Source organism: Coregonus clupeaformis, chromosome 28 (assembly GCF_020615455.1).
Source record: "Coregonus clupeaformis isolate EN_2021a chromosome 28, ASM2061545v1, whole genome shotgun sequence".
Lineage (NCBI taxonomy): Eukaryota > Metazoa > Chordata > Actinopteri > Salmoniformes > Salmonidae > Coregonus > Coregonus clupeaformis.
Window position 1 is genome coordinate 270,890 of NC_059219.1, and position 144,179 is coordinate 415,068.

A 144,179-nucleotide genomic window follows, 5' to 3' on the forward strand; every position below is an offset into this window, starting at 1 on the left:
TAGCTATAATATAATCTTGCCTGCCCGAATTTACAGCTTTGGCGTAAATGCAATATTCAGAGACATAATTGTCTGGCTGTACAAGGTTAGCTAATGCATTGTTCCATGTGCATTCACTTAACTGTATTGAAATATGCCTAACGCCATGATTTTAGATGTCCAGATCTGTATGAAGTGCTTATGTTCCCAGTGTTTCCAACACCATGATTTTAGATGTCCAGATCTGTATGAAGTGCTTATGTTCCCAGTGTTTCCAACACCATGATTTTAGATGTCCAGATCCGTATGAAGTGCTTATGTTCCCAGTGTTTCCAACACCATGATTTTAGATGTCCGGATCCATATTAAGTGGTTACGTTCCCAATGTTTCCAACACCATGATTTTAGATGTTCGGATCCGTATATAGTGCTTAGACGCTAAACTCTGATGTTCGTCACTCTCTTTCTCTACAGGGTGACCATGGTCCTACTGGTGACAGAGTAAGCTCTCATCGATCTTGTGGAGAGTAATAATGATTATAATAGTGGTTATAAACCATGTACACTACCGGTCAAAGTTTTAGAACGCCTACTCATTCAAGGGGTTTTCTTTATTTTTACTATTTTCTACATGGTAGAATAATAGTGAAGACATCAAAACTATGAAATAACACATATGGAATCATGTAGTAACTAAAAAAGTATTAAGCAAATCAAAATATATTTTATATTTGAGATTCTTCAAATAGCCACCCTTTGCCTTGATGACAGCTTTGCACACTCTTGGCACACTATAGTCACCTGGAATGCATTTCAATTAACAGGTGTGCCTTCTTCAAAGTTAATTTGTAAATGTCTTTCCTTCTTAATGCGTTTGAGCCAATCAGTTGTGTTGTGACAAGGTGTTCTTGAAGTTTCTTCAAGTGCAGTCGCAAAAACCATCAAGCGCTATGATGAAACTGGCTCTCATGAGGACCGCCACAGGAAAGGAAGACCCAGAGTTACCGCTGCTGCAGAGGATAAGTTCATTAGAGTTACCAGCCTCAGAAATTGCAGCCCAAATAAATGCTTCACAGAGTTCAAGTAACAGACACATCTCAACATCAACTGTTCAGAAGAGACTGTGTGAATCAGGCCTTCATGGTCGAATTGCTGCAAAGAAACCACTACTAAAGGACACAAATAAGAAGAAGAGACCTGCTTGGGCCAAGAAACACGAGCAATGGACATCAGACCGGTGGAAATGTGTCCTTTGGTCTGGTGTCCAAATTTGATATTTTTGGTTCCAACCGCCGTGTCTTTGTGAAACGCGGTGTGGGTGAACGGATGATCTCTGCATGTGTATTTCCCACCATAAATCATGGAGGAGGAGGTGTGGAGGTGTGGAGGTGCTTTGCTGGTGACACTGTGATTTATTCAAGGCACACTTAACCAGCATGGCTACCACAACATTCTGCAGCGATACACCATCCCATCTGGTTTGGGCTTAGTGGGACTATCATTTATTTTTCAACAGGACAATGACACAAAACACCTCCAGGCTGTGTAAGGGCTATTTTACCAAGAAGGAGAGTGATGGAGTGCTGCATTAGATGACCTGGCCTCCACAATCCCCCGACCTCAACCAAATTGAGATGGTTTGGGATGAGTCGGACCGCAGAGTGAAGGAAAAGCAGCCAACAAGTGATCAGCATATGTGGGAACTCCTTCAAGACTGTTGGAAAAGCATTCCAGGTGAAGCTGGTTGAGATAATGCCAAGGGTGTGCAAAGCTGTCATCAAGGCAAAGGGTGGCTATTTGAATAATCTCAAATATAAAATATATTTTGATTTGTTTAACACTTTTTTGGTTGCTACATGATTCCATATGTGTTATTTCATAGTTTTGATGTCTTCACTATTATTCTACAATGTAGAAAATAGTAAAAATAAAGAAAACCCCTTGAATGAGTAGGTGTTCTAAACCTTTTGACCGGTAGTGTAGTACGTGAGTATATATTGTAAACAAAGAATATATCACATCAAATCATCCAACAGCCATAGGTTCAGCTGTCAAACTTTATTTTGCTCACCCTACAGGGTCCAAGAGGACCATCTGGACAAAAGGTATGTTTTTTTATTTGATGCATCATTAATTTATTTATTTATTCATTCATGTATCCATCCATCCATTCAGTCATGCACATGGTCACATACTCACCAATTTAACCAATTGCAGTGGTGGGAATTAAAGTAATGTGACCAATGTGTTTCTGTGTCCTAGGGAGAGAAAGGAGCGGATGGAGTGGGCGGGAAAGACGGCTTTGTGGTTTGTTTGTCTTCTAGCTCTTCTTTAACACACGGCCCCCGCATTATTAAACATTTAACAAGGGTTTCACTCTGTAAACTTACAAACAGCAGCAAAACACGGCAATCAAGGCCTCATAAAGTGTGTGACCAATTAAAAAGGGATTCAGGCTTCGCCCTCACGGGTCTCCTTTTATATACACTCATTTTCCAGAATTATTAGAGGGGTTGAGACGAAAACAAGATGAGAATGAAATACAGGTGAATGATGGCTCAGCCCATGCTGAAGGCTGTTAGTGTTATGTAACACCTGTATCTTCTTCCATAGGTTCTGGACCTATTACAGTTGAAGTCGGAAGTTTACGTACATGTTTGCCAAATACATTTAAACTCAGTTTTTCACAATTCCTGACATTTAATCCTAGTAAACATTCCCTGTCTTAGGTCAGTTAGGATCACCACTTTATTTTAAGAATGTGAAATGTCAGAATAATAGTAGAGAGAATGATTTATGTCACAGACGTTGAAGGACGGGTCAGACCAAGGCGCAGCGTGAAATGCATACATGTTTATTATAAAAATAAACACACGAACAAAAACAACAAAACAACGTAACGTGAAGTCCTCAGGCTAAACACAATACAAGCCTATACACGGAACAAGATCCCACAACTAATGAGTGCCATCAGGCTACTTAAGTATGATCCCCAATCAGAGACGACGCGCGACAGCTGCCTCTGATTGGGAATCACACATAGAAACACACAACCTAGACTGAGAACATAGAAAATACAACATAGAACTCCACACCCTGACTCAACATACTAGAGTCCCATAGGTCAGGGCGTGACATTACCCCCCCACCCCCCCAAAGGTGCGGACTCCGACCGCACCAACCTACAGTGGGGAGAACAAGTATTTGATACACTGCCGATTTTGCAGGTTTTCCTACTTACAAAGCATGTAGAGGTCTGTAATTTTTATCATAGGTACACTTCAACTGTGAGATACTTTTTGCATGACATAAGTATTTGATCACCTACCAACCAGTAAGAATTCTGGCTCTCACAGACTGTCAAGGGGTGCTGAAGGTGGGTGTGGTGCATGAATCAAGCGCAGGACGCAGAAGCTCAGTCCAAAAGACTTTAGTGCAATATTCACGTAGAAAATAAGCACAATAAGCCCGAAGGCGAAATAACGGCGCACACAGGCGTCAAACAAACGGCGCACTAACATGTGCGAAAAACCTCTCCAAAACACTGGAGGGAAGTACGTAGCTCCAACACGAAACAGAAGAGCAATCACACACAAAGACAAACACACACAACGAGAACTAAATAGGACACTAACGAGGACTAACAAGACACAGGTGTACAACATCAAGACAAAACCAAACGAACATGAAACATAGATCGGTGGCAGCTAGTACTCCGGGGACGACGACCGCCGAAGCCTGCCCGAACCAGGAGGAGGAGCAGCCTCGGCCGAAACCGTGACAGTGCCCCCCCCTTGACGCGCGGCTCCAGCCGTGCGCCGACCCCGGCCTCGGGGACGACCAGGAGGACGCGGAGCAGGGCGCGCGGGATGGTCCCGGTGGAACTCCGACAGGAGAGATGGGTCTAAGATGTCCCTCCGCGGCACCCAGCACCGCTCCTCCGGGCCGTACCCCTCCCACTCCACGAGATACTGGAGACCCCCCATCCGGCGTCTTGAGTCCAGAGATGGACCGAACGGTGTACGCCGGAGCCCCTCGATGTCCAGTGGGGGGCGGAGGAGTCTCCCTATCTCATTGTCCTGGAGTGGACCAGCTACCACCAGCCTGAGAAGAGACACATGGAACGAGGGGTTAATATTCTTATACTCAACAGGTAGATGTAACCTATAACACACCTCGTTCAATCTTCTCAGGACTTTAAAGGGCCCCACAAACCGCCGATCCAGCTTCCGGCAGGGCAGGCGGAGGGGTAGGTTTCTGGTAGAGAGCCAGACTCGATCTCCGGGTGCGTACACTGGCCCCTCACTGCGGTGGAGATCGGCACTCGCCTTGTGACGAAGGACGGCCCGCTGCAGGTGGACGTGGGCAGCGTTCCACGTCTCTTCCGAGCGCCTCATCCAATCATCCACCACAGGGGCCTCGATCTGGCTCTGCTGCCAAGGTGCCAGAACCGGCTGGTAACCTAACACACATTGGAAGGGGGTTAGGTTGGTAGAGGAGTGGCGGAGAGAGTTCTGGGCCATCTCGGCCCAGGGAATGTACCGTGCCCACTCCTCCGGCCGGCCCTGGCAATACGACCTCAGAAACCTACCCACATCCTGGTTGACACGTTCTACCTGCCCGTTACTCTCCGGGTGGTACCCTGAGGTAAGGCTAACCGAGACCCCCAAACGCTCCATGAACGCTCTCCAAACACGGGAGGTAAACTGGGGGCCTCGATCAGACACTATATCCTCGGGTACCCCGTAATGCCGGAAGACGTGGGTAAATAGGGCCTCAGCGGTCTGTAGGGCAGTAGGAAGACCCAACATAGGGAGAAGACGACAGGCCTTAGAGAACCGGTCCACAACGACCAGGATGGTGGTATTCCCCTGAGAGAGGGGAAGGTCTGTCACAAAATCCACCGAGAGGTGGGACCATGGTCGTTGTGGAACGGGCAGGGGTTGTAACTTACCCCTGGGCAGATGTCGGGGCGCCTTACACTGGGCGCACACCGAGTAGGAGGAGACATAAACCCTCACATCCCTAGCCAAAGTGGGTCACCAGTATTTAGTGCTAAGGCAATGCACTGTCCGGCCAATACCCGGATGTCCAGAGGAGGGTGACGTGTGAGCCCAGTAAATGAGTCGATCCCGAATCTCGAGCGGAACGTACTTCGACCCTCAGGACACTGTGGAGGGCTGGGGTCGTGCACGCAACGCCGCTCGATTTCGGCATCGACCTCCCACACCACCGGTGCCACAAGGCAAGACTCCGGTAGTATGGGAGTGGGCTCAACGGACCTCTCCTCCGTGTCATACCGCCGGGACAGCGCATCTGCCTTATCATTCTGGGACCCAGGGATGTACGTGATTTTAAATACGAACCTGGTGAGAAACATACTCCATCGAGCCTGGCGAGGGTTCAGTCTCCTAGCTGCCCGGATGTACTCCAGGTTCCGATGGTCAGTCAAAATGAGGAAAGGGTGTTGAGCCCCCTCAAGCCAATGCCTCCACACCTTAAGGGCTTGAACTACAGCTAACAGCTCCCTGTCCCCAACGTCATAGTTACGCTCCGCCGGGCTGAGCTTTTTTGAGTAAAAAGCACAGGGGCGGAGTTTAGGTGGCGTGCCGGACCGTTGAGAGAGAACGGCCCCTATACCAGCCTCAAACGCGTCTACCTCAACCTGAAAGGGTAATGCGGGATCCGGATGCGCCAGCACCGGAGCCGACGTAAACAGGTCCTTCAGTCTCCTAAAGGCCCTGTCCGCATCAGCTGACCACTGCAGGCGCACCGGACCCCCTTTCAGAAGGGACGTGATGGGAGCTGCCACCTGTCCAAAACCCCGGATAAACCTCCGGTAGTAATTCGCAAAGCCCAAGAACTGCTGCACCTCCTTTACAGTGGTTGGAGTTTGCCAATTACGCACAGCGGACACACGATCCACCTCCATTCTCACCCCTGACGCGGACAACCGATAACCCAAAAAGGAGACTGACTCCTGGAAAAACAGACATTTCTCTGCCTTGACATATAGGTTGTGCTCCAACAGCCTCCTCAATACACGACGCACCAGGGTTATATGCTCGGCTCGGGTAGACGAGTACACCAGAATGTCATCAATGTACACGACCACCCCTTGTCCCTGCATATCCCGGAAAATGTCATCTACGAAGGATTGGAAGACTGAGGGAGCATTCATCAACCCATATGGCATGACGAGATATTCGAAATGACCTGACGTGGTACTAAACGCTGTCTTCCATTCGTCGCCCTCCCTAATGCGCACCAAGTTATACGCGCTCCTGAGATCCAATTTTGTGAAAAACCGCGCTCCATGCAATGACTCTGTCATGGTCGCAATCAGAGGGAGTGGATAACTGTATTTCACAGTAATCTGATTGAGACCACGGTAATCAATGCACGGGCGCAACCCTCCATCTTTCTTCTTCACAAAAAGAAACTCGAGGAGGCGGGAGAAGTGGAGGGCCGAATGTATCCCTGTCTCAAAGATTCGGCTATGTAAGTCTCCATAGCTTTTCTCTCCTCTTGAGACAAAGGATACACGTGGCTCCGTGGGAGCGCTGCTCCTGCCTGGAGATCAATCGCACAATCCCCCTGTCTATGAGGAGGCAACTGCGTCGCCCTAGTTTTACTAAACACGAGAGCTAAATCCCCATATTCAGGCGGAACGTGCAGTGCGGGCACTTGGTTTGGACTTTCCACCGAAGTCGCCCCCACGGAAACACCCAGACATCGCCCCTCGCACTGAGCAGACCACCCATCGAGAGCCCTCTGTTGCCACGAAATAGCAGGGTTATGGGTGCTTAACCAGGGAATTCCCAGCACCACTGGGTACGCAGGAGAGTCGATCAGATACAGCTGTATAGTCTCTTCATGACCCCCCTGCGCACACATCCTAAGTGGTGCTGTGATCTCCCTAATCAACCCCGACCCCAACGGGCGGCTATCTAAGGCATGAACGGGAAAAGGTTTGTCAACAGGTAGGAGAGGGATCCCTAAATCTAAACAAAACTTCCGATCAACAAAATTCCCAGCTGCGCCTGAATCTACTAGCGCCTTATGCTGGGAATGAGGTGCAACCTGTGGAAAACACACAGGTATACAAAAGTTCGCAACAGAAAGCTCTGGGTAAGTGGGACGTCTACTCACCTGGGAGGCCCCCCAGTGCGTGGCCTGTTGTCTTCTCCCCGGAGAACCCTCCCCAGCACCTGGCCGCAGTGTGCCCTCCACGACCGCACTTGGTGCAGGAGACAGGCCCCCTCGGGCTCCTCCTCCTCCTTTCTCTAGCGCCGCACCCCGAGCTCCATGGGCTCGGCTCGGAGGTGCCGGAGGGCGGAATGGACGGACCCCCTCGGGACGTCCCACGGGTGGCCAGCAGGGTGTCCAGACGGATGGACATATCGACCAACTGGTCGAAGGTGAGATGGGTATCCCTGCAGGCCAACTCACGTTGAACGTCCTCCCGTAGGCTACATCGAAAATGGTCGATGAGGGCCCGTTTATTCCACCCTGCGTCCGCCGCTAGAGTCCGGAACTCTAGAGCAAACGCCTGTGCGCTCCTCCTCCCCTGTCTCAGGTGGACTAGACGCTCCCCCGCCGCTTTGCCCTCAGGTGGATGGTCGAACACGGCCTTGAAGCGGCGGGAGAACTCGGCGTAGGAGATGGTGTTGGCGTCCATCTTCCTCCACTCGGCGTTAGCCCACTCCAACGCCTTGCCCGTGAGACAGGAGATGAGGGCGGAAACGCTCTCGTGTCCCGAGGGCACCGGGTGTACAGTGGCCAGGTAGAGCTCCACCTGCAGGAGGAACCCCTGACACCCGGCAGGGTAATGTAGCGTCTGTTGGTCCCTACTAGGTAATGTAGCATCTGTTGGTCCCTACTAGATAATGTAGCATCTGTTGGTCCCTACTAGGTAATGTAGCGTGTGTTGGTCCCTACTAGGTAATGTAGCGTCTGTTGGTCCCTACTAGGTAATGTAGCGTCTGTTGGTCCCTACTAGGTAATGTAGCGTCTGTTTGTCCCTACTAGGTAATGTAGTGTGTTGGTCCCTACTTGGTAATGTAGCGTCTGTTGGTCCCTACTAGGTAATGTAGCGTCTGTTGGTCCCTACTAGGTAATGCAGTGTCTGTTGGTCCCTGTTAGATAATGTAGTGTGTTGGTCCCTACTAGGTAATGTAGTGTGCCTTAGACCACTGCGCCATTCGGGAGAGTTGGTCCCTACATTACCTAGTAGGGACCAACTCTCCCGAATGGCGCAGTGGTCTAAGGCACTGCATCGCAGTGCTAGCTGTGCCACTAGAGATCCTGGTTCAAATCCAGGCTCTGTCGTAGCCGGCCGTGACCGGGAGACCCATGGGGCGGCGCACAATTGGCCCAACGTCGTCCAGGTAGGGGAGGGAATGGCCGGCAGGGATGTAGCTCAGTTGGTAGAGCATGGCGTTTTCAACGCCAGGGTTGTGGGTTCGATTCCCACGGGGTGCTAGTATGAAAAAATTAATAAAATAATGTATGCACTCACTAACTGTAAGTCGCTCTGGATAAGAGCGTCTGCTAAATGACTAAAATGTAAATGTAAATGTAATGTAGTGTCTGTTGGTCCCTATTAGGTAATGTAGTGTGTTGGTCCCTACTAGGTAATGTAGTTTGTTGGTCCCTACTAGGCACTGCAGCCATGAGGAACACCAAGAGAGGATCCTGGTTCATCCAAGAGCTCAACTCAGCACTCCGCTTCAGAGCCAGAGACACACACCTATCAGACATACTGGTGCAGGTAAACACAAACAAACACACACCACATATCACTGTCATAGTAAGTGCATTTTCCCTCAATAAAGTAGTTATCAGCAAATTCAGTGCTAGTAACCTTTTGTAACCTCTGTCCCCAGGTGAATGGTCGTATTAAAGAAAGAGAAGGCTATGCTCATGGCACCCCCCACCATCGCTGTAAGGAGATGTCTGAATTCACCAGCTCCCTCTGCAAAGACCTCTACCTGTTCCCCAAGTACCACCCTCAGTACTGACACACACACATTCCGGCGCACCTACATCGTCACACACACACCGCACCCACTACTGACACACACACACACTGTTATACACACTCATAGAGGATTCATTCATTTACATTTGCTGTGCAAATTCCCTTTCACAGACAAACTCTTGGAAAGGAAAATGGAACAAGTTTATGTAAATATATGTACTTGGTAATGGGCATGAAGTATACGTTACTGGTATGCAGCTTATGTGTGTACCTACCTATCAGCTAAGCTTCCTGTATGTGTATCTGTGCCAGTTATGAATGGGATTGAAATGTTCTATGAAATAATTTTAGCTAGCTAACACACCAGAGTATATTTAAATCTTTCGCTTTTAATTTCGTACTAAACAGTATCTTTTGGGTTTCAAGATGATTCTTTTTTTAAACATGTATTTTGTATGCAGATATATTTTTATCCAGTTATTTTGTATCAAATCCTTTTGAAGCTCTTTTTTGTAAGAATTTTAAAGCCCTTGTCCCCTTTTTGTATGAAAAAATGTTTATTATAACATGCATAATGTTATATGCATTAGAATACGAAATCCCCCTGACCAAATGAAGGTATGTATCCGTGTCCACCTGATGGGCAGACAGATGGCAGTGTAGAGTTGTTGGCTGATGATGCAGCATAGAGGGAGCTGCATTTCAATACCTTACCGTTTTTACCCCCTCATCCTAGTAATCTTGAGTCTTCCACTGAAGGATATTGGAACAAGTAGATATGATATTGGGAGATTCCAGTTTGTTAGCAATGATTTGATGTGTTATTGATCCAACGAGTGTAATGGAGTCATGACCATTTCTCTCACAAACAATCATCCTCCTCCCCCCTCCAATCTCTGTACCTCCATGAGGGGCTTACTATGTAAACAAGTTAGGGCACGTCTTTACATCAAGTTGCCTTATGGCATGTAGAATAATTTTTGTAACCAGACTGTTATTACTTAGATGTGATGAAAGAAATGTGTCACATTTTGGGGGGGATTAGTTACATTTATATGTAGTCACACCAATGAATTATATTAGAATTCTATGTAACTGCTTGTGATCTCTGGTCAACTTGAGATCTAAGTTATCCACTGTCAATGTTTCTTTGACCATTAAGATTTCAGTTCACAAAATGGATGTACATGGATGTTTAAAGATATATGGATTGATTTTAAAGCAGCTACTGTATTTTCCTTAGAAATTTGATATGCAATATTCCATAGCAATGTGTGCCATGTGAAAGATGTATTAAGTATTGTCTTTAAAATACTTGGTTGATCATTTATATAAGACAATGCATCACATTCAAGTGTATGAGCAGCAATATTGATGTTTCTCAGAATGAGCAGTGTATGAATTGTATGAATTAAGCTGTTGACCAACCAATCACAGAGACAGCGCGGTGTGCCCATCTTTAAAAGGGACAGTTCCATAGAGATCCTATTAAATTAGTATTCTAATTCTATGGACAGTTCACCCCAAAATCAAAGTTTGCCAGTTTGTTAGAAGTTTTCCATTTGGTTTGAAGCCTCTAGTTCAGTTAGTTCAAACTTAATGTGTACAATATGGCAGTATCTACACAACAGGTATGGGGGGGAAAGTCATATTTGTTGTTATTGTAAATGTTCAGAAAGTGGATTTTGTGGTGAAGGTGGCTATCCCTTGAAAGTGAAGTACTGATGGCTGGGGTTCACTGCCATAAGATAAGGATCTGCTGGGGATGGGGGAGAAGATGACTGTATTTAAGTGGAAAACAAAGACTGCCAAATGTTCAAGAAAATAAACAACCCTCTGTTTTTTCTATGAATTGACTTTCTATGAGTTGTGTTGACATGCACTGTGTGCTGTGTGTGTGAAACTGTGTACGAGAGAGCGCTGTACATATGTACACTGCATGATATTATATTTTGATCTCTCGTTGTTGTTTGTTTATATCTGTGTACATCCTTTCCCCCTCTCAGTATACTGGTATAGTATAACTCATAACTCTGTAGTAAGGAGTATTTCATGACTATGATATGCATCATGAGTCACACACTGACCACCACCACCACTGTGATAATGTTCTCTGTGTATCAGGTAGTGCCTCAGCCAGCTGTCCATAGCCATTCTGCCTGACACACATCACACACATCTCACACTCGCCCTCGGTCAGAGTGACATATTTTTCTCTGGCCACCACCGTGCAGTGAGATTAGGTTGTTATGCGGTGGCGTGTGGTCTCCAAAGCAGAGAAGGATTTAAGGGATTGGTGGGGCCTCTCTCTCTCTCTCTCTCTCTCTCTCTCTCTCTCTCTCTCTCTCTAGGAGGGCCATGTGCCATGCTGTCTCATCAGGCTGAAATGAAAACAGGTGATTTCAGATCAGTAAACACAATAGAGAGAGAACTACTTTAGACTATTGTGATGCACCCCTACAACCCAGACTGAAAACCATTATATCAGAAGGGATGGGATAGATGGCCATGTGCATTATGGTGACGGCTACATCTGGCCTAGGGAAGTCCATTACAGATTGCTGACGGGGAAAAGGTACAGTGGGGAGAACAAGTATTTGATACACTGCCGATTTTGCAGGTTTTCCTACTTACAAAGCATGTAGAGGTCTGTAATTTTTATCATAGGTACACTTCAACTGTGAGAGACGGAATCTAAAACAAAAATCCAGAAAATCACATTGTATGACTTTTAAGTAATTAATTTGCATTTTATTGCATGACATAAGTATTTGATCACCTACCAACCAGTAAGAAATCCGGCTCTCACAGACCTATTCGTTTTTCTTTAACAAGCCCTCCTGTTCTCCACTCATTGCCTGTATTAACTGCACCTGTTTGAACTCGTTACCTGTATAAAAGACACCTGTTCACACACTCAATTAAACAGACTCCAACTCTCCACAATGGCCAAGACCAGAGAGCTGTGTAAGGACATCAGTGATAAAATTGTAGACCTGCACAAGGCTGAGATGGGCTACAGGACAATAGGCAAGCAGCTTGGTGAGAAGGCAACAACTGTTGGCGCAATTATTAGAAAATTGAAGAAGTTCAAGATGACGGTCAATCACCCTCAGTCTGGGGCTCCATGCAAGATCTCACCTCGTGGGGCATCAATGATCATGAGGAAGGTGAGGGATCAGCCCAGAACTACACGGCAGGACCTGGTCAATGACCTGAAGAGAGCTGGGACCACAGTCTCAAAGAAAACCATTAGTAATACACTACGCCGTCATGGATTAAAATCCTGCAGCGCACGCAAGGTCCCCCTGCTCAAGCCAACGCATGTCCAGGCCCGTCTGAAGTTTGCCAATGACCATCTGGATGATCCGGAGGAGGAATGGGAGAAGGTCATGTAGTCTGATGAGACAAAAATAGAGCTTTTTGGTCTAAACTCCACTCGCCATGTTTGGAGGAAGAAAAAGGATGAGTACAACCCCAAGAACACCATCCCAACCGAGAAGCATTGAGGTGGAAACATCATTATTTGGGGATGCTTTTCTGCAAAGGGGACAGGACGACTGCACCGTATTGAGGGGAGGAAGGATGGGGCCATGTATCGCGAGATCTTGGCCAACAACCTCCTTCCCTCAGTAAGAGCATTGAAGATGGGTCGTGGCTGGGTCTTCCAGCATGACAACGACCCGAAACACACAGCCAGGGCAACTAAGGAGTGGCTCCGTAAGAAGCATCTCAAGGTCCTGGAGTGGCCTAGCCAGTCTCCAGACCTGAACCCAATAGAAAATCTTTGGAGGGAGCTGAAAGTCCGTATTTCCCAGCGACAGCCCCGAAACCTGAAGGATCTGGAGAAGGTCTGTATGGAGGAGTGGGCCAAAATCCCTGCTGCAGTGTGTGCAAACCTGGTCAAGACCTACAGGAAACTTATGATCTCTGTAATTGCAAACAAAGGTTTCTGTACCAAATATTAAGTTCTGCTTTTCTGATGTATCAAATACTTATGTCATGCAATAAAATGCAAATTAATTACTTAAAAATCATACAATGTAATTTTCTGGGTTTTTATTTTAGATTCCGTCTCTCACAGTTGAAGTGTACCTATGATAAAAATTACAGACCTCTACATGCTTTGTAAGTAGGAAAACCTGCAAAGTCGGCAGTGTATCAAATACTTGTTCTCCCCACTGTAACAGGGAAGGCTTCCTGGTAACACCACTGGCTTCCTGGCTTGGTGCGAGGAACAGGAATGGGCCGGGCCGGACTGGGAACACGCACCACTAGTCTGGTGCGAGGAGCAGGAACGGGCCGGGCCGGACTGGGGACACACACCACTGGCCTGGTGTGGGGAGAAGGTACGGGGCGTACCGGGCTGGTGACACGCACCACTGGCTTGGTGCGGGGAGCAGGCACGGGCTGTACCGGACTGGGAACACGCACCACTGGCTTGGTGCGAGGAACAGGAACGGGCCGGACTGGGAACACGCACCACTGGTCTGGTGCGAGGAGCAGGAACGGGCCGGGCCGGACTGGGAACAGGCACCACTGGCTTGGTGCGGGGAGCAAGCACGGGCCGGGCCGGACTGGGAACACACACCACTGGCTTGGTGCAAGGAGCAGGTACGGGCCGTACAGGACTGGTGAGGTGCACTGGTGACACAGTGCGTAGAACCGGAGCAGGATATACTGGACCTTGGAGGCGCACTGGATACCAGGAGCGTTGAGCCGGCACAACCCGTCCTGGCTGGCTGCCCACTTTCGCACGACACGTACGGGGCGCTGGCACAGAACGCACTGGGCTGTGCATGCGCACTGGCGATACAGTGCGTATCTCTGCATACATGGGTTCCTCTATTAACCCACGCTCCTTATGTTGCCTAACCAGCTCCTCTCTCCATGCATCTACTTCCTCCTTCTCCCTACGAGCCTCCTGCAGTGCCTCCTCTTGAATGGAGCTCTCCCGCTCTATTCTTGCTATCAGCCCCCGTAATGTGGTGGCCTCCTCTCTTACCCTGCAGATCCGATCCTTCTCTTTCTCTCGGCACTCCTCCTCCAGTGAGGACTCCTCCGGGAGCCCCCACGAGTTAGGGAACAGAAACTCATCGTCGTCGTCATCCTCCGACTCCTCAGTGTGAAACTGTTCCCACTCTTCTTCCCATGGTCGTAGGGACTCAACCTGGAAACCCACCGGGTGCAGTGGTCGGGGCTCTTCTCTCTCGCTCCCCGACCACTCCTTTAGCCCCCCCAAACAGACCACTCCTTTAGCCCCCCAAACAGAGGTTTGGAACTTGGGGCTGCCTCTCGGGCTTCCTCCTCGGCCGGCTTCTGTGTTGCCGTTGCTCCTCTCCTGCCTGGGCTTCCACCTTCGCCCAGGGTCCTTTCCCCGCAAATATCTCCTCCCAAGACCAAATCTTCCCCACCTGTGTCCGGGGTGTTTGCTCCTGGGCACGCTGCTTGGTCCGTGTTTGGTGGGATCTTCTGTCACGTTCGTTTAAGGACGGGTCAGACCAAGGCGCAGCGTGAAATGCATACATGTTTATTATAAAAATAAACACACGAACAAAAACAACAAAACAACGTAACGTGAAGTCCTCAGGCTAAACACAATACAAGCCTATACACGGAACAAGATACCACAACTAATGAGTGCCAACAGGCTACTTAAGTATGATCCCCAATCAGAGACGACGCGCGACAGCTGCCTCTGATTGGGAATCACACCCGGCCAAACATAGAAACACACAACCTAGACTGAGAACATAGAAAATACAACATAGAACTCCACACCCTGACTCAACATACTAGAGTCCCATAGGTCAGGGCGTGACAATTTATTTCAGCTTTTATTTATTTCATTACATTCCCAGTGGGTCAGAAGTTTACATACACTCAATTAGTATTTGGTAGCATTGCCTTTAAATTGTTTAACTTGGATCAAACATTTCGGGTAGCCTTCGACAAGCTTCCCACAATAAGTTGGGTGAATTTTGGCCCATTCCTCCTGACAGAGCTGGTGTAACTGAATCAGGTTTGTAGGCCTCCTTGCTCGCACACGCTTTTTCTGTTCTGCCCACACATTTCTATAGGATTGAGGTCAGGGCTTTGTGATGATTTTTCCACAACTTTGGAAGTATTCTTGGGGTCATTGTCCATTTGGAAGACCCATTTGTGACCAAGCTTTAACTTCCTGACTGATGTCTTGAGATGTTGCTTCAATATATCCACATAATTTTCCTCCAAAGGTCCTTTGCTGTTGTTCTGGGATTGATTTGCACTTTTCGCATCAAAGTACATTCATCTCTAGGAGACAGAACGCGTCTCCTATGACATCTGAGTGGTCCCATGGTGTTTATACTTGCGTACTATTGTTTGTACAGATGAACGTGGTACATTCACGCATTTGGAAATTGCTCCCAAGGATGAACCAGACTTGTGGAGGTCTACAATTATTTTTCTGAGGTCTTGGCTGATTTCTTTTGCTTTTCACATTATGTCAAGCAAAGAGGCACTGAGTTTGAAGGTAGGCCTTGAAATACATCCACAGGTACACCTCCAATTGACTCAAATGATGTCAATTAGCCTATCAGAAGCTTCTAAAGCCATGCCATCCTTTTCTGGAATTTTCCAAGCTGTTTAAAGGCACAGTCAACTTAGTGTATGTAAACTTCTGAACCACTGGAATTGTGATACAGTCAATTATACGTGAAATAATCTGTCTGTAAACAATTGTTGGAAAATTACTTGTGTCATCCTAACCGACTTGCCAAAACTATAGTTTGTTAACAAGAAATTGGTGGAGTGGTTGAAAAACAAGTTTTAATGACTCCAACCTAAGTGTATGTAAACTTCCGACTTCAGCTGTATATAGTATAGCGCAATACTTTTGTCCAGCTCCGTGAGGCACTATGTGGAGCATAACAAGGTGCCAAATAAAAATGATCACATGACCGATCCAGGTGTATGGTGGATATGAGCCAGATTGATCATATAGGTGTTTTATAGGCTAAGTGTACTCTCTTGTTTAGCACTAAAGCCTCATTGTCACATCCCTTTAGAATCACCCTGGGAGATTTGCCGTAAAGAATGTCCCCACCCCCTCCTCCACAACCACAGCGGGTCCTGCATCACTTGGCATGTTTTTCAGAGCAGATCTACAGATGCAGATAACTGTGCAGTAGGCCCAGATTACGAAGTACATTAGAGAGTACTTTTTCTCTGGAAACCTTCAGTTAGGTCACTCATGTTACTGTTATTCCTTGAAATGTGCAGTAACTCCCCCCCCACCCCACCCCGCGCTCTCTCTTTCTCTCTTCCTCTCTCTGTAGGGGGACCCTGGGGTTATGGGCCTGCCTGGTTGTAAAGGAGACGAGGGAGCAGAGGTAAGTCTATAGGAGGTGATGTAAGGTCACATAACCAAAGTCAAAGTCATCACACTGCTTGTCTCGTTTCCTACCGTTTGTCCTTTTCTTCACAGTCTTTCCAGACTGATCACCACCGGCCCTTACTTAGTCCCATTTCCACACTCCCCCTTTAAAAAATAAATCTACTCCATCCCATGTGCACGCACCCACACACACACACATACACCACGGCTTACTGTATTTGTCACGAATTCCGCCGAGACTGCTCCTCCTCCTTGTACATACCTCAATTAGTATTTGGTAGTATTGCCTTTAAATTGTTTAACTTGGGTCAAACGTTTCGGGTAGCCTTCCACAAGCTTCCCACAATAAGTTGGGTGAATTTTGGCCCATTCCTCCTGACAAAGCTGGTGTAACTGAGTCAGGTTTGTAGGCCTCCTTGCTCGCACACACTTTTCAGTTCTGCCCACAAATGTTCTATAGGATTGAGGTCAGGGCTTTGTGTTGGCCACTCCAATACCTTGACTTTGTTGTCCTTAAGCCATTTTGCCACAACTTTGGAAGTATGCTTGGGGTCTTTGTCCATATGGAAGACCCATTTGCGACCAAGCTTCCTGACTGATGTCTTGAGATGTTGCTTCAATATATCCACATAATTTTCCTTCCTCATGATGCCGTCTATTTTGTGAAGTGCACCAGTCCCTCCTGCAGCAAAGCACCCCCACAGCATGATGCTGCCACCCCCGTGCTTCACGGTTGGGATGGTGTTCTTCGGCTTGCAAGCATACCCCCTTTTTCCTCCAAACATAACGATGGTAATTATGGCCAAACAGTTCTATTTTTGTTTCATCAGACCAGAGGACATTTCTCCAAAAAGTACGATCTTTGTCCCCATGTGCAGTTGCAAACCGTAGTCTGGCTTTTTTTATGGCGGTTTTGGAGCAGTGGCTTCTTCCTTGCTGAGCGGCCTTTCAGGTTATGTCGATATAGGACTTGTTTTACTGTGGATATAGATACTTTTGTACCTGTTTCCTCCAGCATCTTCACAAGGTCCTTTGCTGTTGTTCTGGGATTGATTTGCACTTTTCGCACCAAAGTACATTCATCTCTAGGAGACAGAAAGCGTCTCCTTCCTGAGCGGTATGACGGCTGCATGGTCCCATGGTGTTTATACTTGCGTACTATTGTTTGTACAGATGAACGTGGTACCTTCAGGCGTTTGGAAATTGCTTTTTGATTGGACCCCAGGTCTAATACACAGGGAAACATTGCCTTTGGCATTGGGGCGGTCAATGCATAACAATTAGTCTCCCCCAAGGCCCTAGCGGTGTATTTTATCCACTTTAACCAGAGATTCTCATCAGGGACCCCCTCCACTTCCCCATTGTTCCATTCTTGGAGGAGAAAATCTTTCATAGTGGACGGGTTAGTCGAATTGACTCCGTCATCCCTTGACTGATTTACTCGGTCTATTGCTGTTAGTGGATTAATGACAACACCTGTGCTTTCCATATCTTTTGACTCCATCAAATGTAATCTTAGACAAGTATCCCATCCGTATTTGTCCGCGCAAGCCCAGTAAGTTCTTTTCATGTCCTCTTTAGTGACTTTTACTATCGTTACTACCATCTCCTTGGGGATGTCGTTATACCTTCTTATCCTCCATCTGGACGTCCAGCCCCCCCCCGTCTCATATCTCCGTCCCCCAGTATGTCTAAATACCTGAGCCCAGGAACAATCCGCCGAGGGAGCTGAACATAAATACAATGGGATTTTATAATCCCACGTTGCTTGCTTATCTGCCCTGATAAGATCCCTGATCCTAATTTTGAATCTTACTCCCCACCCTTCTCTGACTCCTATTTTGTAGATCACTCGCCCTTGACGGTCAGTATGTCGGGTCGCTTCCCTTTTATTTCTTAATAATGGTAAGGCCATAGCGTAATTGGTGCGAGGTGGTGGTGGATCTTGACCTACCACGACTATTGCCGAGACTATGATGCAGCTCAGGGTCACCCATATTCCCAAAAACCGCCAACCCTCTCCTGTCTTGAGTCCTTCTGCTCGGTACCACCCCATACTCACACCCTAGGAACACACTACAGTGATGATAGGTCTGGGTAGGAGATCTTCGTTGACAGAAGTGACCCCCGGACCCTGTGGCCCAGTTCTGCTCGCCAACTCTGCGTGTGCTAAGTGGTGCTTGTATGTGGTCTTACCTTCTTGCAGTGGGTAACATGGACCCAGGTTGCTCTTTCTGCTATTCTAATGGCAAAGGCGGTGACCAACAAAACCTGATAGGGCCCTTCCCAACAGGCCTGCTTCCAGTTTTCCTTCTAGTGACTGGATGCTCACCAGTCACCTGGTTAGATAGTGGGTCACCTTCTCCTTTAGTTCACCTGTGGGGCACAAAACCTCTGACATACGGGTGTGGTTAATAAACTATCTTCACACATGTTCAGATTAATGTAACAATTTCTGACTTCATTCTCTTTTTAGACTGTATCTAAAAAAATGGTTTTTTTTTAAAAGTATTTTGTCCTCTCCTTCGTATATTATTTAATCCTACAATTAGCCTCTTCCCCCCTCTTGACACATAGTTCTGCTTATGTGTCAATTTTTTTACCACCTTCCTAAACATTCCCTTAGGTAATTTATCAACCAATTGCCATGCCTTTCATTTTTGAGATTGTCTTTTGCTTCTTTATTGCTCCTCCCACTTCCTTTGTCTTTATGGCGGCTAAATTCAACTTTCATTCAGTTCAGAATCAATTAGTAATCCAATCAAACAATCTCTTATCTTGTAAAAACACTTATGTTTAGTTCAACCTCTGTTCTACCCCGGCTCTCCCGGGCTTGACCTGAAGACTGATTGTTGGACATGACAAGTCCATATTTAGGTCACCTAAGTGTTCTGCCTAGCAACAAAGAATAAAAACCTCTATGTTCGTGATTAACCCAGTTATCTCTAATAGCCCACCAAAAAAAAAACTCATCTTTAAATCACGACCAATGTCATATCCCTCTTTACTCTCTACTATTTGGGTAACATCCCTGATATATGTATGAAAAGCTAAGACTGTTTGGGAAGAGAGCAACAACATAAACTGTTCTTCCTCCTCAGAGTTCCAAATGATTTTACCATGGGCTGCCATTGCCTTCCCATAGATAAGATCACTTAAGTTTACCCGTATGCAGTACATAATGGAGTACCCAAGCTTTACAGCAGTCTATCCTTACCAAAAAGCTCATCATTCTTCATCTAATTTTTTTTTCCTAGTCCTTATCTACCTGATCCTATTGCTAAATCAATGATCTAGGCAATAGTTGTCTCGCCTTAGATTGTACATTCCTCTGATTACTGCAGCTTATTCCATTAATTTAGTTTCAAATATCACCCAATAAACCGTTCCATCCCACAGCATAGTAAACACCACCTATGAACTGTTGAAAATCCCCTAAATTCAACAGTATCAATCTAATTCCTTACAACTAATCCATAAAATCCCTCAAAATTCCTCGAGTATACAATGATTATTTAATTGATTACTCTAAATCTGCTACATGTGATCTCATTTCAAATGATCCATTATCAATTATTTGATCCACCCCCTAAGAAAATCTCTCTCCCCTTCTATTCTGGAGTTCTACCTCTACCAGCTATTTCCCCTAGTGGCCATTAAATACTCAACTCCCGTATGTTATTTTTCTTACTCTATCCTGTCTACTATTCCGCTCATGATGGATTGCATATCTCTTGACCTCGGCTAACGAAGTAGTTCCCCATCCCACTAAAGTCCTCTTAATATTCCAGCTTATTTCTGGTCTCATTCCACTAAGGAATGCTATTTTTTAGCTGCTGATGGTACGGAGTATCATTTCCCTGTCCCTGGGGAGGCTCAGGTATTTCACTTGGCTGATGGTCTCACTGTTTTCCTGTTTACATTCATGTACTTTGGAGAAGTCAGCATGTCGATGGTAAGGTTCCCTTAAATTATTACACAACTCAGTTATTTTCCCAACATATTGCCCATCATTTGCCCATGGTAGGACTGCTCCATTGGCATCCCCTGAAACCCACTGCCCCCCAACAGCTGCCCAATCTTTCCCAACTAGGGTTCTGACTGCCCTCTCAATATCCCCTGTGTTTAGCTTAAAGCTTGCTGCTAGACTCTCCAAATCCCTCCTGAACCCCTCTATTGCTGTCTTAGGGTGCACTACACCCTCTATAGCTCTTACTACCTCTTTCTCTCTATCTAACTCTACCCTTAACCTGCCTATTTCCTCTCTACCCTTCTATCATTACTGAATCAATGATAATACATTTATATTCTAGTCACCCAGCAGACGCTCCTATCCAGAGCGACCTACAGTTAGTGAATACATTTTATTTTTTTTATTTTTTACTGCCCCCCGCGACTTATTTTTTAGCTCCTTCCTTTAAATAATTATCACGTATACTGATGGATTCAAGTCTCACACGTACACAACATTATACAATCATTTGCTAAACCTATTTGTAACCTAGAGGTCGTAACTGCTCTAGTTTCATGAAACACACAGAGTTCTAGCAAATCCCCAGTCGTATACGCGACTTTTGACCTGTTTTATGTATCCATAGCACACGACAAAAAATCATCCCTTTCCCTGTTTATTGTAGCACTGTACCCAGTACAGTCTCAATAAAAAACTAGTTTACATTGGTGATGGCCTTCACCCCTTGTTATTTCGGACTAGATTATTCTGGTAATAGCTATTTACCTAGGGTCAATTGCGGACCCTCCCTGTTTCGTAATAATTATTACTTCCTTTGAGACTTTGGTAACTATTCTCTGCCCTCTCACAAGAATCACTATTCTCATACAAGTTCAAATCATTTCACCAAAATCCATGAATAAAAATTACTGACCTTTTCCTTGCAGTTTGGATTTAAATGCTTTTTCAAACTTGTTAACGTCTTTATCGTTCATAAAGAGTAATCACCGGCCTGTTTATAACCTTAACATTGAAGGCCAGGACTCTTTCACGGATGCTATCACCCGCCCGTGCACGGGTTTCGGTGTTCTTAGAACGATAAAGATGTATTAAGATCCGGCTCGAAGGACCAATCTGTCATGTGAATTTCTATCTCTAATTCAACCTAAGCTTGAATCATTACCAGAGGTTGTAAGGCTCTGGTTTTAATCATCAATGATTCAAGGTCCACAACCCACAAGTATTTATCTGTATATTTATTCATGGAGAGCTCTGGGCCAAAGACCCAAACATACGATTTTATAGCTCCTGAACTTGACTCCTCCCACCTTTAGGTGGGTTTTCTAAACAGTTTCCGCCTTCCCCCTTGAATGTTTAGTACCGCCCCCTCTGTTAGTGGTTTGACACTACATGATAATTCTAGCATTTATACTGTATTTGGGGTGAAATCCTTTAGTCATTATTCTTAAAATCCAAAAAAATCTAACAACAGTTCAGAGAGCGTTGGGCTGCAGAACTTCACCCTGGAAAAATAGTTCATAATTCGAATCATCAACAAGATTACCAAGTTCAGCAAAGACAAGGTGGGTGAACGTTTGTCCTGACTTCCCTGGGTGAGAGAGGGGCCTTAACTAAATGTTGTTTCTCTGTGTGTGTTTCTGTTTGCAGAAGGAGCTAGGATCACGAGTGGGTGTAGTTCAGTACAGCCATGATGGCACCCAGGAGCTGGTATCTATGGAGGACCCCAAGATCACCACAGTAGCACAGCTCAAAAGGTCAGACCAGATAAGAGTCAAAAGTCCAAAGTACAGCAGTTACCTGATATCAGTTGACTGACTAACTGTTGTGTTTGTTGCCCCCTACTTGCAGCGCGGTGAGAAACATGCGCTGGATTGCCGGTGGTACGTACACGGGAGAGGCGCTGGATTTTGCCCGGCAGGCATTCGGCAGCTCCCAGCTGGACCGAAAGGTGGCCATAGTCTTGACGGACGGACGGTCGGACACCCGCCGGGACGCCAAACCGCTGTCCTCCCTCTGCTCTGTGCCAAATATAATGGTCAGGGATGGCAATGGGACTGGGCAATGGGATGGGGAGAGTGGGCATTGGGCTGAAGGACATGTTTAGGTTGGGGGTGAAGAGATGAATGCAGGACTAAGGGTCCATTTCAATAGACATAAAGATAACCATCTCTCGCTCCTCCAAGTCAGCCATTTTGTGTCAAAGCCTCAGTATGTCCTCCATCTTGGCTCCTCAGGTGGTGGGCATTGGCATTGGAGACATCTTCAGACGGGCGTCCTACGCCACCATGCTGGAGGAGATCACCTGTCTGGGCACAGCCTCACCTGGACTCTACCTGAAGATTACAGACCACGCGCAGCTGCTGGAGGACTCCTTCTTCAACAACGTTACTGGCTATATCTGCCAAGGTAGACTATGTACAGGCTTGCCCTAATTTATAATATCAAGAGATAGCTACATGCTATGTTCCTTTGCTCTCAACTAAAGTCTGTGTTGTGTTTACAGATAAGAAATGTCCTGATTACAGCTGTCCAGGTAAGACTGCTCCTCTCCCTTGTTTTTATGGTCACAGTTTCCTATGCCTTACAATACGTTATTTATTAAGTACTGCAATTGAAAGATTTAGTGGAATGTATGTAAATGTATCTGAACCTCAACTGTTGCCCTAAAATGGTCCACTCTTTCTCCAGCCAACTTCGAGGAGGCTACAGACATAGTCTTCATGTTGGACGGCTCCTCCAGTGTGGGCCAGGACAACTTCTACAGAGCCAGAGAGTTTGTTGAGAACATGGCCGCCAGACTGCTGTCTTCGGACCGGGGAGGGCTGCTCCGCCTGTCTGTCATGCAGTACAGCGATGGGCAGCAGCAGAGAGTGGAGGTGCCCTTCACTGCCAGGGTTGAAGATGTCCAAACGAGGCTAGCGGCTACCCGCTATATGGACGGGGCCACCGACTTACCGGCTGCCCTGGCATTCCTGACCTCCACCCTCCAGAGGGAGGGCCGCTCCGCTGTTGCCAAGAAAGTGGTGGTGTTCACAGACGGCAGGTCTGTGGCCTCTGCCCGGGCTGCTATCCACAGAGTCGCCGCCGCCGCCCTGGCAGAGAACACACAGCTGCTGGCCGTCACTGTGGGCGAGGGCTTTGACGAGGAGGGCGTGTGCCAGCTGGTGACGGGACAGGCGAACGGGTTTGATTACCACGTCGTGGATAGTCGTGTCCACCGAGTGGCGCTGTACAGTGACCTGGCCAGATGGGTTGTCATGCAGAGTCTGTCTAGAAAGCTCTCTAAAGCGCTCTAAAGCTCTGTAAAGCTCTGTAAAGCTCTCTGACACTCTCTGAAGCTCTCTAAAGCTCTGTAAAGCTTGCTGAAGCCTTCTGAAGCTCTTAAAGACCTCCCTGTTGTCTATGGATTGTCCTGTAGTGTAATGTATTAGGCCATTAAGAAATAAGATAGATATGGTGCGCATTTTATACTTTTTGTGTTTTCCTTCTGCCTTTGAGGGCCTCCTGCTTTGCATGTGAAATAAAATGAATATGTTTGTCATGAGAAGCACTTGGGTAGATTAATAAACATTACACTGTAAGTTTGGTGATAAGATTAACAGTTTTATTTTGCTCAAATTTGCTGGAGATGTTGAAAAAGGTTTTAGGAAAAAAATCAAGGAAATATTGGACAAAAAACAAATCCTGAATACAAATCAATTTATGATTTTGAAATACATGCAGGCCAGCAGGGCCATTTAGTGAAAGAATGACCCAGACGTGTCAATAAAATGCACTAGAGGGCAGTAGAGCAAAGAGGGCTGAGTAGATGAGCTCTACCACATACATTTGTAAAATACTGTTATTCTGTTAGTGATAGTTGTTGTAGAAGGACCTTTTACAGATCTGTCCAAAAAGACACTAGCCTTCCCCTCGTACTCTGTACTTATCCGAGGGTGCTGTGCTACTGACCTCAGGATGTACCCAACTTCAACACCATGGACAGAGTTAGAAAACCACCTGCTTGAAATCCCAGACGCCAATCAGTATACTCATTCATTCCCTTATGAAATAGCATGTATTTAGTATATCTGGCTCTGACTGTACTCTGAGAATAACAAGAAGCAGGGATCATGAAAACGTTTTATTTTCTATAGCTGTGTTTTGTACTGTGAAAATGAATCTGTAATGAAAATAGGGATAATGATCTCAGTGACTGTAATGGTCAGTGGGGTCCTCTATCTCAGAGAGCCACTTCTGAATCTCACTGCTCTTCTTCTCTGTCTCCTCGCTGCTCTTCTTCTCTGTCTCCTCGTTGCTCTTCTTCTCTGTCTCCTCGCTGCTCTTCTTCTCTGTCTCCTCGCTGCTCTTCTTCTGTCTCCTCGCTGTTCTTCTTCTCTATCTCCTCGCTGCTCTTCCTCTCTGTCTCCTCGCTGCTCTTCTTCTCTGTCTCCTCACTGCTCTTCATCTCTGTTGCCTGGATCCTCTTCATGTCATTCCTGCAGCGCAGCTCCTTCAGCTTCCTGTAGTAGACCCTGCAGCTGAAGCCCTCCATAAAGCTCAGGGTGATGTGTGTCTGCAGAGGGGACAGGCTGGGGTAGTACCACAGGCAGCTGGCACACTTATACAGCAGCTCCCCATTGAACTTCTCCAGGGCAGAGGAGGCTCTGAGGAAGCGGAAGTCCAGGTGGACCGTGACCGACGGCTCTTTGGGCGCCACTGACCTACTGCCTCCCTTCCTCACCGTGTGTCTGTAGGAGATGTCTGCTGGCTTCAGGGGAGGGCAGAGAGCGTGAGGGTGTTTTGAGCCAAGTATACTAGGGGGTTCTGCTGCTCTTAATGCCTGAGAGTGAGAAGGACTCCACTGGGTACCTGGTTAGAGATAGAATGGGGTCCTGCTGTCACACTATGGCAATCCTGATTCATATTTACTGCAAATCAAATGGGATGTAAATAAATGTCATGATAGTGCTACGTTTGACAAAAATACTTAAAAGCGCTTACCTGTTCTCTTCCTTAGCCTTTCAGAGACAAAAGGTTCTCTTAAGAAAACTTGTGAGGACTTCATGTTTTTACAATAAATGGACCATGGAACCATTGAATAGAACCTAGCCAAGTGAATGGGTCTTGTGGTTTTGCAAATGTTCTAGAAATGATTGGAATTCCAAAAGCAATGATGTCATAATGATCTCTTTGTGTATGATGATGAACTTAAATCCATTCATGGTTCTGGTGATATTATTAATAATAATATAAAAATGTATTAAACTTTTATAGTGCTATTCATTACATAAGTAAATATCAAAGCGTTGTAAAACAACAACAAAAAACAAGCAATTCAAAAACAACAACATAATTAATCATCATGAGTAGATCGACATCAAGAGATGGTTTAGTTTAGTTTATTAGGATCCCCATTAGCTAGCTACTGTGATGAGGTGGTGTTGAAGGAGTCAGGCGCAGGAGGGTAAATCACAGAATAACAGGCTTTAATCCGCAAAATACAGGTTTACGCAGAACTGTGTCAAACACATTACAGGGCACAAAACAGGTGCACTGGAAAATACAAGGCACACAGGAAAATACTCCCGTCGATCAAAATACACGCGCTTCACTAACCTTCACAATAAACAATCACCCACAAGGACAAGCGGGCAGAGGGAACACTTATACACGGACTAATTAGGGGATTAGAACCAGGTGTGTGATAACGAGACAAGACAATTGTGATGATGATTGGGGCGGCAGTGGTTAGTACTCCGGTGACGATGAACGCCGAAGCCTGCCTGAACAAGGAGGGGAGGTAGCCTCGGCCGAAGTCGTGACAAAACATACACTTCTCTGCCTTAGCATAAAGGTCATTTTCCAACAGTAGGGCCAGCACCTTGCAATTCCCACGGGGGGCCAGTATGAAAAATAATGTATGCACTCACTAACTGTAAGTCGCTCTAGATAAGAGCGTCTGCTAAATACATTTACATTTACATTTACGTGACCAAAATGTAAAATGTAACACTGACAGTTTGGTCCACTTTCCAAGATTATTCCGGTTAAAATAGGACAGCCTGTTCACAACCCTATTGGTTTGGTGTGGGGGTTGCTTCAGACCCTAATCCACAATCTAGGGTATAGATTATGGCTGTAGGCAGGAATCATGTACTGGTGACATCAAATCAAATTTATTTTGTATTTGTTATTTTATTTTGGTGGGGGTAGATCAGCTTAATATTGCAGATAGATTGTAACTTCCATCAATGTAATTGTCTGCATCACTTCCAATCCCCCATGTTTATATATATACATACATACACATACATACATAAACATATATATATATATACATACACATACACATATATACACACACACACACACATACATACATACACATACATATCCTTTAAAAAATATATATATATTCCCCTTTATTACTTTCCAACCCCGCCACCCTTTCCCCACTTGGAGTAAACTAGTGAACAACAACGCCTAGGCCTCTACTTCCAGCCCATACCCACTATCTACATTTTATGGACACAGTCAATTTTACAGTAATTACATTTTGTTTGTTCTTTCTCCTGAAGTTCTTCTACTCTCAACCTCTCCGATCATTTTCATGATGTCCATCCGGTTTGCTTCTATATGCCATATCTTTCTAACTGTGCTCCTTCACAAAAGCTCCCAACCTACAAGCCATACACTTATTATGGACACAGCGTGCCTACATTATTAGTTATCTTGTTATTGTTTGTTGTTAGTTGTTATTAGTCCCATCCTTCAATTCCATTCAACACCTCCCATCTTTTAACACCATCCATATAGGATTTCTATTTGCCATATATATTTCAACTGTACTGTGATGTCTTACAAAAGTTCTGAACATTTCTATTCTCATTGTTGCTACAGATTGTGAATTGAAAATAAACATTTTTGCTAATAGTATTATTATGTTATTGATCGATTGACTATGACTTTTCAGATCACCCAGTAGTGCTATTTGCAGGGTTAGCTCCAGGTAAATATTGCAATCCTTTAGCCATTCCTGGACCTGTGTCCAAAAACAAGCTACAAATGGACAGTACCAAAACAAATGATCTAATGATTCTGTCTCTTCGCAGCATAATCTGCAGAGCTGGGAAGATTGTATCCCCCATATAAATAACATTCTATTGGTAGCAAGAATTTTATATAATAATTTAAATTGAAAGATTCTAAGTTTTGAATCCGGTGTCGTTTTGTATATCAGTTCATAAACAAATCAAATTTTACATGACATCATTAAGAAGCAGTGGGCAGAGATATAATGTATTTAATCTCCCCCTGGCTCCACCCATATGTAGGATGACAGCGTTTTGTGTTAGAGGGACTGTCACACATTGTGACTCTGGTGAAGCTACACAGCAGACAGAGTAACAGAAACTGCACAGCAGACAGCACAGCATGGCAGCTTTTGTCTCGGTGAGTTCCTCTCTTCCAGGCATTTACACAACTTTGTTGACTCTAAATGCTTTGATACAAGCATTGTTTGCGAGTTGATCATTTGGGAGTGTGGTAACAGATTGTTGAATTGTGCTAAGTAAAGAATGTATACTTTGTTTTATTGTTTCCATGGTGAATTGAAGGATTGTTTGATAGAAGAGGAAAATAATTGAGGCCTAGTCTTATAATTTAGCAATGTCTTTCTCTTTCCACAGAGACAACATATTACTGTAGGCTACTGTAACATTTTCTGAATGTATCATGTTATTCTTGCTTTATTTGTATATGACACAAATACTATGCATAGAACCAAAACATATAGTTATTATAAAAACGTAAGTTATTGTCGCTACTATTTTTATAAACTATGCTGAGGAAGAGTGAAACACTTTTCTCCGTACAAATGTCATTAAAAAATGGTGGCCAACATAATGTGGTGATAGCCTTTAATCCAGTGTGCGACATACAGTGAATTCATTTCATACCCCCCCCAATTTACTTACTATGTTGTCCCACCTAGCTATCTTAAGATGAATGCACTAACTGTAAATCGTTCTGGATAAGAGTGTCTGCTAAATGACTAACATGTAAAATAAATAAGCGTGTCCTGGTTTAGAAGTAGGTCTATGATGCGCTTGATGCTCTCCAGACTCTAGAGAGCTGTCCTGATATCCTATTGGTGGAAGGAAGTAATTGACAGTTGGCTAGGGCCAACATGTGTGTTATCACATCTGAATTTAGCCTTGTGTTCTTTATGGAGAGAGGCCTCTAGGGTCTTGTGTTACTTTTAACCAGGTCTACTGGACTTTAATTTTTACAGGGAGGAGCGTGGCCAACTTTTAATTATTTGTTTATCATCCTCACCCACTTACTTTCCTCAACGTCCTTCTTTGAATCTCTTTGGGAACTGTCTCAGCATGTCTGTAATGTTGAATAGCTAACCCCTATGGCAGTCTCTTTTACATTGACCTCTACCCTTCCTTACCTCTCTCTCAGTTGGCCACGTGTCACCACTGCGGCGTATCTTCCAGACATGGCCTTGTCTACAGGGAGTCCATGGCGGCTCTATCCAGGAATGTCATGGCTCCCAGTTACACCAGGAGGCATAGTTCCCTGGTTAGAACCCTGCCACTGCGAGCTAGGGGAAGACTCATCCCCCAGAGGCCTGTTGGGGAGGCCAAGCCTCGCCCTAGAGCTCCAAGGTAAACCTCTTACTCTATTACCTAGTATTATAGAGATGTTTGGGTTTAATGGCGCATGTTTTGGATTGTTGAATTTAATAGAAGTCATTTACAGTGTATCTTTAAAATCACCGTTTTTTTTGTCCGTCTTTAAAATGGCATCAAACTTTTAAACTCTCTCTTCAAAGGCCCAATCCTCCAGAGTTCATTGCCGTATCTTCCTCCAAGCCAGTCAGCGTGAAACATTTTGTATTTGTGCACCTAAGGAAGCTCTTTTCATTGGGTGACACCCAGAGGCGCAGAAAAAGTGGTCTGAAGCTTTCCTCCTGAAGTATTGCAACTATAATTGGATGGTAAACATCAATGGGCTTGATGATCCACAAGGTGGCGCTCCAGTAATTCAATTGGAAAAACAAGTGGCGGAGGAGTCAGCAGGAAGATGCTCAACTGTCAAGACAAAGACATGCAGGTACTCAGACCTCCCTCACCTGAGAGGGATTGAAGTATGGTGACTGCAGGCCTATACCTTTGGCAGGAGATGGTTCTGGCATTTTCTTGATGACCAACTAAGTGTTGGATGGAATGCAAGGCAATATTTTTGCAACACTTTAGCTTTCTATATATTTATTGTTCTGAGGTATGATGTGCAAAATCAGACATACTATTTCATTTAGTCACATGGTAGAACACTTTTATCAGTATCAACTTTTAATGTGATTAAGTTTTTGAAATATAATTGAAAGTCTGTAGGGTCATATCATATTGTTGCCTCCAGCTCAGGCGAAGAAGAAGTCATTGCATATCCTGTTTAACAGTAAATTGTATTGGATTAAAGTGTGCGCTTAATGACTGTATTATTATTGTTGTCAAATGTTTAATGCAATGTTATAAACATGTACAGCAGTATAATATACCCGCTTGTTTAGAAATAATTATGAAATCAGAGTTCTATGCAGAAACTCATCTAATAAAGACTTTAAAGCTATTTGGATAAAAATACACATTTTAGATGCGTTTCAAGTTTTGTTTCAAATTATTACTGAACCTACTCAGACACTAGGGGAAGCCATAGGATAGATGCTAAAACATTGATTTGGCTCAACCAAAAACATACGTGTTAAATGGTCCCCTGAGCCATGGCTGGCAGTTTGTCTTCTTTTACTTGTCCAATAGCAATAAATATCTTCATTTTTATATGTTCAGAAATTATATTTAAAATTACATGTATGTTTAATTAAATGTTACAACAGGTGGCTGAAATATATTCTATATTTTGTGATTACGATCTTGTCTCATCGCTGCAACTCCCCAATGGGCTCGGTAGAGGCGAAGGTCAAGTTATGCGTCCTCCGAAACATGACCCGCCAAACCGCGCTTCTTAACACTAGCTCACTTAACATGGAAGCCAGCCGCACCAATGTGTCGGAGGAAACACTGTTCAACTAACGATCGTCGTCAGCCTGCAGGTGCCCGGCCCGCCACAAGGAGTCGCTAGAGCACACTGAGCCAAGGAAAGCCCCCCCCCGGCCAAACCCTCCCCTAACCCGGACAATTGTGCGCCGCCCTATGGGACTCCCGGTCACAGCCAGTAATGACACAGCTTGGGATCGAACCCCAGGCTGTAGTGACGCCGCAACACTGCGATGCAGTGCCTTAGATCGTTGCGCCACTCTGGAGGCCCTTGAAATATAAATGTTGATCCAACTAAGGTCACCTTTGATGTTCAGAGAGAGAGCAGGTATTAAGTCACCTCCTACCTGTAGGAGGAGAACCCCCAGTGAGCATTTCTAATGCCACAGCATCACTTCCAGTAACTGGCTATAGAAATAACCTGAGACCAAATTAAGGGGATTACAATGTTTACAGACTCTGCACCTTTGGTCCCTAGAGGGTTACCCCCCAGCATGTGGGGACCAATCTTATTAATCAGTAGACACGCACACACACACGCATGCGCACGCACGCACACACACACACACACACACACACACTTGTATTGCCATCCTGATTGATCATTGGGAATGCATGCGGCAGTGAACATCTACATCTGACACCTCTGAAGTGGTTTCCATATCAGTGGATAATCTAATGACATTCTTTTTCCTTATCTGTTGCAATGGAATGGAACCCTGCGCCACTCGCAGCGGTCTAAGGCACTGCATCTCAGCGCTTGAGGCGTCACTACAGACCCCCTGGTTCGATTCCAGGCTGTATCACAACCGGCTGTGATTGGGAGTCCCATTCTAAGGCACTGCATCTCAGCGCTTGAGGCGTCACTACAGACCCCCTGGTTTGATTCCAGGCTGTATCACAACCGGCCGTGATTGGGAGTCCCATAAGGCGGCGCACAATTGGCCCAGCGTCGTCCGGGTTTGGTCGGTGTAGGCCGTCATTGTAAATAAGAATTTGTTCTTAACTGAATTGCCAAGGTAAAATAAAAAAACTTTACAAAACTACTCTGTTTACATAGTCCACGAGATGATGATGACGACGATGATGATGATCAAAAGTAAACATGTATTTTCATGGGACTAAAAGTGCTCAGATTACTTTTATATGTAGGCCTGTTTTATGCACTTTATCTTTTGACTTTCTTAGAACAACTGTGCTTACTCTAAGAGGTGACACAGCGATTAATTGTTTCTTTTTAAGCCACTATGAGCATAAACTTCCTAACAGAGTTTTAAAAATGTGCTTTTCAATGACTATTTCTCAAATACAAACCCTGTTTGACTATTCTAAGGAGATTCAAACTCTAGCCTTGAGAACAATAATGATCTTGAAGTATTGAGGTAATCTGTCAGGATTATGCTGCCAACTCAAACATCAGGGGGCAAACTCTACATGAATATGAATCAGTTAATCTCTCATAAGCTCCTTACAGGCACCAAATACATGTAGTTACTGATGACAGATTCCCACCATATGCACCTTGTTAGAGTGGCTTTAGGAAGCATACTTACAATAAATTCAACGTCACTCTTGGAAAATGTATATAAAGTGCTGTTCAGATTTTCAAAAGTGTCTCAGAAAACCAATATGAGTTAGTGCTCACTATTTTGTGTTACAATCAGATGAACTCATGTGCCAAAAAGCTTGACAGTAAAACCAGAGATAGGCCATTTAGCTAAATCAATAGCCTTGGCATGGCTTTGGTAAAACATTTTACATTTTAGTCATTTAGCAGACGCTCTTATCCAGAGCGATTTACAGTTAGTGAGTGCATACATTTTTTTCATAAAACAATGCTTTTGATCGAACAAGAAGAGCATTTGTGGTTATTTGTTGGCATAATTCCATTAATCTGTTGGAAGTTCACAGATACAGCATCATCCTTGTAGCACAAAGTAATGACCAGACACTGAATCAACACAGCATCCTTGCTCTTTGTCACGAGCCCCTCCGGGATAGGCGTGTCGTACACGCCCATTTGTATTTTCCGCTCTTATCATTGGTCAAAGGAGACCGGCTAATGGATATGAAAGGAGAACATCAACTGCCAATCAAAATAGGGCGGGTTATGCTCTGAATGTAAAGATCGCAACGTTAGGTTAGTAAAAATGCCAGTCAGTCGTGTTAGTGGCCGTGACACGTCAAAACGGGGTATTTCGGTATTCGATATTCAAATTCTCCCAGAGGATAGGGGACAGAAATTTGGACAAATGGAAGAAGAGGCCAGTGAACAGATGCGACCCCTCTTGACATCAGTAAGTACCAAGTTGTGGTCACGTTTTTTGTTTTGTTAACCTTTTCTGAAGTTTCTGGAAATTACTTGTTAGCTTGGTGGCTAGCAGTTCAGTTGAGGGCGCATTTCTCAAGAGAAAGGAATGGGCACGAAATGGGGGTGGGGGTTCATTTACGCTTTGATACCAAGGCATATCGAGATGGAAGTGACACTAAACTTGTAGTTAGCTAACTTACAGTAGGAAACAACTTCCTTGCTGTTACTTCATACGTGGTATAAACGTGAGACATAGGTATGCAAATATGTTTTCCTTCTAAATTGTTGTTGGGTACCATGTGTGTGCCAGGAAGTAGCCTAGCTGTCGTCGGTCTCTCTAGCGGTGATTCAGAGGCAAAATATGTTGAAACTGAGAGAAAAACGTTTTATTATTATTATAAGGACATGTGCGCGCGCCCGGGGTGGTCAGAGGGTATCACCTCGTGGACTCCCAATCTCTCTCTGTCTCTCATGTCTTCCTCTCTCTCTACCGTAGCTACAGGACGTTTACTATAGCTAAAACTTCTTATGGTACATTTCAGTGTTTAAATCCACCGTTTCATCACTATTGGATCCCTGACCTCAAATTATTTCGTTGAAGATACTGAGTTCTCTGAAAGGCAGTTTCCCAGGCTGTCCCCACAGGGGGATATTTCCCTGTTCTCCTCCTGACATAAGATTTCAGCAGTGTCATATTCATTCACATTGTTTTCTGTTGCAAAATGTTTTGCTACAGTGTGCCCTAATGAATAAGATCCTGATGATTGTGTGCAGTTGGGAGAGATGGACCATATCCGGGCCAGAACTTGGTCGAGTTGACTGGACCACATCATAGTAGTTAGTTAACATGACCTTTATGAATTATGAAACCTTTGTGCTTTGTGTTTTTTTATTATTACATTAATTCATCAAAATTCACAAAGATTGACATTAGCTGATGAAGATTCTCATAGAACAAAACATATATAAGATCTCCTAAGCCTGTGTTTGCAACAGATCCTTATTTTCGGTGTTTATCCAAAAACCGCCATTCATTTCCCCTATAGGCTTTGTCCAACGAACCAATGGCACAGTTAGTGCCTACAGAAATACGCAAATACGCAATTTCTCTCAGTACAGCCACAAATGGGCTATAGCCCAGAAAAGAGCCCATCTGGTAACTTGGGGTTTTACCACCACATAATCCCACTTGTACTAAGTAAGCCTAGGCCTAGATCATATGGTCTGTTGCAGACATGTCAAATCGCTAATAAAGAACAGGACCAGACTTGTTATAAACCTACACATAGCCTACACCTGGGTTAAAAAAAATGCATAAAAAAAACGTTTTATTGTCACATACACGGTGCAATTACAGTGAAATGTGTTGTTTTCAGGGTCAGCCATAGTAGTACAGTGCCTCTGGAGCAAATTAGGGTTAAGTGCCTTGCTCAATGGCACATAGACAGATTTTTCATCTTGTCGGCTCGGGTATTCGAACTAGCGACCTTTTCGGTTACAGGCCCAATGCGCTAACCGCTAGGCTACCTGAGTAGGTGTGGGGGGAAATTATAACCCCATTTCCCACACTTTGCCATGTGAATGTATGACGCAGCACCTTTCCTCAGATCATATATTCACCTGGTTTGAATATAGGTTGCTATTGGTACAGTAGGCCGTTGTATAGTAAAACGATGCTGCCGATTACATGTAGTTTGTGAATGAGTATTGGAATCCACTGTGTTCTGCCTCCTTGGTGATGCTTTCTGATTACGTTTGTGGGACTGCACTCTTGTGACAACCTTATCTCTAGTGGGTCATTTGGGGAGGGGGAAAGGACAATTGAAAACAAACAAGGCCTAAACTTAATGTTAGGCTTACACAAAGCAACTTTCACATAATCATTCGATGGTTCACATCAGCATGACTCATTTTACTATTACTTGAAGTAGCTAGGCCTAACTAAACACGACTTAGATTGTGATTATTATCCAATTAAATTTGAGCTGCTTATGTTATTGGATAACATTTGAGAGTTCTGCTCTCCCAGTCCCAACCTGGGTTTTACATTTTGAATAATGGCCCCAAACTCCAGCAGCACGTTTGGTCAGATCTGCACTACTGGTCCACTTGTTGGAAGAACCCCTGGTGATCTGTGCTCGAACGCCAAAGCCTCAACAAAGAGCCCTTTAGGCTAAAGCCAACCAGCAGGCCCAGTGGGTTTACAGCTGACCCCAGAACCCCACACACCATTCCCTTATAGTCGGGAAGACTGTATCGGAGCATGAGGTCTGATACCAACAGGCTCAGAGACAGTTTATATCTACAAGCCATCAGACTGCTGAACACTTGAACTGGACTGACCACCTGCTCTGATTCTCCTCACCTTAGCACACATGCACACACCCACACATACACACACACACACACCCACACAGCTATACACACATCCAAACATACACCGCAACTGCTGCTACCAGAATCTTATTATGTTTGCTAAATACTGCACAATTTAAACACTTGCCCCCTTCCCAAAAACATGTGTAAATATTGGACTATAAATTGTGCCTTCCTGTATTATACTTATGCAACAAAAAAAACAAAGAATTCCACTGAGCCATTTACTTTGTTTGTATTGATGCATTTTATTTCTTATTATTGTTGTTGCATTGTTGAGAAGGAACCTGCAAGTAAGCATTTTGTTGGAAGGTGTATACAAGCCTTTTACAAACATGCGGGGTCGCCTGATATGAAAATGGGGTCTCGTGAGAATAACAAATAATCCCCCCCAAAATCGTCTTTGTATCTCAAAATCATTTTAATGTGCTTAACCTTACAAATATAAATCAACCAGAGATTGCCCTTAGATCGTGGGAAAAGGCCACACTTGACCGCTGTGCTTGAATCGGAATGATTAAAGTGCAACAGTCAAGTAGGGCCTTTTGAGCTGTCGTGACCGAATGCTGCAGACGACGCATTCACGGGTCACTACGGAGGAGTTTTGGTTCCTGACTCAAAGGGAATAATACTCTGCCGTCTCCCTCAGCGCATTCAAACTCATGGTACCCTTTGCCAGCTCATATCTGTGTGAAGCTGGATTCAGCAGTGCTCTCGTTCATTAACACCACCAAATATCGATCCAGGTTGGATCGATCCAGAGATGAGGTGCTCACTGTTGACCACGACCCCTGACTTTGAGAAGCTCTGACGCGACATACATCAAGCACACCCATCTCATTAGTGGTGGTGAGATAATGGTGCTTTCTTGACAAGACAATTACATAATTATTTTCACATGGTTAGGGAATTTTCAGATATCAAAATGGGGCCGTGGACGAAAAAAGTTTGGGAACTCCTGGTATATACCATGTATATCCCGTGCATACGACTAGTAAAACTAGAAACTTAACTTGCATCCCTAATGTGTTTGGTCTGCCTCTGCTGCAGACCTGTTTGGCTGAGGTAGATACCATAGCAACCCAAAGACGCTTCCTTACTGTGTAGACTCTGGGGCGTCAAAGCTTTTCTTATTGCGTGTGGAACCTGACCTGACCTCTACACGACACACAACAACATGACAGTGTGTGTGGGGCATGTTATGTAGTATCACTGTGATTGTCTTTAAAGTTTGAAGTGCTCAATGCTGTCACGTGCAAGACAAAGTTCCATTACAGATGCTGTCTGGACTAGACATTGAATTATCAGACTAACTCGATGGTAACTGTGAGATTTTAAGTAGTCTCAATCTCTTAACGTTGTTGATATGCAGACTAGTTACTAGCTAATTACCAGGCTCAAGGCTGCTTTATTGTAATGGGCATCATCTGTGATTGCTAATCCCATACTACAAGCTTGACCCTTTACAACTCTGATTTGGGTCAAAAGTGTTGCTGTAAATGGGTGGGTAAGTGGGCACATGTAAAGCCCTTTCTAAAGGGAGCTTTGACACCAGGAAGCATCATTGTGCCTGTCTGGAGACTCAGCAGCTCTGGTGCTGGCAGGGCTGAGCAGACAAAGGCAGGGGTAAAGCCAGCTGACTGGCACCCACACACTTGGAAAGTCAGCACTCACTCCCACACACACTGGGGACTGGTGGACACAGTCATGAGCACAGCAGGTTGAGGCCTACTGCAGTCTGGTGCTCCATTCTTTTACTTTTAGGTTGTGTGTGTTGTTGTGAATTGTTAGATATACTGCACTGTTGGTGCTAGAAACACAAGCATTTTGCTATAACATCTGCTTAACATGTGTATGTGACAATTGAAATTTGATTTGATTATTAGAATCTCAGGTGCGCTAGATTAGGGTTGGAGTGAACCTACAGGACGGGGGGGGTTTAGAGCCCTGCTTTAGAGACCTTATTGGGACAAATCAAAACCAAATGTTAGTCTATTAAAAGAGGTGATTATGTAAAGTAAATACAAAAATGTGTTGTTTTTTTAACTTTCAGAAGAGGGTGAATTGCACAGAATGAATTCCACAATCACACCTTTCCTATCAGATGTAAATGGGGTCTCTAATGGACTTTCTATGACTCACACAGACCTGCCTCATTCAGGATGTCACTATGATTGGAGGCTCAGAGAACTGCCTCTACAGGGACCCCTTGACCTGTTATTACACTGTAGCTGAAGTGGACATGTTCGTTGTTTCATGGTCTATTGAGTTTGGTGTATTAAGGTTAGGCTATGTTTCCCACGGTGGAGGATGCTTTCTATCTGTCTCATTTGGTTCTTCCTCTGACTGACTGTTTTCAGTTCCCTGTTGAGTACAGTGAGTCGTCATGCAAATTAGTCTTACTGACTTCCCCCTGTCGCAGACAGCATGCAAACACTCAGAACAGAGAGGGAGCAAGTGTAGGGTTTTCTGTACCACTTGTCAGCAAGTGACAGAACCTGCTAGTAGTCGATTCACACTATTTCAATTTAATCCTTTCCAGAAAAGTTTTTCTTTCAGGATGCATTGGCAGTGTTTAGACAGGCAGCTAACTCTGATCTTTTTTTCACTAATTGGTCTTTTGACTAATCAGATCTGAAAAAGATGTGAAAAGATCAGTGATTGGTCAAAGACCAATTAGTGGTGAAAAAAATCAGAATTGGGCTGCCTGTGTGAACGCAGCCATATTCACCCATGATATTTATTGCTCCTTTTTAAAAACATGTACTCTTTTACTTTTTCTGCATGGTGTTGAACATCTCCCTCACACAGACTTAGTGTGTCCCTGCTATCAGGAACTGAATAATGAACCTATTGAGAGACTGGACCCTGAGGAACTCCATCCCCCTCTCTTTCTCTCTCTTTCTCTCCCTTTGCCTTCTTCCAAAGCCCCCCTCTTTTCATCTACCTCTTTAATGGCCAACCCCCGCCTTTATCTCTTCGTCTCTCTGAAGTGTAAAGACCGTGTGTGTAAGCCAGACTGAGATGGAGATTGGTTGACGGGGGACATTAGAATATCATAGAGCCTGACTGGATTGGTTGCTGAGCGAGCAGCCGGTTACTAGAGTGCATCGGTCTGTCCCCTTTTTTCCATGCACCTTTCACTCTTTCTTTCTCTCCCTTTCTCCGCCTCTTCTTCTCTCACTTGTGGGATGCTCTTTGGGAGATACATGGCTACCTGGAGATGCATAGATTCTGAAACGCACATAAGCACAGTGGAAGCTTAAAACCTAGGATACATTTACATTCCTACCCATCCAGGGAGGGCAGGCAGTAAGAACAGAAGTAACCCTGCCTGCGGTGATTCTTCCCCGTTATGGAGAAGGGGGAAGGAGAGCATGTGCTGCAGACGGTAAGTCTGTTTACGTCTGTGAGGAGAGAGGAAGAGCGATCGGGGGAGATAAACAAAAGAGGTGGGTGGCAGTAGTGTGAAACGGAAAATAGTTTATATTCAGCGTTTGGTAGGTTTTGCTACATCCTTGAGTCTACCTTTCACGGTTAATAAAATGCTTCACTACCTTTATTTCACATTTTATACCACGTGTGTGTGTGTGTTTAAAAAAAAAAACTATCCTTGTGGGTACCAGAAGTCCTCACAAGGATAGTAAAACAAGGACATTTTGCTGGTCCCCATGAGGGAAAATGCTGTTTAAGGGTTAGGTATAGATTTAGGGATTAGGGAAAATAGGATTTTGGATGGGAATCAATTATTTGTTCCCCACAAGGATAGCAATACAAAACTGTGTGTGGCCTCAATGCAGGGTTCTTCAATCCTGGTCCTGGAGGGCCGAAACACTTCTGTTTTTTATTTCTACCTGGTAGTTAATTGCACTCACCTGGTTTTCCCAGGTCTGAATTAGCCCCTGATTAGAAGGAGAGGATGAAAAACAGAGGTGTTTCGGCCCTCCAGGACCAGGATTGAAGAACCCTGCCTCAATGTATTACTATATAGGCCTAGATTGCAATCTACAAGTAGCCAGGAGTTTACACAGTGGGTTCATGTTGCGTTTGTATCAATTTCTCTTCAGCTGGCTGTCCTAAAATGGAACCGGAGATCAAGTGAGAACAAGAGAGAAGCAGTTTGAGTAACTTGGCTGGTTTACTGACTAGCATGATACAGCACTTGTTTCGCAGTGAATGGTTCAATCTGAGCCTTTGAGGATATTACAGTAGAGATGACAGGTTGTGAGTGTTTGCGCTCGCCATTTGTTCATATGCTGATATCTCAGATGGCTTGGTGGTGATGGTGTGTTTGTCTTTGCATGCCTTTTATATAATTTTTTTTATTTTTATTTCACCTTTATTTAACCAGGTAAGCCAGTTGAGAACAGGTTCTCATTTACAACTGCGACCTGGCCAAGATAAAGCAAAGTAGTGCAATAAAAACAACACAGAGTTACATATGGGGTAAAAAAACATAAAGTCAGAAATACAACAGAAAATATATATACAGTGTGTGCAAATGTAGCAAGTTATGGAGGTAAGGCAATAAATAGGCTATAGTGCAGAATAATTACAATAGTATTAACACTGGAATGCTAGATGTGCAAGAGATTATGTGCAAATAGAGATACTGGGGGTGCAAAATAGCAAAATAAATAACAATATAGGGATGAGGTAGTTGGGTGGGCTAATTTCAGATGGGCTGTGTACAGGTGCAGTGATCGGTAAGGTGCTCTGACAACTGATGCTTAAAGTTATTGAGGGAGATAAGAGTCTCCAGCTTCAGAGATTTTTGCAATTCGTTCCAGTCATTGGCAGCAGAGAACTGGAAGGAATGGCGGCCAAAGGAGGTGTTGGCTTTGGGAATGACCAGTGAGATATACCTGCTGGAGCGCAGACTACGGGTGGGTGCTGCTATGGTGACCAATGAGCTAAGATAAGGCGGGGATTTGCCTAGCAGTGATTTATAGATGGCCTGGAGCCAGTGGGTTTGACGACTGAACATGTAGTGAGGACCAGCCAACAAGAGCGTACAGGTCACAGTGGTGGGTAGTGTATGGGGCTTTGGAGACAAAACGGATGGCACTGTGATAGACTACATCCAATTTGCTGAGTAGAGTGTTGGAGGCTATTTTGTAAATGACATCGCCGAAGTCAAGGATCGGTAGGATAGTCAGTTTAACGAGGGCATGTTTGGCAGCATGAGTGAAGGAGGCTTTGTTGCGAAATAGGAAGCCGATTCTAGATTTTACTTTGGATTGGAGATTCTTTATGTGAGTCTGGAAGTTGAGTTTACAGTCTAACCAGACACCTAGGTATTTGTAGTTGTCCACATACTCTAGGTCAGACCCGTCGAGAGTGGTGATTCTAGTCGGGTGGGCGGGTGCCAGCAGCGTTCGATTGAAAAGCATGCATTTAGTTTTACTAGTGTTTAAGAGCAGTTGAAGGCTACTGAAGGATTGTTGTATGGCATTGAAGCTCGTTTGGAGGTTTGTTAACACAGTGTCCAATGAAGGGCCAGATGTATACAAAATGGTGTAGTCTGCGTAGAGGTGGATCTGAGAGTCACCAGCAGCAAGAGCGACATCGTTGATATACACGGAGAAAAGTGTCGGCCCAAGAATTGAACCCTGTGGCACCCCCATAGAGACTGCCATAGGTCCAGACAACAGGCCCTCCGATTTGACACACTGAACTCTATCTGAGAAGTAGTTGGTGAACCAGGCGAGGCAGTCATTTGAGAAACCAAGGCTATTTAGTCTGCCAATAAGAATGCGGTGGTTGACAGAGTCGAAAGCCTTGGCCAGGTCGATGAAGACGGCTGCACAGTACTCTCTATTATCAATCGCGGTTATAATATCGTTTAGGACCTTGAGCGTGGCTGAAGTGCACCCGTGACCAGCTCGGAAACCGGATTGCATAGCGGAGAAGGTACGGTGGTATTCGAAATGGTCGATGATCTGTTTGTTAACTTGGCTTTCGAATACTTTCGAAAGGCAGGGCAGGATGGATATAGGTCTGTAGCAGTTTGGATCTAGAGTATCACCCCCTTTGAAGAGGGGGATGACCGCGGCAGCTTTCCAATCTCTGGGGATCTCAGACGTTATGAAAGAGAGGTTGAACAGACTAGTAATAGGGGTTGCGACAATTTCGGCGGCTAGTTTTAGAAAGAAAGGGTCCAGATTGTCTAGCCCAGCTGATTTGTAGGGGTCCAGATTTTGCAGCGCTTTCAAAACATCAGCTGTCTGAATTTGTGTGAAGGAGAAGCGGGGGGGCATGGGCAAGTTGCAGCAGAGGGTGCAGAGTTGGTGGCCGGGTTAGTGGTAGCCAGATGGAAAGCATGGCCAGCTGTAGCAAAATGCTTGTTGAAATTCTCGATTATTGTAGATTTATCGGTGGTGATAGTGTTTCCTAGCCTCAGTGCAGTGGGCAGCTGGGAGGAAGTGCTCTTATTCTCCATGGACTTTACAGTGTCCCAAAACTTTTTGGAGTTAGTGCTACAGGATGCACATTTCTGTTTGAAAAAGTTAGCCTTTGCTTTCCTGACTGCTTGTGTATATTGGTTCCTAACTTCCCTGAAAAGTTGCATATCGCGGGGGCTATTTGATGCTAATGCTGTACGCCACAGGATGTTTTTGTGCTGGTCAAGGGCAGTCAAGTCTGAGGAGAACCAGGGGCTATATCGGTTCTTAGTTCTGTATTTTTTGAATGGGGCATGTTTATTTAAGATTGAGAGGAAATTACTTTTAAGGAACAACCAGGCATCCTCTACTGACGGAATGAGATCTATATCCATCCAGGATACCTGGGCCAGGTCAATTAGGAAGGCATGCTCGCTAAAGTGTTTTAGGGAGCATTTGACAGTGATGAAGGGTGGTCGTTTGACCGCGGACCCGTTACGGACGCAGGCAATAAGGCAGTGATCGCTGAGATCCTGGTTGAAGACAGCTGAGGTGTATTTAGAGGGTATGTTAGTCAGGATGATATCTATGAGGGTACCCATGTTTACGGATTTAGGGTTGTACCTGGTAGGTTCATTGATAATTTGCGTGAGGTTGAGGGCATCTAGCTTGGATTGTAGGATGGCTGGGGTATTAAGCATATCCCAATTTAGGTCACCAAGCAGTACAAACTCTGAGGATAAATGGGGGCAATCAATTCACATATGGTGTCCAGGGCACAGCTGGGGGCTGAGGGGGTCTGTAGCAAGCGGCAACAGTGAGAGACTTATTTCTGGAAAGGTGGATTTTTAGAAGTAGAAGCTCAAACTGTTTGGGCACAGACCTGGATAGTATGATAGAGCTCTGCAGGCTATCTCTACAGTAGATTGCAACTCCACCCCCTTTGGCAGTTCTATCTAGACGGAAAATGTTATAGTTGGGGATGGAAATTTCAGAATTTTTGGTGGCCTTCCTGAGCCAGGATTCAGACACTGCTAGAACATCAGGGTTGGCAGAGTGTGCTAACGCAGTGAATAACTCAAACTTAGGAAGTAGACTTCTGATATTTATGTGCAAGAAACCAAGACTTTTGCGATTACAGAAGTCATCAAATGATAGCGCCTGGGGAGTAGGAGTGATACTGAGGGCTGCAGGGCCTGGGTTAGCCTCTACATCACCAGAGGAACAGAGGAGGACTAGAATAAGGATACGGCTAAAGGCTTTGAGAACTGGTCTTCTAGTGCGTTGGGTACATAGAATAAAGGGGGCAGATTTCCGGGTGTTATAGAAAAGATTCAGGGCATTATGTACAGACAAGGATATGGAAGGATATGAGTAAAGTGGAGGTAAACCTAAGCGTTGGGTAACAATGAAAGAGAGAGCATCGCTGGAGGCATCAATTGAGTCGGTCTCCGCGTGTATAGGGGGAGGGGAAAAGGAGCTATCTAAGGCAGGTTTAGCTAGGCTGGGGGGTCTACAGTGATATAGTACAATTAGAAATAACCGAAACAACAATAAACTAACCATGTTTGGGCTGAGGCTAAACATAAACAGGATGTAGTACCGTAAAAAGGAACAGTCCAGCAGATATCAGCTGTATAGCTGAGTTATCATAAGGTCCGGTGGTGAAGCACTAGTGAGTAAGAGGCCACGGCTAGCGTGTGCTAGCGGGCCAGGGCTAGCAGATGGATGGAATCTTCGTGGTTAACGTCGTAACCACATCAGACGATTTCGTCGGCAGACCAGTCGTGTAGGATCGGCGGGGCTCCGTGTCAACACTAGGTGGTCCCGTCCGGTTGACAGAGAGGTAGATAGCCGGGAGATGGGCCTAGCTCAGGATGATTAGCCAGACCACAGCGTCTGTTTTGTTGTAGCCAGCTGGTAGCGATGAATCCGGAGTTAAAGGTCCAGTGATTCAGTGATTCCGGCGGAAAAACTGATATGTTCTGGGTCGATAACGCGCTGTGCAGACTGGCCGAATATCCGGTGATCAATGTCCAGTGATTAAAATTAATCCCGCGGAAAAAAATCCAATGTTCTGGTGAAACACCGCTAGCTGTGGCTAATAGCAAGTAGCTAGTTAGCTGGCTAGCTAGTTTCAACTGGAGATTCTAGATTCTAGATAAAGGTAAGTCAATAATAGAATCCGTTCCACATTGAGTGAGGCGGGTTGCAGGAAAGTATATCTTGTAGAAGGATGAAAAGTCTGATAGGGAAATATGTACGAAAAATAGGGTATTTACAGGCTATTTACAGACATACGATAAAAACACAACTGCACTACTACGCCATCTTGATCAAAGCTAGGGTTCTCCACCTTGGGTAGGTGGAAGGTTCTCAGAATGTTCAGATTAGGCATCAGGAGACTCATCAGTAAAGGGAAGGGAACACCTAGTCAGTTGCACAACTCAATGCATTCAACCGAAATGTGTCTTCCACATTTAACCCAACCCCTCTGAATTAGAGAGGTGTGGGGGGCTGCCTTAATCGACGTCCACGTCATCAGCGCCCGGGGAGCAGTTGTTGGTTAATTGCCTTGCTCAAGGGCAGAACAGCATATTTTTTCAGCTTGCCGGCTCGGGGATTCAAACCAGCAACCTTTCGGTTACTGGCCCAACGCTCTTAACTATCAGCGTAGCAGTAGAGTAGAACAACTTTCATGTTTTCTTCCGCTGTTATTTTTATCAGAGTGGTTTAGACCTACAGTTTTGTGTATAGGCCTCTTTTAGTGTTATTGCGAAATGGGTGTGTGTAGGCCTACATGATTTGTGTATCACCCAGGCCTACCCAGAGCGAATAAAGTGTCAGCAATAGCAGCACCGGTGGGTCGTAGCCTGGAGACAGAGCTAAAGAAAGCCCCATGGGTTGTCCTTCTGACTGCCTGACTGAAACAGAATAAAGGGATCTCACAGGGGCCAGCATCTCATTCATAGGGTGTTACATACTCTCATAATAAATATAAAAAAAATACAAAACAAAAACCTTATTTAGATAAGTATTAAGACCCTTTGCTATGAGACTTGAAATTGAGCTCAGGTGCATCCTGTTTCCATTGATCATTTAACATTTAAGTCATTTAGCAGAAGCTCTTATCCAGAGCGCCTTACAAATTGGTCATCCTTGAGATGTTTCTACAACTTGATTGGAGTCCACTTGTGGTAAATTCAATTGATTGGACATGATTTGGAAAGGTGTGTGTGTGTGGTACCAGTCAAAAGTTTGGACACACCTACTCATTCAAGGGTTTTTCTTAATTTTTTACTATTTTCTACATTGAAGAATAATAGTGAAGACATCAAAACTATGAAATAACACATATGGAATCATGTAGTAACCAAAAAAGTGTTAAACTAAAATATATTTTAGATTCTTCAAAGTAGCCACCCTTTGCCTTGATGACCGCTTTGCACACTCTTGGCATTATCTCAACCAGCTTCACCTGGAATGCTTTTCCAACAGTCTTGAAGGAGTTCCCACATATTCTGAGCACTTGTTGGCTGCTTTTCCTTCATTCTGCAGTCCAACTCATCCCAAACCATCTCAATTGGGTTGAGTTGGGTGATTGTGGAGGCCAGATCATCAAATCAAATCGAATTTTATTGGCCACATGCGCCGAATACAACAGGTGCAGACATTACAGTGAAATGCTTACTTACAGCCCTTAACCAAAAGTGCATTTATTTTTAACAAAAAAGTAAAAATAAAACGACAACAAAAAAGTGTTGAGGAAAAAAAGAGCAGAAGTAAAATAAAATAACAGTAGGGAGGCTATATATACAGGGGGGTACCGGTGCAGAGTCAATGTGCGGGGGCACCGGCTAGTTGAGGTAGTTGAAGTAATATGTACATGTGGGCAGAGTTAAAGTGACTATGCATAAATAATTACCAGAGTAGCAGCAGCGTAAAAGGATGGGGTGGGGGGGGGGCAGTGCAAATAGTCCGGGTAGCCATGATTAGCTGTTCAGGAGTCTTATGGCTTGGGGGTAGAAGCTGTTGAGAAGTCTTTTGGACCTAGACTTGGCACTCCGGTACCGCTTGCCGTGCGGTAGCAGAGAGAACAGTCTATGACTAGGGTGTCTGGAGTCTTTGACAATTTTGAAGGCTTTCCTCTGACACCGCCTGGTATAGAGGTCCTGGATGGCAGGAAGCTTGGCCCCAGTGATGTACTGGGCCGTACGCACTACCCTCTGTAGTGCCTTGCGGTCGGAGGCCAAGCAGTTGCCATACCAGGCGGTGATGCAACCAGTCAGGATGCTCTCGATGGTGCAGCTGTAGAATTTTTTGAGGATCTGAGGACCCATGCCAAATCTTTTCAGTCTCCTGAGGGGGAATAGGCTTTGTCCTGCCCTCTTCACAACTGTCTTGGTGTGTTTGGACCATGATAGTTCGTTGGTGATGTGGACACCAAGGAACTTGAAGCTCTCAACCTGTTCCACTACAGCCCCGTCGATGAGAATGGGGGCGTGCTCAGTCCTCTTTTTTTTCCTGTAGTCCACAATCATCTCCTTTGTCTTGGTCACGTTGAGGGAGAGGTTGTTGTCCTGGCACCACACGGCCAGGTCTCTGACCTCCTCCCTATAGGCTGTCTCATCGTTGTCGGTGATCAGGCCTACCACTGTTGTGTCGTCGGCAAACTTAATGATGGTGTTGGAGTCGTGCCTGGCCATGCAGTCATGGGTGAACAGGGAGTACAGGAGGGGACTGAGCACGCACGCACCCCTGAGGGGCCCCCGTGTTGAGGATCAGTGTGGCAGATGTGTTGTTACCTACCCTTACCACTTGGGGGCGGCCTGTCAGGAAGTCCAGGATCCAGTTGCAGAGGGAGGTGTTTAGTCCCAGGATCCTTAGCTTAGTGATGAGCTTTGAGGGCACTATGGTGTTGAATGCTGAGCTGTAGTCAATGAATAGCATTCTCACGTAGGTGTTCCTCTTGTCCAGGTGGGAAAGGGCAGTGTGGAGTGCAATAGAGATTGCATCATCTGTGGATCTGTTGGGGCGGTATGCAAATTGGAGTGGGTCTAGGGTTTCTGGGATAATGCTGTTGATGTGAGCCATGACCAGCCTTTCGAAGCACTTCATGGCTACAGACGTCAGTGCTACGGGTCGGTAGTCATTTAGGCAGGTTATCTTAGTGTCCTTGGGCACGGGGACTATGGTGGTCTGCTTGAAACATGTTGGTATTACAGACTCAGTCAGGGACATGTTGAAAATGTCAGTGAAGACACTTGCCAGTTGGTCAGCACATGCTCGGAGTACACGTCCTGGTAATCCGTCTGGCCCTGCGGCCTTGTGAATGTTGACCTGCTTAAAAGTCTTACTCACATCGGCTACGGAGAGCGTGATCACATAGTCATCTGATGCAGCACTCCATCACTCTCCTTCTTGGTCAAATAGCCCTTACACAGCCTAGAGGTGTGTTTTGGGTCATTGTCCTGTTGAAAAACAAATGATCATCCTACTAAGCGCAAACCAGATGGGATGGCGTATCCTTGCCATTCATAAATCGTATAACATAGTTATATATCCATGGTATCACATCGGTATGAAGTCCATCAGGACTTTCCAGGCAGTGACATTAAAGTGAGTGACTGTTATGTGAATTTCTATCTCTAATTCAACCTAAGCTTGAATCATTACCAGAGGTTGTAAGGCTCTGGTTTTAATCATAAATGATTCAAGGTCCATAACCACGAAGAAGGATTTTTTGTATTTTTATTCATGGAGAGCTCTGGCGCCAAAAACACATACATACGGTTTTATACCTCCTGAACTTGACTCCTCCCACCTTTAGGTGGCTTTTCTAAACAGTTTCCGCCTTCCCCTTCACCCTTGAATGTTTAGTACCGCCCCCTCTGTTAGTGGGTTGACACTACATGATAATTCTAACATTTATACTGTATTTGGGGTGATATCCTTTAGTCATTATTCTTAAAATCCAAATTAATCTAACAGTGACTCGTTAGTATCCTAACAAATTGCATCGTTAAGAGAGCTGTTAATTTGTCTCCCTAATTTGCATACTGGTAGGCTTTTTTGCAATTTATGTTCAGATAAATTATGAATACATTAGATAGTGAAGCCTTCTCACTGCATGAACAATAGGTTAGCTAGTGGAAAGATGGCTTCACTCTAGTTCAAATTATAATGAAAGAAAACAGATTAAATTGTTTTAAAAGTGTATGATACCTGTATGGTATTTTCAAAGTTATTCATTATAGGTCTACTGATTTTTAAAGTGTTAACAATGGACTAGTCAACTGCTGCTTTCTGCTGCCAATGTTTAACACCGGTTTCATTTTCCAATCATACCTTTATTGCAGATAGCTGAGAAATTTCTAAACCTGTTTTCGCTTTGTCATTATGGGGTATTGTGTGTAGATTTTTTTGAAATTTAATTAATCCATTTTAGAATAAGGCTGTAACGTAATAATGTGGAAAAAGTCAAGGGGTCTGATACTTTCCGAATGCGTTGTATATCCACCAATCCCCCTCATGTCAATTGATCTGACTAACCTTCACACACTATACCCACCCCCAACAGACCCCAGTTAGTCACCCACACCAACCCCTCCTTACTAATAACTATGCTTTTCTCCAATTTAGACTTCAAACTTAACATGAACAATCAACTAAGCCTCCTTAATATGTAGCCTACTTATAAACACACCAACTATGACAACAAAACACGGACAATGTTTATGCCTAGCTCCAGTATATTTATTTTCTCGTCATGGAAAGATTTAGCAAAGGTGACTATCACTAGTTCCTGGTGCTGAGCTTGGTGTTGATGGGATTGGACTCTGTAAATAGAACACATACAGTGTATTCAGACTCCTTTTTCCAGATTTTGTTACGTTACAGCCGTATTCTAAGATGGTTTAAATAAATAAAAAATCCTCATCAATCTACACACAATACCCCATAATAACAAAGCGAAAGTTTTTTGTAAATGTTTGCAAATGTATTAAAAATAAACTTACTTACATAAGTATTTAGACCCTTTGCTGTGAGACTCGAAATTGAGCTCCGGTGCATCCTGTTTCCATTTGAGCATCCTTGAGAGTCCACCTGTGGTACATTTTAAATTGATTGGACATGATTTGGAAAGGCACACACCTGTCTATATAAGGTCCCACAGTTGACAGTGCATGTCAGAGCAAAAACCAAGCCATGAGGTCGAAGGAATTGTCCGTAGAGCTCAGACAGGATTGTGTTGAGGCACAGATCTTGGGAAGGGTACCAAAACAATTCTGCAGCATTGAAGGTCCCCAAGAACACAGTGGCCTCATCATTCTTAAATGGAAGAAGTTTGGAACCACCAAGATTCTTCCTAGATCTGGCCGTTTGGCCAAACTGAGCAATCGGGGGAGAAGGGCCTTGGTCAGGGAGGTGACCAAGAACCTGATGGTCACGCTGACAGAGCTCCAGAGTTCCTCTGTGGAGATGCGTGAACCTTCCAGAAGGACAACCATCTCTGCAGCACTCCACCAATCAGGCCTTTATGGTAGAGTGGCCAGACGGGAGCCACTCTTCAGTAAAAGGCACATGACAGCCCGCTTGGAGTTTGCCAAAAGGCACTTAAAGGACTCTCAGACCATGAGAAACAAGATTCTCTGGTCTGAAGAAACCAAGATTGAACTCTTTGGCCTGAATGCCAAGCATCACATCTGGAGGAAACCAGGCACCGCTCATCACCTGACCAATATCATCCCTGCGGTGACGCATGGTGGTGGCAGCATCATGCTGTGGGGATGTTTTTCAGCGGCAGGGACTGGGAGACTAGTTAGGATCGAGGGAAAGATGTACAGAGAGACCCTTGATGAAAACCTGCTCAGGACCTTAGACTGGGGCGAAGGTTCACCATCCAACAGGACAACGACCGTAAGCACACAGCCACGACAATGCAGGAGTGCTTCGGGACAAGTCTCTGAATGTCCTTGAGTGACACAGCCAGAGCCCAGACTTAAACCCGATCGAACATCTCTGGAGAGACCTGAAAATAGCTGTGCAGCAACGCTCCCCATCCAACCTGACAGAGCTTGAGAGGATCTGCAGAGAAGAATGGGAGAAACTCCCCAAATGCAGGTGTGACAAGCTTGTAGCGTCATACCCAACAAGACTCGAGGCTCTAATCGCTGCCAAAGGTGCTTCAACAAAGTACTGAGTAAAGGGTCTGAATACTTATGTAAATGTGATATTTACTTTTCTTTTTATTGTTAATACATTTACAAACATTTCTAAAAACTTGTTTTTGCTTTGTGTGTGTGTGTGTGTGTGTGTGTGTGTGTGTGTGTGTGTGTGTGTGTAGATTGATAAAATAAAAAATATTCAATTTTAGAATAACATAACAAAATGTGGAAAAAGTGAAGAGGTCTGAATACTTTCCGACTGCACTGTCACGTTATCCTCTGAGGTAGATAGTTAGTTAGCTAGCTAACGTTAGCTCTGCTCGACTTCTTAGTAAGGTAACCGATGAAATGTTACCCCAGCAGCCTGTGCTTTCTTGTAGTTTGCACATCCAGGTACTGAGCACCACACCATGACTAAACTTTACAGTTCTTGTCGACACAAATAAATAGTTATTCGCAAGCCGATGTCCTATGAACGAGTGGCTGGTCCATTGAGTAACGTTAGCTACCTGTTGACACCCATTCTCAAACGGATACACCTCAACAGGGGCGGTACCACATCCTGAAATCGCTATGAATTCTGGATCTTGTGGTTTGCTTATAATCAGGGATTGTAGATGGACGTTTTCTACCGGTGAGATGCAGAAACGCTCGCATTTGCGTGTAATGAAGACATTACATTTTTATGACAGATTATGAATGATTATATTAATGGACATATACAGTGAAAGCACAGAGGATAAATTTCCCTTTAACACGGGGAGGCAATGGAACTATTATGTAGGCTATACCAACTTACGGGAACTAACAATAAATTGGCAGTTGAATATGTGTTGTTAGTAGGTCTACTGACGGTCGCCAGTGATGGTGGCTAATATTTAACATGACAAAAATAAGAAACTGAGAAAGTCTGTGTAGCCTGTACTTAAGACATTCAAGAGGGCCCATCCCTGCAAGTTGAAAGGCCTTACAATACAAATTCTGCATAATGGCACAGTGTTTCATAAACTTTCCTGTGGGAAAGTTGATATGCTTCAGTTTGCTGCGATTTGACTGGTTTCACATTAGTCTCCAGCGATTATAAGGTAAAATATATCTAAAACAAGTATTATTTATATTAAAAATTCCATTATCCGAACGGATTACTCATTTACCTAGCTCTTATTAATTGGCTCTTATCAAGTTGTAAATTACAGTGACTGGATAACTGGTGTTATTTCTATTGGGGGGGGGAAATCAAGTAGATGCTTTTTCCACTTGGAACCGGTAGGTTTGCTAGACCTTATTCATGGTTTCCTTGTGCGTAAAGGTGGTGAAATTATCAGGGAATTAAGTCAAGGTCAGAATACGGCTTATCTGTAGACCAGTGGCGGTCGGTGCCGTTTAAGATGAGGGAGGACGATATTGTTTTTAGTTTTTATGAGCATGGCCTTATTTCTATTAACTGCATATTGGATGACTGTCATTCATATTCCAATCACCCAGCTCAATGTAACATAAATGGGTTTAAGCTACTACATGATACTCAAATGTTCTCTATACCAATCATGACCTTGCTACACCCTAGCCTACGAATGAAAGTTTACAACGTAGGTGCACAGGTCGAGAGACATTTTAATAATCAAGGTGACAGACCGTGACACATTCAATACCGCCTTGCACACTCTTGCTTGCATCTAGCAGATCTAGGGTGTAATCATTAGTCCAACAGTTGCAAACGAGAGTTTCTATTGGACAAATTCAGTAATGTTTATCCCCGTTCCGTTTGCTTCTGTTTAAGAATGTTTTTCAACAGAATCGGCGGAATGAAACACCCCTGATCACCCGCAAACACATTTCACTTTCATAGTAGCCACATACAAACAGCATGATCACTTTTCTCGTTGTAGAATTCCTTCTCGCATCTACGCGTTCTCCTCCTCTCACCTTTTTCCTTCGCTTGTGGACTTCATTGCACAACACAACAGCTGTCTGTGACCAGGCGAAAACCTTTCCAAGCCAAATCTTCATACCATAACGGCTAACCGCTACACACAGTCTACATCGTTGTCACCATATTAGCTAATGCCATAGTCAACATAGCTACCAAAACTAACACGTTAGTAAACCTGCTACAATCATGCAGTGCAGTTTAGCAGTTACACCGGCGGGCCCCGGGGGCATTAAATTAATAAAACCAAAAGCTTACCTTGACTCGGAAGAGCTAGCTGGCTATCCAACAATGGAACTAACATAGCACCCTCTCTGTTTGAGCCGGGTGTTTGAGTAGGCTAAACTAGCTAGCTGCATTCGCTAGCTAACGAAGTGAAAAAATTTAAAAAATACAGCGAAATATCACTTCTCCTTCATTTGTGAAGAAATTAATTTGTTCAAATCTGTTAAACTACTGTCTTAATCTCTACTTGAGTCAACTACTCACCTCATTTTATGCACTGCAGTGCTAGCTAGCTGTAGCTTATGCTTTCAGTGATCCTTAGATTGGGTGGACAACATGTCAGTTCATGCTGCAAGCGCTCTGATGGGTTGGAGGACGTCCTCCGGAAGTTGTCATAATTACTGTGCGTGTCTATGGAAGGGGGTAAGAACCATGAGCCTCCTAGGTTTTGTATTGAAGTCAATGTACCCAGAGGAGGACGGAAGCTGTCCTCTGGCTACACCATGGTGCTACCCCAGAGAGTGCTGTTGAGGCTACTGTAGACCTTGATTGCAAAACAGTGTTTTTAATTAATTATTTGGTGACGTGAATACATTTTAGTATAGTTTTATCTAAAAAGGAGAACTTAATGTTTCACTATTTTTATTCGATCTCGACCCAAAACGAATAGCACGCTATTCTCATGCTTACGTTCAAGGTCAGAATACGCATAGAGAAAAGTGCATTAAAAAGGGAATTGCATTCCATTTACGCGCACTTAACTCAGGTCGGAATCGGGCCCTAACAGAATGACTGCAATTGAATTGGCTACAATGGGAATTCATAGTAGTCACAAACCAACTGTGGATCACCTGCTACGGTCCTCCCTTCCACTGGTATACTGTTATGTTCAGCTCATAACAGTTTTTTCTCTTTCTGTCTTGTGGTGGTCAAAGCACGAGTGTGAAAAACAGTCTGGACAACCTGTCTCTCTCTTTCTTCTCTCTCTCTCTCGTTAATGTCACCTCTCCCGGCTCTTATTGACACCTACCCATGAGCCCCCCCCCTTTCCATTTACTGTAACCAGCCCTCTCACCCACTGCGGACCGGATGTCCATGGACATTGAAAAGTAGTTTACATTTGGTCAGTCCAAATCTGAACCAATCATAATGTCTGTTTCACATGTTTGTACAGTAGAGCACAGGGCAGTAAAGAAAAGAAGAGTACAATTTACTGTACTGAACTACACTGAGTGTACAAAACACCATGCTCTTTCCATGAGATTGACCAGGTGACAGCTATGATCCCTTATTGATGTCACTTATTAAATCCACTTCAATCAGTGTAGATGAAGGGGAGGAGACAATTTAAAGAAGGATTTTGTTAAGCCTTGAGACAATTGAGACATGGCTTGTGTATGTGTGCCATTCAGAGGGTGAATGGCCAAGACAAAATATTTAAGTGCCTTTGAACAGGGTATGGTAGGAGCTGCCAGGCGCACCGGTTTGTGTAAAGAAATGCAAGGTTGCTGGGTATTTCACGCTCAACAGTTTCCCCGTGTGTATCAAGAATGGTCCACCAACCAAAGGCCAATTTGACACAACTGTGGGAAGCATTGGAGTCAACATGAGCCAGCATCCCTGAGGAACGCTTTGGACACCTAGAGTCCATTCCCCAACGAATTGAGACTGTTCTGAGGGCAAAAGGGGGTGCAACTCAATATTATGAAGGTGTTCTTAATGTTTCGTACACTCTGTGTATACTCTACTGTAATGTACTGAACTATGCTGTGCTGTACTGTGATGGCCAAACTTAGACGTCTATGATTGGTACAGATTTGGTCCGAACCAACCAAATTTGGTCTTGTTTGGGGGCAGAGCTTATTAGAATAATAATAATAATACCCAAACATGCAAAGGAGGATACTACATTTTTCTACCTTTTTTGTACCTATTAAGGATACATCACCATGAAGAGAACGATAATTTATAATTATGCTTTTCTGTATAGTACAGATCAGGGAGCCATGATGTCATTCTGTTACCAGGTGTTAATCCACTTCACTCACTGTAGTTATATTTAATCAAACTCAATGTGTCATATCATAGCTGACATCACATTCTTTCTGCAGACGTCTTTTGAATATTAATTCAGAGTAGATATTTTAATGTGAGTTTTAGGAAAAATAAAAACATTTTCAGTGGAAATTAGGGGTGTAACGGTACACGTATTCTTACCGAACCGTTCGGCACGGGGACCTCAGTTCGGTCCGCACTGTGAACCCGAATGAATACATACAAATGACTATTGAGTAAATCTGAGCTGAAAAAACATTTCAGGCTATTCCATTAAAACAACTAGAGCCTATTGTTGTAATCAAAATTCTAATCTTAATTGGCGCATTTCAAACTGTCCTTTCGTGAGGTGCAGCCGGGGACTAGTTCTGTACGATGGTGAGTGGTAGGGTCTATTTAAACCTGAATTGGAGGATACTCCATTGTTTAAATCACCAGTTTGGGAACATTTTGGTTGTAAACGTTAACAGTAAAATAATAAAACGTTAACAGTATCTTGTTAACCAGTAGCCACGCTCAACAAGAAGAGCCTATGCAGCTGCCAACACCTCATACAGTGCATTCGGAAAGTATTCAGACCCCTTGAATATTCCACATTTTGTTACGTTGCAGCCTTATTCTAAAATTGATTAAATTGTTTTTTTCCCTAATCAATCTACACACAACACAAATGTCAAGTCCGGGCTCAGGCTGGCTCCAATCAAGAACATTCCGAGACTTGTCCCGAAGCCACTCCTTCGTTGTCTTGGCTGTGTGCTTAGGGTCGTTGTTCTGTTGGAAGGTGAACCTTCACCCCAGTCTGAGGTCCTGAGCGCTCTGGAGCAGGATTTCATCAAGGATCTCTCTGTACTTTGCTCCGTTCATCTTTCCCTCGATCCTGAGTAGTCTCCCAGTCCCTACTGCTGGAAAACATCCCCACAGCATGATGCTGCCACCACCATGCTTCACCATAGGGATGGTGCCAGGTTTCCTCTAGACGTGACGCTTTGCATTCAGGCCAAAGTGTTCAATCTTGGTTTCATTAGACCCGAGAGTCTTGCTTTGTCATTATGGGGTAGTGTGGGGGTGTGTGTGTGTAGATTGCTGAAGATTTGTATTTATTTAATGCATTTTAGAATAAGGCTGTAACGTAACAAAATGTGGAAAAAGTCAAGTGGTCTGAATACTTTCCGAAGGCATATGCACCCATTCTCGGTGTTTGAGAATAGGGGGTTTCAGCCCCTTGTGTAAGTGCTCGAGGCATGTTTAGGAACTTCCCTCTTGCACCCATTTCAGCAAACGGGTAGGCCTAGTACCTGCTCTGTATAAGCAAGCCAAAGTGTTCAGTGAATTGGCCAATGCACCCCGGAGTGGGAGATGTACCGTGCTATATACACTCCCCCTTTATGACAGCCACAAGTGCGCATTTGGCACTAATGGAGGCAGTGACATGGTGCATTTGTAACCAAGATGGAAGTGAGAATTTGCCCCATACGACTGGGGAAAAATCCACTTGAAAGGCCCTCCAACTGGTAATTTACTTGTGCGAAAATCGTCTTTAATCCTGAGCACCCACTTACATTAACATTTGAGTCATTTAGCAGAAGCGTCCATACATTTTTATTACTTTTCTCCCACATGATGACCTCTGACGTCACCCACTAAGGAAATGGCCTCTATAACAGCATTTTTGGCAGTTAAATGCAAAAACCAAAAATTTTTTATAAAAAGCAATCCATTAATGTGGTTTTTGAACTCTATAATTTGGTTACAATCATGATAGCTGTACTTTTTAGTTTATGATTGACGCAGCTTGTTAGCCATTAGCCAATCAGCGTTACTCAACAAGTTCCAATCACATGAATGCATCCAACTGCTATTTACGACTTCACAACTGGTAAATTCCCACATGGTTACAAACGCAGCGTCAGAGTGGAAACTTGAGGCCCAACATACAGTTGAAGTCGGAAGTTTACATACACCTTAGCCAAATACATTTAAACTCAGTTTTTCACAATTCCTGACATTTAATCCTAGTAAAAATTCCCTGTCTTAGGTCAGTTAGGATCACCACTTTATTTTAAGAATGTGAAATGTCAGAATAATTGTAGAGTGATTTATTTAAGCTTTTATTTATTTCATCACATTCCCAGTGGGTCAGAAGTTTTCTTACACTCAATTAGTATTTGGTAGCGTTGCCTTTAAATTGTTTAACTTGGGTCAAACGTTTTGGGTAGCCTTCCACAAGCTTCCCACAATAAGTTGGGTGAATTTTGGCCCATTCCTCCTGACAGAGCTGGTGTAACTGAGTCAGGTTTGTAGGCCTCCTTGCTCGCACACACTTTTATAGTTCTGCCCACAAATGTTCTATAGGATTGAGGTCAGGGCTTTGTGATGGCCACTCCAATACCTTGACTTTGTTGTCCTTAAGCCATTTTGCTACAACTTTAGAAGTATGCTTGGGGTCATTGGTCATTTGGAAGACCCATTTGCAACCAACCTTTAACTTCCTGACTGATGTCTTGAGATGTTGCTTCAATATATCCACATAATTTTCCTTCCTCATGATATTTTGTGAAGTGCACCAGTCCCTCCTGCAGCAAAGCACCCCCACAGTATGATGCTGCCACCCCGTGCTTCACGGTTGGGATGGTGTTCTTCAGCTTGCAAGCATCCCCCTTTTTCCTCCAAACATAAGAATGGTCATTATGGCCAAACAGTTCTATTTTTGTTTCATCAGACCAGAGGACATTTCTCCAAAAAGTACGATCTTTGTGCAGTTGCAAACCGTATTCTGGCTTTTTTATGGCGGTTTTGGAGCAGTGGCTTCTTCCTTGATGAGCGGCCTTTCAGGTTATGTTTTTAATCCAAGATGGCGTAGTAGTGCAGTCCTGTTTTTGTCGTGTGGCTGTAAATAGCCTGTAAATACCCAGTTTTTTTGTATTTTTCGTACATATTTCCCTATCAGACTTTTCATCCTTCTACAAAATATACTTTCCTGCAACCCGCATCACTCAATGTGGAACGGATTCTATTATTGACTTACCTTTTATCTATAATCTCCAGTTGAAACCAGCTAGCCAGCTAACTAGCTACTTGCTATTAGCCACAGTTAGCGGTATTTCACCTAGAACATTGGATTTTTCTGCCGGAATAATTTAATCACTGGACATTAATCACCGGATCGCAACTAGCTAGCCGTAACCGAATGGATGTTGCTGTTTGGCTAATCACCACTGCCCCCGATGCAAGCACCAGTTAGCCTTGAGCTAGCCTAGAGCCAGGCCCATATCCCGGCTATCTACCTCTCGGTCTACCGGATGGGAGTAGCCAGCTAACTAGCTACTTGCTATTAGCTACCGTTAGCGTTTTTTCACCATTGTCCATGGCCTGCACCACCTACCAGCCAGCTCTAGCCTGGACTATTATTCGGCCAGTCTGCTCTGTCTGCACAGCGCGTTATCGACCCAGAACATATCAGTTTTTCTGCCGGAATCACTGGACCTTTAACTCCGGATTCATCGCTACAAGCTAGCTGCAACAAAATGGACGTTGTGGTTTGGCTAATCATCCTGAGCTAGGCCCATCTCCCGGCTATCTACCTCTCTGTCAACCGGACGGGACCACCTAGTGTTGACACGGAGCCCCGCCGATCCTACACGACTGGTCTGCCGACGAAATCGTCTGATGTGGTTACAACAGGCTTCCCGTTACGACGTCGACCACAAAGATTCCATCTGCTAGCCCCGGCCCGCTAGCACACGCTAGCCGTGGCCTCTTGCTCGCTAGTGCTTTAGCAGCCTCCGAACTATCCTATTGCTGTTCACCGGACCTTATGATAACTCAGCTATACAGCTGATGCCTGCTGGACTGTTCCTTTTTACGGTACCGCATCCTGTTTATGTTTAGCCTCAGCCCAAACTGTGTCGTCATTACCAGGTGTTGTCTTAGCTCTCTCAAATGACACCTGTGATTGCTTTATGCCTCTCTCCCATGTCAATATGGTTTGCTTATTGCTGTTTCGGTTATTTCTAATTGTACTATTTCACTGTAGATCCCCCAGCCCAGCTAAACCTGCCTTAGATAGCTCCTTTGTCCCACCCCCCATACACGCGGAGACCGACTCAATCGGTGCCTCCAGTGATGCTCTCTCTTTCATTGTTACCCAACGCTTAGGTTTACCTCCACTTTACTCATATCCTTCCATATCCTTGTCTGTACATAATGCCCTGAATCTTTTCTACAACACCCGGAAATCTGCCCCCTTTATTCTATGTACCCAACGCACTAGAAGACCAGTTCTTAAAGCCTTTAGCCGTATCCTTATTCTAGTCCTCCTCTGGTGATGTAGAGGCTAACCCAGGCCCTGCAGCCCTCAGTATCACTCCTACTCCCCAGGCATTATCATTTGTTGACTTCTGTAATCGCAAAAGCCTTGGTTTCTTGCATGTTAATATCAGAAGTCTACTTCCTAAGTTTGAGTTATTCACTGCGTTAGCACACTCCGCCAACCCTGATGTTCTAGCAGTGTCTGAATCCTGGCTTAGGAAGGCCACCAGAAATTCTGAAATTTCCATCCCCAACTACAACATTTTCCATCTAGATAGAACTGCCAAAGGGGGTTGAGTTAGCCTGCAGAGCTCTATCATACTATCCAGCTCTGTGCCCAAACAGTTTGAGCTTCTACTTCTAAAAATCCACCTTTCCAGAAATAAGTCTCTCACTGTTGCCGCTTGCTACAGACCCCCCTCAGCCCCCAGCTGTGCCCTGGACACCATATGTGAATTGATTGCCCCCCATTTATCCTCAGAGTTTGTACTGCTTGGTGACCTAAATTGGGATATGCTTAATACCCCGGCCATCCTACAATCCAAACTAGATGCCCTCAATCTCACACAAATTATCAACGAACCTACCAGGTACAACCCTAAATCCGTAAACATGGGTACCCTCATAGATATCATCCTGACTAACTTACCCTCTAAATACACCTCCGCTGTCTTCAACCAGGATCTCAGCGATCACTGCCTTATTACCTGCATCCGTAACGGGTCCGCCGTCAAACGACCACCCCTCATCACTGTCAAATGCTCCCTAAAACACTTTAGCGAGCAGGCCTTCCTAATTGACCTGGCCCAGGTATCCTGGATGGATATAGATCTCATTCCGTCAGTAGAGGATGCCTGGTTGTTCTTTAAAAGTAATTTCCTCTCAATCTTAAATAAACATGCCCCATTCAAAAAATACAGAACTAAGAACAGATATAGCCCCTGGTTCTCCTCAGACTTGACTGCCCTTGACCAGCACAAAAACATCCTGTGGCATACTGCATTAGCATCAAATAGCCCCCGCGATATGCAACTTTTCAGGGAAGTTAGGAACCAATATACACAAGCAGTCAGGAAAGCAAAGGCTAACTTTTTCAAACAGAAATGTGCATCCTGTAGCACTAACTCCAAAAAGTTTTGGGACACTGTAAAGTCCATGGAGAATAAGAGCACTTCCTCCCAGCTGCCCACTGCACTGAGGCTAGGAAACACTATCACCACCGATAAATCTACAATAATCGAGAATTTCAACAAGCATTTTGGTTGGCCATGCTTTCCACCTGGCTACCACTACCCCGGCCACCAACTCTGCACCCTCCGCTGCAACTTGCCCATGCCCCCTCCGCTTCTCCTTCACACAAATTCAGACAGCTGATGTTCTGAAAGAGCTGCAAAATCTGGACCCCTACAAATCAGCTGGGCTAGACAATCTGGACCCTTTCTAAAACTAGCCGCCGAAATTGTCGCAACCCCTATTACTAGCCTGTTCAACCTCTCTTTCGTAACGTCTGAGATCCCCAGAGATTGGAAAGCTGCCACGGTCATCCCCCTCTTCAAAGGGAGTGACACTCTAGATCCAAACTGTTACAGACCTATATCCATCCTGCCCTGCCTTTCAAAAGTATTTGAAAGCCAAGTTAACAAACAGATCACCGACAATTTCGAATCCCACCGTACCTTCTCCGCTATGCAATCCGGTTTCCGAGCTGGTCATGGGTGCACTTCAGCCACGCTCAAGGTCCTAAACGATATTATAACCGCGACGATAATAGACAGTACTGTGCAGCCGTCTTCATCGACCTGGCCAAGGCTTTCGACTCTGTCAACCACCGCATTCTTATTGGCAGACTAAATAGCCTTGGTTTCTCAAATGACTGCCTCGCCTGGTTCACCAACTACTTCTCAGATAGAGTTCAATGTGTCAAATCGGAGGGCCTGTTGTCTGGACCTATGGCAGTCTCTATGGGGGTGCCACAGGGTTCAATTCTTGGGCCGACTCTTTTCTCCGTGTATATCAATGATGTCGCTCTTGCTGCTGGTGACTCTCAGATCCACCTCTACGCAGACAACACCATTTTGTATACATCTGGCCCTTCATTGGACACTGTGTTAACAAACCTCCAAACGAGCTTCAATGCCATACAACACTCCTTCAGTAGCCTCCAACTGCTCTTAAACACTAGTAAAACTAAATGCATGCTCTTCAATCGAACGCTGCTGGCACCCGCCCACCCGACTAGAATCACTACTCTCGACGGGTCTGACCTAGAGTATGTGGACAACTACAAATACCTAGGTGTCTGGTTAGACTGTAAACTCTCCTTCCAGACTCACATTAAGAATCTCCAATCCAAAGTTAAATCTAGAATCAGCTTCCTATTTCGCAACAAAGCCTCCTTCACTCATGCTGCCAAACATGCCCTCGTTAAACTGACTATCCTACCGATCCTTGACTTCGGCATTGTCATTTACAAAATAGCCTCCAACACTCTACTCAGCAAATTGGATGTAGTCTATCACAGTGCCATCCCGTTTTGTCTCCAAAGCCCCATACACTACCCACCACTGTGACCTGTACGCTCTTGTTGGCTGGTCCTCACTATATGTTCGTCGTCAAACCCACTGGCTCCAGGCCATCTATAAATCACTGCTAGGCAAATCCCCGCCTTATCTTAGCTCATTGGTCACCATAGCAGCACCCACCCGTAGTCTGCGCTCCAGCAGGTATATCTCACTGGTCATCCCCAAAGCCAACACCTCCTTTGGCCGCCATTCCTTACAGTTCTCTGCTGCCAATGACTGGAACGAATTGCAAAAATCTCTGAAGCTGGAGACTCTTATCTCCCTCAATAACTTTAAGCATCAGTTGTCAGAGCACCTTACCAATCACTGCACCTGTACACAGCCCATCTGAAATTAGCCCACCCAACTACCTCATCCCTATATTGTTATTTATTTTGCTATTTTGCACCCCAATATCTCTATTTGCACATAATCTCTTGCACATCTAGCATTCCAGTGTTAATACTAATTGTAATTATTTTGCACTATAGCCTATTTATTGCCTTACCTCCATAACTTGCTACATTTGCACACACTGTATATATATTTTCTGTTGTATTTTTTGACTTTATGTTTCTTTACCCCATATGTAACTCTGTGTTGTTTTTATCGCACTGCTTTGCTTTATCTTGGCCAGGTCGCAGTTGTAAATGAGAACTTGTTCTCAACTGGCTTACCTGGTTAAATAGTCGATATAGGACTCGTTTTACTGTGGATATAGATGCTTTTGTACCTGTTTCCTCCAGCATCTTCACAAAGTCCTTTGCTGTTGTTCTGGGATTGATTTGCACTTTTCGCACCAAAGTACATTCATCTCTAGGAGACAGAACGCGTCTCCTTCCTGAGCGGTATGATGGCTGTGTGGTCTCATGGTGTTTACTTGCATACTATTGTTTGTACAGATGAACGTGGTACCTTCAGGCGTTTGGAAATTGCTCCCAAGGATGAACCAGACTTGTGGAGGTCTACCATTTTTTTCTGAGGTATTGGCTGATTTCTTTTGATTTTCCCATGATGTCAAGCAAAGAGGCACTGAGTTTGAAGGTAGGCCTTGAAATACATCCACAGGTACACCTCCAATTGACTCAAATGATGTCAATTAGCCTATCAGAAGCTTCTAAAGCCATGACATCATTTTCTGGAATTTTCCAATCTGTTTAAAGGCACAGTCAACTTAGTGTATGTAAACTTCTGACCCACTGGAATTGTGATACAGTGAACTACAAGTGAAATAATCTGTCTGTAAACAATTGTTGGAAAAATTACTTGTGTCATGCACAAGATGTCCTAACTGACTTGCCAAAACTATAGTTTGTTAACAAGACATTTGTGGAGTGGTTGAAAAACAAGTTTTATGACTCCAACCTAAGTGTATCTAAACTTCCAACTTCAACTGTAACAATCCTGTCACAACAGACAATGGCAGGAAGATTGTGAATGGCATTTAATTTTCCCGCTGTACTGAATCCGAACTGTGACCCCAAAACTGCAATACGTACCTAACTGTGGGTTTGGTGAACCGTTACACCCTTAGTGGAAATTGTTAAAAGTAGTCCTTGTGAATAGTTGTATAGTTTGTTTAACTTTGCAATCAAAGTAAAACAAATTTGGCATACTTTTTAAAGTAACAAATCTGAGTCTCTGTCGTTCTGTTACTGTGGAATTGCCCAGACCCAGACTTGTCAGCCCTCCAGACATTATTCCCAGAAGAATGCTCTGCTTCCTGGGCCCTCCCCCTCCCATGGAGTGCCTCACTGTTTGTTTTGGGCCACCATGGAGCCTAAAAAGGTGTGTGTTTTGTGTGAGACTAATAGAGTCGTCTGCCTTGATTATCAAAGCCATCAGTTGTTTTGGAGCTGGACAGTTTCCTTCTACATTGTGTTCTCAGCATGGACGCCTTGGACGGCTATGTGTTTGGAGGATGACACCGAGATGTCAGCGTCGGGTCACAGGGCACATGATGACACTTTGGATTCTGACTATAGCTCACTGTAGCTTTTTGCTTTCAATTTCTCCCATTCTTCTCTGCAGATCCTCTCAAGCTCTGTCAGGTTGGATGGGGAGCGTTCCTGCACAGCTATTTTCATGTCTCTCCAGAGATGTTAGATCAGGTTCAAGTCCGGGTCCTGACTGGGCCACTCAAGGACATTCAGAGACTTGTCCCAAAGCCTCTCCTGCGTTGTCTTGGCTGTGTCCTTAGGGTCGTTGTCCTGTTGGAAGGTGAACCTTCGCCACAGTCTGAGGTCCTGAGCGCTCTGGCGCAGGTTTTCATCAAGGATCTCTCTGTACTTTGCTCCGTTCATCTTTCCCTCGATCCTGACTAGAAGGATTACTTTATCCTATCCCAGGTATTCCTTAAAGAGGTGGGGTTTCAAGTGTCTCCGGAAGGTGGTGAGTGACTCCGCTGTCCTGGCGTCGTGAGGGAGCTTGTTCCACCATTGGGGTGCCAGAGCAGCGAACAGTTTTGACTGGGCTGAGCGGGAACTGTGCTTCCGCAGAGGTAGGGGGGCCAGCAGGCCAGAGGTGGATGAACGCAATGCCCTCGTTTTGGGTGTAGGGACTGATCAGAGCCTGAAGGTACGGAGGTGCCGTTCCCCTCACAGCTCCGTAGGCAAGCACCATGGTCTTGTAGCAGATGCAAGCTTCAACTGGAAGCCAGTGGAGTGTGTGGAGGAGCGGGGTGACGTGAGAGAACTTGGGAAGGTTGAACACCAGACGGGCTGCGGCATTCTGGATGAGTTGTAGGGGTTTAATGGCACAGGCAGGGAGCCCAGCCAACAGCGAGTTGCAGTAATCCAGACGGGAGATGACAAGTGCCTGGATTAGGACCTGTGCCGCTTCCTGTGTAAGGCAGGGTCGTACTCTCCGAATGTTGTAGAGCATGAACCTACAGGATCGGGTCACCGCCTTGATGTTAGCGGAGAACGACAGGGTGTTGTCCAGGGTCACGCCAAGGCTCTTTGCACTCTGGGAGGAGGACACACATCTCCACAGAGGAGCTCTGTCAGAGTGACCATCGGTTCTTGGTCACCTCCCTGACCAAGGCCCTTCTCCCCGGATTGCTCAATTTGGCTGGGCAGCCAGCTTTAGGAAGAGTCTTGGTGGTTCCAAACTTCTTCCATTTCAGAATGATGGAGGCCACTGTGTTCTTGGGGACCTTCAATGCTGCAGAAATGTTTTCGTACCCTTCCCCAGATCTGTGCCTTGACACAATCCTGTCTCGGAGCTCTACGGACAATTCCTTCGACCTCATGGCTTGGTTTTTGCTCTGATATGCACTGTCAACTGAGGGACCTTATATAGACTGGTGTGTCCCTTTCCAAATCATGTCCAATCAATTGAATTTACCACAGGTGGACTCCAATAAAGTTGTAGAAACATTTCAAGGATGATCAATGGAAACAGTATGCACCTGAGCTCAATTTTGAGTATCATAGCAAAGGGTCTGAATACTAACGTAAATAAGGTATTTCTGTTTTATTTTTAGTACATTTCTAAAAACCTGTTTTCACTTTGTCATTATGGGGTATTATGTGTAGATTGCTGAAAAAAACTAAACATTTAATCCATTGTAGAATAAGGCTGTAACAAAATGTGGGAAAAGTCAAGCGGTCTGAATACTTTCCGAAGGTAATAAGTGCACACTCAATTTGATTCTGGCTAGTGGTCTAGCAGACTAGCATAACACCCTAAATATCCCTCCACATTGGATTTGATAGGTACAAAACAGTTAACAATATCACAGTCACAGATGGCTCAAATGCAACAATCTAGATCTTCCCGATGATTGCCTTACATTTTGGGTGCAACAACCTACATTTAGTATAACCTAATGTTCAAAATCCCATGCAGCCTACCTTTTTTAACTGTAAAATTATTTATGGATTGATTTTATTAGCACCCCAAACGTGGCACGTGGACTAATTTACTTCAGACCGGCTGCCCCCACAGTCGCCCCACATGCTGTTCCATTTATATGCCCCCCCCCCCTTTTAAAGCAGCTCTCTCAGGACACACACCCACAGCTAAAAATAAAAAATCATATTTGGAACACCCTCCTGAAAGCAGACGCAAATTGTGAACACGTACTTATACACACGTACACACTCCACGCATTCGAGGACTATTTGGGCACCCACCCAGACTGTCTGCTCAGACCTGTAGGCCTATTTGCGTTCACTGCCACCTTGATTCCCTACTCAAACCACCCAGTCACCATCCAGTGATTGAAGCAGGACTTGGGTGCTCTTTCGTTGGGGGGGGGTTCCGCCACTCTGCGGAGTCTGCCAGCCATGGATTTCTGGGGAGATATTGTCAATTTGAAGAGTACCACAGCAGCCAAAGCTCCATGTGTGGTATGTGTGTTCTGGTCTGTATTGGGAATAGGCATGTGCTTTTTTCATAGCAGTGTGGTTTTTTAAAAAGTACTTTAAGTTTTGAGAGCCTATTACTGTACCAGTGATGGAAGAGTAGGAACCCAAATAACAAGCAAGTTAAACTCACTGAATTACTCTGAAACCATCGTCTTTTAGCTATTTTAGTAGAAGCAGCACTTGCTAAATGGGTAGTTCTCTAGAAGTTCCCACCATATGGTTTAGCTACCAGGCCCAGCAACCGTACAACCGCTAAATGAAAAACTTTCCAGTTCATGAACTTGGCTATTAGGCCATATTGTTTCTATTCTCTACTGCAGAAAATTCAACCTTTAGAAAACCGTGGTGGTGGTGGTGGTGGTAGGAGGCTCCTACTGACTGGATTGTTGCTGCTTTCCAGAGCAGTAGCACTGGACCACATGGCATATTTCATCATCAGGAGGTAGCCTATCTGTCTATTTCACCCTGTGTGTCGAATTATATTTACAAGGCACTCCTTGGTTGTACAAAACATTTGGCAGCGATTGTTAAACGCATGTAGTGCCCTGAAATGGTGCACGGCGTCTAGACTAGCCCCGAACATGACAGGTCAGTCAGTGGCATATATCATATGTGACAGGAGGCTGATCTGCCTAGAAAGTTAGTGAAATGTTGCCAACTGCCACTTACTTTTTAATGTCGTCTGTTGAGTTGGTCTCTAATAAATAGACCTACTTCGTGTTCATTAGGTTCAGTCTAACTTCTCTTGGGTTCATGGTTGTTACAGAACAATTGTCCCTGGTTAGGAGGAGAATGCAGAGTGATGTAGAGACCGAGAGATACAGTGGGGAAAACAAGTATTTAGTCAGCCACCAATTGTGCAAGTTCTCCCACTTAAAAAGATGAGAGAGGCCTGTAATTTTCATCATAGGTACACGTCAACTATGACAGACAAAATGAGAAAAAGATTTCCAGAAAATCACATTGTAGGATTTTTTTATGAATTTATTTGCAAATTATGGTGGAAAATAAGTATTTAGTCAATAACAAAAGTTTCTCAATACTTTGTTATATACCCTTTGTTGGCAATGACACAGGTCAAACGTTTTCTGTAAGTCTTCACAAGGTTTTCACACACTGTTGCTGGTATTTTGGCCCATTCCTCCATGCAGATCTCCTCTAGAGCAGTGATGTTTTGGGGCTGTCGCTGGGCAACACAGACTTTCAACTCCCTCCAAAGATTTTCTATGGGGTTGAGATCTGGAGACTGGCTAGGCCACTCCAGGACCTTGAAATGCTTCTTACGAAGCCACTCCTTCGTTGCCCGGGCAGTGTGTTTGGGATCATTGTCATGCTGAAAGACCCAGCCACGTTTCATCTTCAATGCCCTTGCTGATGGAAGGAGGTTTTCACTCAAAATCTCACGATACATGGCCCCATTCATTCTTTCCTTTACACGGATCAGTCGTCCTGGTCCCTTTGCAGAAAAACAGCCCCAAAGCATGATGTTTCCACCCCATGCTTCACAGTAGGTATGGTGTTCTTTGGATGCAACTCAGCATTCTTTGTCCTCCAAACACGACGAGTTGAGTTTTTACCAAAAAGTTATATTTTGGTTTCATCTGACCATATGACATTCTCCCAATCCTCTTCTGGATCATCCAAATGCACTCTAGCAAACTTCAGACGGGCCTGGACATGTACTGGCTTAAGCAGGGGGACACATCTGGCACTGCAGGATTTGAGTCCCTGGCGGCGTAGTGTGTTACTGATGGTAGGCTTTGTTACTTTGGTCCCAGCTTTCTGCAGGTCATTCACTAGGTCCCCCCGTGTGGTTCTGGGATTTTTGCTCACCGTTCTTGTGATCATTTTGACCCCACGGGGTGAGATCTTGCATGGAGCCCCAGATCGAGGGAGATTATCAGTGGTCTTGTATGTCTTCCATTTCCTAATAATTGCTCCCACAGTTGATTTCATCAAACCAAGCTGCTTACCTATTGCAGATTCAGTCTTCCCAGCCTGGTGCAGGTCTACAATTTTGTTTCTGGTGTCCTTTGACAGCTCTTTGGTCTTGGCCATAGTGGAGTTTGGAGTGTGACTGTTTGAGGTTGTGGACAGGTGTCTTTTATACTGATAACAAGTTCAAACAGGTGCCATTAATACAGGTAACGAGTGGAGGACAGAGGAGCCTCTTAAAGAAGAAGTTACAGGTCTGTGAGAGCCAGAAATCTTGCTTGTTTGTAGGTGACCAATTACTTATTTTCCACCATAATTTGCAAATAAATTCATTAAAAATCCTACAATGTGATTTTCTGGATTTTTTTTCTTCTCAATTTGTCTGTCATAGTTGACGTGTACCTATGATGAAAATTACAGGCCTCTCTCATCTTTTTAAGTGGGAGAACTTGCACAATTGGTGGCTGACTAAATACTTTTTTCCCCCACTGTAGCTAGAGAGAGAATGCAAGCTGGAGAGATGGATAACACAAACTTGTAAAGTTTGGGTAACTCAAATCTAAACACTGTATGCGTCTGTGTCGTGCTACTAAGACAGCCTGTCTTTGGACTCAGGGCGTGCTGGCCTGTGCCCAACACAAATATTTACCTCAGCGCTCACCCCCGCAGGTGCTGTCCAGCCGCCTAGGCTTTATTCAGCAGGGACATCCCTCTGTCTGAGTCATTCCCCTTGGCTATAGCGTTCAAAGGCCTTTCTCCTGTTTAGGCCTATAGAGTAGGCTACAATGTCTCTTATAATTAACCTATCGTAGCAGGCGTAAGAGAAACACCTGAAACTAGATCCCCCTACATACTAGTCTTGACAGGAAGAGAAAGGTTCTCTTCTGCACTGTTCAACCAATCCAGTAAATGTGGAGGAGTTAAGATGGGAGTGTCACCTTGTTAACGTCCAAAAAGCGGAAGTCTCGTCACAGGCTCTTTTTTTCTATTTCCCCTGAAAACCGGAACATCCAGTTGTTGGGGACTCGGCAGAGGCTACTTTTAATTGTAATTCTATCCAATGGTAATGGCATCTGCCATATCAACTGAACGATGACAGTTTGGAGTTGTTCTTGTACGTGGTGTAGTTAGCCTATAGTGTATGGAAAATGCAGGATCTTTCCCATGACTGTTTTAAGAGGCTATCAGAATAGACTTATGATTAGCCTATAGGCCTATTTCTTTGTTAGGTCCAGTCTTGAAGCAGATGAAGCTCTACTATTACACTATTGCCTGTGTGGTCTTAGTGAGATGGCTGGATTAGGGAGTCCTATTGAATTTGACTGCTGTGTTAAAAGGTGTAACCTAATAGGAAGTGTAAGACCTAGAACAGGAAGTTAACTTCACACGGCTCCAACTGCCACCCAATGTGACCTGTATTACCCTCTTCCATTGTGTATCTGCGACGCTGTGCTTCGTGGTCAATAGGATTGACTACGTAGGTCCACGTTTTTTTTTAAGTGCCTCATTATTTCCTTCCTACCCTCTAGTGTCTAGGGTGTGTTGTACAATTATATCAATGCTTAAAGATGCACTAGGAAGAAATCGCTCTGCCATTTCCTGGTTGTTAAAATTCGAATACTTCGCCTAATTTCAGTTTGTGACAAAACAAGCAAGTATAGTGTAGAGAATCATTGTACCATCTAAACCGCTGTGAAATATATCTTCCATAACCAAAAGTATTGTGTTTGAAGCTGGTGTACAAAACCTAAAGTAAATGACGCAAAAAACAAACTGAAGAACGGGAAGCATAGAAATAGAGCATGTAGATCAGATCTACCACTTAGACTTGCTTTTAGTGAGAATAATATATCTATATCTCACATTTCTATGTGAATTTTTTCAGGTCGCACAAAAAGTGACATATTGCAGCTTTAAAACAACTTGCTCTTTGGGAACTATGAAGATTTAGGCTATTGAATAAATATCCTTTCTCTCTGCATCACCACCAAATGTACATTCCGTTCTCTTTTTGTGTTTTGTTGAAATCTGCCAACTGATTTGTATTTCTCCTTGTCGTCACCAGGGGAACGATGATGAGGCGGTGGTGGACCTGGGGAAGACGAGCTCCACCATTCACACCAACTTTGAGAAAGAGGAGCTAGAGAGTAAGTCTGATTTTAGTGTTTATATATACACACACAAAGTATCAAATGTGCCCGGATCCTATCCATGTTGACAGTATACACTGAGTACACACAGTAGTATCAAAGAAGCCCATGGAATTTTAACAATTTATCTCCAACACACATTCATTTGCATGCATGCATGCATGCGCGCGCACACACACACACACACACACACACACACACACACACGCTGTAGCTGCATCCCCTCCCAAGAAGCTGTGCTTGGGGAGACCAGGCTTTGTGAGGTGAACTTGAACACTAATAACTTGTAACCCCTGGCTAATGAGGTAGAGAACCGTGTAACTTGTAACCCCTGGCTAATGAGGTAGAGAACAGTGTAACTTGTAACCCCTGGCTAATGAGGTAGAGAACAGTGTAACTTGTAACCCCTGGCTAATGAGGTAGAGAACAGTGTAACTTGTAACCCATGGCTAATGAGGTAGAGAACAGTGTAACTTGTAACCCCTGGCTAATGAGGTAGAGAACAGTGTAACTTGTAACCCCTGGCTAATGAGGTAGAGAACAGTGTAACTTGTAACCCATGGCTAATGAGGTAGAGAACAGTGTAACTTGTAACCCATGGCTAATGAGGTAGAGAACAGTGTAACTTGTAACCCATGGCTAATGAGGTAGAGAACAGTGTGAGAATGTCATGCATTAGCTGCTCCTCCCCCCACCCTAGTGGCAGCTCTAACAGCATTACTGTGGACTAGCCTGAAGCTCTGGCCTTCACTCATTTAATAGAGCCTGCTCTTTCACTCCCCCTTCATTCTCTCTGACTCTCTCTAGAACACTAGAACTCTATCTCACTCATTCACATAATCACACGGTTGGTACAGGCAGACCCAACCTCTATGTTCCCTTTCCGCTACTCTGTCCCGCTCTCCTCACCTCCACACTTCTCTAAAGTAATATCTGTCCCGCTCTCCTCACCTCCACACTTCTCTAAAGTAATATCTGTCCCTCTCTCCTCACCTCCACACTTCTCTAAAGTAATATCTGTCCCTCTCTCCTCACCTCCACACTTCTCTAAAGTAATATCTGTCCCTCTCTCCTCACCTCCACACTTCTCTAAAGTAATATCTGTCCCTCTCTCCTCACCTCCACACTTCTCTAAAGTAATATCTGTCCCTCTCTCCTAACCTCCACACTTCTCTAAAGTAATATCTGTCCCTCTCTCCTCACCTCCACACTTCTCTAAAGTAATATCTGTCCCTCTCTCCTCACCTCCACACTTCTCTAAAGTAATATCTGTCCCTCTCTCCTCACCTCCACACTTCTCTAAAGTAATATCTGTCCCTCTCTCCTCACCTCCACACTTCTCTAAAGTAATATCTGTCCCTCTCTCCTCACCTCCACACTTCTCTAAAGTAATATCTGTCCCTCTCTCCTCACCTCCACACTTCTCTAAAGTAATATCTGTCCCTCTCTCCTAACCTCCACACTTCTCTAAAGTAATATCTGTCCCTCTCTCCTCACCTCCACACTTCTCTAAAGTAATATCTGTCCCTCTCTCCTCACCTCCACACTTCTCTAAAGTAATATCTGTCCCTCTCTCCTCACCTCCACACTTCTCTAAAGTAATATCTGTCCCTCTCTCCTAACCTCCACACTTCTCTAAAGTAATATCTGTCCCTCTCTCCTCACCTCCACACTTCTCTAAAGTAATATCTGTCCCTCTCTCCTCACCTCCACACTTCTCTAAAGTAATATCTGTCCCTCTCTCCTCACCTCCACACTTCTCTAAAGTAATATCTGTCCCTCTCTCCTCACCTCCACACTTCTCTAAAGTAATATCTGTCCCTCTCTCCTCACCTCCACACTTCTCTAAAGTAATATCTGCTTGTGTTTTTTCTTATACATCATGATCAATGTTCCCCCCTACGCTGTGTGCGGGTGCTCCGCTCCCCCAGGACGGCCTTGCAGAAGAAATACCAGCCCGCGCAGAGACTCATGAGATTGAACTTCACTCTGCTAGTTTTCCCTGTTAGTTTACACCATCAACGTTTCCCTCTACTGTGGGAATTGTGACCAAATCAACATTTTTAAATGCAACATAACGAAACAAACCTAACTATGCAAGACCGTCAGATTGTTTTAGGCACATCGCATCAGAGGAGGATTCTATTGCATTGACCGGCACGAGTGGTCGTGAGTTGATGCGCTTGTTTTGAGATCAAAGTGAAGAGCCGCATGTAGCTACGTGTGCACACAGTGCGTTATTAGGCCAGTTATAGCCATTTCTGGTCAGCAATGGGGAAGTGATAAGTGATTGCCTCCTACAAGAGCACAAAATGTGAAAATTTCTAGCCATCTTTGAAAAGCCAGTCGGGTAAAGAGCTTTATTATATCTTAAAGGGGCAGTGATGTATTTTGAGACAGGCTTGAATAAGCTAAGTAGTCAATAGGCAGAGGGTAGCATACATTTTTGTCTGATTCTCTGAAATAATGGTATGCGAATAATGATTTTTATTTTGTAAAGTGGTTTCTTGCATCAAAAAGCACAATACAACATTTTTAGTCACCTCCTTGTCTGAAGGACAAGTTGCTAAACAGGTTAATTTCAAGCCCTGCATAAGTCTCATGGAATGTAGGCCGACATTGAACACCACACAGTGGCTGCTACTGTAGGCTGTATCATTGAACAGCTATTTCAAAAGCTATTTCTATGTTAAAATGTTATGGGATGCATTTTCTCCATAGTTTTTTTTTAATGCTCGGGCACTGTGACGATTGTCCTATGTACGCCGTCACATAATCTAAAGCTTTTGATAAAGGACCAGACATGATTTACAGTTTATGAGAAGGACATTTATTGATGATAATAATGTGGGGCAGCGATGTCCTTTTTTGTTGGTTGATCACCTGTGAACGAGAAGTAACAAGTGTTTGAGTTGGGAGCACCAGCTATTGGTCTCAATGTGAATATAGGCTCTTTCTGGTCATACTTTTAGTGATACCAAGTTCTGGCTACAATGTGATATTGTTTACTTATTTTTAAAACGTGAAGGTAGATGGTCAGAAATGTGTATGATTACCTTGTATGTCCTCGTTTTATTGACGAGGGTTCTGTTCATTTCCTGTTCATAGAATTGACGGGGCAAATGGTGCGCGTTTGAGCGCATAGTTAATGAATGGTACTGGTGGTGCGGTAGGAGCTTAAACCCAGGGGACGTACATTTCTATATCCTAGATCAGGGGTGTCAAACGTACGGCCCGCGGGCCGGATCAGGCCCGCAAACGGGTTTAATCCGGCCCGCGAGATGATATAAAAATATATATATATATATATATATATATATATATATATAAAAATGCGCTGCAATTTTTCAATAAAATAAACTGCTGTTCCAATTGCGTCCACTGGATGGCGCAATAGCAATTGTGTTAAGCAAGCAAACTGTTTATACTGGGGCAGAGCAAGTAGGTCAAGCACGTGCAGCCAATGAGCTACTTTGTTTTGCCCGCGATATTTATTACGGCTTCTACTTTTAACATTATGTGCTTTGGCACCCTCATTGCCCCAATATGTCTCTGTCAAAAAAGAGAAAAGTGGACGCAGAGTGTTCCAAGAAAAATGGTCATCCTATTTAATCACGGAATTGAATGGGAAAGCTGTATGTTTGGTGTGTTCAGAGCATGTTGCAGTGCTGAAAGAATATAACCTTCGTCGCCACTATGTGAGTCTTCATGCCGACAAATATGACAACTTTCAAGGACAGCGGAGATGAGAGAAGGTGAATGAACTGTTGGCGGGTCTGAAGAAACAGCAGTCTGTGTTTACTCACAGCCGAGACATCAGTGACGCTGCAGTGAAAGCTAGCTACCTCATTGCTAATGAAATCGCAGTGGCTTCAAAACCATTTAGTGAGGGTGAATTTGTAAAAACATGCATGATGAAGGCAGCGGAGATTGTGTGCCCTGAAAAGCGGCAGGCTTTTGCAAATATCAGCCTGACAAGAAACACAGTTGCAGACAGGATTTCCGATCTTTCAGTGGATTTGGACAGCCAGTTGAAGCAAAAAGTAAAGTCATTTATTGCGTTTTCGGTTGCAATTGATGAAAGCACGGACATTACAGATGTTGCACAACTGGCCATTTTCATCCGCCGGAGTTGATGACACATTGACCGTCACCGAGGAGTTCGTGGAGTTAGTGCCGGTGACAGATACAACGACAGCAGCTGATATTTTTACCGCACTCGTCGGGCGCGCTGGACAGGGTCGGAGAGGACTGGTCCCGCGCTGTCAGCCTGGCTACAGATGGTGCGCCCTCAATGATCGGGAAAAAAAGCAGGCGTTGTGACAAAGTTCAGAGAGAAAGTGCAATCTGCAAATGGAGGACGTGATTTTTGACTTTTCACTGTATTTTGCACCAGGAGGCTTTGTGTTGCAAGTCATTAAAGATGGATAACGTCATGAAGGTGGTCATCCAAACTGTTAATTTCATCCGATCCAGAAGCCTGAATCACCGTCAGTTTTACAGCCTTCTCAGAGAGAAAGACCACATCTATGGCCTGCCATACCACACTGAGGTAAGATGGTTAAGCCGAGGTGCTGTGCTGAGGCGTTTCTTTGATTTACGAGAAGAAATTGAACAGTTCATGGAAGAAAAGGGCAAACCAGTGTTAGAATTTCATTCCGCAGAATGGATGCAGGACCTTGCATTTATGGTGGATGTTACAGAGCACCTGAATAACTTGAACAAACAGCTGCAAGGGCGCAACAAAGTTGTCACTCAGTATTATGACAGCATACGTTCTTTCAAGTTGAAGCTGTCATTGTGGGAGACGCAACTTGCCGGTGGTGATGCAGCTCACTTCCCCTGTCTGAAAAATGTGTGCGCGACCCAACATGTGGCAGACATGAAGCGGTTCAAAGATAAAATAACGGGACTGTTACGGGAGTTTGAGCAACGCTTTCAGATTTATGTTTATATGTTTTTTATGTTGATGTGCTATTGTTTTTAATTGATTTTATTTTATTTGTATATTTAACCTATTCTTGACTCTGTGGTTCTTGCACTTGTTTGGGGAACAGGATTTCATTATTTTTATCTACATTTCTGCCTGAGAAATGACACCCTGATATAGTTCTGTGATCTGTGAAACAGTTCTGTTAATCACTGAGGCATTGTGTGTTTGTGTGTTCTTTTTCTTTAGAATTTTCAAATAAACTTGACGTGTTTTATGATTAATAGTGATGTTGTGCTTGTACTATTTTGGACACACTGTCCTCAGGCTCCAGCTTTATGTTGTATGTTGATCGTATTAAAACAAAGAAAACAATCTGAAGTTGTTGTTTTTAAGTTATATATACCATGATTTTTCCAGTCCGGCCCACTTGGGAATAGATTTTCCTCCATGTGGCCCCTGAGCTAAAATGAGTTTGACACCCCTGTCCTAGATAGTATTTATGCTCTAAAGCATGAGTTTAGCACAGTTATTGACGTGTGCTGGTATAAATGCAAATGTTTAATGTGCTTTGAATGTTAATTGACCAGATATGTGTAAGGGTTTCCATTGTTCTGTTGCATCATGGGTATTGCTATAAGAAGCCTGTCCTCTCATCGTTTGTGGTACAGGACAGGGAACAGGTCGGCATGCTGCTGGGTTTTGTTTGAAGAGCTCTATTTGATCCAGTTTATTTTTGTAAATGCTTGTACATTTCGTCTGCTATTATTATCTTCACTTGCATATAAAAAAAATCGGACTTGTTGCCTCTTCACTGTAAAATCCTACCGCCGGGTCTCTCAGAGCCACTCTGGTAGGCCTACATTATGATCAATGGCCACGGTAGCCTACTTGGCCACTGTTAAAACTGTAACTTAAAGCAGGTACAGCCTCAGTGTTCATCGTAAACGCATAACGTTCAAGTTTGTGCTCAGCAGACCTGAAATTCGCTCAGTTCCTGAAAAAATTTGAGTCTGCATAAGAGCCTAGTCTCACAAGTCAGACGATTGTTTCAGAAATATGAAAGACTGGAAATAGTGGATTTTTTTGTTGTTGACTTTTGGTCTCTAACTACTGGTTGTCTATAGTAGAAGGTAACAGGTGTTAATTGCAAATCAAAAAACTGTATTGGTCACCTGCTACGTAGACGAGGTGTAGACTAACAGTGAAATGCTTAATTACAGGCCCTTCCCAACAATGCAGAGAGAAAAAAGAATAGAAAAGTAATAAATACACAATAAGTAACGATAACTTGGCTATATTCAAGGGACACCAGTTCCGAGTAGATATGCATGGGTACGGGGAAGGCCTAAATGGGAATTGATGTGCACTATGTCTCAGTGGAGACCTTGACAGCCTGCAGGAGACCTGACCCCAGCCAGTGGCAGTGTTATGGAGACAATTGTTTATCTACTGCTTGTGTGTGGCCCAGGGACGACTCCTACTGCGCAGAACATTACAGCTGACAACCAGAGGTGCTAATGGAAACCACAGAGGAAAACCTCTGACCTGAATGTTATTTATTCCTAGGAATGTCCAGGGATACAATAAAGATGTTAGCTGGAAGCCTGGAACAATAAAGATGTTAGCTGGAAGCCTGGAACAATAAATATGTTAGTTATATTATTAGGGTTGTTGTGCATCTCTGTCATCCATGTAAATGAAAGGAACTAAGTACTTTTGGACAGGAAAGCCTGCAGGGGTGCAGCTGAGGATCACAGTTGGACCTTTTTTAGATCATCCAGAGAGGAACTGGGTGGATTAGGTAGTGTTGTTCTCTATGTAATGCTCCCTAATGCAAGGCTCACAGCTCACCTTTAAGCAACCACAGCATGGGACACTTAATTTAGGGAGGACACAACTTCTTAGGTCTTAGAGATTTATTACTGCTAAAAACTCCCCATGGCTAATAATAGGGGGAAAATATCAAGACGCAGGCCCCCACTCTCAAATACTACGTTTTTGTAGTTTTTTTTGTGTATGAATTCTTTCCCCATTGGACTTAGTGGGCTATAACATATTACATGTATGTAACAGGGGTGTGATGAAGACCATCCTCCTGGTCCGTTTATCTGCTCTGTCCAGACTGACGTCAGTAGGATGCCATACAGAAGGGTTTAACGTTCCCAGCTCTCAAAAGATAAAGTGTGTTTTATAAGCACAAAGAGCAGCCTGCATGTCCTGCTCCTCCTTTAGCCTTCTCTCCTTTCCCAATGTCCTGACGACGAGCAGTGAGTAGGGAGCAGTGGGTCTTAGGCAGTGACTTCCTTTCTATCCATTCTTAGTTGCTGTCAGAATGGCACGTACTCATCCATTCATTTAACGCTTCAGGTATGGCCACTTGATACGACAGAAATTGAGAGAAGGATCAGAGGAAAGGTTTTTTCATGTGTGACGCACGTAAACGACAAAGGGGTGGGTCAGAGTAGGTTTCCATAATGTGGAGTCTGATGGTGACTCAGGAAGGCTGCAGTGTATGAAAACAACCACATTTGTCTCATGCAAGTTTGGGCGATCTAAAGATTGGAGAATGCTAAAATCGGACTATGTATATTACGAATAAACATACTGACATTACATAATACATTTTTTATTTAATTTTTTTATGCCGTGTATATACCCAGCCCTACTGCAGATAAGACTGTTAAACGTGATAGACCGTGATTGACCATGTCTCTCTCTACCCTGTCTCCAGGTCACAGAGCGGTCTATGTGGGTGTCCATGTTCCTCTGGGCAGAGAGACCAAACGGAGACACCACCGCCACCGTGGCAACAGACACCACCGCAAGAGGAGAGACCGCTCGGACCGTGAAGATGGACGAGAGTCTCCTTCTTATGGTAGCTAAGACTAGTTCCCTCTCCCACCTCAACGTCTGCTTTAGCTTCACTGTCCTCAGATCAGCTCTTGTCATATCTCCATTCTCCAGCCCTGTTTCCTATGCCAAACCTTTTCTGGGGGTTTTCTGCTGATATTCCCTTTGCTGTACTACATTACCCATCTTCCTGTACCCCTGTGTTTCCAGACACCCCATCCCAGCGGGTCCAGTTCATCCTGGGGACAGAGGATGATGATGAGGAACACATGCCCCACGACCTGTTCACTGAGCTGGACGAGCTGTTCTTCAGGGACGGACACGTCTACGAGTGGAGGGAGACAGCCAGGCACGACACACACCCTTCCTCACTACTCCTATTGGATATTTCCTCATCAAACCTCATAAACAGCTCCTTTTAATCCTGTGTGTGTGTGTGTGTGTGTGTGTGTGTGTGTGTGTAGGTGGCTAAAGTTTGAGGAAGACGTGGAGGATGGAGGGGAGCGTTGGAGTAAGCCCTACGTGGCCACGCTGTCTCTACACAGCCTCTTCGAGCTCCGCAGCTGCATCCTCAACGGCACTGTCATGTTGGACATGAGAGCTAACACTATTGAGGAGATCGCTGGTGAGTGTGTGTATGCTTGTCTCTCTGCAGACATTTCACTGTTTTACTAGCTAGGTATGTATGGGTGGGTGTGTGAATGAGAGAGTTTTGGCTATGTGTGAGTCTGAAAGTTGAATGTGTTGACCATGTAACAGTTGAATAAAGCCTGTAACAGTTGAATAAATCATGTAACAGTTGAGTAAAGCATGCGGTCTACCCTGTGCCCCCCATAGACATGGTGATAGACAGCATGGTGGCGTCAGCTCAGCTGGAGGAGGGGTTGAGGCAGAAGGTGAGGGAGGCCATGTTGAAGAGACATCACCACCAGAATGAGAAGAAGCTCAGCAACCGCATCCCTCTGGTGCGCTCCTTCGCTGACATCGGCAAGAAACAATCTGACCCACACCTGCTTGAGAGAAACGGTGAGGGCCCTCGCTGCACTTCTCCTTTTCTCTACTGCTCGCTATCCCCTCATTTCAGCTTTTCACTATTTTTTCTATTAAATAATATTTTATTTACACCCTTTTTTACTAAAGTTTTGACAGATTTAATGTATGCACTATGGAGGTGTTTAAAAAAAAAAATATTGGGTTGGGTCTTTAAAGATCCATATGGTGTCAGTTGGCTGAAGTACAGAGTGACAAGACGATGGGCAGGCTCTGATTGGTGCATGGGTCTTTTGCTGGCATGTGATTTGCCCATTGTGACTGTTCTTGAACACTGCAGTGATAAGTCTGAGATGAGTTTGTTTTGTGCACTGGATTGTGTTTTCTCCTGGAAAGATGGTTTTGTGAATAGGTTTTTGTGTTGAACTGTTGTAGTAGGCTAATAGTTAATAACTTATAACCAAAGTAAATCTGTGCACATGTCATCATGTAGCACTTAAATCACAGTTGAAGATTATTGGTCAACTTCCCCTTGCTTGTGATTGGTCCGTTTGAGTGACCTATAGTATATCCTTATTAAAGTGTGATGTAACCGTGGGATTTATTTAGTTTTTGTAACATTGCACAATGGTTGCTAAACAGTGTTTTTGTATGTGTTATGAACATGTTCGCTGCTGTTTGTGGGCGGTTGGCATTATGACAGATGTTAATTTGCCTTGACTTAATCTCTCCTGGTTTAGTGTGGCTCCATGTACAGTACCAGTCAGAAGTTTGGACACACCTACTCATTCCAGGGTTTTTCTTTATTTTTACTATTTTCTACATTGTAGAATAATAGTGAAGACATCAACACTATGAAATAATACATATGGATCATGTAGTAACCAAAAAAAGTGTTAAACAAATCCAAATATATTTGAGATTCTTCAAATAGCCACCAAATGATAGTCCCACTAAGCCCAAACCAGAAGGGATGGCGTATCGCTGTAGAATGCTGTGGTAGCCATGCTGGTTAAGTGTGCCTTGAATTCTAAATAAATCACAGACAGTGTCACCAGCAAAGCACCCCCACACCATAACACTTGAACTCTGTGAAGCATTTATTTGGGCTGTAATTTCTGAGGCTGGTAACTCTAATGAACTTATCCTCTGCAGCAGAGGTAACTTCCATTCCTGTGACGGACCTCATGAGAGCCAGTTTCATCATAGCGCTTGATGGTTTTTGCAACTGCACGTGAAGAAACTTTCAAAGTTCTTGAAATGTTCCGTATTGACTGACCTTCATGTCTTAAAGTAATGATGGACTGTCGTTTCTCTTTGCTTATTTGAGCTGTTCTGGCCATAATATGGACTTGGTGTTTTACCAAATAGGGCTATCTCCCCCCCCCCCCACCTTGTCACAACACAACTGATTGGCTCAAACGCATTAAGAAGGAAAGAAATTCCACAGATTAACTTTTTAAGAAGGCACACCTGTTAATTGAAATGCATTCCAGGTGACTACCTCATGAAGCTGGTTGAGAGAATGCCAAGAGTGTGCAAAGCTGTCATCAAGGCAAAGGGTGGCTATTTGAAGAATCTCAAATATAAAATATATTTTGATTTGTTTAACACTTCTTTGGTTACTACATTATTTTTAATGTGTGATTTCATAGTTTTGATGTCTTCACTATTACTCTGCAATGTAAAAAATAAAATAAAATAAAGGAAAAACCCTTGAATGAGTAGGTGTGTCCAAACTTTTGACTGGTAGTGTACGTTCTATGTGATGTTTTGGGACGTACTGAATATGCCCCTGCTGTTTGTCTTGGACTTCCGCTAACAAGACACTTCCAATGCCTGGGCTTCTTAGCATGAAGAGCATCGTTCCCAACACACATTTAGGATTTCTACCCTTCTCACCTTGATTTATTTTTCCTCTCCTTCTTTCCTGCTTTCCTTTTTCCATCCTGTCTTATCTCTCCTTTCCCAACTACCCTTGCCCCCTCCATAGGGAGTCTCTCCGCCTACTGCCCCTCCCTCCTGCGACACACCTCCACCGCCACCACCCCTCCCTCTTCAAGGGAGTCCAGGGGGTCTCAGTTCCTCAACCACCTCAGCCGCCTCCTGCTCAGCGCCAGCGCCCCTTCCTCCCCCCTCAGCACCGCCCAGGACACCCCTCCCCTAGCCAGACACAGAGCCTCCACCCCTCCCTGCCCGTCCTCCACCCTTCCCTGCTCGTCCTCCACCCCTCCTCTGACTGACCCAGACCTAGACCCAGAGATTGGGTTGGCATCTGGGGAGGGCAAGAACTGGAGTATCCCCAGTGTGGTGGTCCATGCTCCAGATGGGGAGGAACTGAAGCTCCAGTCCTGTCTAGTCAATGACCACAAGGAGGAGTCTGAGGGTGCAGACCCCGCCCACCTGGTGCAGCTCCTCACCCCACCTCCAGCAGGTTCAATATCCTGCAAATAGCATGAAACCCTTCCTCACCTTACAAAATCTGACCCCTCTCCCTCTCGGTCCTTTACATTGTGTGTGTGTCTGTGTGTGTGATGACTTGTGAAGCACATATATGTTTTAGGCAGTTCATTTTGACACTTCATTTTGACAGTTCGTTGCAAAATAGATATATTTTGGTCTTTTAGTAGTAAATCTAGCTCTTTTTGCCCCCAGCGGTTCAACTCTACCATTGAAATCGTGATGTAGAGGCACCTTGAGAAGGTTCAAGGGAGGATTTCGGTATGAAATAAACTCCCTTCTAGATGTGCTTGGTGGTACCACCTCAAGGCTTACTATAAAAACGGTGACAGCGTGCCTTATTTGGCAATGGTCTTGGTAAGTGGAGTGTGCCAATATATTTAGCATGACGCTTCCTTGACTAGACTACTGACATTACACAAAATTAAAAAGGCAGTAAGGCACATTTCTGCATAAATCAAATGACATTTTATTTGTCACATGCGCCAAATACAACAGGTGTAGACCTTAACGTGAAACGCTTACAAGCCCTTAACCAACAATGCCGTTTTAAGAAAAATAGAGTTAATTCCAACGATTTTACTGAGTTACAGTTCATTTAAGGAAATCAGTCAATTAAAATAAAATACATTCAGGGCTTCCTGAGTGGCGCATTAGTCTAAGGCACTGCATCGCAGTGCGAGAGGTGTTACTACAGACCCGGGTTAATTCCCGGGCTGTGCCACAACCGGCCGTGGCCGGGAGTCTCATAGGACGGCGCACAATTGGCGCAACGTCGTCCAGGTTAGGGGAGGGTTTTCCTCCGACACATTGGTGCTTCCGGGTTAAGCTGGTTAAGGAGCATGGTTAGGCGGGTCATGTTTCGGAGGATGCATGACTCCACCTTCGCCTCTCCCGAGCCCATTGGGGAGTTGCAGTGATGAGACGATCAAAAAAGATGCTAATTATGCCCTAATCTATGGATTTCATATGACTGGGCAGGGGCGCAGCCATAGGTGGGAGCCAAGCCTAGCCAATCAGAATGAGTTTTTCCCCAAAAAAGGGCTTTATTACAGACAGAAATACTCCTCAGTTTCATCAGCTGTCCGGGTGGCTGGTCTCAGACGATCCCGCAGGTGAAGAAGCCGGATGTGGAGGTCCTGGGCTGGCGTGGTCTGCGGTTATGAGGCCGGTTGGACGTACTGCCAAATTCTCTAAAACGGTAGAGAAATTAACATTCAATTCTCTGGCAACCACTCTGGGGGACATTCCTGCAGTCAGCATGCCAATTTGCACGCTCCCTCAACTTGAGACATCTGTGGCATTGTGTTGTGTGACAAAACTGCACATTTTAGTGGACTTCTATTGTCCCCAGCACAAGGTACACCTGTGTAATGATCATGCTGTTTAATCCACTTCTTGATATGCCACAACTGTCAGGTGGATGGATTAACTTGGCAAAGGAGAAATGCTCACTAACAGGGATGTAAGCACATTTGTGCTCAAAATTTGAGATCAATAACATTTTGTGCGGTTCCCAGGAGCTGAAACATGGGACCAACACTTTACATGTTGCATTTATATTTTTGTGTGTGTACCCAAGACCAATCTGAGTTAATTTGACCAAGAGCTACTGCATACAGTGCATTCGGAACGTATTCAGACCCCTTCACTTTTTCCACATTTTGTTACGTTACAGCCTTATTCTAAAATGGAATAAATTATTTGTTTTCCTCAATCTACACACAATACTCATTTTAATGACAAAGCGAAAACAGGTTTTTAGAAATGTTTGCAAATTAAAAAACTAATAAAAACAGAAATACCTTATTTACATAGGGGATTTGAACTTACACCGCAAGATGTCAGGAACTTGCCACCTTACCACTGTGCGCTAACTGTCCAGAGCCATATTTCCTCACGATGCACATTCTTTTATTATCAGAGCATGCCAGTGGACTTCTAGTAAGTATGCTTTAGTGACAAAGTGTTGGGATCAGGTACAACTACGTTTACCCACTCCCAAAAATGAATATTTATTTATTCCCCCGCCACCCACAACTTCTAGGTGGTCCTCTGTAGCTCAGCTGGTAGAGCACGGCGCTTGTAACGCCAAGGTAGTGGGTTCGATCCCCGGGACCACCCATACACACAAAATGTATGCATGCATGACTGTAAGTCGCTTTGGATAAAAGCGTCTGCTAAATGGCATATTATATTATTATTATTATATTATATTATTCTCACCTGTAAATTTGAAGGGTTTGGGCAAAGGCTGAAATTGGAGTTGAGAGATACCCTTTAACAAAGTTTGGTAACTCTTTTACATTAAGTTGCCCCCATGTTATTGTAATCTGGCACTATTACCACTGGCTAATAAATGATGTCAGGGTTTAATGTGAGGCATGCTCAGGTTTCACACACACACACACACACACACACACACACACACACACACATACAGTGAGGGGAAAAAAGTATTTGATCCCCTGCTGATTTTGTACGTTTGCCCACTGACAAAGAAATGATCAGTCTATAATTTTAATGGTAGGTTTATTTGAACAGTGAGAGACAGAATAACAACAAAAAATTCCAGAAAAACACATGTCAAAAATGTTATAAATTGATTTGCATTTTAATGAGGGAAATAAGTATTTGACCCCCTCTCAATCAGAAAGATTTCTGGCTCCCAGGTGTCTTTTTATACAGGTAACGAGCTGAGATTAGGAGCACACTCTTAAAGGGAGTGCTCCTAATCTCCGTTTGTTACCTGTATAAAAGACACCTGTCCACAGAAGCAATCAATCAATCAGATTCCAAACTTTCCACCATGGCCAAGACCAAAGAGCTCTCCAAGGATGTCAGGGACAAGATTGTAGACCTACACAAGGCTGGAATGGACTACAAGACCATCGCCAAGCAGCTTGGTGAGAAGGTGACAACAGTTGGTGCGATTATTCGCAAATGGAAGAAACACAAAAGAACTGTCAATCTCCCTTGGCCTGGGGCTCCATGCAAGATCTCACCTCGTGGAGTTGCAATGATCATGAGAACGGTGAGGAATCTGCCCAGAACTACACAGGAGGATCTTGTCAATGATCTCAAGGCAGCTGGGACCATAGTCACCAAGAAAACAATTGGTAACACCCTACGCCGTGAAGGACTGAAATCCTGCAGCACCCGCAAGGTCGCCCTGCTCAAGAAAGCACATATACATGCCCGTCTGAAGTTTGCCAATGAACATCTGAATGATTCAGAGGAGAACTGGGTGAAATTGTTGTGGTCAGATGAGACCAAAATCGAGCTCTTTGGCATCAACTCAACTCGCCGTGTTTGGAGGAGGAGGAATGCTGCCTATGACCCCAAGAACACCATCCCCACCATCAAACATGGAGGTGGAAACATTATGCTTTGGGGGTGTTTTTCTGCTAAGGGGACAGGACAACTTCACCGCATCAAAGGGACGATAGACAGGGCCATGTACTGTCAAATCTAGGGTGATAACCTCCTTCCCTCAGCCAGGGCATTGAAAATGGGTCGTGGATGGGTATTCCAGCATGACAATGACCCAAAACACACGGCCAAGGCAACAAAGGAGTGGCTCAAGAAGAAGCACATTAAGGTCCTGGAGTGGCCTAGCCGGTCTCCAGACCTTAATCCCATAGAAAATCTGTGGAAGGTGGCCAAACGTCAGCCTCGAAACCTTAATTACTTGGAGATCTGCAAAGAGGAGTGGGACAAAATCCCTCCTGAGATGTGTGCAAACCTGGTGGCCAACTACAAGAAACGTCTGACCTCTGTGATTGCCAACAAGGGTTTTGGCACCAAGTACTAAGTCATGTTTTGCAGAGGGGTCAAATACTTTTTTCCCTCATTAAAATGCAAATCAATTGATAAAACATTTTACATATGTTTTTCTGGATTTTTTTGTTGTTATTCTGTCTCTCACTCTTCAAATAAACCTACCATTAAAATTATAGACTGATCATTTCTTTGTCAGTGGGCAAACGTACAAAATCAGCAGGGGATCAAATACTTTTTTCCCTCACTGTACATACATACATACATACACACACAGACGCTGCACAGTATGACGCAGAGTGCGTTTTAGAGCAAGTCCTAGTTTCAGATGGCAAGGCTCATAGACTGTAAGATGACAGGAGGTCCAAATACGTTTTTACAGCAAGAGGATGACGTGTGTGTGTGTGTGTGTGTCAACAAGTGCGTGTGTTCAGGTCAGTTTTTCCCAGCTTTAAATGAGCTGTCTGTAAGTGTCTAACTGGACCATGTGGTGTATCTTGGCTGTGTGGGCTGACTGGTTCAGTAAGATGCAGGGGATTGACGCAGGCAGGGCCCCATTGGAACACATTCCACCATTAATAACCTCTGAAACCGCTCTGTCCAACCACAACACTGAGAGGATGTCTATGGATGTCTACCTAATTGACCCCCCCCACTGTTATTTCTACCATCTCTAATGGCTTTGTGTTGCGTAAGTGGAGTTTCTCACCCAGCATGTGCTGAGCAGCTGCATGTCTGAACAAACTCTCAAACTCACTGAGTCACACATACATAGCCCCCTTCTCAGACGCATACAATTTGTAGACGTACACAATTATACCAATCCCCCATTCATATCGGCCATACACACAGTTCATTTTTACTGTTCAATTGACCACTGGTTTCTTCTACCCCTCCCCCATCCTCCTCCTCCCCTTGGGCAGGCCTCCTGGCGTCCCCCCAGTCAGCTCCTGGGAACCTGGAGAACAGTAAACCGAGTGAGAGCCGCATCAACGGAGGAAGCAGAGAGAACAGCACTGTGGACTTCAGCAAGGTAATGTCTCCTCTCCTCCCACTGCTGTGCCTTGTGTAGACCCACCGCCACGAGGACAGAGAAGTAGAGCTCTGTTACCCGACCCGGGCCCGACATTATGCATCGGGTTAGGGCCGAGTAGGGCCTATTTATTTATTTTTTATCAATAACTATGGTACTGGCAGGGCTCGTGTATCACTAAATTGATCACTAACATTTTGAAGCTGAGCCATAGTCATATCTGACTAAGATCATAATGGTGTCAGAAGTGCTTCAACCTCGTCAAATATAAGACATGAGAGATTATTTCACAGAAAATAATGTTCCTTGAGTTTTGTTAGCTGTTAGCTACTTTGTCACTCTAACTGCTCTCATGTCTCATCATTGAGCAGACCTAGCAGAGTCGTTGCTATGGATACTCACAGACTGAGCCACCATGAGCAGAGTGAGCTGCGCACAGGGAGTGACTGACAGGAGCAGCTAATGGAGGAAGTTATTTCTGGTTTCGGTCAGGGCCGGGGCTTTAATTTGGTAGAAGCAGTCGGGCCTGGGTAGGGCCTGAACGTCGACGCATAGGTAGGGCTCGGGCTTAAAATTCATGCCCATGCAGGGCTCTACAGAGAAGTCAGACTGACTGCACAACCAGATGCAGCAGCTTTCACATGAAACCTATATGAAATAACCAATGATGTGTATAAACCCTGGATGACTGACAGGGGGAGCTGTTTTGAGGCCACCTCGCAGCCATCTTTGTACTCCTCCTCCATTGTAAAAAATATTTTGGAAGGTATAGAAATGCATTAATTAATGTCTACATTAGTTTTGACATGTATATTCTATTATAGACTCCTTAATACATACTTTTAAATTATATATTGAACTGAACATAAAAATAAAAATATACAGTACCAGTCAAAAGTTTGGACACACCTACTCATTCAAGGGTTTTTCTTAATTTTTACTAGTTTTTACATTGAAGAATAATAGTGAAGACATCCAAATTATGAAATAACACATATGGAATCATGTAGTAACCAAAAATGTGTTAAACAAATCAAAATAGTAAAAATAAAGAAAAACCCTTGAATGAGTAGGTGTTCTAAAACATTTGACCGGTAGTGTATATCTCTCTATATCATTGGAAATAACACATGGTGGCGCTGGAAACTGAACATGGTTCCACTCCTTGGGGGGGGGGGCTGATGGGTAGGAGAACAGTGTATTATGAGGATAGTGTTGTTATTATAAAAGGGGTGACATCATGGATCCAGATTGTACCCCAGCTGAGTGTGTGAGCTGAGCTTGTCGTGTGACCTGAATTAAGTTGTGCCCCTGTCTGTATCCTGTTTGTCCCGCCCTCAGCAGACTTGCCACTGTAGTTGTGGTTCCCGGGGAGGGGGTGCCAGGAGGCCTGCAGTAAGTTGTGTTGTTCCTGGCAGTTCCATGAGACTGTTATACCGTGACGTGATTGTACATGACATGTTACTTGCCAGTGCCGTGTGTGTTAATGTGTGTGACCGCAGTGTTGTGACTGTGTTGATCTATCTGTAGTGGTTTGACCGTGGTCCAGTGAGTCTGATGTTTTGATTCTTGTTTTTTGGCTTGTCCTTCATTTTGTGAAGCAGTACGGCTGTCAGAAGCACAGATATACAGTGCTATGAAAAAGTATTTGCCCCCTTTCTAATTTTCTCTACTTTTGCATATTTGTGATACTGAATGTTATCAGATCTTCAACCAAAACCTAATATTAGATCAAGGGAACATAAGTGAACAAATAACACAACAGTTACATATTTATTTCATAAACAAAGTTATGCAACACCCAATTCCCCTGTGTGAAAAAGTAATTGCCCCCTTACACTCAATAACTGGTTGTGCCACCTTTAGCTGCAATGACTCCAACCAAATGCTTCCTGTAGTTGTTGATCAGTCTCTCACGTCGCTGTAGAGGAATTTTGGCCCACTCTTCCATCCAGAACTGCTTTAACTCAGTGACGTGTGGGTTTTCAAGCATGAACTGCTCATTTCAAGTCCTGCCACAACATATCAATTGGGATTAGGTCTGGACTTTGACTAGGCCATTCCAAAACTTCCAATTTGTTGCTTTTTAGCAATTTTCATGTAGACTTCATTGTGTGTTTTGGATCATTGTCTTGCTGCATGACCCAGCTGCGCTTCAGCTTCAGTTCACAGACGGATGGTCTGACATTCTCCTGTAGAATTCTCTGATACAGAGCAGAATTCATGGTTCCTTCTATTAAGGCAAGTCGTCCAGGTCCTGAGGCAGCAAAGCATCCCCAAACCATCACACCACCACCACCAATGCTTGACCTTTGGTATGATGTTCTTACTGTGGAATGCAGAGTTCCCTTGATCTAATATTAGTATCACAAATATGCAAAAGTAGAGAAAATTAGAAAGGGGGCAAATACTTTTTCATAGCACTGTAGTTCCTGCAGCAGCAGCACACATCTATGTGATTTATTAGGCTATGTCCTGTGTGATGTAATAGTCCAACCCCCAACTACCCGTTTTCACACATATCCTCAGTAACTGACCATGTTACCAAAACACACAACTTATATTTTTCCACAGTTTATAACATTTGAGAATTTTATGGTAATTTGGCCCAATTTGGCAAACACTAGCATCATAATGCAGGGTTGATACGGTCTTAAAAATCCTGGAAAAGTCATGGAATTTACAATGGTGTTTTCCTGGCCTGGAAAAGTTTTGGAAAATGATCAAATCTAAAATGTCATGGAAATGTATTTTAATAATCTCTGTTAATTTCTTTAGGCACAGTTTTTAAATATTTTATAAATCACAGAAAAATCTACATATCAGCCAGGATCGGAATATGACACTTTAGTGCATCTGTGTGTGTGTGCACATCACCTGCATGTGTGCGTGTGGGCCATTGCTCAAGGAGGGCCTATAAAATATGATAGAGAACAGACTAACTAGGTAGCCAATTCAAAACATATCTTGTAGCCTAGCTAGTTATCGCTCTAGTTAACTGTTCAGTGTTTCCCCTATATGATCTTTGATATGTTGAATGAGCAAATTATTTGATAAAGGCATAAAACGTATTTGGTTGCAATGTTTTACATCAAGGGTGGTCAACTATCCTAATGAGAGTGCAGGCTTTTATTCCATTTAGTATTTTATTCCTCTAACAAAACATATTTTAGAAATGAGCTGCTCAACCGAACCTTGATAAACTGAATCTGACTTGTTTGAGCAGGGCTTGATCAAAAGCCTGAACACCCAGCAGCTCTCCAGACTGAGGGTTGACCACATGTTTTATACAGTTGCCTAATAGGTATTCTACTTTGTGGGGGGTTACGTGCCTTGCACAATGACAGGAGATGGTACATGGGATCAGAGAGCAGCCTCTCAGTGTTGATACCACATTTCTGCCCAAAAACATATACGCCACCAATTGTTGGTCATAGGAATTTGGTTTAAACAATACAATTCAACTTCAGGAACATCCAAGCAGGTATTCTTCCTGTTTAACCCTGTGACCTTCGACCTCCCAGGTGGACATGAATTTCATGAAGAAGATCCCTCCGGGGGCGGAGGCGTCCAACGTGCTGGTGGGAGAGGTGGAATTCCTGGAGCGACCAATCATAGCCTTCATCAGGCTGTCCCCCGCCGTGCTGCTCACTGGTCTCACTGAGGTCCCCGTACCCACCAGGTAACACAGTATGCACACACACACACACACTTATCTGAATCGTATGACAGGCATTGAGTTATTTTGACAGTGAAGGAGTTATGGCAGTAGATGACAATTTTGGAAATATATATATTGTGTGTTGAGGGGGGTGTGTGCTTGGATGGACTCTGATTCTATCCTGCTCTCCTATTGGTCAGGTTCCTGTTCCTGCTGCTGGGTCCATTTGGGAAGGGTCCTCAGTACCACGAGATTGGCCGCTCCATCGCCACGCTGATGACAGACGAGGTGAGGAGCACTACAACACAGCTCTGGATTGGTCCAATTTCAAACTTGGCCAATCACCAATTTGTCCCATTTGCTGTGGTGTCAAAAGCAGCGACATATCGTTTGAGAGACTGCTGTTGTTGTCATGTGCCAGATCTTCCATGATGTAGCATACAAGGCCAAAGACCGGAACGATCTGCTGTCGGGGATAGATGAGTTTCTGGACCAGGTGACCGTCCTACCCCCAGGAGAGTGGGACCCTACGATACGAATCGAGCCCCCCAAGAGTGTCCCATCTCAGGTGAGAGTTCTGGAAGAAGATAGTGGTTGGCTGGTTGCTGACTGCTGTTGAACATGTGAGACATGCCGATGGGTAATATTGTAAGAGAACCGTTGTGGCCATGGTGTGTGTACAGTACGGGTGGTTAGAATGTTGAGGGCTGTGCAGTAACCTGGCCTGGCCTTTGGGGGGCGTTTCTCTACACAGGAGAAGAGGAAGATGCCTTCCGTGCCCAACGGCTCTGCCCATAATGAATCCTTCAAAGAAGACCAACACCAAGCAGGACCAGAGCTACAGAGGACAGGGAGGTGGGTCACACACACACACACAATGGCTTTTCTTTAAGTCCTTTTAGATGAAAAGGAGCTGCCAGACTGAGTGGTCACCTTGGCAGCTCATTATAAAAGCATTATAAACCTGAGAGCTATTCAATAGAGGTTTGGAAAGCTTTTCATGTGTCTGCTGTAGAAGCTGAAGAGGTCTACTGCAGCCTTTCATCTAGCGGCACCCCACACACCGTCTACACATCAAGCCAGAGCTAGTCACTAGTCACCAAGCAGGGTTAAACAGTCAGACCGTTCACTCTCCAATAATACTGAGACCACTCCATAGTGTATGTCTAGTTCATGAAAAATACCAAATATACTAGATTTCTTTCTGAATCCTTACTTTTACTAACTGGGCTTCAATTGTAGCTTATTTCATGGGAAAGACTAAGTAGAGTTGTATATTATTGACCAGTAGTTAATGTGTAATGTGGACCACTAGATACTATGTAATGTGGACCACTAGATACTGTGTAATGTGGACCACTAGATACTGTGTAATGCGGACCACTAGATACTGTGTAATGTGGACCACTAGTTACTGTGTAATGTGGACCACTAGTTACTGTGTAATGTGGACCACTAGTTACTGTGTAATGTGGACCACTAGTTAATTACATTTTGCCCAGTGAAGAAGATGGAGTTAATAACTGTATGGCATTAAGGGTGACATCACTTTAAAGTGTTTATGTAGGCTTTGGACATGCTGTACTTGACCCCTCTCTGAAACATGACCTGAAGAGGCCTGTACTGGAGCTGTACTTGACCCCTCTCTGAAACATGACCTGAAGAGGCCTGTACTGGAGCTGTACTTGACCCCTCTCTGAAACATGACCTGAAGAGGCCTGTACTGGAGCTGTACTTGACCCCTCTGAAACATGACCTGAAGAGGCCTGTACTGGAGCTGTACTTGACCCCTCTGAAACATGACCTGAAGAGGCCTGTACTAGAGCTGTACTTGACCCCTCTGAAACATGACCTGAAGAGGCCTGTACTGGAGGTGTGTGTGTGTGTGTTTCCATTGCCGGCTATATTCCACCTGCCTTCTACACAGTCTGTCCAGTTTAGAGTTGGCTCTGGTTTAGAGTTGTCCCCAATACTAAAGGTGCAGAGATGATATCACATCTCTAGCAATTAAACTATTATTAAAACTCCCCCACTGGCTTCCCCGCTCTCGCTCTCTGTTTTTAAACTGCTCTCTGACGTCTTCCCCCTCCCTCCCTCTCTCCTCCTCTGTCAGGATCTTTGGGGGCCTGGTGATGGATGTAAGAAGGAAAGCTCCGTTCCTGTGGAGAGATATTAGGGATGCTCTGAGCCTGCAGTGCCTGGCCTCTGTACTGTTCCTCTACTGCGCCTGCATGTCCCCTGTCATCACTTTCGGAGGCCTGCTGGGCGAGGCCACCAAGGGAAACATTGTGAGTGATGTCACCAAAAAACTAATGGGAAATATTGTGTATTTGTCAACAGTTATTGATGAGTTTGTTATAGAAATGTTTAATTACTCACCATCTTTGTCTAATCTCCCCTCCATTCCACTCTCTCTGTCTCTCTCCTCTCTCGCTCCCTTCCACACCCAGAGTGCGATCGAGTCGTTGTTCGGGGCGTCTCTGACGGGCGTGGCCTTCTCCATGTTTGCGGGCCAGCCACTCACCATCCTGGGCAGCACTGGGCCAGTCCTGGTCTTTGAGAAGATCCTCTTCAAATTCTGCAGGTGAGCGTCCAGGCTACTGCTGGAGCCGTGTCCCAACTGTCTCAAACACCTCCTCAGGGTTCGTATGGTCATGGAAATCCTGGAAAAGTCATAGAATTTTTAAATGGTGTTTTCCAGGTCTGGGAAAGTTTTGGAAAATGATGAAATCTGAAAATGTTTTTCAAACTTAATGGAAAAATTAATTTCTGTTAATGTAATTGTTTTAGGCACAGTTTTTAAGTAATTTATAAATCAAATAAAAATCGACATATCAGCCAGGATCGGAATGACATTAGCGCATCGGTGTTTGCGAGCATCACCTGCATAGTGCTAGACTAGTGGGCCGTTGCTCAAGAAGAGAGAGACAGTCGGACATTGCAGCAGCAAATTTTAATAAAAGTCATGGAAAAGTCATGAAATTCCATGTGTCAAAATGTGTATGAACCATGCCTCTTTCTCTCCTTTACTTTCCTTCTCATGTCTCCTTTCCTTCCTCAAACACCTCCTTCTCTTGTCTCCTTTTTTTTTTCTTATCCTTTCCTTCACTTGTCTCCTTTCCTTCACTTGTCTCCTTTCCTTCACTTGTCCTTTGTCCTTCAATTGACTCCTTTCCCTCCTAAGAACACTTTCTCTTGTCTCCTTTCCCTCCTAAGAACACCTTCTCTTGTCTCCTTTCCCTCCTAAGAACACCTTCTCTTGTCTCCTTTCCTTCTTGTTTCCTTTCCTTCCTTCATCTGGAAGGATTTGATGAGCAATATGATGGAAACATATCCAGCCTAGCACTAAAACATCAGATTCAACTGTGGTCAACAACTTGAAAGCCTGTCCACATTGTAAGGCTACAGGGCTGGTGGGCCAGCCCACTGTAAAGCAGATCTGGAAATGGTGTTACTATAGCGCCATCTGCTGGTAAGGAGAAGACTGACACCTACACTCAACTGAAATGGAAGTCTGTAATGAAATTGCGGTGTATTATGGTATTAGGCCCTAGTATTCAAAGAGGAAAGATCATCTCAAGAGTTAAGATAAATTATCTTTAATCTACTGGAAAATAACTTATGTTCCTACTGGGGGTAAAATAGTCATAAGCTAAACGCCCAGTCTAATATGCGGAATAAGCAGTCGTTCACCTCCAATGTTATTTTTAATTCAGTCAATGATTTAACAACAGTTGAAAACAGTGGAAAACAATGCTACTGTGTATGTACACCTATGTCTCTGGTTGCTCTGGCATGGGGAAGAGGAGGGATGTAGACCTATTGCTTTTCTGCTCTGGCATGGGGAAGAGGAGGAAGCCGCTGAAGGTGCTGTGGTGGTTGTCGTTGTCCCAGACCTGGGTGTTGGCCCACAGCACCATTTGCAGACTGTCCTCGCTGCCCTCGCCGGACGGACTCTCGTGAGCAGCCAGAAGGACTTGGCCACCGTTCTTATACAGCATGGAGCTCAGGGTGAAGTCCGAGGGACCGTTGGCCGTGAACCGGATGTAGTAGACTCCACGAATCGGGGCCGTGAATTCACCTGAGAGGACAGGGTTGTTTTTAACAGGGGAAGAATGAGGAGAGGGTTTGTGTGTGTGTGTGTGTGTGTATTACCTGTCTCTACGTTGTATGCACCACCAACATTTGTCAAGACCTTTTTGTAGACCAGCTTTTTGTTGAAGTTGCCTGTCTTTTGGGGTCCATCGCCTCCCAGTGATGCCGCGAACGCCACCTTAGGAATGTCTGTGGAATGCACATTTCATTCATTTATCAACATACCAGTGGTTCTCATAATTGTCTATGCGTCTACGCATGTGTGCAACCTCACCACATTCTTATCAGTTGCATCATATGTTCTGTGGAGTTGCATCTTTCTCACCTTTCAGTGCCTGCAGCTCTTTCTCCATGGATTCCATTCTCTCTTTCATAGCTAGAAACAATGAGAATACACTCACTTTCATTGTACAGAGATCTGTCTTTATACAAACTCCCTCTATTCCACTGCACATGCATAGTGGCATTTCAGGCTTACACACACACACACACACACACACACACACAACCTAAATCGTCACAGCATAAATCATGTTTCCCAGGTCCATCTTACCGAGCACGCTGGCTGTTAGGTCAGACCTTTCCTTCACCTTTGCCACAGTGTCCATGATCTGTCTGACCATGGAGGGGATGTCCTGTTCCCCCCCGGTGGGCTAAGCTGTGACCGACAGAGACAGGCAGGCCAGGGCCAGCAGTGGAAGGCTGCAGGGTGCCATTATCTCTCTCCTCTGTGTGTGATCAAAAGGGTCAGAGAGAAGAGGAAGACTGTAACCGGGTCCACTCTCCTGGGCTCTTTATAGAGACAGATAAACAAACACACACACACACACTGATGTTGCAAGCAAACAGATTCCCTGAGTCATTGCTTTTTCTAAACCTATTGCCGGTAAATAGTGTATGTCTCCCCCCAGTATGGAAATCCAGACCTTGTGTACCTGGTCATGGTTCAAGGGTTGTTGCTTATTCAGTTTTAGGATTCCTACTTCTGTAAGTTTGAAATTATTTATCCTTTTTGTGACATATCAGGGTTGTGTAGGACCAATGCCAGTACTTTAAGTTGTCCATATTAGTTGTTTAGTATTGTGTGTGGGTCTCCCTAACCCTCTGTCTCCCTCTCCCCTTGTCCAGTGACTACGACCTGTCCTACCTGTCCTTGAGGACCAGCATCGGCCTGTGGACGGCCTTCCTGTGCCTCGTCCTGGTTGCCACGGACGCCAGCTCCCTGGTCTGTTACATCACCCGCTTCACGGAGGAAGCCTTCGCAGCGCTCATCTGCATCATCTTCATCTATGAGGCCCTGGAGAAGCTGGTTCACCTGGGAGAACTCTACCCCATCAACATGAACAATGAGCTGAACAACCTCACTTTCTACACGTAAGAACACTGAGCTACAACCTCACCTTCTACACATAAGAACACTGAGCTACAACCTTACCTTCTACATGTAAGAACACTGAGCTACAACCTTACCTTCTACATGTAAGAACACTGAGCTACAACCTTACCTTCTACATGTAAGAACACTGAGCTACAACCTTACCTTCTACATGTAAGAACACTGAGCTACAACCTTACCTTCTACATGTAAGAACACTGAGCTACAACCTTACCTTCTACATGTAAGAACACTGAGCTACAACCTTACCTTCTACATGTAAGAACACTGAGCTACAACCTTACCTTCTACATGTAAGAACACTGAGCTACAACCTTACCTTCTACACGTAAGAACACTGAGCTACAACCTTCTACATAGTTCAAAGGAAGTGTACTCTGCACATCCAAACTACCCCAGGTGTTTAGTTAGAAGGTCAGTTCTAGAAGGTGAACGGTGTAGAGGTTAATGTTCCGTCTCTGTCTCAGGTGTCAATGTTCTCCACCTGTTAATGTCACGCCTGAGATCCAGCAGGTCTGGAACCACAGCCAGGTCGCACCAGAATCAATTTCTTGGACCCAACTGGATGTCACAGTAAGTGGTGTGTGCAGGGGCGCAACATGTCCCCCCCCATGTTTTGAAATTACATTTTTGTCCCGCCCAGTTTTATCATTGAATGTGATACAAAACTAGGCAAAGGTGTGCTTTAGGACCATGCGGACGCCGCCGAGCGGTCTGGTAGGCTGTTTGGAGTGTTTATCCTACTGGATAAAAAATAAAAAATAATTATGTCCCCCCCACTTCTAAAACCAAAGTTGCGCCCCTGGGTGTGGGTGTGGGTGTGTGTGTTTGCGTGCACGTGCTTATGGGGGGCCATGGTACATTTTTATTGTTGTAATCTGTCTCGTACTGTTTTCCCATTTCAATAGTAAAATATATTGACGTTTTCATGCATGGACATAACATTTTATTTGGATTTTGACAACCCTCAACTGTCCCTTCCCCCGGTCTCTGTGTTGTAGGAGTGTTCTAGGCTGCGTGGGGAGTTAGTTGGGCCAGCCTGCAGCCACCACGGTCCCTACATCCCTGACGTCCTCTTCTGGTCCGTCATCCTCTTCTTCACCACCTTCTTCCTCTCCTCCTTCCTCAAGCAGTTCAAGACCAAGCTCTACTTTCCCACCAAGGTTTGGCATTAGAGTAGGAATGCTGTGTGTCTGTCAGGGTTGTTTACTAGTGAGTTTAGGCCCATACCACCCTGCTCTTTCCCTTCGTTTGATCCTCTATACTTGAACCTTTACCTCGTTCTCACTCTCGGTCCTTCTGTGTTCCAGGTACGGTCGACCATCAGTGACTTTGCGGTCTTCCTGACCATCATGATCATGGTCCTGGTGGACTACCTGGTGGGCATTCCCTCCCCCAAACTGAGTGTGCCTGACCGCTTTGAGGTACGTATTGGTTTCAAACAGTTAACTCTGAATTTTGTTTAGTTCTGGGCTTTAAATTGTTTGCAACCGTAAAAAAAAGTCTAAATGGTTATATCTGAATATCTCAGATATTGGAAAAAGGTCCATTGAGAATTGCATACAGTACTCCTAGATACTGCTATTTTTATTAGGGTGTTAGGTGACACCACAAACAATGGACGCTATGCGAGAATTGTAATAAAAAATAAGACTACATGTCAATGTGGTCATCAAAATACATCATAAATCATTTGAAAACATTAACATGGCAATTGTTAACCATGTCTAAAAATCACAATACTGAATGTGACATTTTACGAGGTATAAGCCCAAATGTAAAGCAAGTACCATGCTAAGAACGTTCAAATCTGTGGGACAGCCCATCTTGTGAATCCCGCAAAATCGTTGTGTTCATATTTGCTCTTGGTGGAAGGTATTCCTCAACCTATCAGAGTAAGATCGATGTTACATTGTATTGCTAAGAAGTATTGGAATGTCCTGACTGTGTTTCATGGTCATCTGACGTCTTTTCACTGAAATGTAAGTTAAAACGTTTTTCGCTTCGCTTCTGTCATTCAGCTGATTTCAGAGACATGAAAAAAACATAGCAGGTTACAAAGTAGAGCTTCGTAGCTACGTTTATGGGTTGTCAGGGATTGGTCCAAATTCACGTTTTGCCGCCCCCATTTCCATGATGAGCGCTAGATTGCTAGCTGTGTGGGAATGCATGACTCAGTTTGCTGAGGCATTGAGCCATGCGAGAGGCAGCAGTGGTTGTAATGTGCCAGCGGCGAATTTTGTGATTGGTTTTATTCTTTCAAGTAAAAACTCAGTGGCTACAGCCCGACAATCGATGAAAAACATAGTTAAATACCAGTGAATTAAAAATGTCCCATCTATCTTTCTATGCCTAGGCTAATTATTTTCTGCAGTTTATCTTCCCATCACCAAAGTAACTCATCAACACCAAAAATAACATTACAATGTAACCTAACTCCAGTGTAGGTCTACCTTTAAAAGTAAGCTATGTTATTACACTAGTAGCCTTCTGTGTTACAGTTCAGACTTAGTGTGTGTGGGGGTGCTGTGTGAGTATGAGGATGCTGAGAAGTGTTTGTCTGTGTTGGGGTGTGTGTGTGTGTGTGTGTTAAGTATCTAATTTGCATAAAGTAGTATAAAACGTTTTATTATAATTTCATAAATGGTTTCAAATTGTTACTAACGGTTTTGCATAAAGCATTAAAATGTGTTAATGTGACAACCCTACCTTAAATTATTGGGCTTAAATTACTGTAATTATGTATTCCGTACTGCCTAATTAGCATATTAAGTGCCTAATTTGCGTAATATAGCTTTTTACTTTTATTTGAATCATCTCTGTGTTTTACATTATTCCTGAAAATGTCATTACAGTAGTTAGGTTTCCGTGGCGACAGATTTTCATGCAAATATTCAAAGATCTGCATAAAGAAAATACGCACATTTTCCCACCAGTGGTGTTTGATGTGCGTGATGACGTAGTGCACACAAAATGTACCTTTTCGTTTTCATGTACCGAATACAAATCTAAAGTTCAATGTGTTTCCATCGCATTTTCAACTCTACCGGTAGTTTTTCACAGAAACTGTCGCGTTAAATAGCAAATGTGCCTACTCTGGTCTTCGCACGTGCGCTCCAGCCAACAGCTCTGATACAGTATGGAAGGCTGTGCAGGTAGGCTAGTCTACATTGAGATGATTATGTATGAGAGCAAGACTGTTTTTATTTTCCAAACATTGACCATCATGTCGCCAGAATAAGACCCTCGCTATTTATTGGAAAGGAGCATCAAGCTCCTCACCTCCAGCATCCTAACTTATTTCATCTGTAGCCTAATAAACTGCATGGTTTCCCGAGTCGTAGTGGGAGGACCACACACCATCTCATCGCGACTCCCAAGTTGACTTCGATATGACAGTTATTATATCAGCATTTGCACATAAAGACGTTTCCACCCCCATTTCTCGCATAATTAATTTTACCGAAACAAAAAGATCCCACCATGTCGAACGAACAAATTATCTGTCGCCATTTATAAAATTGTACCAAAACTGTATAACACTAAAACCAAAGTTTCATTTAGTCCCCTAACAGCCTACTATTATACTGTACGTCAGGTTACCAACTAGATCAGTTAGGTGTATGTGCCAAGTTCACTAAGCTATAACAGCCAGGAGCCTGTGTGTGTCTTTGTGCTTATCTGGGTCAGAGTTGTTTGTTTAAAGTATTTGTGTTGGGGCTCTAACAAACCTTGACACTCTGAATAGATAAAGAATGTCCTAAATAGACTAGATAAGAGAAATAACCATGTCCTGATTATCAATGGATTTGGTTGAGAGATCAAGGTAAGGAAAATATTAACTCTTTTATTTTGTCAACTTCCAGTTATAAAAAAAGAGAAACCTGGATAGCACTGGCCTATTTTAGAGTATTATCAACCTGTTATTTGAGACTCTCTGGTTTACTGTATGTGTTGTGACGTTCTTTCCTGACCATGCCTGCTCCTCTAGCCCACATCTAAGAACCGTGGCTGGCTGATCTCCCCGCTGGGTACCAACCCCTGGTGGACCATGCTGGCTGCAGCCATTCCTGCCCTGCTCTGCACAATCCTCATCTTCATGGATCAACAGATCACCGCCGTCATCATCAACAGGAAGGAGCACAAACTCAAGGTGAGAGACAAAGACTGGAAGACAGAAACTAATATGTAGAGAGAGAGAGAGAGAGAGGGGTTGTGACAAAGAGGAAACGCGGCACTTGCATATTGTGTAGTCTCCTGAGTGGCGCAGTGGTCTAAGGCACTGCATCGCAGTGCTAGCTGTGCCACTAGAGATCCTGGTTCGAATCCAGGCTCTGTCGTAGCCGGCCGTGACCGGGAGACCCATGGGGCGGCGCGCAATTGGCCCAGCGTCGTCCAGGGTAGGGGAGGGAATGGCCGGCAGGGATGTAGCTCAGTTGATAGAGCATGGCGTTTGCAACGCCAGGGTTGTGGGTTCGATTCCCACAGGGGGTATGAAAAAAATAATAATAATGTAAGTCGCTCTGGATAAGAGCGTCTGCTAAATGACGTAAATGTAAATGTAAATGTGTAGCAATACAAGATCAGGTCACTACTTGAACCATGACCAGGTACACAAGGTCTGGATTTCCAGACTGGGGTGAGGCCAACACTATTTACCTTAAATAACAACGATAGGTTTAGAAAAATCTATGATTTGCTTGCAACATCTGCATGCGTTTTGAGAGAGTTTGAGCTTGGGAGATACTAGTGTCATGGACATCCTTTGCTCTGTATTGTGTCCTGGTTGGCCTCTCCTGACTGTATCACCCCCTCCCTGGTTGGCCTCTCCTGACTGTATCACCCCCTCCCTGGTTGGCCTCTCTCCTGACTGTATCACCCCCTCCCTGGTTGGCCTCGCTCCTGACTGTCTCACCCCCTCCCTGGTTGGCCTCTCTCCTGACTGTCTCACCCCCTCCCTGGTTGCCCTCTCTCCTGACTGTATCACCCCCTCCCTGGTTGCCCTCTTCTCCTGACTGTCTCACCCCCTCCCTGGTTGCCCTCTCTCCTGACTGTCTCACCTCCTCCCTGATTGTCCTCTCTCCTGACTGTCACCCCCCCCCCCTAACAGAAAGGCTGTGGCTACCACCTGGATCTTCTGGTGGTGTCTGTGATGCTGGGGGTGTGCTCCATCATGGGCCTGCCCTGGTTCGTAGCAGCCACTGTGCTCTCCATCTCCCACGTAAACAGTCTGAAGCTGGAGTCGGAGTGCTCGGCCCCCGGGGAACAGCCCAAGTTCCTGGGGATCAGAGAGCAGAGGGTCACCAGCTTCATGATCTTCATCCTCATGGGCTGCTCCGTCTTCATGACCTCTGTGCTCAAGGTGAGAGATGAGACTCTGTTATAGACTGGTAGGATGTTCCAAATCAAGATGAGACTCTGTTATAGGGATCATTCTTGAATTGATTTGGTAAATGCTGTCCCTTGACTTTGGTACGATGTAGAAAGACTAAAATGACATTTTTATATATATATAATATATATATAAAAATGTCATTTTAGTATTTCTACATGATACCAAAGTCAAGGGATATATATACAGTGGGGAAAAAAAGTATTTAGTCAGCCACCAATTGTGCAAGTTCTCCCACTTAAAAAGATGAGAGAGGCCTGTAATTTTCATCATAGGTACACGTCAACTATGACAGACAAAATGAGAATTTTTTTTCCAGAAAATCACATTGTAGGATTTTTTATGAATTTATTTGCAAATTATGGTGGAAAATAAGTATTTGGTCAATAACAAAAGTTTCTCAATACTTTGTTATATACCCTTTGTTGGCAATGACACAGGTCAAACGTTTTCTGTAAGTCTTCACAAGGTTTTCACACACTGTTGCTGGTATTTTGGCCCATTCCTCCATGCAGATCTCCTCTAGAGCAGTGATGTTTTGGGGCTGTTTTGCTGGGCAACACAGACTTTCAACTCCCTCCAAAGATTTTCTATGGGGTTGAGATCTGGAGACTGGCTAGGCCACTCCAGGACCTTGAAATGCTTCTTACGAAGCCACTCCTTCGTTGCCCGGGCGGTGTGTTTGGGATCATTGTCATGCTGAAAGACCCAGCCACGTTTCATCTTCAATGCCCTTGCTGATGGAAGGAGGTTTTCACTCAAAATCTCACGATACATGGCCCCATTCATTCTTTCCTTTACACGGATCAGTCGTCCTGGTCCCTTTGCAGAAAAACAGCCCCAAAGCATGATGTTTCCACCCCCCATGCTTCACAGTAGGTATGGTGTTCTTTGGATGCAACTCAGCATTCTTTGTCCTCCAAACACGACGAGTTTAGTTTTTACCAAAAAGTTATATTTTGGTTTCATCTGACCATATGACATTCTCCCAATCCTCTTCTGGATCATCCAAATGCACTCTAGCAAACTTCAGACGGGCCTGGACATGTACTGGCTTAAGCAGGGGGACACGTCTGGCACTGCAGGATTTGAGTCCCTGGCGGCGTAGTGTGTTACTGATGGTAGGCTTTGTTACTTTGGTCCCAGCTCTCTGCAGGTCATTCACTAGGTCCCCCGTGTGGTTCTGGGATTTTTGCTCACCGTTCTTGTGATCATTTTGACCCCACGGTGTGAGATCTTGCGTGGAGCCCCAGATCAAGGGAGATTATCAGTGGTCTTGTATGTCTTCCATTTCCTAATAATTGCTCCCACAGTTGATTTCTTCAAACCAAGCTGCTTACCTATTGCAGATTCAGTCTTCCCAGCCTGGTGCAGGTCTACAATTTTGTTTCTGGTGTCCTTTGACAGCTCTTTGGTCTTGGCCATAGTGGAGTTTGGAGTGTGACTGTTTGAGGTTGTGGACAGGTGTCTTTTATACTGATAACAAGTTCAAACAGGTGCCATTAATACAGGTAACGAGTGGAGGACAGAGGAGCCTCTTAAAGAAGTAGTTACAGGTCTGTGAGAGCCAGAAATCTTGCGTGTTAGTAGGTGACCAAATACTTATTTTCCACCATAATTTGCAAATAAATTTATTAAAAATCCTACAATATGATTTTCTGGATATTTTTTTCTCAATTTGTCTGTCATAGTTGACGTGTACCTATGATGAAAATTACAGGCCTCTCTCATCTTTTTAAGTGGGAGAACTTGCACAATTGGTGGCTGACTAAATACTTTTTTCCCCCACTGTGTATATATATATATATATGTATTACCAGTCAAAAGTTTGGACACACCTACTCATTCAAGGGTTTTTCTTTATTTTTACTATTTTCTACATTGTAGAATAATAGTGAAGACATCAAAACTATGAAATAACACATATGGAATCATGTAGTAACCAAAACGGTGTTAAACAAATCAAAATATATTTTTGATTATTCAAAGTAGCCACCCTTTGCCTTGATGACAGCTTTGCACACTCTTGGCATTCTCTCAACCAGCTTCATGAGGAATGCTTTTCCAACAGTCTTGAAGGAGTTCCCACATGCTGAGCACTTGTTGGCTGCTTTTCCTTCACTCTTCGGTCCAACTCATCCCAAACCATCTCAATTGGGTTGAGATCAGGTGATTGTGGAGGCCAGGTAATCTGATGCAGCACTCTCCTTCTTGGTCAAATAGCCCTTACACAGCCTGGAGGTGTGTTTTGGGTCATTGTCCTGTTGAAAAACAAATGATAGTCCCACTAAGTGGAAATCAGATTGGATGGCGTATTGCTGCAGAATGCTGTGGTAGCCATGGTGGTTGTGTGCCTTGAATTCTAAATAAATCACTGACAATGGCACAAGCAAAGCACCATCACACCTCCTCCTCCATGCTTCACGGTGGGAACCACACACACAGATCATCCGTTCAACTACTCTGCGTCTCACAAAGACACGGCGGTTGGAACCAAAAATCTCAAATTTGGACTCATCAGACCAATGGACAGATTTCCACCGGTCTAATGTCCATTGCTCGTGTTTCTTGGCCCAAGCAAGTCTCTTCTTCTTCTTAGTGTTCTTTAGTAGTAGTGGTTTCTTTGTAGCAATTCGACCATGAATGCCTGATTCACGCAGTCTCCTCTGAACAGTTGATGTTGAGATGTGTCTGTTACTTGAACTCTGTGCAATCTGAGGTGCAGTTAACTCTAGAAGAAACGTTCAAAATTCTTGACATTTTCCGTATTGACTGACCTTCATGTCTTAAAGTAATGATGGACTGTCATTTCTCTTTGCTTATTTGAGCTGTTCTTGCCATAATATGGACTTGGTCTTTTACCAAATAGGGCTATCTTCTGTATACCACCCCTACCTTGTCACAACACAACTGATTGGCTCAAACGCATTAAGAAGGAAAGAAATTCCACAAATAAACTTTTAACAAGGCACACGTGTTAATTGAAATGCATTCCGGGTGACTACCTCATGAAGCTGGTTGAGAGAATGCCAAGAGCGTGCTAAGCTGTCATCAAGGCAAAGGGTGGCTACTTTGAAGAATCTCAAATATAAAATATATTTAGATTTTTTTAACACTTTTTTCACTACTACATGATTCCATATGTGGTATTTCATAGTTTTGATTTCTTCACTATTATTCTACAATGTAGAAAATAGTAAAAATAAAGAAAAACCCTTGAATGAGTAGGTGTGTCCAAACATTTGACTGGTACTGTACATAACATGTACAGTGAGGGGAAAACGTATTTGATCCCCTGCTGATTTTGTACGTTTGCCCATTCACAAAGAAATGATCAGTCTATAATATTTATGGTAGGTTTATTTGAACAGTGAGAGACAGAATAACAACAAAAAAATCCAGAAAAACGCATGTAAAAAATGTTATAAATTGATTTGCATTTTAATGAGGGAAATAAGTATTTGACCCCCTCTCAATCAGAAAGATTTCTGGCTCCCAGGTGTCTTTTATACAGGTAACGAGCTGAGATTAGGAGCACACTCTTAAAGGGAGTGCTCCTAATCTCAGTTTGTTAACTGTATAAAAGACACCTGTCCACAGAAGCAATCAATCAATCAGATTCCAAACTCTCCACCATGGCCAAGACCAAAGAGCTCTCCAATGAGGTCAGGGACAAGATTGTAGACTTACACAAGGCTGGAATGGGCTACAAGACCATCGCCAAGCAGCTTGGTGAGAAGGTGACAACAGTTGGTGCGATTATTCGCAAATGAAAGAAACAAAAGAACTGTCAATCTCCCTCGGCCTGGGGCTCCATGCAAGATCTCATCTCGTGGAGTTGCAATGATCATGAGAACGGTGAGGAATCAGCCCAGAACTACACAGGAGGATCTTGTCAATGATCTCAAGGCAGCTGGGACCATAGTCACCAAGAAAACAATTGGTAACACACTATGCCGTGAAGGACTGAAATCCTGCAGCGCCCGCAAGGTCCCCCTGCTCAAGAAAGCACATATACATGCCCGTCTGAAGTTTGCCAATGAACATCTGAATGATTCAGAGGAGAACTGGGTGAAAGTGTTGTGGTCAGATGAGACCAAAATCGAGCTCTTTGGCATCAACTCAACTCGCCATGTTTGGAGGAGGAGGAATGCTGCCTATGACCCCAAGAACACCATCCCCACCGTCAAACATGGAGGTGGAAACATTATGCTTTGGGGGTGTTTTTCTGCTAAGGGTACAGGACAACTTCACCGCATCAAAGGGACGATGGACGGGGCCATGTACCGTCAAATCTTGGGTGAGAACCTCCTTCCCTCAGCCAGGGCATTGAAAATGGGTTGTGGATGGGTATTCCAGCATGACAATGACCCAAAACACATGGCCAAGGCAACAAAGGAGTGGCTCAAGAAGAAGCACATTAAGGTCCTGGAGTGGCCTAGCCAGTCTCCAGACCTTAATCCCATAGAAAATCTGTGGAGGGAGCTGAAGGTTCGAGACCTTAATGAATTGGAGAAGATCTGCAAAGAGGAGTGGGACAAAATCCCTCCTGAGATGTGTGTAAACCTGGTGGCCAACTACAAGAAACGTCTGACCTCTGTGATTGCCAACAAGGGTTTTGCCACCAAGTACTAAGTCATGTTTTGCAGAGGGGTCAAATACTTATTTCCCTCATTTAAAATGCAAATCAATTTATAAAATTTTTGACATGCGTTTTTCTGGATTTATTTTATTTTATTCTGTCTCTCACTGTTCAAATAAACCTACCATTAAAATTATAGACTGATCATTTCTTTGTCAGTGGGCAAACGTTTTTCCCTCACCGTGTGTATGTGTACAGTGAGGAGAACAAGTATTTGATACACTGCCAATTTTGCAGGTTTTCTTACTTCCAAAGCATGTAGAGGTCTGTAATTTGTATCATAGGTACACTTCAACTGTGAGAGACGGAATCTAAAACTAAAATCCAGAAAATCACATTGTATGATTTTTAAGTAATTAATTTGCATTTTATTGCAGGACATAAGTATTTGATCACCTACCAACCAGTAAGAATTCCGGCTCTCACAGACCTGTTAGTTTTTCTTTAAGAAGCCCTCCTGTTCTCCACTCATTACCTGTATTAACTGCACCTGTTTGAACTCGTTACCTGTATAAAAGACACCTGTCCACACACTCAATCAAACAGACTCCAACCTCTCCACAATGGTGAAGTCCAGAGAGCTGTGTAAGGACATCAAGGATAAAATTGTAGACCTGCACAAGGCTGGGATGGGCTACAGGACAATAGGCAAGCAGCTTGGTGAGAAGGCAACAACTGTTGGCGCAATTATTAGAAAATGGAAGAAGTTCAAGATGACGGTCAATCACCCTCGGTCTGGGGCTCCATGCAAGATCTCACCTCGTGGGGCATCAATGATCATGAGGAAGGTGAGGGATCAGCCCAGAACTACACGGCAGGACCTGGTCAATGACCTGAAGAGAGCTGGGACCACAGTCTCAAAGAAAACCATTAGTAACACACTGCGCCGTCATGGATTAAAATCCTGCAGCGCACGCAATGTCCCCCTGCTCAAGCCAGCGCATGTCCAGGCCCGTCTGAAGTTTGCCAATGACCATCTGGATGATCCGGAGGAGGAATGGGAGAAGGTCATGTGGTCTGATGAGACAAAAATAGAGCTTTTTGGTCTAAACTCCACTCACCGTGTTTGGAGGAAAAAGAAGGATGAGTACAACCCCAAGAACACCATCCCAACCGTGAAGCATGGAGGTGGAAACATCATTCTTTGGGGATGCTTTTCTGCAAAGGGGACAGGACGACTGCACCGTATTGAGGGGAGGATAGATGGGGCCATGTATTGCGAGATCTTGGCCAACAACCTCCTTCCCTCAGTAAGAGCATTGAAGATGGGTCGTGGCTGGGTCTTTCAGCATGACAACAACCCGAAACACACAGCCAGGGCAACTAAGGAGTGGCTCCGTAAGAAGCATCTCAAGGTCCTGGAGTGGCCTAGCCAGTCTCCAGACCTGAACCCATTAGAAAATCTTTGGAGGGAGCTGAAAGTCTGTATTGCCCAGCGACAGCCCCGAAACCTGAAGGATCTGGAGAAGGTCTGTATGGAGGAGTGGGCCAAAATCCCTGCTGCAGTGTGTGCAAACCTGGTCAAGACCTACAGGAAACGTATGATCTCTGTAATTGCAAACAAAGGTTTCTGTACCAAATATTAAGTTCTGCTTTTCTGATGTATCAAATACTTATGTCATGCAATAAAATGCAAATTAATTACTTAAAAATCATACAATGTGATTTTCTGGATTTTTTTGTTTTAGATTCCATCTCTCACAGTTGAAGTGTACCTATGATAAACATTAGACCTCTACATGTTTTGTAAGTAGGAAAACCTGCAAAATCGGCAGTGTATCAAATACTTGTTCTCCCCACTGTATATATATATATCGTTTTGTTTTTTTACTAGTATATTGTGTATCCCTCAGTTTTGTCATTGGTGTTACCGCCTTGAAAATCACTGATTTTATTAAGATATACAGTTGAAGTATGAAAAAAAAAAAAAAATAATTAATGCACTCACTAACTGTAAGTCGCTCTGGATAAGAGCGTCTGCTAAATGACTAAAATGTAGATGTAAGTCGGAAGTTTACATACACCTTAGCCAAATACATTTAAACTCAGTTTCTCACAATTCCTGACATTTAATCCTAGTAAAAATTCCCTGTCTTAGGTCAGTTAGGATCACCACTTTATTTTAAGAATGTGAAATGTCAGAATAATAGTAGAGAGAATGATTTATTTCAGCTTTTATTTCTTTCATCACATTCTCAGTGGGTCAAAAGTTTACATACACTCAATTAGTATTTGGTAGCATTGCCTTTAAATTGTTTAACTTGGGTCAAACGTTTCGGGTAGCCTTCCACAAGCTTCCCACAATAAGTTGGGTGAATTTTGGCCCATTCCTCCAGACAGAGCTGGTGTAACTGAGTCAGGTTTGTAGGCCTCCTTGCTCGCACACGCCTTTTCAGTTCTGCCCACAAATCTTCTATAGGATTGAGGTCAGGGCTTTGTGATGGCCACTCCAATACCTTGACTTTGTTGTCCTTAAGCCATTTTGCCACAACTTTGGAAGTATGCTTGGGGTCATTGTCCATTTGGAAGACCCATTTGCGACCAAGCTTTAACTTCCTGACTGATGTCTTGAGATGTTGCTTCAATATATCCACATAATTTTCCTTCCTCATGATGCCGTCTATTTTGTGAAGTACACCAGTCCCTCCTGCAGCAAAGCACCCCCACAGCATGATGCTGCCACCCCCGTGCTTCACGGTTGGGATGTTGTTCTTCGGCTTGCAAGCATCCACCTTTTTCCTCCAAACATAACGATGGTCATTATGGCCAAACAGTTCTACAGTTCTATTTTCGGTATGACGGCTGCGTGGTCCCATGGTGTTTATACTTGCGTACTATTGTTTGTACAGATGAACGTGGTACCTTCAGGCGTTTGGAAATTGCTCCCAAGGATGAACCAGACTTGTGGAGGTCCAAACATTTTTTTGGAGGTCTTGGCTGATTTCTTTTGATTTTCCCATGATGTCAAGCAAAGAGGCACTGAGTTTGAAGGTAGGCCTTGAAATACATCCACAGGTACACCTCCAATTGACTCAAATTATTTCAATTAGCCTATCAGAAGTTTCTAAAGCAATGACATCATTTTCTGGAATTTTCCAAGCTGTTTTAAGGCAGTCAACGTAGTGTATGTAAACTTCTGACCCACTGGAATTGTGATACAGTGAACTATAAGTGAAATAATCTGTCTGTAAACAATTGTTGGAAAAATGACTTGTGTCATGCACAAAGTAGATGTCCTAACCGACTTGCCAAAACTATAGTTTGTTAACATGAAATTTGTGGAGTGGTTGAAAAACAAGTTTTAATGACTCCAACCGATGTGTATGTAAACTTCCGACTTCAACTGTACAAGGACATTGACCATTCCCTCTAGTGGCAAACTGCTATCAGGGGAGTGGTCTATATTCAAGAAAATTATTAGCCAATCGCACACACCCTTTTAGTATTATTGGTGTTACTACTCCAACTGGTGTCACAATGTTATCATAACGGTAAAAAATATTTAAAGTCATTAGTTTATTTAGAATTATTTCCAAAATGCCATGCCCAAATGCCACCTTAATTCAAGAACAATCCATAGGCAACATCCTTTCACTGTTTTGGAACATCATTTCCTTTCGATACCAGAAAGTGATGAGGAAAGGGAAGTATTATTTAGCACACTAGTGGTTTGTGGGTAAAGAAATGAGAAAAAGGCGAAGACTATGATTAAAAAGTAGCTTCTGTCCCCTGTTGTCTTTCTAGTTCATGCCTATGCCAGTCCTAAAAAGTAACTTATGTCCCCATGTGTTGTCTTTCTAGTTCATCCCTATGCCAGTCCTCTACGGGGTGTTTCTCTACATGGGTGTGTCCTCACTCAAAGGCATCCAGGTCAGTCTGTGTGGTGTTATGTCATGTGATCAGTGAGGTAGGTTTGCACTGCAGTGTCGTCGTCGTCGTCGTCCCCCCCCCCCCCACTCTCTCAACGGTACATCTGAACCACAGGAGGTTGGTGGTACCTTAATTGAGGAGAACGGGCTAGTGGTAATGGCTGGAGCAGAATTAGTGGAATGGTATCGAACACATGGTTTCCAGGTGTTTGATGCCATTCCATTCACTCAGTTCCAGACATTATTATGAGCCGTCCTCCCCTCAGCAGCCTCCTGTGGTCTGAACATGGTTGTGTTGTGGTTGTCCTCTCCTGTAGTTCTTTGACCGTATCAAGCTGTTCTGCATGCCAGCCAAGCACCAGCCGGACCTGATCTACCTGCGCTACGTTCCCCTGTGGAAGGTCCATGTGTTCACCCTGGTGCAGCTCACATGCCTGGTACTGCTGTGGGTCATCAAGGCGTCCGCAGCCGCCGTCGTCTTCCCCATGATGGTAAGAATACGAATATGCTGTTAGTAGGGTGCTTTCTTAGCAAAAAACAGAAGTAGAAACTGAAGACTGAGAGAATATGTCAAGCAAAAAGACGGCGCAGAACTAGATTGTCAGGATGACGCCATTTTAACGAAGAGTTAAAAGTACAACTCACTGATTTATTTTGGTCTCTCTAGGTGTTGGCCCTGGTGTTTATACGGAAGCTGCTGGACTTCTGTTTCACCAACAGGGAGCTGAGCTGGCTGGACGACCTGATGCCTGAGAGCAAGAAGAAGAAGGAGGACGACAAGAAGAAGAAAGCCAAGGAGGTGTGTCCGACTGTTCTTACAGACTAACGCAGAGAGCTGCCAACGACGGTCCCACTGACACTTTCCCTCTGTTTCCATGGTTACAGGAGGCCCAGCGCATGCTGGATGTGGAAGAGGGCATAGCACACCCCTACGACGGGCCGGGTGTCCTCAAGACCCTCAAAGTCAGGTTAGTGGTTGGGGACAATTTTTGATGCAGTATATCAATGTCCTTTATACTTGGAGAAAGTCACAGCCCATTAACCACAGCCCATCAGTGCTGTTCCTCACTGGTTCTGTAATGCATTGTGAAGCACTTTGGAGAACTATGGAGTAGTATATTCATGTAACAGTTACAAGGGAAAAGTAACCCCTTTTGAAGCCCTGACCCGTCTCTTCCAAAGCAGGTGTGACAGCAGTGTTGAGTTCAACATGCCACACGACGCAGAGGAGAGAGCAGGGGTTGGTCTCTCAGTCAGTCTCAGGCCTGCTCTAGTCTCACCATGCACCCCTCATGCAGCCACTTTCCCACCTTGTTGATTTAACTGCCCATAACCTCCTCGGACCGGTTTCATTCCACACCACTGTTTCCTCCCCTCTGAAGAGCCTATGGGAGTGGACAGCCTTGTGCAATGAAATACAGCCTTCGTGTTTGATTTGTGTTGTTTAACATGTCCTTCATCATCACAGAGTGGATGCATGACCCCCCTGACCCTCAATTCCATAACAACCACAAAGACAACCACCAGAAAAACAACCAATCACAGACTGTCCTTGCAGTCAAGCGACTATTATACTAAGTTGCTAATTTCCCTTAGTATTGCAGTTTATAAAGGTTATGATAGATCGTTTTTTTAAGGGTCCTCTGTAATACTGTGTTGACTGCAGCCAAGAAAAGAAAATTCATGAGTTTATGTTTCAGAAATGAGACCCACATTGGGGGTGTGTGTGTAGTGTGTCCTTGGAAATGTGTGTTTGTGTACGCCAGCTTGAGGGTGTTGTGGTGTGTGTGTTTCCCCTGCAGTTTGGACCCCTCTATGGTAAACATTTCTGATGAAATGGACAAAACCGCCAATTGGAAATCTGTCTCCATGAACTCTGACAGTGCCAAAGCTCTGAAACATAGTGCCAGGTAGCTATAACTCCTCCTCAGTATGGTTCAGGTGTTCATCCTTCCTCTTCCTCGCTGGCTGCTGGGGCCAAACCCAGAAACATGCTCCCATCCCTCTCAGAAAATCACACCATCTGATAATCATTTGACAAAATATTTAAACCAAAAAATAAATACTTTTCAATTTAAATATTTTTGAAAATGCATTCTGAAACTATTTTACATTAATTTCATGCATGTCAATATGTCTCAATCACATGTTTTTAAGTGTGGAGGAATATTGATGAAACCTTGTATAAGGCTATTATTGCTTACTCTCAAGATTGGCGAGGGCCAGAGAAGGGAGCAAGTGTTCCCTTTTGGAATCCAGCCTCATGCTTCTATGCCTCCACCCTATTTTCCTATACAGTCCAGAAGTTGAACCCATACCTTTTCAATGACTGGAGAGCGTGAAGGCTAATTATAACCACTCCCACCCACAATAGACATGCTATGAAGCACCAACTCGCAAATCAATAGTACTGTATGTATGGCAAATGTCTTAGAACTGGCAATATTTTCAAAGAAACCAAAGATAAGAGCATTTGGGTCCACCTGCGGTACGTTCAGTCTTGCAATGTTGCATTTAAACAGTTTGCAACATTGCACGTTGTGTGGCAAAGGGGTGGTGAGTGGGTTCATACTTACTGTATTGGGTTGTCATTTGTTGAATGGGTTTGGAGGATTTAACTTACTGAAATTCAAGTTTAATTCATTAATTGTGAATAGATATCTTTAGATATAATTGCCATTTTTCAATGAATGAACTGAATTTCGGTGGTGATGATGATTGAGTTGTTCTGTTCCCAGCCAGGCGAAGGTGTCCTGTGTGAAGATAAACTTGGAGAACGACCAGGGGGAGAAGTATGGGGATGCTGAGACCTCCTTATGAACGAGGGACGGGAGGAGCAGGGAGAGTGCCACGTCTGCCCCTAGCCTACCAGATGGCGTTGTCCTCCTGTCCTCCCACACAACAGGGGGCAGTGTCCTTAATGGGCCTGCCCGCTGCCCTAACAGCTGCTACCAAACCAACGCCAAGGGGGCAGACAAAGACACAAGCAGTTCTAGTTAGCCATGTTTCTTTAGTTCTTATTGTGAAATTAGTCAGAGGGAAATTTGTCTTTTAATTTTATCATCGTTTTAAGGTGAAAAAACATTGACTTTATATTCAGGTGTGCCTTTTTAAGGAACAACTGGGTCTTCTTGGAATGACTTTCATCAGGCTTTTTACCAACATGTCCATAGTCTGTCTCTGTGATATGTTGTACAGTCTGTCCTCGTAACACTTCCTTCGAGTGCAATGCATTACGAATGCATATAGTGGCCTCTATCGCCCTTAGTGCATTATATTATAAGAGTTGCTGTAAGCATTTAAAACCTGTCCCCAGGTGGTTCATAGGAAGCGGTAGGCCTAACAGCAGTCCATGCACCCAGGGTGGCTTGAGCACAACGACTGCACTCTATCTGGCTCACTCTGAACAATAGACAGTTTGTTTTTAAATTACATTATGTTTGAGAAAGCAGGTGATGCTCAACAAAAGGTCCAAACACATTTGAGCACATATTATATTTAATTTATCTGTTGTGTGTGTGTGTGTGTGTGTGTGTGTGTGTGCGCGCGCATGGGTGTGTACAGTAAAGTGTAAGAAACTGAAGAGCAGCTTAAGATGGCTTTTCACAATATCAGAGTCATGAAACCGTGATGTGTACTATGTGCTGTTGATTCAGATTATCAGTCATAGTAGGTTCAAAGGCTAAAGATGTTGTGTCAAAGTGAACATGACAGACCATAGCATAGCCCATAGTTTGCAGAATATTTCTTGAATTAATTGCCAAACATCTCTTACTAACCTTAAACAATCCCAAATTGGAAACAAACTATAATAAGATGAAGTTTCAAAAACAAAATGTTTTCACATTTCTCGATTGAGCGGTCTTGTTCTTTTGGAGTAATGGCGAGGGTGTTGCCTGCAGTGTCCATACATACATAATGGTGGACTTGAAAGGAAGAAAATATGTATAGAGTAAGTTTATAAAACTGATGCCTTCTTCAGGGCAGGTTTAAAGCTGTTCAATAATGTTATTGTACATGGCTGTGGTAGCCTGGGTTTAATCTAGTGTAGTGCACCTGCACCAAGGAAGTCTTACCAGAGCTGTAGCTACACTTGGTTATGATGACGAGGGGAAACCCACTTTTATCCTGTTAAAAGGTTTACATCCAATGGAATATTTTCTGTTATGGGGTATATATTTTATATTGTTTTTTTTAATCATTTTTATCTATATCATTACAATATGTAATGCATTTAATTTATTTTGAATTGGTCAACGTTGCAGAGTTTGGAAGGGGGCAGGAGGAGACAGCAGGGTCGTTGTTTGTTGCTGGCCGGTAATTCATGTTCTTTATTTCCTGTCTTTATATCTGTGCACTTTAGAAACGCCTGCCGCACCACAATGGGGGGAGGGGGGGGGGAGGCTATATGTACCTTTTTATATAAATGTATCTATTTAGATCAGTCTCAGGAACTAATGGGCTCAATGCGGCCCTTGTCTCTCTCTCTGTGTCTCTGTCTCTCTCTGTTACTCTCCCTCTTTCTGTATCGCCCTCTCTCTCTCCCACTCACTTTCTCTCCCTTGCTCTCTCTCACTCACTCTCTCTTTCGCTCTCTCGCTCTCTCTTTAGCGCTCTCACTCACTGACTCCCTCATTGTCAATCTACTAGTGTTGCTAGAAGATGTTGCTGTGTTTCTCTCTGCCCCTCCCTTTCTTTCAGCTGTAAACCCTTGTCTCCTATTTGACACTGGACAACACTGTGATTGGTGGGTTTCTCTACGCTCTTCTTCTATTGGCTATTGTTCTGTTGTAGACTGATTTTTGTAAAAAAATATATCATCTTAAATAATCTTTGTCCTGTGGATTTAGTGCTAATGAACAGCAATGCTTTTAGTTGATAATCCAATGTGTATACTATTACTGGTCCTACTGGGAAAGGCATCAATCTGCTGTTCATGGCTCTGGGATTGAGTTTAATTCATGAGTTTGAATTATGTGAAATTACATTGAATTAGTTTTACTTAAATCTATAGTGTTATACAAATATCCACGCAATGCCCCTCACTTGAATAGATGTTACACACCAGGTTATGAAACATTGGGTGTAAGTCGTACGGGGTGCAATAATTTGTTTTGACTTCAATAAAGAGAGGAGACTCCTCAATTTCAATAATTGTGATGACTGACAGTTTCCATCTAAACACCTTGATGACACGAAAAAGTAATTTCAAGAAAAGGTGCACCAGTTCTCATCATTAGTATCCTATGATACAGTTTAGAAATGAACAGCTTTAACAGCTGTTCTTTTGCCCTCTGGGTAATAATGTGCCCCATACGTATGAATGTTTTGAAATTGACGTACGTACTTGTTCTTTCTGACTTTGCGCTGGCTTGGTGTGCATGATCTCTTGATAGTTGAGTACTTAAGCAGGCTGGGACTAGGAAACATAGCCTACTGGGGAGCTTGTTAAGAGCTGTCCAAGGTGCCTTTTCTCAGTATCTTCCCTACGCTGTACAACAATAGAAAACAGAATAAACTGTGCTATAGTACTGTTATGTGGAACTCAGAAACCAGTGACGACCACTGAGGACAGGCGATCTTTCAGCACCATGTGACTAAACATTTCAGTCCCCTATCAAGTGGATCTGATTGGCCTCATTTTGACATTTGGTTTGATATCAGTGAAGTTTTAAATGATTTGTTCTTAAACTGTACAATGAATGGTATCTGTCGCTCTGGATAAGAGCGTCTGCTAAATGACTAAAATGTAAATGTAAATGTATCTGTAGGTTGGGAGGGGGAACCGGGGGATAACGCAAATTCACTTTTTTTTTTTTTATGGAAATGAAGTTGTTAAAGGAAAGCAATAAAGGTTACTACATTGTAGCAGTATTTGTTGGTCTCAATCATTGACAAGTTGTTGTAGCTGCATTGCTTGGTGATAAACTGAAGTGTGATCTACACTAAAATGCCAACCAAACAAAGCTCACGTTGCAGACTGAAAGTCACCATTTTGATTTAAAGGGGCAATCTGCCATTGCCTCATCCATTTTCAGACTTTTTAAAATGAATATATCCAGTGAGTCTTGAAGAATAACTTATAAATGCCTCATGCGCTTAGTTCAACGGTCATACCCCATCAGAAACCAAAAGCTTGTTTTAGTCCTTTGTTTGTAAACAATATAAATGTAAACTGTTATAGCCTCAAAACATGATTAAAACTATAATTTTGATATCATGGATGGTCAGTCATTTTGAGTGGTTGAATTTCTCCAGCCCCATCCCTCATTGGCAGGGTGTCTGCTTTGAACAATAACAAACTGCAGATTGCCACTTTTTAAAATGCTGCAGTAGTCTGATTCCCTCTATTCTAGTGGCTACATCTGGTTCCCCTTATTAATACCAAATAGGCTTCTCTGCACAGATTCAGATTTAAGTGTTCAGATGACAGTTTGGTTTGTGCTTCTTCTATGGAAATTGTGTGCACAATGATTTGAATGCTCATTTACTATTCAAAGTGAGTGTTTGTGGTACACCTTTTGGTGTTGATGGTAAGAAACCCCTTAAAATAAAGCCCAATCACCACCATGTTATACTATAATATACTTCAACCTGGTAGACTAGGGGCACAAAAACGACACAGTTGTGCCATGCATGATGAAGACAATGTTGTACAAGCATTTAAAACGGGTGGGGTCAACTGTTTCATTTTGTAATTTAAAACCGTTTGAAACTGAATTTCAACATCAGAGTGCATGGCAACAAGCTATGAAATGGAATTGAGTGTGTCATAGTGCAGGTGCTATGACCATTTTACTTAACAAAACCTTCCCTTTCTGTCACCTGTCACCTTTCACCCACACACATCCCAGTATTCCAGGCCTCTGTCTGCTTCCAATGCAAAGAGTTGTCAAATGTCAAGAGTTTGACTGTGAAATGTGTCAATGTGTTTTCAAGGAGGAAAAGCAAGACAGTTTGACTAGTGAGTAAACTGAGGGAAGGTGAAGAGTGTTCCTGCCTGAAGGTAAGAGGATACTTACTTTGTCTTTATGCTTCTACAAATGTAGCATTCCAATGTTAACTCTTTTTTTTTTTGAGAACTAGTGGATAATCTGTAATCATACTTAAATAAAAAAACAATTAAGAAATATAATACATGAAAAGTAATGAACAAGAGCTCAGAATTAAGTTTTTTATTTATCACCTGTACCAGTACTGTTTCTGAACAAATGCATTTCTGAAGAGATACCTAAATCGATATAAACCAGCAATCAGCAGTTGAAACAATAACAAGATCAGATCCCCGCCCCTGTTTCATTAAAAGACTGAGGGATGGGGCTGGAGAAATGTAACCACTCAAATTCATAGACAGAGCTATGGATGCACCATGCATGATATCAATATTATAGTTTTAACCATGTTTTATAGCACATACACTTAGGTTGGAGTCATTAAAACTCATTTTTCAACCACTCCACAAGTTTCTTGTTAACAAACTATAGTTTTGGCAAGTCGATTAGGACATCTACTTTGCATGACACAAGTAATTTTTCCAACAATTGTTTACAGACAGATTATTTCACTTATAATTCACTGTATCACTATTTCAGTGGGTCAGAAGTTTACATACACTAAGTTGACTGCCTTTAAACAGCTTTGACCTGTTTTTACTCTGTCATTAGAGATGCTGTAAAGGTAGAGGGGAAGAGAAACTGGGTGCATCTCAATAAATACATCTCATCTCCTTTGAAAAACTGACAACATGGTGGAAGTGAATTCATCCACCATATACAGTAGCTATCCTGTCCTTTCAGATTACTGCACCCACCGTATAGCTTTCACCTATCTTGTCCTTTCAGATTACTGTATCCACCGTAAAGCTCTCACCTATCCTGTCCTTTCAGATTACTGCATCCACTGTATAGCTTTCACCTATCTTGTCCTTTCAGATTACTGCATCCACTGTACAGCTTTCACCTATCCTGTCCTTTCAGATTACTGCATCCACCGTATAGCTTTCACCTATCCTGTCCTTTCAGATTACTGCATCCACCGTATAGCTTTCACCTATCCTGTCCTTTCAGATTACTGCATCCACCGTATAGCTTTCACCTATCCTGTCCTTTCAGAATTCTGCATCCACCGTATAGCTTTCACCTATCCTGTCCTTTCCGATTACTGCATCCACCGTATAGCTTTCACCTATCTTGTCCTTTCAGATTACTGCATCCACCGTACAGCTTTCACCTATCCTGTCCTTTCAGATTACTGCATCCACCGTATAGCTTTCACCTATCCTGTCCTTTCAGATTACTGCATCCACCGTATAGCTTTCACCTATCCTGTCCTTTCAGATTACTGCATCCACCGTATAGCTTTCACCTATCCTGTCCTTTCAGATTACTGCATCCACTGTATAGCTTTCACCTATCCTGTCCTTTCAGATCAGTGCAGATGAAGGAAAGGAGAATAGGAGAGGAAGCCATTTTAGACTGTTGAGATGAGCCTGTTGTGTTGAATGAAGAGAAAACAGACCGATCAGGCCTGTAGTACGCCCCGTCTGTCATCAACAGCACATAGTCACCTAAAATACAATTTCCTTTATTAGTTAAACAATATGAAACACAGACTCATAAGTATTTTGACACATTTGGGGCTTTTTGTTGATTAAATAATCTTATCCTGGAGCAGAATTGTTTTGATTGTATATGAAAATTGATGTTTCCGCTGTTTCTACCCCTCTTTAGCGTCCACAGCACTCTCTTTTCCTCATAGCTTTGGCAAAGAGTTCATCACTGCATTCCCGGAGAACATCGCCTTTTACCATCCCACTCAGCCTGACAACAGAGTTGTAATCACAGCCCTACATAGTGGCACCACGGTAACTGTTACCATGAAGGAACTGGGTTACACAGATACCAGGAACCTGAATGCAGGAGAGGAAGTTATGATTCAGACAGATATTAACATGAAGGAACTCAAGAGGTCAAAATTCTCCAACCAGACCCTGCATGTGACCAGCAACAACAACATCAGTGTCCTTGCCATCAGCCAAAGAGGCGAAAGCATCCAGACCATGGTAGTCCCACCGTTGGAGAGCTTGGGTACAGAGTACCATGTCCCCCTTATACCTGAGATGAAGCCCACTCAGCCTCAAATAGACCCACGGAACAGCTTGTTTAGTCTCATCATCATTAACCATAAAGAAACTAACAAGGTCACCATCTCAGGGCCAGCGGGTGAGGACAAGACTGTCTCACTCCAGCCGTTCCAACTGGTTTAACTCTGGCTCAATAGATCGCTGCCAGAACCACACGTGTCTGCCGACCACCCCGTGGCAGTTCTGTACGGCCACCCATGTGCCACTGTGACTAACTGCACCTGCAGTTTTCTGTTCAACCCTCTGTACCCAGTCACAGCTTGGGGGTCAGAATACCTTGTGCACCCCTCTTTTGAGAATGGAGCTTTGAATGAAACTACTTTTTTGCTGACAACCAACCAAAGTGTGAGTTTACTCAGCGGACCCCCCACAGAGCCCCTCCAGCTGCAGTCTTCCCACAAGCTGCCCTTCAATCCCTTCCTCCCTGGTGGCTCCTCCCTGGTCAAGACCTCCAGTCCTGTCTCCCTCACCCTCCTCAGGCCAGGCCTGCTACTCAGCCTCATCCCAACGCATAGCTTCTCCTCCTGCTACCTCCTCCACTCCCTCAACGCCGTGAAGAACCAGGCCCTGCTAGTAGCCCCTACAGCCCAGACAGAGGGGGTGCATCAGGGGAACACCGCCCTGGACATCACATGGACTCCCATGATGGGGACGGAGTACTCCTGGGCACTCATTGACTTTGGAACAGAATATAGGAAGCATGTCATCTGGCATAGTTCCTCCAAAATGGCCGCCTACTACCTGGGAGAGGTAAACGGCATGGTTTTTGGGAATCCAGCTGACAGCCTCAGCACAGATCCAGGTATGGTGTTGTAGAGGTTTCATTGAGTTGTATTGCTGTGAATTATGCATATCATTCATGTCTGTGTGTCTGTATGCAAGTATTTTTCAAGTAATATATTGATCTCTCACTCTCTCTCGCTCTCTCTCTCTCTCTCTCTGTGTGTGTGTGTGCGTTTTGTATGCACAGATTCTAAGGGCTGTCTGCTGAGGCCAGAGGTTGTGTCACTTGGGGACGAGCAGGGTGGCTGGCCAGAGTCTCTGAAGTACTGCCAAGACCAGGGCTACAGTCTGGTCAGCCTGAACACAGAAGACTTCCTACTTCACGTGACCAATAAACTGATGGAGTCTGGGACCCAGGGACAGACACAGACACAGGGTCAGGTGTGGATAGGCCTCCGTAGGAGCTCACTGACAGGGCAGTGGTACTGGCTGAGCAAGGCTGCTGTGTCCTTCACCCACTGGGCCAAGGGCGAGCCAGGGACCCCCATGCAGGGCCAGTGTACCATGATGACACTGGACCCCCAGGGAAACTATACCTGGAGCGACAAGAGCTGCTGTGAAGCTCTCCCAGCCGTCTGCTACAGAGAGCCACTACACTTCCCCCTTGAGTAGAGCTCTATACTTGACCACTTCTGAGCTTCCAGGTATTGATTGAAGCTCAATGTTAAATTAAAATCTCCCTACCATTATATCTAAGCCAATATGACCCCAATGCCGATGAAAATTTGCAAATCAACTTGATTGGAGTTACACAACACTCCCCGCCTCTCATCATGAGCCGTCCGGCCGTTACAGAGAACCACATACCAGACTTTTAAGAAGGTGGTTAACATTAGGGGGGGGGAATAATTGCCCAGACCTATCTCAATATCTAGGCACCAGCACAACTCAATGTTGACGATATCCCCCTTTTTTTCTTGTCCATCATCTTCTCCTTCAGCTGATCTTCCAGAAGATCCACTTTCTTCCTTATTTCCTTTTCCGCCATCTTCCCCACCGTGGCCTTCGCCCAACACCCGACCGGCGCCTTCCCGTGTGCTTATTTTCAATGATTAGGTGCTCTTATAGGGCCATATAAAATCCACGATATGGAGAATGCGAACGGAATCACGCAATCCAGACAACAAAACGGAATTCAACAATATAAATAAATGTATTGAACTTCGTAGGGAATCAACTAAATGTATTGAAAAATTATTAATTTGCCCAAGTTTATCATAAGACATGAACAGAATGCATCAGTGATTCGTATTTCCTGCAACTTCCTGAAGAGGCAACGAGAATTCCCCGTCTGTCTGTGCTGTGCGCTCAGCTACCACTTTGGATAGCCTTTAGGATGATATGTTAGGATGATGCTGAAAAAGCTTCTGGTAGATGTAAAGGCTTTCACAAAAACCTTCAAAATTAAAACCATTTCCTGCAGTCAAATGACCAAATCGCCCTCTAGTGGCCTCATGGGTGGAATGTTATTAATATTTTTCATAATTTAATCAACATTGTAAAAATAAAGGTGTTTCTATGTCAAACGGTTTTGTTATATTTCAGTCTTCTGTGATGTATATAAAGTGTAATATTGGGATGCAAACTCAATGTAATACATTTCAACTCTATATCTGACATGGGTACAGGTGTCTTATTTTTTTAATTCCATAACCATATGTATGAGGTGTATACTTTTGTTTCAAAGTAGATTTCTTTAAGACTACCAAGAAGCACTGTGTGATTCTGATTTAGCCCACTGCAGTAAAAGGTTCAATGTTAACTACAAAGTAACCTATGCTTACCTGGCAGAATGATATCATGATTATTTGCATCAATCTAGTGGGTATTTGTTTTGCAAACTCTATAATCACATGTGCACTACAAAAACATCGCTAAACATTTTTACATTTTGCAGACGCTCTTATCCAGAGCGACTTACAGTTAGTGAGTGCATACATTATTTTTTGTATTTTTTTTTTCATAATGGCCCCCCATGGGAATCAAACCCACAACCCTGCCATTGCAAACGCCATGCTCTACCAACTGAACTACATCACTGCCGGCCATTCCCTTCCCTACCCTGGGCCAATTGTGCGCCGCCCCATGGGTCTCCCGGTCGCAGCCGGCTACGACAGAGCCTGGATTCGAACCAGGATCTCTAGTGGCACAGCTAGCACTGCGATGCAGTGCCTTAGACCACTGCGCCACTCGGGAGATTCAGACGTTTTTAAACAATAGCCTATTGCTCAGACATTTTTAAACAATAGCCTATTGCTAGGTGCGCAATGGTAACTACACAAAAAAATAAAAATGTCTCAGAATTTTCCCAGACTCAAAAGTGGTCTCCTGATGTGGTTAAATCATTGTTGTGGACTTAGAACAACCAATTTTAGTGCAAAAATCTGGGGGGAAAAAGAGGGGAAACGGAAAAACAAAATGGGGAGAACGGAATTTGGGAGAGAAAAAATAACGGAATCAGGCAAAATATGTAAGATGTTATACTACTTAGAAGAGCATTGTTGAGTGGCAATGGACAGGGACTGTGGTGTGTGTAGTACTGCTCGTGTCTTGGAGAGACAGTGGAGACTGGAGAGACCAACTCTCAACGTCTTGGAGAGACAGTGGAGACTGGAGAGACCAACTCTCAAGGAATACATCGTTGCCCTCATCCGTCAGATGCACTCCACCCCTACGGTATAGCCCAGGGACACAATGTTTAATGGCAGGGTGGTGGATTGTGTTCCCTGAAATCCGTACACCAGCTGATTGACGGAGCCCCAGGCCTTCTCTATACACTTGTTTATCTTCTGGTCCCACTGGAAAAGCCAGCTCCTCCGCTTGGCGATATCAGAGAAGAGCACCGTTGTCCTGTGAAACATTCGGATGACCACCTCTAAATCCGCGCATCTGCCGCACCAGAAGTCGTTTCCACCGAGGTGGATGACTAGGATGTCAGTGGGAGAAGTAGCACAGGCTCTCTGCTGGCGCAGGACACTGAGCAGTTTGTGCCACTTTATGCCTTACAATCTGCCATCCAATGTGACAGTCAATAATGTATGTAAATAGGCTACATGTTGATTATTTGTGTATTTTCCAGGAGCTTGCTCGATTGTCTTGTTAGAAGAGATCAGGGAATTTTTTCAAGTTTACTCTATTGGCTTAAATGGGTTTCTGGTTTTTCACTTCCCTCTGGAAAATCAGCTTTTGATATTAAATAAATACTAATAACTACATTATTTCTGTTGCCATTTGTCATTATTGTGCATTTTTACTTGACTTGTATTGCTGTGTTATGCTGTATTATAATGTTGTATAATAATGTTGCATAATCACCTTCCAGTGACCTTCCAAGGTTTTCCAGCACACAGCTTTGACCTACTACAGTAGCTATGTTGGTCTATTGGACTTCAAACAATGTGTATGCCAGGTTGCTTAGAATTCAAACCTTCTCAAACAGCTGAAATCATACTCTTCAGTGGAATAATGGACTTTACAGTGTCCTGCTATTAAAATAATGTATATACACTGCTCAAAAAAATTAAGGGAACACTAAAATAACACATCCTAGATCTGAATGAATGAAATAATCTCATTAAATACTTTTTTCTTTACATAGTTGAATGTGCTGACAACAAAATCACACAAAAATGATCAATGGAAATCAAATGTATCAACCCATTGAGGTCTGGATTTGGAGTCACCCTCAAAATTAAAGTGGAAAACCACACTACAGGCTGATCCAACTTTGATGTAATGTCCTTAAAACAAGTCAAAATGAGGCTCAGTAGTGTGTGTGGCCTCCACATGCCTGTATGACCTCCCTACAATGCCTGGGCATGCTCCTGATGAGGTGGTGGATGGTCTCCTGAGGGATCTCCTCCCAGACCTGGACTAAAGCATCCGCCAACTCCTGGACAGTCTGTGGTGCAACGTGGCGTTGGTGGATGGAGCGAGACATAATGTCCCAGATGTGCTCAATTGGATTCAGGTCTGGGGAACGGGCGGGCCAGTCCATAGCATCAATGCCTTCCTCTTGCAGGAACTGCTGACACACTCCAGCCACATGAGGTCTAGCATTGTCTTGCATTAGGAGGAACCCAGGTCCAACCACACCAGCATATGGTCTCACAAGGGGTCTGAGGATCTCATCTCGGTACCTAATGGCAGTCATGCTACCTCTGGCGAGCACATGGAGGGCTGTGCGGCCCCCCAAAGAAATGCCACCCCACACCATGACTGACCCACCGCCAAACCGGTCATGCTGGAGGATGTTGCAGGCAGCAGAACAATCTCCACGGCGTCTCCAGACTCTGTCACGTGCTCAGTGTGAACCTGCTTTCATCTGTGAAGAGCACAGGGCGCCAGTGGCGAATTTGCCAATCTTGGTGTTCTCTGGCAAAAATGCCAAACGTCCTGCACGGTGTTGGGCTGTAAGCACAACCCCCACCTGTGGACATCGGGCCCTCATACCACCCTCATGGAGTCTGTTTCTGACCGTTTGAGCAGACACATGCACATTTGTGGCCTGCTGGAGGTCATTTTGCAGGGCTCTGGCAGTGCTCCTCCTGCTCCTCCTTGCACAAAGGCGGAGGTAGCAGTCCTGCTGCTGGGTTGTTGCCCTCCTACGGCCTCCTCCACGTCTCCTGATGTACTGGCCTGTCTCCTGGTAGCGCCTCCATGCTCTGGACACTACGCTGACAGACACAGCAAACCTTCTTGCCACAGCTCGCATTAATGTGCCATCCTGGATGAGCTGCACTACCTGAGCCACTTGTGTGGGTTGTAGACTCCGTCTCATGCTACCACTAGAGTGAAAGCACTGCCAGCATTCAAAAGTGACCAAAACATCAGCCAGGAAGCATAGGAACTGAGAAGTGGTCTGTGGTCACCACCTGCAAAACCAGTCCTTTATTGGGGGTGTCCTGCTAATTGCCTATAATTTCCACCTGTTGTCTATTCCATTTGCACAACAGCATGTGAAATTTATTGTCAATCAGTGTTGCTTCCTAAGTGGACAGTTTGATTTCACAGAAGTGTGATTGACTTGGAGTTACATTATGTTTAAGTGTTCCCTTTATTTTTTTGAGCAGTATATATATATATATATATATATATATATATATATATATACAGTGGTGTGAAAAAGTGTTTGCCCCCTTCCTGATTTGTTATTTGTTTGCATGTTTGTCTTACTTAAATGTTTCAGATCATCAAACAAATGTAAATATTAGTCAAAGATAACACAAGTAAACACTAAATGCGGTTTTGAAATAAAGGTTGTTATTATTAAGGGAAAACAAAATCCAAACCCACATGGCCCTGTGTGAAAAAGTGTTAGCCCCCCTGTTATAACACAACTCAACTGTGGTTTATCACACCTGAGTTCAATTCCTCTAGCCACACCCAGGCCTGATTACTGCCACACCTGTTCTCAATCAAGGAATCACTTAAATAGGACCTGCCTGACAAAGTGAAGTAGACCAAAAGCTAGACATCATGCTGAGATCCAAAGAAATTCAGGAACAAATGAGAAAGATAGTAATTGAGATCCATCAGTCTGGAAAAGGTTATAAAGCCATTTCTAAAGCTTTGGGACTCCAGCGAACCACAGTGAGAGCCATTATCCACAAATGGCGAAAACATGGAACAGTGGTGAACCTTCCCAGGAGTGGCCGGCCGACCAAAATTACCCCAAGAGCGCAGCGACGACTCATCCAAGAGGTCACAAAAGACCCCACAGCAACATCCAAAGAGCTGCAGGCCTCACTTGCCTCAGTTAAGGTCAGGGTTCATGACTCCACCATAAGAAAGAGACTGGGCAAAAATGGCCTGCATGGCAGAGTTCCAAGACGAAAACCACTGCTGAGCAAAAATAACATTAAGGCTTGCCTCATTTTTGCCAGAAAACATCTTGATGATCCCCAAGACCTTTGGGAAAACACTCTGTGGACTCACGAGACAAAAGTTGAACTTTTTGGAAGGTGTGTGTCCCATTACATCTGGCATAAAAGTAACACCGCATTTCAGAAAAAGAACATCATACCAACAGTAAAGTATGGTGGTGGTAGTGTGATGGTCTGGGCCTGTTTTGCTGCTTCAGGACCTGGAAGACTTGCTGTGATAACTGGAACCATGAATTCTGCTGTCTACCAAAAAATCCTGAAGGAGAATGTCCAGCCATCTGTTCGTGACCTCAAGCTGAAGCGAACTTGGGTTCTGCAGCAGGACAATGATCCAAAACACACGCAAAAATGCAAATACACGCAAATATATTTTTTCTCAATTACATATTGCTAAATAAAAAGGGTTAAGGAAATAAAGGCAGGCACCACTTAAAGTACTGGAATGGGAATGGTGTGGTGTGTGATTTAATCCAATACTTTAACTTGTATGCAGTACAAATCACATTATTGTGGGAGTAACTTCTCTAAGAGTATGAATTAGGCTATTTGAGAAGGTTTGAATCCTAAGCAACCTGAATACACAATGTTTGAAGTACAACAGACCAACATAGCTACTGTAGTAGGTCAAAACTGTATGCTGGAAAACCTTGGTAGAGCATGGGTGGAATAGGCATTGTGGTCCTCATGAATTTCCTTTCTTTTTCGGCTTTAGACCAACGCCTACTTTTCACTTAAAACTATATTTTTTGTTTATCATAAGATATACAGTGCATTCGGAATGTATTCAGACCACCTGACTTTTCCACAGTTTGATACGTTACAGCCTTATTCTAAAATTGATTAAATGTTTTTTTCCCCTCATCAATCTGCACACAATACCCCATAATGACAAAGCAAAAACAGGTTTTTAGAAATCTTTGCAAGATTATTACAAATAAAAAACGTAAATATCACATTTGCATATGTATTCAGACCCTTCACTCAGTACTTTGTTGAAGCACCTTTGGCAGCGATTAAAGCCTCGAGTCTTGGGTATAACGCTACAAGCTTGGCACAGCTGTATTTGGGGAGTTTCTCCCATTCTTCTCTGCAGATCCTCTCAAGCTCTGTCAGGTTGGATGGGGAGCGTTGCTGCACAGCTATTTTCAGGTCTTTCCAGAGATGTTCGATCGGGTTCAAGTCCAGGCTCTGGCTGGGCCACTCAAGGACATTCAGAGACTTGTCCCAAAGCCACTCCTGTGTTGTCTTGGCTCTGTGCTTCGGTTCGTTGTCCTGTTGGAAGGTGAAACTTCGCCCCAGACTGAGGTCCTGAGCACTCTGGAGCAGGTTTTCATCAAGGATCTCTCTGTACTTTGCTCTGTTCATCTTTGCCTCAATCCTGACTAGTCTCCCAGTCCCTGCCGCTGAAAAACATCCCCACAGCATGATGCTGCCACCACCTTGCTTCACTGTAGGGATGGTGCCAGGTTTCCTCCAGACGTGACGCTTAGTATTCAGGCCAAAGAGTTCAATCTTGGTTTCATCAGACCAAAGAATCTTGTTTCTCATGGTCTGGGAGTCTTTAGGTGCCTTTTGGCAAACTCCAAGCGGGCTGTCATGTGCCTTTTACTGAGGAGTGGCTTCCGTCTGGCCACTCTACCATAAAGGCATGATTGGTGGAGTGCTGTATAGATGGTTGTCCTTCTGGAAGGTTCTCCCATCTCCACAGAGGAACTCTAGAGCTCTGTCAGAGTGACCATTGGGTTCTTTGTCACCTCCCTGACCAAGGCCCTTCTCCACCGATTGCTCAGTTTGGCCGGGCGGCCAGCTCTAGGAAGAGTCTTGGTGGTTCCAAACTTCTTCCATTTAAGAATGATGGAGGCCACTGTGTTCTTGGGGACCTTCAATGCTGCAGAATGTTTTTGGTACCCTTCCCCAGATCTGTGCCACGACACAATCCTGTCTTGGAGCTCTACGGACAATTCCTTCGACCTCATGGCTTGGTTTTTGCTCTGACATGCACTGTCAACTGTGGGACCTTATATAGACAGGTGTGTGCCTTTCCAAATAATGTCCAATCAATTGAATTTACCACAGGTGGACTCCAATCAAGTTGTAGAAACATCTCAAGGATGATCAATGGAAACAGGATCAACCTGAGCTCAATTTCGAGTCTAATTGCAAAGGGTCTGAATACTTATGTAAATAAGGTATTTCTGTTTTTTATTTTTAATAAATTTGCAAACATTTCTAAAAACCTGTTTTCGCTTTGTCATTATGGGGTATTGTGTGTAGATTGAGGATTTTTTTTTATTTAATCCATTTTAGAATAGGGCTGTAACGTAACAAAATGTGGAAAAAGTCAAGGAGTCTGAATACTTACTATACATTGTCTCAATCCAAAATTATTGAAACTGATAAGTCATTTTCTGGTGTTTATATTTTCCATTAATTTGGAGTTCAAGCATATACTGTATCTGGATAAATGAATTCTGATGTCTCCGATCTAGGTCTTCTTCGGGCAAATAAATCGGATTTGTTTTTACTTGTTATTCATATTACAAGTCCGACCCTTATTGGATCAGAAATTTTGAATATTTTTCATCTACTGTAGTTTTATGTTAAGTCTTTGATAAGGTACAACATACTGTACCAATTGTAATACTGTGGAGTCAGGGCCAGAGTACTAAACGGGCAAGCAAGAAAAGGAGCATCAGTTGCCAGTGTTTTTTGCCCTCTGGGTAATTATGGGCCCCATAATGAATATTATGAAATTGATGTAAGTACTTGCTCTTTCTGACTTTGCGCTGGCTTGGTGTGCATGATCTTTTGATAGTTGAGTACTTAAGCAGGCTGGGACTAGGAAACAGCCTACTGGGGAGCTTGTTAAGAGCTGTCCATGGTGCCTTTTCTCAGTATCTTTCCTACGCTGTACAACAATAGAAAACAGAATAAACGGTGCTATAGTACTGTTATGTGAAACTCAGAAACCAGTGACGACCACTGAGGACAGGCGATCTTTCAGCACCATGTGACTAAACATTTCAGTCCCCTATCAAGTGGATCTGATTGGCCTCATGTTGCCATTTTGTTTTCAGTTTTTAATGATTTGTTCTTAAACTGTACAATGAATGGTATCTGTAATATTCTTATGATGAGGGGGGAACCGGGGCAACATGAAAAAAATGTTTTGTAATGGAAATGAAATTGTTAACAGGAAGCAATAAAGGTTACTACATTGTAGCTGTATTTGTTGGCCTCAATCATTGACAAGTTGTTGTCGCTGCATTGCTTGGTGATAAACGGAAGTGTTATTGTATCACTGATCTGCTAGTACACTAAAATGCATACAAAACATACAGCTCACATTGCAGACTGAAAGTCACTATTTTGAGGGCAATCTGCCGTTGCTTCATCCATTTTTAATTTTTTACTTTCAAATTAATATAGCCATTGACTCTTCAAGAATATAACTTATAAATGCTTCATGAGCTTAGTTCAACTGCCATTCCCCATCAGAAACCAAAAGCTTGTTTTAGTCCTTTGTTTGTAAACAATATAAATGCAACCATGTTATAACCTCAAAACATGGTTAAAACTATAATTTTGATATCATGGATGGTCAGTCCTTGTATCCATAGCTCTGACCATGAATTTGAGTGGTTACATTTCTCCAGCCCAATCCCTCAGTGGTGGGGTGTCTACTTTGTTGTTGTTCAAAATGCATATTGCCACTTTAAAATGAAGCAGCAGTCGGTGTTGAGTCCCTCTATTCTAGTGACTACATCTGGTTCCCCTAATTAATACCAAATAGGCTTCTCTGCACAGACTCTGATTTAAGTGTTCAGATATTTGAGATTACTATTCAGTTTGGTTAGTGATTCTTCTATGGAAATTGTGTGCACAATGATTTGAATGCTCATTTACTATTCAAAGTGACTGTTTGTGGTACACCTTTTGGTGTTGATGGTAAGAAACCCCTTAAAATAAAGCCCAATCACCACCATGTTATACTATAATATACTTCAACCTGGTAGACTAGGGGCACAAAAACGACAGAGTTGTGCCATGCATGATGAAGACAATGTTGTACAAGCATTTAAAACAGGTGGGATCGACTCCATTTCATTTTCAGTTATTTAAAATGATTTGAAACTGAATTTCAACATTATTTTTAAAGATATGAATTTCAACATCAGAGTGCCGGCATGTAGTAATGGCAATAAGCTATGAAATGGAATTGAATGTGTCATAGTGCAGGTGCTATGACCATTTTACATAACAAAACCTTCCCTTTCTGTCACCTGTCACCTTTCACCAACACACACATCCCAGTCTTCCAGGCCTCTGTCTGCTTCCAATGCAAAGAGTTGTCAAATGTCAAGAATTTGACTGTGAAATGCGTGAGTGTTTCCAAGGAGGAAAAAGCAAGACAGAGTTTGACTAGAGTGAGTAAACTGAGAGAAGGTGAAGATTATTTCTGCCCGAAGGTAAGATGATACTGACTGTGTCTTTATGCTTCTACAAATGTAGCATACCAATGTTTGATAACTTTTTTTAAATAACTAAAGTGTATAAATCATCTGTAATAATGTTTAAATATAAAACATAATTAAGAAAGATAGTATATGGAAAGGAATGAACAAGAGTGCTGCTTATGAAAATGTTTATTTCTGAAGAGATCCCCAGGGCCGGCTCATAAGTGGTCGCTTAGGGCCCCCGAACTCAGTCGGGGTCACAACTTACTGTTGAGAGTTAGAATAGTAGAATACACAAGGTGCAAGCTCGAAATTTGGTTGTGCATCAGCAGTTTTTCTCTTGTTTTGTCATTCAATTAGCCATGTCAGCTAATACTTTTTTGATTGGTACACTGCTCAAAAAAATAAAGGGAACACTTAAACAACACAATGTAACTCCAAGTCAATCACACTTCTGTGAAATCAAACTGTCCACTTAGGAAGCAACACTGATTGACAATACATTTCACATGCTGTTGTGCAAATGGAATAGACAACAGGTGGAAATTATAGGCAATTAGCAAGACACCCCCAATAAAGGACTGGTTTTGCAGGTGGTGACCACAGACCACTTCTCAGTTCCTATGCTTCCTGGCTGATGTTTTGGTCACTTTTGAATGCTGGCGGTGCTTTCACTCTAGTGGTAGCATGAGACGGAGTCTACAACCCACACAAGTGGCTCAGGTAGTGCAGCTCATCCAGGATGGCACATCAATACGAGCTGTGGCAAGAAGGTTTGCTGTGTCTGTCAGCGTAGTGTCCAGAGCATGGAGGCGCTACCAGGAGACAGGCCAGTACATCAGGAGACGTGGAGGCCGTAGGAGGGCAACAACCCAGCAGCAGGACTGCTACCTCCGCCTTTGTGCAAGGAGGAGCAGGAGGAGCACTGCCAGAGCCCTGCAAAATGACCTCCAGCAGGCCACAAATGTGCATGTGTCTGCTCAAACGGTCAGAAACAGACTCCATGAGGGTGGTATAAGGGCCCGATGTCCACAGGTGGGGGTTGTGCTTACAGCCCAACACCATGCAGGACGTTTGGCATTTGCCAGAGAACACCAAGATTGGCAAATTCGCCACTGGCGCCCTGTGCTCTTCACAGATGAAAGCAGGTTCACACTGAGCACGTGACAGACGTGACAGAGTCTGGAGACGCCGTGGAGAACGTTCTGCTGCCTGCAACATCCTCCAGCATGACCGGTTTGGCGGTGGGTCAGTCATGGTGTGGGGTGGCATTTCTTTGGGGGGCCGCACAGCCCTCCATGTGCTCGCCAGAGGTAGCATGACTGCCATTAGGTACCGAGATGAGATCCTCAGACCCCTTGTGAGACCATATGCTGGTGCGGTTGGACCTGGGTTCCTCCTAATGCAAGACAATGCTAGACCTCATGTGGCTGGAGTGTGTCAGCAGTTCCTGCAAGAGGAAGGCATTGATGCTATGGACTGGCCCGCCCGTTCCCCAGACCTGAATCCAATTGAGCACATCTGGGACATCATGTCTCGCTCCATCCACCAACGCCACGTTGCACCACAGACTGTCCAGGAGTTGGCGGATGCTTTGGTCCAGGTCTGGGAGGAGATCCCTCAGGAGACCATCCGCCACCTCATCAGGAGCATGCCCAGGCGTTGTAGGGAGGTCATACAGGCACGTGGAGGCCACACACACTACTGAGCCTCATTTTGACTTGTTTTAAGGACATTACATCAAAGTTGGATCAGCCTGTAGTGTGGTTTTCCACTTTAATTTTTAGGGTGACTCCAAATCCAGACCTCCATGGGTTGATAAATTTGATTTCCATTGATAATTTTTGTGTGAATCTGTTGTCAGCACATTCAACTATGTAAAGAAAAAAGTATTTAATAAGATTATTTCATTCATTCAGATCTAGGATGTGTTATTTTAGTGTTCCCTTTCTTTTTTTGAGCAGTGTAAGTTGGTCTAGCCAGTTATCTAAACTTGTAGTAATCATGGCCGAATACCAACCAGGCATGCAGGGCACGTGCCCAGGGGTCCTGACCTCCAGGGGGGCCCCATTGATTTTGTTAGTCACTCTCACTTAGATATCATTAACATGGCATAAATCATGGCAAAATGTGTAGAATTACAAGAAATTAGTTTTAAAACTGCTAAAAATAAATCTCCACCCCATGACAAAATGGGAAGAATTGCAGGAAATGTGCTTTAAAACTGAAAAAAATTCTCTGCTCCATGACAAAATTAGTAGAATTGCATGGGATTTCTTATAGAATTGCAGAATTGTCTCTCAGCCCCATGGCACAATGTGTAGAATTGCTGTCAAAAGGGGGGCCACTAAAACATTTTGCTCGCTTGGAGATAACATTGGGAAGCATTGTAATCAACATGGGCCAGCATCCCTGTCCATGCCCCAACAAATTGAGGCTGTTCTGAAGGCAAAAGGGGGTGCAACTCAATATTAGGAAGGTCTACCTAATGTTTTGTACACTCAGTGTATATACTGTATTAACTTTAGTATTTAAAACCCTGAAAAAAGTCATTTTCAAATAGTCTGAGGAGTAAGGCTGGAATTCACTTGTCACAGATTTAGGCTCAATCGTTTTCAGTCAAAGTATTTATGCTACTGCCTATTTATGTTAAAACTAGCCTTATCCATCAACTTTGGCTACACACCTTTCTCAAATGACAGGACCTGTCAGATATGCAAATGGTAACAACAGCAGTTAGCCTGCAGGCCTCCTGTTTCCAATGTTATCTTTGCCAAAGCATATGGTCAAATTTGGGCTGAGGGAATTTGGTTGATATGTAAACAACCCACAGTGTGCCTAACCAAAGGTGCTACCTAAACGTACAGTACCTAAACAACCACAACCAACGGCAACATAAATATTAGATGACAGGACTGCCTTGCTATGTTTCTGAATTTGTAACACATTAACAAACAATTTGCCTGACAGACCTTCTTTCCATTCACGGCCCACTTACCTGCCAAGCTCCACAACCCATCTGGCACACCCCCTGCCCCCATCTGGCTTTAGCGGCCCTGGCCCTCGTCACAACCATGGGAGTGGTGCCAGTCATTCTCCTGGTCCTGGCAGCCTTTGACTCAGGTGAGCCAATCCCACACAGTATCTCTCTACACGACTGTGACCTGTTTTATGTCCTTTTACAAAGCTACTCTGTCATTAGATATGCTGTAAATGCTGAGGAAAATACAAACTGGGTGCATCTCAATAAATACATCTCATCTCCTTTGAAAAACTGACTGAACAGTGTGGAAGCAAATTCATCCACCATAAAGCTTTCACCTATCCTGTCCTTTCAGATTACTGCATCCACCGTACAGCTTTCACCTATCCTGTCCTTCAGATTACTGCATCCACCGTACAGCTTTCACCTATTCTGTCCTTTCAGATTACTGCATCCACCGTATAGCTTTCACCTATCCTGTCCTTTCAGATTACTGCATCCACCGTATAGCTTTCACCTATCCTGTCCTTTCAGATTACTGCATCCACTGTATCACTTTCACCTATCCTGTCCCTTCAGATTACTGCATCCACCGTACAGCTTTCACCTATTCTGTCCTTTCAGATTACTGCATCCACCGTATAGCTTTCACCTATCCTGTCCTTTCAGATTACTGCATCCACCGTATAGCTTTCACCTATCCTGTCCTTTCAGATTACTGCATCCACCGTATAGCTTTCACCTATCCTGTCCTTTCAGATCAGTGCAGATGAAGGAAAGGAGAATAGGAGAGGAAGCCATTTTAGACTGTGAGATGAGCCTGTTGTGTTGAATGAAGAGAAAACAGACAGGCCGATCAGGCCTGTAGTACGCCCCGTCTGTCATCAACAGCACATAGTCACGTAAAATACAATTTCCTTTATTAGTTAAACAATATGGAACACAGACTCATAATTATTTTGACAAATGTTGGGATTTTTGTTGATTGAATAATCTTATCCTGGAGCAGAATTGTTTTGATTGTATATGAAAATTGATGTTTCAGCTGTTTCTACCCCTCTTTAGCGTCCACAGCACTCTCTTTTCCTCATAGCTTTGGCAAAGAGTTCATCACTGCATTCCCGGAGAACATCGCCTTTTACCATCCCACTCAGCCTGACAACAGAGTTGTAATCACAGCCCTACATAGTGGCACCACGGTAACTGTTACCATGAAGGAACAGGGTTACACATATACTAGGAACCTGAATGCAGGAGAGGAAGATGTGTTTTACACAGGTTGGATGAGGGCAGAACTCAAGAGGTCAAAGTTCTCCAACAACACAATCCATGTGACCAGCAACAACAACATCAGTGTCCTTGCCATCAGCCAAAGAGGCGAAAGCATCCAGACCATGGTAGTCCCACCGTTGGAGAGCTTGGGTACAGAGTACCATGTCCCCCTTATACCTGAGATGAAGCCCACTCAGCCTCAAATAGACCCAGGGAACCATTTGTTTAGGCTCATCATCATTAACCATAAAGAAACTAACGAGGTCACCATCTCAGGGCAAGCAGGTGAGGACGAGACGGTCTCACTCCAGGCGTTCCAACTGGTTCAACTCTGGCTCAATAGATCACTTCCAGAACCACACGTGTCTGCCGACCACCCCGTGGCGGTTCTGTACAGCCATGCATGCGCTGTCGCAACTAACTGCACCTGCAGTTTTCTGTTCAACCCTCTGTACCCCGTCACAGCTTGGGGATCAGAATACCTCGTCCACCCCTCTTTGGAGAATGGAGCTTTGAACGAAACTACCTTTCTGCTGACGACCAACCAAAATGTGAGTTTACTCAGCGGACCCCCCACAGAGCCCCTCCAGCTGCAGTCTTCCCACAAGCTGCCCTTCAATCCCTTCCTCCCTGGTGGCTCCTCCCTGGTCAAGACCTCCAGTCCTGTCTCCCTCACCCTCCTCAGGCCAGGCCTGCTACTCAGCCTCATCCCAACGCATAGCTTCTCCTCCTGCTACCTCCTCCACTCCCTCAATGCCGTGAAGAACCAGGCCCTGCTAGTAGCCCCTACAGCCCAGACAGAGGGGGTGCATCAGGGGAACACCGCCCTGGACGTCACATGGACTCCCATGATGGGGACGGAGTACTCCTGGGCACTCATTGACTTTGGCACAGAATATAGGAAGCATGTCATCTGGCATAGTTCCTCCAAAATGGCCGCCTACTACCTGGGAGAGGCAAACGGCATGGTTTTTGGGAATCCAGCTGCCAGCCTCAGCACAGATCCAGGTATGGTGTTGTAGAGGTTTCATTGACTTGTATTGCTGTGAATTATGCATATCATTCATGTCTGTGTGTCTGTTGTATGCAAGTATTTTTCAAGTAATATATTGATCTCTCTCTCTCTCTCTCTCTCTCTCTCTCTTCTCTCTCTCTCTCTGTGTGTGCGCGTTTGTATGTGTGTGTGTGTGTGTGTGTTTGTATGCACAGATTCTAAGGGCTGTCTGCTGAGGCCAGAGGTTGTGTCACTTGGGGACGAGCAGGGTGGCTGGCCAGAGTCTTTGAAGTACTGCCAAGACCAGGGCTACAGTCTGGTCAGCCTGAACACAGAAGACTTCCTACTTCACGTGACCAATAAACTGAGGGAGTCTGGGACCCAGGCTCAGACACAGACACAGACTCAGAGTCAGGGTCAGGTGTGGATAGGCCTCCGTAGGAGCTCACTGACAGGGCAGTGGTACTGGCTGAGCAAGGCTGCCGTGTCCTTCACCCACTGGGCCAAGGGCGAGCCAGGGACCCCCATGCAGGGCCAGTGTACCATGATGACGCTGGACCCCCAGGGAAACTATACCTGGAGCGACAAGAGTTGCTGTGAAGCTCTCCCAGCCGTCTGCTACAGAGAGCCACTACACTTACCCCTTGAGTAGAGCTCTATACTTGACCACTTCCCTTTCTGTAGGGCCCTTCATACATTATACTCACTAGATTCAAGCCCCCTTTGTGAAGGGCATCGCATAAGAAATATTCTCTAGACAGCTATACTGTATGTCTCAATGCAGAATGATTTAAACTGATAAGTAATAGTCTGGTATTGATCTTTTCCATATTTGGAGTTGAGGCATATATCTGGATAAACTCATTCTGATGTCTCTGATCTAGGACTTCTTGCCAAATAAAAGGGAGATTGTTTTAATTGTTATTCATATTACAGGACCGACCCTGATTGTATCAGAAATCTATGAAATAAAGCATATTTTTAATCTTTGGTAAGGTGTAACATATTAATTGAAATACTGAGGAATTAACTAGATAAATGTTTTCCTTTTGCAAATGCTATAAACGGGTTGGTTGTTTAGCAGCAAAACCGACACGAAACAGACGTGGTTGGCTTAGACTAAAACTATATTTAATGTCCAAATGTTTATAGCAAAACAAATAAATTTGCACAATGAGCACTTGTCTCTCAAATACATTGTTACAGTTATTGGTTACCTAGATAGCGAATTTGAGCCATATTAGCATAGACAGGAAATCAGTCAAAACACCTCAAAACAAGACATGGTATCAAGAACAAGATAAAAACTTGCTCAACTACAGTACTATTCCCCACATGGCAGCTTCATGTCATTGTTGCTAGCTGTCTGACTGTTCAGAATCATAACAACACACGGCTTCCGGCCACATCGACGCACGTGCATTTCCATGACGTTGTCAGCCAACCCATCTATGTCAATGGTGTTACATTAAATGTGGCATATTACATTAAATTACATTAAATGTGGCATATTACATTAAATGTGGCATATTACAGTAAATTACATTAAATGTGGCATATTAAATTACATTAAATGTGGCATATTACACTAAATTACATTAAACATGGCATATTACACTAAATTACATTAAATGTGGCATATTACACTAAATTACATTAAACGTGGCATATTACACTAAATGACATTAAATGTGGCATATTACATTAAATGACATTAAATGTGGCATATTTGTGTAAGAAGCTATGCTTCTGCTGTATTCTTTAAACCACCATAACCACAATAGATATACCCTCCTCACCTTTACATATACAGCGGTTTTGTGTGTAGCCCCCATTTTGAGGCTTGACAAATAGATTACACAACATTTCAACTAATGAGTTAGATTCATAAACAATAAACTAATGATTTACAGTCTATTCATTACATATAAACCCTTGGTAGGGAATGAGGTGGGATCTAATTACACGCAAATAGGTCCAATAATGTATTGTTTATTGAAGGCAAATGAAAGAATGTATGAGCAGTTAAAACATTTGGATTAGTGTGTATGTGTGCGTGCGTGCATGCATATGCAAACAGTGTATCATTTGAACCAGCATCTGAGCCATGCCGGGCCTCCTCCCTGTGGCAGCCAGACTACCATCCCCAGCAGCAGCAGCACCTTGAACCCCAGGGAGAGGGAGAGCAGGAGCAGGAGAGGAGGGGCCTCCCCAGAGACCTGCACCTGCCTGGGGGGCAGCACGTACAGGGTGGCCTGGTCCTTCCCCAGGGGATTGGAGGCACTGCAGGTGTACTGCTGCCCAGGGAGGACATCCCGGAGCTGGCTGGTGGTGTGGTGTTGCCCGGGGGACTCCTGGGAGAGGGGAGAGATGTCGGAGCCCTCCAGGAGCACGTCAGGCCCCAGCCACTGGACATCAGGTAGGGGGGAGCCCTGGACTCGACACTGAGCCCTGTAGCCAGTGTCCTCACTGCCCTCCACTGACAGGCCCAGGATCCGTGGGGCAGCTAACCATGAAAGCCATGGCAAACACAGAGACACCCAATCATTACAATCATATCCATGAAATAAGCATAAATCCATCTACAATTAGACAAACGGACAAACACATATAGAGTTGACATATTAGATTGCTTTCAAGGTCTAAAACAAACTGGTAGTACTACATTCTACAGTGTACTCATCATATACAGAATCCCCCTACCCTCCACTCTAAGCCGTGTGCCCATCTTATCCTCGTAGCCGCTGTGTGCGTGTCCGGGCACCTCCACGCGGCAGTAGTAGCGTCCGTTGTCCTGCAGGGCGGCACTGTTGATGCGCAGGGAGAGGTCGTGCTCTCGGGGGTTCCCCTCCAGGCGGTAGCGCTGGTCCTGCTGGGGGCTTGGCTGGCAGGTCCTGGCCCCGGTGGGAGAGGAGCAGTGGTAGAGCACCGTAGAGCCCTGGCCGTGGCCCAGCCGCCACACCACCTGCAGGGAGGAGTGCAGCGTGTGGTGGGGGTGGGTGAAGGAGCAAGGCAGCACCACCGGGTAGCCCTCCATGGCACGCACCTCTACCTGAACCTTCATGGACCAGCCGTCATCGTTAGAAGCAGCGCCCAGGGCTGGATGTGTCAGAACACATGCTATTAATGCTCAGGACAGATTGAGAACTGTAGTATGTTAAATCAAAATCGAACTACGGTTTAAAAACACATTCTGAAAACTGGAAGCATTCTGTATTCCTGTAAGCAAGATGTCAATCTGATAGTGGTGTCCAAATCGGTCATGCTTTGAAAATGAGGAAGGAATAACAGACTTAAAGAAAAAAGAAGTTCACTTTGATCTAACTTTGCTTTCTGTGTTCCATACGCTTCTGAAAAAAGCAGTGCAAAATTGCTGTATCTTTGAAGAGTGTGACCCCACAGTTTGTCTGACAAATATTTGATCCACATATGCTGTAGTCGCGAGTCAATCAGTGGCTTACTTACCTTCCATGAAACACAATAGGAGATTCACCATTCTGCAGAGTGACCGGGTGTCCATGCTGAGACTGCTGTGTTAAGGATAGATTATGCAGTGAGGATTCTATGATTGTCTCCTCACCTGACTCACTGTTTCTCGGACACCCTGTCTTGTGACTGCCAGTCATTCCAGTACAGCTCATATGAGTTCCTATAGAGTATTTCCCTCATCTAGCACACTGTCCTATACACACAACACAGCATATTCAGTGCCTTCACAGAGTATTCACACCCCTTGACTTTTTCCACATTTTGTTGTGTTACAAAGTGGGATTAAAATAGATTTCATTGTAATTGTTGGTCAACGATCTACACAAAATAATCTGCAATGTCAAAGTGGAAGACAAATTGTAAAAAATAAATTGTAAAAAATAAATTAATAAAAATAAATTCTAATATATCTTGATTTGATAAGTATTCAAGCCCCTGAGTTAATACATGTTAGAATCATCTTTGGCAGCAATTACAGCTGTGAGTCTTTCTGGGTTTGAGTCTTTCTCTCTAAGAGATTTGCACCTATCAAGTTGGTTGTTGATCATTGCTAGACAGCCATTTTCAAGTCTTGCCATACATTTTCAAGCCGATTTCAGTCAAAAACTGAACATTCAATGTCGTCTTGGTAAGCAACTCCAGTGTATATTTTGCCTTGTGTTTTAGGTTATTGTCCCGCTGAAAGGTGAATTTGTCTCCAAGTGTCCGTTGGAAAGGATTTTGCCTGTTTCTTTTGTTTATCATAAAACCTCCCTAGTCCTCATAACATGATGCAGCCACCACCATGACTGGAAATATGAGGAGTGGTCCTCAGTGATGTGTTGGATTTGCCCCAAACGTAACGCTTTATATTCAGGACAAAGTTCATTTCTTTGCCACATTTATTTGCAGTTTTACTTTAGTGCCTTATTGCAAAAAGGATGCATGTTTTGGAATATTTTAAAACTGTACAGGCTTTCTTTTCACTCTGTCAATTTGGTTAGTATTGTGGAGTAACAACAATGTTGTTGATCCATCCTCAGTTTTCTCCTATCACAGGCCACTTTAATCACTGGCCACTTTAATATCCTAACACTAGTCACTTTAATAATGTTTACATACTGCTTTACTAATTTCATATGTATATACTGCCACTCCGACATTGCTTGTCCTAATATTTCTATATTTCTTAATTCCATTATTTTACTTTTAGATTTGTGTGTATTTGTCACGCCCTGACTCAGGGGACTCTTATATGTTGAGTCAGGGTGTGAATATTCTATGTTGTGTTTTCTATGTTTCAGTCTAGGTGTTGTAGATCTATGTTTGGCCGGGTGTGTTTCCCAATCAGAGACAGCTGTCGCTCGTTGTCTCTGATTGGGGATCATACTTAAGTTGTCTGGTTGCAATCATTAGCTGTGGGATCTTGTTCCGTGTTAGAGGCTTGTATTGTGTTTAGCCTTAGGACTTCACGTTTCGTTGGTTTGTCGTGTGTTTATCATTTAAACTCTATAACTGTTTTAAAGTCACCATTGGCCTCATGGTGAAATCAGTGAGCGGTTTCCTTCCTCTCTAGCGACTGAGTTAGGAAGGACGCCTGTATCTTTGTAGTGACTGGGTGTATTGATACACCATCCGAAATGTAATTAATAACTTCACCATGCTCGAAGGGATATTCAATGTCTGCTTTTTTTTATTTATACCCCACCTACCAATAGGTGCCCTTCTTTGCGAGGCATTGGAAAACCTCCCTGGTCATTGGGGTTGAATCTGTGTTTGAAATTCACTGCTCGACTGAGGGACCTTACAGATAATTGTATGTGTGGGGTACAGAGATTAGGTAGTCATTCAGAAATCATGTTAAACACTATTATTGCACACAGAGTGAGTCCATGCAACTTACTATGTGACTTGTTAAGCATATTTTTACTCCTTAACTTATTTAAGCTTGTCATAACAAAGGGATTGAACACTGATTGACTCAAGACATTTCAGCTTTTCATTCTTAAGAATACTGAACAAAAATATAAATACAACATGCAACAATTTCAAAGATGTTACCGAATTACAGTTCATATAAGGGAATTGGTCAATTGAAATAAATAAATTAGGCCCTAATCTATGGATTTCACATGACTGGGTATACAGATACTGTATGCATCTGTTGGTCACAGATACCTTAAATAAAAAGTAGGGGCGTAGATCAGAAAACTAGTCAGTATCTGGTGTGACCACCATTTGCCACATGCAGCGCGACACATCTCCTTCACATAGAGTTGATCAGGCTGTTGATTGTGGAATGTTGTCCCACTCTTCCATGGCTGTGCAAAGTTGCTGGATATTGGCGGCAACTGGAACACGTTATCGTACACGTCGATCCAGAGCATCCCAAAACATGCTCAATGGATGGCATGTCTGGTGAGTATGCAGGCCATGGAACAACTGGGAAATGTTCAGCTTCCAGGAATTATGTACAGATCCTTGCGAAATGGGGCCATGCATTATCATGCTGAAACATGAGGTGATGGCGGAGGATGAATGGCACAACAATGGGCCTCAGGATCTCATCACGGTATCTGTGCATTCAAATTGCCATCAATAAAATGCAACTGTGTTCGCTTTCCATAGCTTATGCCTGCGCACCCCACCGCCACCATGGGGCACTTTGTTCACAACGTTGACATCAGTAAACCGCTCACCCACAGGACACCATACACGTGGTCTGCTGTTGTGAGGCCGGTTGGACGTACTGTACTGCAAAATTCTCTAAAACGACGTTGGAGGCAGCTTATGGTAAAGAAATGAACATTAATTTATCTGGCAACAGCTCTGGTGGACATTCCTGCAGTCAGCATGCCAATTACATGCTCCCTCAACTTAAGACATCTGTGGCGTTGTGTGACAAAACTGCACATTTTAGAGGGGCCTTTTATTGTCCCCAGCACAAGGTGCACCTGTGTAATGATCATGCTCACTAACAGGGATGTAAACAGATTTGTGTGTATGGAACATTTCTGGGATCTTTGATTTCAGCTCATCAAACATGGGACCAACACTTTACATATTGCGTTTATATTGTTGTTCAGTATAATTTGTAAAAATGTACATTATGGAGTATTGTGTGTAGGCCAGTAACGCAACATCTCAATTTAATCAATTTTAAATTCAGGCTGTAACACAACAAAATGTGGAAAAAGTAAAAGGGTGTGAATACTTTCTGAAGGCACTGTAGGCCTATTATATTTCTCAATTCTCACTACGCTAAATGGAGGTCCTCAATTGTTCCAGTCTTAATGCTTGCTACAATAGATAGCAAGTAAAGAGGCTCAGGAAAAATATCTTAAATTCACAGATAGGCTTAAATAAATAATACACTTCCATGTTTAATGCAGTTTTGCTCAGCCAAGCCCTCATACTTGTTTCACAGTAAGCACTTTTGTAGCTAAACAGGAAATGGCTATTCTCATGTCTTACATTTCACAACTCTGTTTTCTGATTTGAGGCATTGTGGTGGTAGAAATTCCTCTGTGTGACTTCTCTTTCTTTCTCTCCAGTGCTAGTGGGCTACGTATATTTGATTACCTTTAGGATGTTGCTGGCTCAACTCTTCTCTCTCTTCTCTGTCATTACAGGTAGGCTAAACTCCTGTTTCAGGTATTTACATTTACACTCAGATTCAGTTTTTCATTTTGGTGAAACATTCCTATTTAAGCTTTAGCATTCTTGAATAGAAGTCAGTAATTCGGGAATAAAGGAATTATCCCTCTTTTTTATTTTTATATTGATGATTATATGTTTATACAGTTTCATAAGAGATCCTTTGTTGATCCTTTGGTTTCTGAAGTTTATGTTCAAATAAAGTGCAACATAATATCAACAAGGAGCAATATATTGCCAGTTGAACCAATTAGAATGCAATATATTGCCAGTTGAACCAATTAGAATACAATATATTGCCAGTTGAACCAATTAGAATACAAGTTTAAAAAAACACTTGAGACCATCAGAAAAAACAAACATGAAATATCCTTAATATCATTTCTCTAACCGTTTGTTAACTAATATTCCTCCCACTAGGCACCCTCTCACGTCAGTGGTCCATGACAGTGCCCCCTGTAGTGAATGGCACCATAGGAGGAGATGTGGTCCTACCCTGGTCCTTCACCCATCCCCAGCAACAAGACTACTCCAAAGACATCACAGTTCAGTGGATTGCCAGACAATTCCATTATATGCCCTTCTTCCAGTGCAAGGTGACAAATGTTACTAATGGGGGACTTAATTAATGTTCAGTCGCTGACCAATCCCAGCGCTTCTCAGTCAAAGGAGACCCTAAGCAGAGGGATCTCTCTCTCCTCATCAGAGATTTGGCGGTCACAGACAATGGAGTATACTTCTGCAGAGTGGAGCTGGACTTTTACTGGCTTGGTGGAAAATGGCAGACTCCCAGTGGCACACAGCTCAATATCGTGGGTAATGGGTCTCACTACGTTGTCAGCAATAACATATTTTTTATTGAGGGTCTAGGAAAATGAAACGCTTTACCACAATGATACTCATGCAAGGTTTGTGCTTTGTCCCTAGCCAAGGCCCAGTTTATCAGCCTGTTTTGGGTAGAGGCGTCCTCCAGCCCAGGCAACGGGAGCCTCAGGTGTGTAGTTGAGGGGAACCCACCAACCACCATCACCTGGTTTTCCTCCTCTAAGAGCAACATAGACCCTGGCGTCAGCACCAAAGAAACGCACCCATTTCAGTGGACCAGTTGTATCCCTATTCCGCCCAGGAAGTGTACACCTGCATGGCAGAGAACAGCCTGGGGAGGGCACAGAGACGGTTCCCCCCTGGACCCACTGCTCTGACTGTAGCCCTCTCTGTGTGTGGGGTCCTGCTTCTGCTGCTGCTCCTTGGGGTGTCTTTATTTTGCCTGAGAAAAAGAGGTAGGTGATTGATACCTGTACAAAAATAAATACTAGTAAAGATATATTAAGATATTCTATTTTAGGAGTATTTACAGATTAATATACTATCCCTGGTCTTTTCCAAAAGGATACCTGAGATTCTGCAATTCAGAAAAGAGTAAGCAGCAATCTGAGTTGTGCACAGATCCTGCTATAGGTAAGGGTTATTACTCTTTTCTAGACTATCTGAGTCTTTCTATTTCTGATCTGTAATTATTTTTCCTCAGATGAAAGGGCGGGGTTTGAGTTGAAAGACAGTTTTAAGTGGTAGGCTATTCAGTAAATTTTTACATTTTAGTAATTTAGCAGACGCTCTTATCCAGAGCGATTTACAGGAGAAATTAGAGCCTTCCTCAAGAGCACAATGACAGATTTTTTACCTAGTTGGCTCATGGATTCGAACTGGCCCAACATATCATATCCTCTCATTCAGTCATAAACGTAGTGTGTCACAGCAGTTTACATTTGTACTTTTTACTTCCCTGTTTCTAAAGTTGTGGTAAGTGGATCCTCTATCTATGCCAATGTCTCAGAAATGTGTGAGTGGACAAGACCGTAAAATATTTGCTGATGGTTCATATCTGTAATGTGTCACAGTTTCTTACTGTCGTTCTCTGCACAAACAGAAAGCCGACAGTCGTTGTATAAACATGATTCACCAGAGGATGGCGACGTGGAGCTAAATCTGGTATACTCAACCATTCAACTGAACACCACCACTCAATGTAAGTATTCAATTATTGCAATTTTGCACCATGAATTCCATAGGTATACCACTAAGTGTCAGAACCACTTGAATGATCATACAAGCTCAGATAAGCTTGTCTGCTGAAGTGAAATTGCCCTGTTTTCTTTTTAAGCGCCCCAAAGAAGCTCTCGAGTCCCCATACCAGATGAAGGTGAAAACGTTCAATTCTTGACATAGTGCTTTTCTTGAAGTGACACAAGAAAGCCTCAGATTGCATAATACAGCTGAGACAGCACTGTCCAGCACTGTCCTTAACATGACATAACATGACATAATGCCAGTGTCTTTCCATTATTCTTATTATACTGTCATTTTAGGTGTCCACTATGCTATTGTGAACTTAGGGTAGACAGCCGAGGCACAACAGGCAGTATGTAACTCTAGAGGTATGTCATACTGAAACTGACCTCCCTCATTCTGACAGACATTTTCCAAGACACCTTCAAAAGTAATCAATGAGGGTTTGGCAGTCAATCTTATTGCCATTGTTCGCAACATTGGGACAATTTGGTAGATTCAGTTTTTCTATTGTTATTCTTATGGAGGTGCAATTACATAATTGCACAAAAATTGTTATTGTAATTGTTTTGTTACTGTAATTGTAAAAAAAAAATGTTACTCAGTCACAATTGTTATTGTTCTAGAGCGCAATTACATCATTATACTTCTGGGTTTCCTTACCAAGAAGTGAAGCGTTCCTTTTAAACACAAGTCACATGAACCCCAAGAGGAACGCCAGTGCAGTCACTCGCCTCAACCACCACAGAACCAGCTGATACTATCTGGGCAAAATCTGAGTGTAGCTGTGGTTGATTGTAGTCAACCACCGGCTCTGCAGGGAACTCTGTAATCAAACTACTGAAGGGTTTTCTCAGGTTGGTGTATAATAATCATAATAATCATAATAATACATAGTATTTATATAGCATTTTTCAAGGACCCAAAGTCACTTGGGTCCATGTCCATGTTTTTACCATGTGGTGCATCACATGGTTTACTAACCTCTGAAACTAAACGTCCCTGCAGGACCATGAAGCAGAAAGAATGTGGTGCATTTGTACTTGTAAATGTATTGGTTTCCTTTGGCTGCAGAGTGTTTATGATGTTCTCCAAGTGTAATGGAGGATCTAGTTCCACTGGACCACATGCAGAGAGTTTATGATGTTCTCCAAGTGTCATGGAGGATCTAGTTCCTCTGGACCACATGCACAGAGTAACTCATTCAGGTTCTTAAGATTGTACAGCTGATGCATA

The 144,179-nt window shown here is 44.0% G+C and overlaps 5 protein-coding genes, 1 non-coding gene and 1 pseudogene across 6 annotated transcripts; 4 read left to right on the top strand and 3 right to left on the bottom strand.

Annotated features, from left to right (window-relative positions):
- Window positions 1–8,388: 8,388 nt before the first annotated feature.
- Window positions 8,389–8,463, top strand: trnae-uuc. Its single transcript has one exon. It is a non-coding gene; the product is annotated as a tRNA-Glu (tRNA).
- Window positions 8,464–8,563: 100 nt separating this feature from the next.
- LOC121542426 (caspase-2-like) lies at window positions 8,564–9,097 on the top strand. The gene is made up of 2 exons (XM_041851824.2): window positions 8,564–8,752; window positions 8,868–9,097. The coding sequence occupies exons 1-2, from the start codon at window positions 8,654–8,656 to the stop codon at window positions 9,000–9,002; spliced, it is 234 nt and encodes a 77-aa protein (XP_041707758.1). The 5' UTR covers window positions 8,564–8,653; the 3' UTR covers window positions 9,003–9,097.
- Window positions 9,098–24,374: 15,277 nt separating this feature from the next.
- On the bottom strand, window positions 24,375–25,394 carry LOC123482065. The gene is made up of 3 exons (XM_045208293.1): window positions 25,297–25,394; window positions 24,679–25,164; window positions 24,375–24,400 (listed from the first exon to the last, which is right to left on the bottom strand). The coding sequence occupies exons 1-3, from the start codon at window positions 25,388–25,390 to the stop codon at window positions 24,375–24,377; spliced, it is 606 nt and encodes a 201-aa protein (XP_045064228.1). The 5' UTR covers window positions 25,391–25,394.
- A 7,142-nt stretch (window positions 25,395–32,536) lies between these two features.
- LOC123482118 (sodium-driven chloride bicarbonate exchanger-like) lies at window positions 32,537–112,785 on the top strand. The gene is made up of 27 exons (XM_045208453.1): window positions 32,537–32,656; window positions 69,050–69,131; window positions 76,799–76,942; window positions 77,128–77,266; window positions 77,382–77,542; window positions 77,755–77,943; window positions 79,901–80,341; window positions 85,071–85,180; window positions 86,525–86,575; window positions 88,705–88,862; window positions 89,042–89,129; window positions 89,263–89,409; window positions 89,596–89,696; window positions 90,955–91,129; window positions 91,292–91,425; window positions 94,065–94,310; window positions 94,800–94,905; window positions 95,334–95,495; window positions 95,643–95,756; window positions 98,324–98,485; window positions 99,443–99,694; window positions 108,168–108,236; window positions 108,553–108,726; window positions 108,903–109,034; window positions 109,121–109,203; window positions 110,038–110,145; window positions 110,974–112,785. Exons 1-27 carry the CDS (start codon window positions 32,612–32,614, stop codon window positions 111,053–111,055), a joined length of 3,855 nt encoding a protein of 1,284 aa, XP_045064388.1. The 5' UTR covers window positions 32,537–32,611; the 3' UTR covers window positions 111,056–112,785.
- On the bottom strand, window positions 92,530–93,717 carry LOC121543268 (complement C1q-like protein 4). Its single transcript, XM_045208454.1, has 4 exons — window positions 93,490–93,717; window positions 93,262–93,312; window positions 92,997–93,125; window positions 92,530–92,922 (listed from the first exon to the last, which is right to left on the bottom strand). The coding sequence occupies exons 1-4, from the start codon at window positions 93,557–93,559 to the stop codon at window positions 92,615–92,617; spliced, it is 558 nt and encodes a 185-aa protein (XP_045064389.1). The 5' UTR covers window positions 93,560–93,717; the 3' UTR covers window positions 92,530–92,614.
- A 23,050-nt stretch (window positions 112,786–135,835) lies between the features above and the next one.
- LOC121542423 (sialic acid-binding Ig-like lectin 15) lies at window positions 135,836–137,276 on the bottom strand. The gene is made up of 3 exons (XM_041851823.2): window positions 137,217–137,276; window positions 136,455–136,850; window positions 135,836–136,257 (listed from the first exon to the last, which is right to left on the bottom strand). Exons 1-3 carry the CDS (start codon window positions 137,269–137,271, stop codon window positions 135,836–135,838), a joined length of 873 nt encoding a protein of 290 aa, XP_041707757.2. The 5' UTR covers window positions 137,272–137,276.
- Window positions 137,277–140,744: 3,468 nt separating this feature from the next.
- Window positions 140,745–143,274, top strand: LOC123482066 (annotated as a pseudogene).
- The last annotated feature ends 905 nt before the right edge of the window (window positions 143,275–144,179 follow it).

What these genes read in the sequence shown, in the direction of transcription:
- LOC121542426 (XM_041851824.2), top strand. Translation starts at nt 8,654, where the DNA reads ATGAGGAACACCAAGAGAGGATCCTGGTTCATCCAAGAGCTCAACTCA. An exon ending in TATCAGACATACTGGTGCAG is followed by an intron (nt 8,753 to 8,867) that starts GTAAACACAAAC and finishes CTCTGTCCCCAG; the next exon opens with GTGAATGGTCGTATTAAAGA.
- LOC123482065 (XM_045208293.1), bottom strand. Translation starts at nt 25,390, where the DNA reads ATGGTTCCATGGTCCATTTATTGTAAAAACATGAAGTCCTCACAAGTT. An exon ending in AAGGCTAAGGAAGAGAACAG is followed by an intron (nt 25,165 to 25,296) that starts GTAAGCGCTTTT and finishes ATCTCTAACCAG; the next exon opens with GTACCCAGTGGAGTCCTTCT. An exon ending in GGAGATAGAGAAGAAGAACA is followed by an intron (nt 24,401 to 24,678) that starts GCGAGGAGACAG and finishes TGTTATTCTCAG; the next exon opens with AGTACAGTCAGAGCCAGATA.
- LOC123482118 (XM_045208453.1), top strand. Translation starts at nt 32,612, where the DNA reads ATGGAAGAAGAGGCCAGTGAACAGATGCGACCCCTCTTGACATCA. An exon ending in TGAGAAAGAGGAGCTAGAGA is followed by an intron (nt 69,132 to 76,798) that starts GTAAGTCTGATT and finishes CCCTGTCTCCAG; the next exon opens with GTCACAGAGCGGTCTATGTG. An exon ending in GCTCTGAAACATAGTGCCAG is followed by an intron (nt 110,146 to 110,973) that starts GTAGCTATAACT and finishes TTCTGTTCCCAG; the next exon opens with CCAGGCGAAGGTGTCCTGTG.
- LOC121543268 (XM_045208454.1), bottom strand. Translation starts at nt 93,559, where the DNA reads ATGGTCAGACAGATCATGGACACTGTGGCAAAGGTGAAGGAAAGGTCT. An exon ending in CCTAACAGCCAGCGTGCTCG is followed by an intron (nt 93,313 to 93,489) that starts GTAAGATGGACC and finishes CATTGTTTCTAG; the next exon opens with CTATGAAAGAGAGAATGGAA. An exon ending in TGCATACAACGTAGAGACAG is followed by an intron (nt 92,923 to 92,996) that starts GTAATACACACA and finishes CTGTCCTCTCAG; the next exon opens with GTGAATTCACGGCCCCGATT.
- LOC121542423 (XM_041851823.2), bottom strand. Translation starts at nt 137,271, where the DNA reads ATGGACACCCGGTCACTCTGCAGAATGGTGAATCTCCTATTGTGTTTC. An exon ending in CCTATTGTGTTTCATGGAAG is followed by an intron (nt 136,851 to 137,216) that starts GTAAGTAAGCCA and finishes TGACACATCCAG; the next exon opens with CCCTGGGCGCTGCTTCTAAC. An exon ending in CACACGGCTTAGAGTGGAGG is followed by an intron (nt 136,258 to 136,454) that starts GTAGGGGGATTC and finishes TTTCATGGTTAG; the next exon opens with CTGCCCCACGGATCCTGGGC.